This window comes from Lathyrus oleraceus, chromosome 1 (genome assembly GCF_024323335.1).
Source record: "Lathyrus oleraceus cultivar Zhongwan6 chromosome 1, CAAS_Psat_ZW6_1.0, whole genome shotgun sequence".
Classification (NCBI taxonomy): Eukaryota; Viridiplantae; Streptophyta; class Magnoliopsida; order Fabales; family Fabaceae; genus Lathyrus; species Lathyrus oleraceus.
The window spans coordinates 208,259,653-208,403,831 of NC_066579.1; the positions used below are offsets into that span (position 1 = coordinate 208,259,653).

The following is a 144,179-nucleotide window of genomic DNA, read 5'->3' on the forward strand; positions in this document are numbered from 1 at the left end:
AAGCAATCTCAACCTCTGATCAAATTTAATCAAGGGAAGTTCTTTAATTTATCATTTTAAGCATATATGATCCTATTTGAGGCCCCTCAATCATTTATTCATCAAGATTGGAAGTTTGACCTTGAAAAGTTGACTAATTAAGTCATCTGACTAAGCTGAGGTTCAATGAGCTATAACTTTTGATGTGTTTGTCAAATGAAGATGACCCCAAAATAAAATATTTTCCTAAGAACCATATGAACAACTTTAATGTTCATCAAAAATCCATTTGAATCTTGGAAGGTCATCATTCATTTCCAAACATTATAGGTCGTTTTGACTGAAACCCTAATTTTAGGTCAACTTTCTAAGGGCATTCTCAATTTTTATAATTTTGAGGTGGGATAAAAGGAATTGGAAAGATTGATATGTCTAATTCAAATTTTATGTTGGAAAAAATTTCATAATCCTAAAGGAAATACATGTTCCATTGCAAAACATTATAGGTCACCTTTGGCCTAATTCATTTAATTTGAAAAAGTACCCAACTTCAAATGCCCATAAAGCTGTTATAGAAAATCCAAATGATGCAAACTTTGAGTCTAAATTGATTGTCTTGAAAATATCTACAACTTTGGTGTTGGATATGTTTTAATTTGAAGCTTGTGTCATGAAGACAGAGGGGTGTAACCAAGCTTACTTTTGGTTGATTTTTTTTCAAAGTGATTTGAACATGTTTTACACTTGAACTTTCCAAGCCAGTTTTGATCAATTTTCACATGTCAAATGGTTTTTTTCCCAACATGACTTTTATTCCTTATTTCAAGAACTTTCTAACCATTACTCACAATAGTCATTTGGATCTACCATTTGGGAGATTCAAATTTTTCTTCATTTATGTGCATTTTTTCTATTTTATGATAAAACTTGAGATGCAAACTTTTTCCATTCCATGTCCATGACCACATGCTCTCCATATGATCTCAGCAAGTCCCTTCAGCCATTCATGGGTCTCTCACACGTCCACCAAGGCCCATGCATTCAAAATTGCAATTCCCATGCACATGAGAAAAGTGTGAATTCAGATGCATTTACCTATAAATAAGGGTTTCCTCTCCTTCATTTCATAACCTTTTGGAGATCCCACATGCTGCTGAACTGAAACAATAACCCTCACCAAAGGAATCACTCACCATTTTCAATATTTTCGAGCTTGAAATTCAGCAACATTACTTGAATTTCAAATCTAGATTCCTTAGCCAATCATCTTCCCTATATTCAGAGATAAAAAAGGAGCAAAAAGCTTGAACAATTCGTGGTCAGAAACTCACCATTTTGAAGGTATAAACTCAAACAGTTTGGATCTAAAACTCACAATTCAATGTAGTATTCTTGTGTTTTTGCGGTTCTCTGAAGTCCTCATAATTGAGGCAAGCTTTTGGTGCGTTTAATTTACCATTTCAAGATCAATCTGTGTGGACACCATGATTTTCTCTTTCATCTTTCTCTCAATATAGGAAGAATGAGAGGAATCTAATGGTACAATGATGATCTACATCACATGAGCTTTATTTCCATGCCCTTGTTTTTCATTTTTGATGAAATTTATTTTTGTGCAATTCTGGCCGGATTCTGTTTGGCTGACCGGAGAAGATGGTGGTTTCCACCGCCACCACCACGTGTTCTGATCCCAACCATTGGATCCCTCCCTCACGATCTAATCTCGTGCATCCATTCTAATTACTTCATTTAATGCATTGTGTTGCACTGTTGACTTGAGTGTATCATGCATCCTCAGATCCAGACCGTGTATCATTGCCACGTCAATTAATGAAATGGATCCGTTGGCTCAGCTTTTTTCGTTTTATTTCATTTTCTCTTTATTTTCTTTTAATTCATTCTATTTTCAACAATTCATAAAAAATTCATATGAGGTCAGAAAAATATGAGACCAACTCTAAATTTTTTTTTGAAAAATCTAGTTTCATCTTATGATTTTTAATTATTTTTGTGACCTCATTTGATATTTTTCATGGATTATTTGGTTTTTAATTATTTTAATTCATTTTAAAATACTTTCTGATTTTAGAAAAATACAAAAATATTTTCATAGCATCTATGGATCATGATAAGTCAATGAAAAATAGTCTCAACAATTTCTTGTTTGTTTTGAGATTATTTGAGATTTTAATTCATATTATGCTATTTTTGGTTGTTTTTAATTGATTTTAATTACTTCCTGGCTTTTAAAATTTGTGAGAAAATTAGTCAAAGTTTGTTTGACTATGTTGAACCTATGAAAATTTAATTGGACTTATTAAAGTTGTTTTGAATTGAATTTGAGGTTCAATTTTGTTTATTTATTTTGTATTTGTATTTTATTTTAATTCAAAAATTACCAAAAATATATTATTGACTTCTTGACTTGTTGTATTCATTCCTCTTCTGTTTGGTGTTGATCAAGGTTGAATTGATTCAACTTTGATCAAATTCATTGGATCTTGTGGTTCGAGAATCCTTAAGGATCATCACCTAGAGAGATGAATGAATTTGATCAAGGATGAGTTATCCCTTGACCAATTGGGATTGGTTGTTGTCTTCTTACCCCCCTCCCTTTCATCTCCATCCCTTTCTTTCCCTTAAATGGCCAATGAGTTAAAGTCTTGAGGTTGGTCTTGACAAATAGAAGTTTAATATTCTTTGATCCAAACCAAACTCAACTTGATCCATGATCAAGTGATTTGTTTTGTGTTAAAGATAGGTTACTTCTTGGTCAAGCAAATAACCAAAAGTCAATACAAGTTGTTTGGCATGGCAAGTTTATGGAGCTTGGCTTACTAGTCATGACCTCTAAGTTGTGTTCTTTTCCTATATTCTTATTGACCGGCCTCAGATAGGTGTGGCTACTACATTAGTTCACTTACGATTGCTTAACATAGCGCTACGTTGTCTTATGACAAGCTAACGTAACTCTACTAACTACTAAGTTTAATATGAGCTTTTAAATTCTTGTCACTTACTTTTAATGTCATTTATTTCTTGCTCATTATTCATCTTGATTTTTATTTTGCTCACTTGAGCACATATTTTATGTTTATGTCATTTTTTTCTTTTGCTCATTTGAGCCCATTATTATATATAAATATATTGTTATTTTGTGTTATTTTGTGTTTGTGTTGATATGAACAAAAATGCAAAAGGAGAAAGGACTTAGAATTAGGATTCACCCATGCTTAAAGGAGTTCAAGTGCAACTAGGCCTCATGCCTTTAGAATACAAAATGTGTTGAAGAGCAACTAGGCCTCATGCCTTTAGAATGCTAAAATTCGAAGTTGACCTCAAAGTACTTTTCCTCAAACTTATTCTTTGTCCATTCCTTTTATTCTGTTGTGAGCCTTTTAATGTGTGCTTTTAGTGTGATAGGAGTTTCATCTTAAGATTTGGAAAAGAGGACTATTGCCATGAGTAGCCAAGTTAAAAGCCAAGCCAAATGGATATCCTATGAGCTTGAATTCAAATTATTGATTGCTTACTTTGTATGCTAAATCCAAAGGAAATGAGCATCTTGAGTCATCTTTATGACTCCAAGAAGAGGAACTCCAAGGGTTGTCTGTCCCCTCTTATCTTTGTATGCTTTAGGAAAAGCCCTTCTCTCCTTTCTCCCCTCTAACCAAGCCAAAAATCATTTTTCAAAACTTTGACTTTATTTCAAATTAGAAACCTAGGTCTTAGGCCTTTGACTTTTCAAAACCATTTTCGTAAATACTCATTGTAAATAAACTTTAACCCCACTTTGAACTCATTTTGTAAATAAATTCAATTTGTAAATAAATTCAATTTGTAAATATAACTCATTTCAAGTTATTTTGTGGTTCCAATGGCCACTTGTTAAACTCTTTTCAAAAACATTAGTCATAGGTTTGAGTTATCATAGTGGTTGATGTAAATCTCACTTCATCCTTAGTGTTGGATTATAAGCCTTCCATGCTTATTATAGGATTAGCCCCTCACTAGCATGTTGAAGCCTTCCTCTCATGGTGGATTGTTGGTTTATGTTGAGTTTTCTCCCTTTGATAACAAAAGACCTTAAGGCTTTTGATTAAAATCAATTCACCAATCTTTGAGATTTTTACCACGAATTACGAGGTTTTGATCCTCCTTTGTGATGGTACGTAGGCAATGGGTTCATCCATTCAAACAATAAAATTTGTAAATATAATCTATTATCTTCTCATCCCTCCCATATTTTGCACAAATCTTTTCACAAATACCAACCTACAACACATATTTGCAAAAAGGGTTTCCTTAGAGTACTAAGGATGTTTTGGGTGCGTAAAATCTTCCCATTTTATAACCAACCCCCTTACCTAGATCTCTGACATTTTTATTAGTTTTTTATTTGAAAAACTTCTTACTTGACTTTTTTTCACTTTTTAGCCTTTCCTTTGGATAAATAAAAGTGCGGTGGCGACTCGAATTGTATGTTGACTTTTGGTTTAGTCAATAAACATAAAGGTAAAAAAACCCCGCTACAGTATCATATGCATCATGAGGTATCTTAGGGACCAAAATTTGTTTCTCTATGGTGTTATTTAAGCCCATTCTACTGAGTCGAGCCGAAGATTTTAACCTTCACCTCCTCAGTTAGAATGTCCTTAAATAGGGGAAGCTGTAAGACCCCAATTTCGATCCTAAGATCCCTCATGCATTCTATCATAAGCATTAGCATTGGGATCATACCTTGGCATCCTCCTTACCCCTTTTCATTTGGTTTATTTTGGGAGAGATCACCAAGCAATTTGTGATTATATCATACTTGTATTTTATCATTTCACTAACCAAAATACCAAAAATATGTCTTTGCATCTATCTAACTCTTTTTGTAGGTAGGGCATGATCTCATTGATTCATTGATCACATCTAGGGTTTGAAACCCTCATGAACAAAGAGCAAAACCAAGAATTGATTCAATAATGGTTATGAACATCATATATGAGTCCCAATAATTTCTACGTGTCATATTGATCAAGTTTGCTTCAAGAGTTTGAGGGTGATTTGCATTGGAAACCCTAGTTTGGCTGGGTATCTTGAGTAACTTCTCCAACAAGCTATCTCACCAATTGATCAAATTTCTCAAGGGGCACTTTAAATTTCATAATCTTATGCATATATGATCTACCATGAACCTAGAAAGTCAATAGAATTAGCAAGTTGGTTGATGGTGGTTGGCCAGATGAATTCATCTAATCAAAACTGGGTCTCCCTAGACCCTATGTCCTACAATTTTCACCATATGAAGATGATTCCAAGAGCAAAATTACTCTAAATGAAATTCCAAACAACTTTCATGTTGATACCTAGAGCTAGTTTTTCTTGGAAAATCATTTTCTATGTTGAAACATTATAGGTCATTTTGTCTAAACCCTAATTTGAAAGTCAACTTCCCAAGGCCATAACTTGCTCAATTTTTATGAGATGAAAGATTTAAAAGTTAAACAATCAAATTCAATATGTCTACTTTAATTTTTATGTTTGGAGTGGGAGCTAATTCAACTTCTTTGAACATGTGATATGAGGCTACATTATAGGTCACTTTTGACCTATACCATTGATCAAGTGATTTTGCCAAACTTCAAAAATGCATAACTCTATCATTTCAAATCCAAATGACATGAAATTAGTGACAATTTTGAATGTCTTTGAGAGAGGTACAACTTTTATGAATACACTTTTCTCATTTGAAGCTCCTATAAAAAGTTAAGCAAGGTGGAATATTGAGACATATGGCTTGACACTTAGAAAAATTTTGATACGTCAAATTTTTCCAAACTTCCACCTCAAATATCTTCAAGTTCCAAGCCCCAAATGAAAAAGTGTTCAACATCAAACTTGTTCCACTTGATCTCACCTTTCCAAAGAGCTAAAATTCATGCATTTTGGATAAGAAATACATAGATTGTGCATGGCTTAAACAGGCTGGTATCGAGTGGCATGGATCAAACTTCAAATGACAATGCTCAATTGCCTTGCAATCCATTCCATCTCCAATGCATCTGAACTTCATTTTGGACTTTCAAACAATCATTTCATGGGCCTATGCGCGCCCATGAACCATGCTTTCATCATTTGCCAATTTTGGAAAGTGAAAGTGAGTGTGCAAATATCATCCAATTTCTCTATAAATTGAAGCTCAATTGCTCAGAATTAACACACACACTGCGCCAGCTTTGAATCCCCATAAAAAACCCTTCATATTAAGAGGATAAACCTGAAAATTTCAGTTGAATTTGAGCTTGAATCTCCACTGTTTTGGAATTCAATTCTCCAGGAGTCCATTGATTCTAAGCCATTCCATTCCTCTTCTGCAAGCCATTGAAGTGAAGCAAAGCACGATTCAGATCAAGATCTAGCAGACTCAGACCTCCATTGAAGGTAATTTGCAGAATTTTTCAACTCTTCGATTCTCCTTTTTTCTTGCTTAACTCTATTGATTATTGTGTTGGCTGAAGTCCTACCAATGTAGGCAAGGTGTTTGAGTTGCTTTGAGGCCAAATCGAAGCAACTCGGATCATGAACCTCATTTTTCAATTCCACATATCTCTCAATATAGTTGGAATTGGAAGAAATTGAGGTGATATTCGTGCTCAGTGATGTTTTCTCTTTAAAATCATGTCCCTGTTTGAAATTTTGGTGATGGTTCATGTTGACCAGTCCGGCGAAGCTCGTCGGAGAAGACAACCGAAGCTCTGGCTCTGGTGATGAGGTGTCTTTGGTCTAAACCGTGTGATCCTTGCTTCACGTTATAATCATAGTCGTTCCTTGTGAATACCATGTTTGCCACGCAATTGACTAGGACATTGGTGGAATGCGCGTTGTGGATCATCAGATCTGCCACCTCAATTAATGAGGGAGATCTGATGGTCCACGTATTTTAGCATTTTCTGAATTTCCATTTAATTCCATTTTCTTCAATAATTCATAATAAATTTAATATTGATCCAAAAAATATGGGACTTTCACCAAAAAATTTCAAATATTTTTATCTTTCATATTCTGAATTAAAAAAAAATTGGATCATTATTAATATTTTTCATGAATTAATTTATTTTTCATTTGTTTTTAATTGTTTAAAAATATTTTCAAGTGTCCAAAAATTATGAAATTTTTTATCCAAGGTCCTTTGACCTTGTTTGACCTATGATAAATTACATGGCCATTTATGTGGTGTTTTGATGTGATTTTAGGATTTGGACAAAACATATTTGAATTTAATGCATTATTTTAATATTTTTAATTGAATAAATGCCATTTTAATTATGTTGACCATTTGGATTGACTTATTTGAGTTTCTCATTTGTTGTTGGGCCTTGGTCAAGGTTGATTTGACTTTGTCAAGTTAATATTATTGGATTTAGGGGATTGATGGAATGTACATTCCATCTCCCAAAATGAATGAATAATATTTATTTTGTAAAAGTCTTCCTTTGACCAATTTGTGATCTCATTCATCCCTTTCCCTCTTCATCTAATTCCCCTTCTTCATCCATTCATCTCCATTTGGTCAATGACATCTCAAAGTCCTAATACTAGTTGATTGAAAGATTAACATGAGTATGGATGAGATTAGGTCACACCTTTGCATATTTTTTGTGTGTGGTATGTTTAATGAGCATAGTTCTTAATACTATGTCTCCAACATGCATTAACACCAAAAGTTTATTGCTCGACCTCAAATAGTTGTGACTTCTACATAAGTCCATTTACGATTGCAGCGCTAAATTTGTGACACAAAAGGCATAAGCATTCTAGTTAGTGAGATTGTAAGTATCCCCTCTTCCATGGTATTGTGTGGAAACTTGGCCTTCTTTCCTTCCTTGGGAAGATGTTTTGGTTCAAGGATCCATGCTTGTGGCAAGTGGGTTGAGTGTTCTCCAAAGAATTTCTTGAATCAAAAAAACAAAATAAAACTAACTATTAACTTACTAACCATTAACTTTTACTTTCAAGCTTTTACTTTTAATGCAATTTACTTTTATTGTTCTATTATCATTTGCCATTATACATACCATTCTAATTATTTATGTTTATGTAATTTTTCATTTGTCCACTTGGACCATATTGTGTGATATTATTTTGCTTTGTGTATATCTTGTTTGCTTGTTTGGTCTTTGACCATTAATGCACATAATAATAACAAAAACCCTAAAAGACTTTGTGTGGGCTGTTGGTTTGATCTTCCCCAATTGGACTTAGAACTTAGGCAACATTCCTTTGCTAATGGACTTGGCCAATGCCAATTTATTGAAGAATCAAGAACTTGCAAGTTTGAATCCATCTAATACATCATTCAAGATCTCTCCAAATTCATCTGCAACATTGATCATTATTAAGCTGTTATGTTGAACCTGTGACTTGTGGAATTCATCTGCTACATAGGCTCTTTTAAAGAAGATCATTGAAATGGATAAGCTTGGATGAGGCCATCTTTATTTGATGCCTTTTCTCTTCAAGATTGATATAATTGTGCATTCTAAAAAAGTCCAAGGGAATTCTGGGTTTCTATTGACATACTTGTCTATTGGATTGCTCCCATTTGGTCAGATCTTTTCAACTTTAAAATTTTAAATTTATGTACATAGGATAGTCTCTTCATCTTCTCCCCATTTCTTTAATTTTAAAATCTCTCCCTCCATTTTCAAAACCTTCTTTGTGTGAACTACTTTTGTTCTAAACTTTGACCACTTTCAGAAAAAGTTAGAAACTTTGGCCTTATGCCATTGCATTTTCAAACTTCTTTTCTTAAATCAAACTTTGTAAATGAATTTAACTATAATTAACTTAAACTTTCAAAAAGCCAAAAAGAACTAACTCATTCAAACCATTTTAGGCCTTTAGGCCTTTCAAGCTTAATTTTTGTTAAAAACAACATACTCACTTTGAAATTTCTAGCACGAACTACGAGGTTTTGATCCCTCATTTTTATGTTGGTACGTAGGCACAAGACCGAAGGTTTTGTCAAACACAAAATATGTAATTAATCAATTCTTTTCTCATCCCCCCATTTTATTTGTTTGTAAACATCACTTTGTACAAGATACATATGCACACAAAAAGGGCTCCCTAGGAGTACCTAGGACACTTTGGATGCTAACACCTTCCCTCTGTGTTACCAACCCCCTTACTTGTGATCTCTGACTTTTATTAGTTTTTATTTGAAAACTTCTTACTTATTGGGTTTTGTTCGTACTTCTTCCCTTTTCCCTTGGAAACAATAAAAGCGCGGTGGCGACTCTTGTTATTTGATCTCTAACTTGTCAATAGCTTGATGATCATGAGTTTCCCGCTACAGCTGAGTATAAAGCTTGCATTATGGGGCTTGAAGAGGCCATTGATCTCAGAATAAAATATTTTGACGTCTATGGAGATTCAACTTTGGTTGTGATCAGATCAAAGGTGAATGGGAGACAAATCAACCCGGTTTGATACCATACAGAGATTATGCGAGGGGGATATCAACTTTCTTTACAAAGGTTGAGTTTCATCATATCCCTCGAGACAAAAATCGGATGGTAGATGCTCTTGCAACATTGGATTCGATGGTTATGGTGAATTTTTGGAATAAAGTTCCTAATTTGACTGTGATGCGTCTCGATAGGCCAGCTCATGTGTTTGCTGTTGAAGAAGTCAAAGATGAAAAGCCTTGGTATTATGATATCAAATGTTTCCTCCAAAGTCAGATTTACCTGTCAGGGGCATCTTTGAAAGATAAGAAGACTTTGAGAAGATCAGCTGGCAACTTCTACCTGAATGGTGATGTATTTTATAAGAGAAACTTCTATATGGTTTTGCTCAGATGTGTGGATAGACACTAAGCAGACATGTTGATGACTGAAGTCCATGAAGGTTCCTTTGGTACTCATTCTAATGGACATGTAATGGAAAAGAAGATATTGAGAGCAGGTTACTATTGGCTAACAATGGAATCTGAATGTTGCAAGTTTGTGAAAAAGTGTCATAAATGTCAAATTTATGCATATAAGATTCATGTTCCTCCGACACTTTTGAATGTCATTTCCTCTCCATGGCCCTTCTCCATCTGGGGAATTGATATGATTGTTATGATTGAGCACAAAGCTTCAAACGGACATCGTTTCATTTTGGTGGCTATTGATTACTTCACAAAATGGGTTGAAGCGGCATCGTATACAAATGTGACCAAGAAAGTTATTGTAAGGTTTATCAAGAATCATATCATATACCGTTATGGTGTGCCAAGTAAGATCATTACTGATAATGGATCGAACTTGAATAATAATATGGTGGAAGCTCTTTGCAAAGACTTCAAGATTGCACATCATAATTCTTCTCCCCACATACCCAAGATGAATGGGGTTGTTGAAGCTATGAATAAGAACATCAAGAAAACTATCTAGAAGATGGTTGTAACATACAAAGGTTGGCATGAGATGCTCCCATTTGCTTTGCATGGGTACCGTACCTCCATCTGCACTTCAACAGGGGCAACCCCTTTCTCTCTTGTCCATGACATGGAAGTTATGCTCCCCGTGGAGGTTGAGATCCTATCATTGTGTATCTTGATAGAAGCCAAGTTGACTGAAGCTAAATGGTGTCAAACCATATATGACCAACTAAATTTAATTGAAGAGAAGAGATTGACTGCCATGTGTAATGGCCAGTTATATCAACAGAGAATGAAGAAAGCATTTGATAATAAGGTCAAGCCTCGTGTATTCATAAAAGGTGACCCCGTGCTCAAGAAGATTCTATCTTTCAAATCTGATGTTAGGGACAAAAGGACTCCTAACTATGAAGGCTCATATGTTGTTAAGAGAGCTTTTTCAGGCGGTGCTTTGATTCTTACAATTATGGATGGTGAAGAGTTCACTCGTCCTTTGAACATCGATGGAGACAAGAAATACTTCGCCTAAAAAGAAAAGAGCAACTCGCTAAGTTGAAAACCCGAAAGGGCGGCTTAGGCAAAAAAATGAGTGTCTCGGTGGATTGAAAACCCGAAAGGGCGGTCCAGGAAAACATTAGAGACATAAAACAGAAAAATTCATCTCGGTAGTTTGTGAAATTCTAGTTATCAGACTTTCGATGTCACACGGGTTGTTATGACATTCAATTCTGCGCAGACAAAAGTTATGCAAAACTTAAAAAGTAAGTGTAGTAAATAACACAAGTAATTGTTTACCCAGTTCAGTCCAACATGACCTACGTCTGGGGGCTACCAAGCCAGGGAGGAAATCCACTATTAGTAGTATTAATTCAGACCTTAAACCAACTGTTTAACCCTATCACTTAATACCTACCCAATGCAATTTCAATCTTACACTAAGATCAGAGTTCCTACTCACTCCCCCTCAATCACCTCAGTGATTACAACCTTTAATTAAGATTAAAGACAATTGTGAAGTCACACTTCAAACAACTCTTGATTGTGCTTAACAGCTTTAATCAAGATACACAGCACTCACGCTTAAAAGCTTAGAGTGACACAACACTTACAACTCAATGAACATCCTATACCAATGCAATCATCTCAGTGATAATAGCTTGGCTTACAAGTTACGTCTAATACAAGACACACAAAAATACAGCAGTGAAGTATATTGGACAAATAAAATCTTCACGCCAAAAACCCTTAGTTCTGAATGAAGGATTGCCATCCTTTTATATTACATCACTTGGGCCTTGAACTTGTATTTTCCTGATTTTAAGGTCACGCGAGTTCCCTTAAATTCCACATCTAGGTTACTAACAAATAGGCTATTTGTTAGGTTCATTAATTGTAGCTTGGTTGTTGGTTTCCTGGATTTTAGCTCAGCTGTTGAATTCCTGAAGAATAGCCTGAGAAAAATGTTGAAACAGAAAAACTAAACAACCTACAATTTAGCATATGCTGTCAGGAATGAATGTCACAACATTCAGTTTGACGTCCAAGACATAAACCATATGCTAAGTCTGTTTTTCCTGAAAACAGACTGTACAAATTTGTTGTACTGTACAGAATCAATTTGTCCATACTTCAGTATCAGAGTACGTTAATAAATGTCAAAACATCCAATTTGACATTTGTCATACCCCGAAATTCACCCTACTCCGATACAACTTTCATCTGATCCATGGCCCTACTGCACATGCATGCTTTCATTATCTCCTCATCATAATTATATTAACTTTCATAACCAAATACATATTGCATGGGATCAAGGCATGATTTAAAAAAAATTAAAAAAAAAAAAAAGAGGAAAAGGGGGGAAACCGGATTTTGCCTCCCACACTCCAAAAAAAAAGAGCTTTTTTTTGCACAAAGGGTATTTGGTTCCCCCCATTTTCCCACTAACTTTCCCTATAAATAGATGCACCATTTCCCTTCATTTTTCATGCTTTCTAGCCCCCAAAATTGATGAAAAAATATCATTCAACCTCTCTTCTCCAAACCTAAATCAAAACCCAAAAAACTTTTCCCTCCCAAAAGTCACCACTACCAACTTTTTTCCATTTCACATTTTTTTCCTCAAAGTTTCTCACTCTCTAACACTCATAACCCAACCATTTTACTAAGCTTTCACCACAAATATTTTCATCCCAAACCCCTTACTTCACATTCAAGTTCAACACCATTTCTACCTAGCTTTTTTCATATTTTGTGGGTAATGATTTTAACTTAAACTTTTTAACTTTTTGTTCCTTTTTTTTTATTAAAAATGATTGTTTGTTCTTGGTTGGTCTTTTGAGATGGTTTAGATTCAAGCTTGCAAAAAAAGATTGACTTTGGTTTACTCACCCTTTTTTAAAGATTTTTTACTCTTACTATCCTTTTTCACCTTTTTGTGGTTGCTTTGTGTATGTTATCATTTTCTTTTATTATGGACTTGTTATTGTGTTTGTTTGGTTGATGAGGTCTATTAGATCTTGACCATGGTTGTTTAGAGTTGATTAAATCTTCAATGTTTCAAACCTATCTATGGTTGATCAATAGATCATTCATGATACTTTGAGGCATTGATAGATTGCCTCTATTTTAACCATATTTGGGTCATTTGATGCATAGATGAAACCATGTCTTTACATTAACTTCCTAATCCATTTGCTTATTGTTACTAACTACTAATTACTAACTCCTAACATTTATATTATTGCACTTTATTTTATTTTTTTTATTTTTTTCTTTTGATCACTTTACTTCAAGTATTTTATGTTTATGTTTATTGTTATCTAACTATATCATCTACATTATGCTAATTTATTTACTACCTTATTATCTTGTTAAATAAAAGAGGAATAAAAATAAAAGAAAGAGAACAAATCACTTTTTATTTATTTTTTTAATACTAATAGATGAACTTAAGGTTGCATAACTTTCTTTGTTACAAATCTATTGTTAGTTGATTTTTTAATCATCTTCAATACTTTGCATCAATGATAAGCTATCCCTTAATGTGTCATATTTTAAGTCTTTTTGGCATAAGAAAATAGTCTTAAAAAATATTCATTTTTGTACATATTACTAACCACTAATTTTACTTCATTAATTTTGTTTGCCGTTAACCTTTGTTATTGTGATTTTGGTATTATTGACTTATATTTGTTTTATATCATTTATATTCACTAACCATTATTATTGTGATATTGTTTCTTTTTCTTGTAATTTACTTTTATGTCATTACCTTGTAATTTATATTAAAGTAATCATCATCATCATCATTGTACAAATTCATCATGCATGTTTATTTACTTGTTATTTATTTTATTATCATCAAACATTAAAAACAACAAAAACATGATAAAATGATAAGACAAAAATATTCGTTCCACTCTTAATCAACTTGGACCTAGAGAATTTCATTTTAGGACCCTTGCTTGGAGGTCTTTCCCTTATCTTTGTGATACTTTGTAAATGTTGGATTTTATTTGTAACTTACATTCATGTTGTAAGAATGGCATCATGGCACTACCTTAGGGGGACATGTTTGTAAGACCATTATCCTTTGTTTAGCTTAGGTCACTTTTGCACACAAAAGGCTTTCTCTTGGGCTACCTTACAATGAGACTTTTTAATTTCTTGTTGGTTACTTTGCATTCATGTTGCATAAGCCAAATTTCATAATCAAAAATAAAATAAACCCTTGATTCAACGTCAAGTGGCATTTTCTTAGCCAAATTCAAAAAATACTTAATAATTACGATTATTATTGTGCGCCATGAGCCTTAAGTGGTGGAGAATGAGTGAGAATGGAGCATTCCTACCCTTACTCTGATTATTTTGGACGCAAGACACTTGACTTGTTGTCTAGAATAATCACCTCCGCCCATAGACTTTAGTACAATATAATCACAAACATTCTTTCATAAAACCCTTATTCAAGGTAAAAACAATACAACTCATCAAACTTTTTTTTTGTGCCTTAGGGCATCATCCCGAAAACCCTTTTTTCAAAGGTAAAATCAACCAACACACAAATATTTTCTACTCCGAACTACGGAGCTCTGATTCCTCATCCCCGAATGAGTGATACGTAGGCACAAGGGCCACAATCCTTGGCGAGCACTATAATAACAAAAACACCCCCCTTTTTTTCACACATTCTTTTAAAAATAAAACAATAATAGATAAATCTCATGTATGTAAAACAACCCAAATGGTTCCCATGGAGTACCATGGGCGTAAGGGGTGCTAACACCTTCCCCTTACGCAACCGACTTCCGAACCCAAATCTCGGTTGCGAGACCGATTCCTTATTCTCTTTTAAGCGCTTCCCGTGCGCGTCTATTTTCCGAGGGTTTTATCGACTATTTCCCCTCTCCTCTCCGATAGAGGTGAACTAAATAAAATTCAGTGGCGACTCTTCTGACTTTGCCTCTCTTTGGCATTCTCTTTAGTCCCGGTTTCGTTATCGTGAAATCCCGGTAGCGACAGCTGGCGACTCTGCCGGGGACCAAAAAATCCCTAAGCAAGTCTAGCCTAGTTTGGGTTGTTTCCTCTTTTACGTACGTGGAGATTTATCTGTTATCTATTTTTCTGTATATATTGCTTTCTTTGCTAACTCGTGCATATTTTGTTTGTTTACCTGTTGGTCCGAAACTCTGACTCTGTGACGAAGAATTTTTGGAAGTAATAATGATTGTAAAGAAAAAACCTTGTGTGAAGGACTTCCCACCTGAGTCTGAGAGTTTGCTTGAGATAGGAGAGGTTGAGTAGTATCGATCCGCGAGGTTCCTTCCTCGTTAGGGTCGTATGAGAACCTCACTTAGTGGTAGATTCTCTTAAGGGGATTGATGACCGTCATGCTTTCGACGTAAGCATCTTTTCTTTTACTAGAGTCAATGACCCTAAGACCCCTTTTAGAACCTTTAAAACTATGGCTAGCCTAGACCGATGGTCGCGTAGTATAGGCCACCGGGGTGCCTTCCTCGTAAGGGTCGATACGAAGATCTCACTTAGAGTAGATGACTTTGATGGAGCAGTCGCCTGGCAAGTAAATTGACATAAGCGGCTGACAGTCAAGGAAGTCCATGACTCTAGGGGCAGTGTCTTACACCCAATTTTCCAAAAGCCTTAGATCACACAAAGCGAGAACCTTGGTTTACTAAGCAGTCATTATTAACTCCATGCTTCGTCACGATGGTCCAAAACCACGAACCCATGCCTAAAAAACCTGTGGAAATAATAAACCAATCATTCATTCATACATTCATTCATCATCAAAATAATAAGCAAAGCTCTTAAAATCTTTCGTTTGTTCAAACGCAGAATTACAAGACTATTTTCCGACACAATCATGGATACTTCAACAAAGAAAAGCACTTCTTCTTTCCGCTTCAAAAGTCCCGACATCAGGTCATTAAAGGTCCTTTGTTCAAAGGTCATAGCTCTCAAAGACAACAAGTTTAGAGTCAATTTTGGGAACATCGTAGATCTTCTAACCGAGAAGGTTGACTATTGTGCTATCACTACAATGTCCCAATACTATGACGTTCCTTTAAGATGCTTCACTTTCCCCGACTTCCAAATCTCTCCAACCTTGGAAGACCTCGAGAGACTCCTTAATCGACCAATCAAGAAATACAACCCCTTCCCGAAATTGGAAAAAGGATTCTGTTTGACCGAGCTCTCACTCATCTTGGGTATCGACACCAACAAGTTAGTGGACAATTGGGGCGTTAAACGATCCCTCAAAGGTTTAACTCAAAAGTTCCTAGAAGCCCATGCTTGGGAAATGATTAAAGAAGGAAGACCCGACTTTTGCAGTGCAACTTTGGCACTTTTGATTCATGGAATCGTTCTCTTCCCAAATCTGGACAAGTTCGTGGATCAATTAGCAGTTGAAGTTTTTTTAACAAAAATCCGGTGCCTTTTTTACTTGCCGATTTCTACCATGCCTTACATACAAGACATGAGAAGAAAAGAGGTACCTTCCTTTGTTGCGCTCCTATGCTACATCTTTGGATGAGGGCACGCATGCCTCAAAATGGACCCTTCGCCGAAAACAAACTGACATGGCCGCAAAGGTTCGCATCTCTCTCTGCCAACTCAATCCTATGGTACAAGAGGGAATGGGATATGAAGGATGTCATCGCAAGATGTGGAGAGTTCTCTAACGTACCCTTGATAGGAACACAAGGTTGCATCAACTACAACCCGACTATACTCAAGAGACAACTAGGGTACGCCATGACTAGTCCCCCCGAGGAAAGAGATTTCATTCCATTTGTCATCAATACCGTGGATCCGCTTGATTCGAACGTGAAAAGAGTGAGAAAAGCTTGGACAAGCATAGTCCGTATTAGCCATGAATGGGGTAAGAAAAATATCCTAGCCAAGGAACCCTACTATGTGTGGGTAAAAGAGAGGGCTAGGGTGGTTAAAATGCCGTTTCTGTTTGATCCTTCTTCATTCCCTTTTATGCCTGAGCCCGAGCCTATCCTACAAGAGGACATGGACAAACTTACCAGCCAAATCAAAGAGCTCGAGTTGGAAAACACTCAACTACGAGTCGAACTCAATCGCGCCAAGGAACGTAACCACGTCTTGGAGGATAAGGGTAAGCAAGTCTGCGAAAAATTTGAGGATAGCAAGAAAAGGCTCCGATTAGCCGAGGGACAAAGAGTTTGGGCTGGTGGAGCTTTACAAGGAGCTAATTCTGAGCTAGATTTCCGCAACGAGGAGTTGGATCGAGCATCCCGAATCATCAAGGACCTTGAAAATACTGTCGAGAGGTCTAATGCCATGAAGAAAGAAGCGAGGGAAGATTACGAGGCCCAGATTCTCGAACTAAGGACCACTCTAAAAGAGCACAAGGATTTGCTAGCCAAGGAGCAACTAGAGAAAGAAAAGATTCATCGAAGCTTCATGCGTGAGCAGTTCAACCTTGGACGAGCTTGCGAGCAAATCAAGAACTTGAAGAGGGGAATCTATGACCAAGCCTATGTAGAATTGCAAAACAACTGCAGACATTGGGAAGAGCGTTGCTATGAATTCGAAGTTGTCATTGTTCAAAGGGACGAAATCATCCATAATCTCCAAGTCCTTTACGAAGAATGGAGGGACAAGTACACCAACATGACCGTGTTAACCAACTATGCCCTTCAAGACTTTCCTGACAAGTTGAAGGAGGCAGATCTGATCATGTGCCCAGATAATACCCCTAAAGAGGTCTACCACTTCGTCAAGTTCTGCAAAAGAACAATGGCCAAACTCATCACCGACATTGAGGCTCTCCGCAAGTCTCAAGGGGTCACTTTTAGGGTGGATATCTAGTTGGTTTATTTACTTCCATTACTTGTATTTTGCAACTTCTATGTATTGTTGTCTATTTTCCCTTCAAAGGATGAATGAAAGTTGCGATTTTTCTCTATTGTGTTTTCCTATTTCATGATTGTGAACGAGAATCGTCAAGTAGTTGTTGCAATGAATAAACATGAATAACTAAAAAGAGCTTTGCTTTAACAAGAAAAATTCGTGCATCATATGCGTCTTTCGAAACACAAAAACATAAAAAACTCATCCATCCACCCTTTTTTTCCTTCCAGAACCACTCTCCAAAGCTGACTTTTCGGTACGATACACGAGGACGTCGACAAGCTGTCATGGAGCAACTTCAAGAGAACCAAGTTGTCCTTCAGGAAGAAGTATCCCAAATGCGGTCCCAAATGCAGCAATTGATGGAGACTATTCAAGCAGTCGCAAGAGGTCAGGAGATTATGGCAAAAATGCAAGAAGAAATGAACCAACGTGCCAGTACTACCAATCCTCCTACTCCTCGAACGGTCGAGAATCCGACTCCAGTTCCTCAAGTTGATCCTCCAATCAACATTAATGCACCCGGCGGTGTTCCAAACGACAATCCTCGTCCTCATGCTCTTGAGACAGACGACCAACTTGATGCATTCTTCATCCCAAGGGACGCTTCTCAAGATGACGCCTTCGGTTCCGCAACCAACAAGGTGGAAAGGAAGGTAAAGGCTATCGAGGAAAAGCTCAAGGCAATGGGGAGCACTGACATTTTGGGCCTCGATGCGGCAGAAATGTGCTTAGTACCTGGGGTCATCATTCCGGCCAAGTTCAAAGTTCCGGACTTTGAAAAATATAAGGGAAATAGCGACCCTAGGACACACATTAGGGCATACTGCCGAAAGATGGCTGCCTATTCCAGCGATGATCAACTTCTAATGCATTTTTTCCAGGATTCCCTCAGTGGGGCATCTTTGGATTGGTACATGCAACTCGAGGGCAACCATATTCACACCTGGAGGGAAATGGCTGAGGCATTCCTCAAGCACTATCAGTACAACACTGATATGGCACCTAATCGGACGCAGTTGCAAAATTTGACTCAGAGGTCTGAGGAGTCCTTCAAAGAGTATGCCCAGTGGTGGAGGGAATTAGCTGCTAGGGTACAACCCCCATTGCTAGAAAGAGAACTGGTAGACATGTTTATGGGAAACTTGCAAGGTCCATACCTTGATAGAATGGTAGGGAGCACCTCTTCAGGCTTTTCTGACCTGGTCTTAGCCGGTGAAAGGATAGAAAATATGATTAAAATGGGAAAGATCCAGAACTCTGCCAGTACTTCTAGTGCATCAAAGAAACCTTTTGTTCCCTATGGTAAAAAACGAGAAGGCGAGACCAATGCTGCCTCCATCATTCGAACAAGAAATCCCACTTATCCACAAGTGGCTGCCATAGCTCCCGTCCAACCAAGTCAACAACAACCATTGGCAATTCCTGTTCAAACTCAACAACAACAACGGTATCAACAACAACCGCAACATCAGCAACCACAATATCAACAACAACAAAGGATGCGAAGGCCCGAGAGAAGATTTGACCCAGTTCCCATGCCTTATAGCCACATGCTACCATATTTATTGAGGGGATCACTTGTGCAACTAAGGGAGTTAGGACCCCCACCAGCGGTTCTTCCTCCCGGTTATGATGCAAATGCCCATTGTGAATTTCATTCTGGCGCTCCCGGGCATTCGATCGAGAATTGTAAAGCATTAAAGTACAAGGTTCAAGATCTTATTGACTCTAAGGCAATCACGTTTGCCCCCAAGAGGCCGAATGTGAATAATAACCCGATGCCCCCTCACAACAATGCATCAGTGAATATGATGGAAGCTGACAATGGGAGGAGATTGATGTCCTGTGTGGACGAGTTAAAAACACCACTCATCGAGATCAAGAATGCTTTGATGAAGAATAATACATTTCCCATCTGTGGTAATGACTGTGAACATTGTCTGATTAACCCGCAACAATGTAGAACATTGAAGTTTGTCATACAACAATTAATGAACCAAGGGATCTTGGTGGTAGACTGCCCATCCACAAACGAAGATGTGTCTACCCTCGAGATACCATACGACGAAGTCCCTCCTCTGCAAATTCCATATGAGTTCTCTCAGTTAACTCTGTCGACAAATCCTATTACTCCAATCATAATAACAGTTCCCACACCATTCCCATATGTTGACACCAAGGCAGTCCCTTGGATGTATGACACCTCAGTCTACATTCATGGTCAGAAGATTCAAGAAGAACCATTGAAGTCTAGCGACCCAATGATCAATATCACAGGCACTAGTGGAGTCACAAGAAGTGGAAGGATATTTGCACCGACACGCACTCCAATTGGAACTATCAATCCTTCAACTTCAGACAAAGGCAAACAAATTGATGGCGCTCAGCAAAGACAAGACCCCGTACCTTCAAGTGAAGTAGACGAGTTCTTACGCATCATCAAGAAGAGCGATTATCGAGTAGTTGATCAGCTTAACCAGACACCCTCTAAGATCTCAATGTTGTCTCTATTGATGTGCTCAGAGGCCCATAGGGAGGCTTTGGTAAAGTTTCTAAGGACAGCTCATGTACCGCAAGAGATATCTGTTTGTCAGTTTGAAGGAGTAGTTAACAATATCGCTACTAGCTTAAGCTTAGGTTTCAGTGATGAAGAGCTTCCCGCCGAGGGGAGGAATCATAACAAGGCTCTCCATATTTCCATTGAGTGTGTGGACACAGTCCTATCAAGAGTTTTGGTAGACACTGGGTCTTCCCTCAATGTGATGCCTAAGAGTTCCTTTGCTAAACTAACTATTGAAGGACTCGTAATGAAGTCGAGTGAGCTTATAGTAAGAGCATTTGATGGGACTAGAAGGACTGTAATCGGTGAGGTGAATTTGCCTATGAAGATTGGTCCCCATATTTTCCTTATCACTTTCTTCGTAATGGATATCTATCCAGCCTACAGCTGTCTGCTTGGGAGGCCTTGGATCCATTCAGCTGGTGCAGTCACTTCAACACTCCACCAAAAATTGAAATTCTTAGCTGATGATAAGCTAGTTGTTGTCGAGGGTGAGGAGGACATTATGGTAAGTCACCTCGCATCTTTCCGATACGTTGAAGGAGAAGGGGAGATAAGAGAAGTCCCATTCCAATCATTCGAAGTTATCAATGTTGAAATGGTTTGCCCAGCAAGGGATGAATCAAAAGATGCCGAATCTCCCATGGCATCTCTTAAAGACGCCCTGACAATTATAAAGGATGGACACCCCCAAGGATGGGGAAGATTGCTTGAACTCCCTGCCAACAAGGACCGCACCGGTTTGGGATACAACTCCCAGAATTTGAAGAAGCCCGCGCCGATCGCTACAAGGGGATCAGTGCTCCCGCTGTCCGACAACTTCTCAAGTGCTGGTTACCTGGATGACAACCGTATTTGTGCCGTGGAAGAAGAAGAAAAAGAAGAAGAAGATGATGATGGCTTGATCTTCACAAAGACTGATGGAAATGGTGCCACCAAATGGACCGAGTTTGAAATACCTAAAGTGACCTTGATCGAAATGTAATTCCCAATGTTGTTTTCCTTCCTTTTTATCAAAAGAACCCATGTCAAGCCCAAGGCATGGGGGAATCATTTGTAGGGCCTCATCAAATTTCCTTATTAATCATTAATGAAAAAGGGTTCATGTTCGCAATCAATTTTGAGATCCTTGTCTTTCATCTTTTCATTTCACTTTTTTAAAATGACATTTTTCTTTTAAAAAAAAATAATAAAAAAATTCTTTTCAAATCATCCTTTCTTTCATACTAATAAAAGCGTGAACCTTAAATCATGCAGATCATCCTCGACAACCATCAATGACAATTCTGCTACAGTCTCATACGACTTTGACAACCCGATTAATCAAGCTGATGAACAGTGTGAGGAAGAGGCCGAACTCCCAGAAGAATTGGCAAGGCTGCTCAAGCAAGAGGAAAAAGTCATCCAGCCGCACGAAGAATCAGTGGAAGTGATTAACCTTGGGACAGATGAGGAAGCGAAAGAAGTCCGAGTCGGCTCCGCTCTACAAGACGAGGTGAAGACAAAATTGATTGAGCTCTTGAAGGAATACAAAGATGTGTTTGCATGGTCATACCAAGATATGCCCGGCCTCGATACTGACATTGTGGTCCATCATCTACCCCTTAAAGAAGAATGTTCTCCAGTAAAGCAAAAACTACGAAGAACCCGTCCCGACATGGCTATGAAAATCAAGGAGGAGGTACAAAAGCAGCTCAACGCCGGCTTCCTAGCGGTCTCCAATTATCCTCAATGGATAGCTAACGTTGTGCCTGTACCTAAGAAGGATGGCAAAGTAAGGATGTGCATAGATTACAGAAATCTAAATAGAGCAAGTCCCAAAGATGACTTTCCACTTCCACACATTGACGTGCTAGTAGATAATACCGCCCAGTTCTCTGTTTTCTCTTTTATGGATGGTTTCTCCTGTTATAACCAGATCCGCATGGCTCAAGAAGATATGGAGAAAACCACTTTCATAACACCATGGGGCACCTTCTGCTACAAGGTGATGCCTTTTGGATTGAAGAACGCCGGCGCCACATACCAACGAGCCATGGTCACTCTCTTTCACGATATGATTCATAAAGAGATTGAGGTCTACGTCGACGACATGATAGCCAAGTCTCAAACCGAAGAAGAACACCTTATCAATCTAGAAAAGCTGTTTGAGAGGCTGAGGAAGTTCAAATTGAGGCTTAATCCCAACAAATGCACATTTGGGGTAAGATCCGGAAAATTGTTAGGTTTTATCGTCAGTCAACGTGGCATAGAAGTAGATCCCGAGAAAGTAAAAGCCATACAAGCTATGCCTGCACCCAAAACCGAGAAGGAAGTCCGAGGATTCCTAGGTAGATTGAACTACATTGCTAGGTTCATATCTCACCTCACTGCCACTTGTGATCCAATCTTCAAACTTCTTCGAAAGGATCAAGCCATCATTTGGAACGATGACTGCCAAGACGCATTTGAGAAAATAAAGGAATATTTGCAAGAGCCTCCCGTGTTGATGCCTCCTGTACCTGGTAGACCATTAATCATGTATCTCACCGTTCTTGAAGGATCAATGGGTTGTGTCCTCGGCCAACATGACGAGACTGGTAGAAAAGAGCATGCAATATACTATTTGAGCAAGAAGTTCACTGATTGGGAGAGTAGGTATTCGATGCTTGAAAAGACTTGTTGCGCACTAGCATGGGCTGCCAAACGTTTAAGACAATACATGCTCACTCATACGACATTGTTGATCTCTAAGATGGATCCTGTCAAATACATCTTCGAGAAGCCGGCTCTAACTGGTAGAGTAGCCCGATGGCAAATGGCTCTGACCGAGTACGATATCCAACATGTCACTCAAAAGGCCATCAAAGGGAGTGTATTGTCTGATTATCTTGCACAACAACCCTTGGAGGACTATCAGTCTATGCGTTTCGAATTCCCCGACGAGGATATCATGTTGATTAGGGATTGCAACATCCCCGGTCCCGAGGAAGGACCCGAGCCTGGATCCCGATGGACCATGGTTTTTGATGGAGCTTCTAACGCTCATGGTAATGGCATTGGGGAAGTAATCACTTCTCCAACTAATTTCCACCTCCCCTTCACTGCCCGATTATGTTTTGAATGTACAAACAATATGGCCGAATACGAGGCTTGTATCTTTGGTATTGAAGCTGCTATCGATCTTAGAATCAAAATCCTGGAAGTTTATGGGGACTCAGCCTTGGTAATCAGCCAAGTCAAAGGAGATTGGGATACTAGAGACCATAAGCTCATTCCTTACAAAGAGCATGTCTTGAAACTAGTCCCCTATTTCGATGAAATTACATTCCACCACATCCCCCGAGAAGAGAATCAGCTAGCTGACGCTTTGGCGACTTTGGCATCCATGTTTAAAGTTAAGTGGAAGAACGAAGCGCCATCCTTTCACCTGAACTACTTGGACGAACCTGCTTACTGTCTGGCAGCGGAAGACGAAGCTGACGGTCATCCTTGGTCCATGACATCATGAAATTCTTAGAGAACCAAGAGTATCCTGCGGACGCGTCTATCACCGACAAGAAGTATCTTCGAAAACTGTCATCCAAATTTTTCTTAAGTGGAGGGGTATTATACAAGAGAAATTATGATTTTGTTTTGCTTAGATGTGTGAACAAGCAAGAAGCAAACCAGATTATAATGGAAATTCATGAAGGATCCTTTGGGACGCATGCCAGTGGGAGTACTATGGTGAAGAAAATCTTAAGGGCCGGATATTACTGGATGACTATGGAGATTGACTGTCATCGCCACGTCCAAACCTGCCACAATGCCAGATCTATGCTGATAAGATCCATGTGTCGCCAACGCCTCTCAACGTCCTAACATCACCTTGGCCTTTCGCCATGTGGGGCATTGACGTGATCGGACGCATAGAGCCAACTACCTCAAACGGACACCGTTTCATCCTTGTAGCCATTGACTATTTCACAAAGTGGGTAGAAGCAGCCTCGTACGCCAACGTTACCAGACAAGTGGTGGCCCGATTCCTCAGGAAAGAAATCATCTGCTGTTATGGGGTCCCCAACAAGATCATTACTGATAATGGATCTAACCTCAATAATAAAATGATGAAAGAGCTATGCCAAAATTTCAGGATCGACCACCACAACTCGTCGCCTTATAGGCCTAAGATGAATGGCGCTGTTGAGGCAGCTAACAAAAATATCAAGAAGATCGTGCAAAAGATGGTGGAAACCTACAAAGATTGGCACGAAATGCTCCCATTCGCATTACACGGCTATCGTACTTCCGTACGCACTTCCACTGGGGCAACACCCTTCTCCCTTGTGTACGGCATGGATGCGGTCTTACCAGTCGAAGTAGAGATTCCTTCCTTAAGGATTTTGACAGATGTTAAGCTTGATGAGTCTGAGTGGGTACAAGCTCGATTTGACCAACTAAATCTCATTGATGAGAAGCGCTTAGCAGCCATCTGCCATGGCCAACTTTATCAAAAGCGCATCAAGAGGGCACATGACAAAAAGGTTTTCCCCCGCAGCCTAAAAGCTGGAGACCTCGTATTGAAGAAGATTATTCCAATCCATACTGACCCAAGGGGAAAATGGACGCCAAACTATGAAGGTCCGTATGTTGTAAGAAAGGTCTTCTCTGGAGGAGCCTTGATCCTTGCAACTATGGATGGTGAAGATCTTCCATCCCCGATGAATGCGGATGCAGTCAAAAAATACTATGCTTAAAAAAAATATATATAGCCCGATATGTTGAAAACCCGAAAGGGCAACTTATGCAAAAATGGGTATCCCGGTAGACTGAAAACCCGAAAGGGCGGTCTAGGCAAAAATTAGGGATTTAATAGGAGCAAGAGGCTGCATCCCGTAAGGAATCCTTCTTCATTCCTTGGCAGGTCAATTATGTGGGTCCCAAGCAAGCCAATCCTATCACCCTCCTTCAAAAAAGCAAGATCAAAGGACGACCAAAGGCATGAAGACTATAACAGAGTTAGAATCTGGTGGAAACTCGAGATGTTTCATTGCCATTACAATTATCATTTTCTTTTCGCAATCACCTCTTTTAGGAATTGCTTTCCTTTGTACAAAAATTCCCTACTTATGGAATCACTTGTCAATAAAAATCAAGTTCCCTCACATATGTTCCATATTTTTACTTTTCCTACTTTGTCTGCGAAATATGACCTTTCTCTAAATAAAATTACATGGGAAATTTTCGATTAAAAGACCTTTTTTCAAAAAAAAACTATAAGGAAGACAATATCGAATTGTATTCTTTCTAGAATTTTGCTAAAGGTAGTCAAAACACATTTCCAACTCAAGGGTGCCACATAGTTCTTTGGACTAAGCCGATCATTTCTCCCCCCAATGGGAATTCTCAAACATTACATTCAGCGTCTGCTTAGACGTCGAACTTCAATTTCTCGAGTATCGGAAAGTTAGTACGATTCACCCAATCACCCTTTTTAAGCCCAATCACCATTGGCATTCCCTAAACACACTCCTCCGCAAAGCCCAAACATGCTTAGCATAACTTTCAGACCATGCATTTCATATATTCCCCATGAAAGCCCAAACATGCATTGGCATACATAACATCACATCATGAGTATCTCCTTAACTTACTCAAATTAACTCGTCAAAGTTCGGAATTTCTCAACCGTTGTTAGGAATTTTCCCCAATAAACTCTTTTCCGTCAATCCTTTGACGAAGACAAATTACCCTTCCGTCAACCCTTGGACGATGACAAACTCTTTTCCGTCAATCCTTTGACGAAGACAAATTACCCTTCCGTCAACCCTTGGACGATGACAAACTCTTTTCCGTCAACCCTTTGACGAAGACAAATTACTCTTTTCCGTCAACCCTTTGACGAAGACAAATTACCTTTCCGTCAACCCTTTGACGAAGACAAATTACTCTTTTCCGTCAACCCTTTGACGAAGACAAATTACCTTTCTGTCAACCCTTTGACGAAGACAAATTACTCTTCTCCGTCAACCCTTTGACGAAAACAAATTACCTTTCCGTCAACCCTTTGACGAAGACAAATTACCTTTCCGTCAACCCTTTGACGATGACAAAAAGTTTCCATCAGCCCTCTGATGACGACATTTTACAACAATTTCTTTCCGTCAACCCTTTGACGAAGACAAATTACCTTCCTGTCAACCCTTTGACAATGACAAACTCTTTTCCGTCAACCTTTTGACGAAGACAAATTACCTTTCCATCAACCCTTTAATGATGACACCCTATTCCATCAACCATTTGATGATGATCCCTCATTGGAAACAAAAATCCCTATAAAAATCCAAATACCCAGTTGCAGTCCCACATGCATTGCATGCATCACTTCATGCATGATTTTTCCCTCCGAAACGAAAAGTTCCACTAAAGCCCCATCATATTTGGCACAATCTATAGACCGTGCATTTGCATACCCCAGCAGCCCGAGCATACTTCGGTATTCTGCGTACACCATAACATACATTGCATATCATACACATCATGACATAACCATCATACATTTGACCCATGTCCTCCCCACATGATACCATAAACTATCCTCAACAGATGATTTCATATCAAATTTATTTTCCACCACATGAATAATCTTCACAAATACCCATCACTTCATATCACATTCATTTCATTGCCAGCAGGTTGAATTTCTAGATATTTTTATTTATTTAATCCTCTCTTAACTTGGATGTGTGGAAGCCGTTGCTATCTAAACATTCAGGTTCGAGAAGATTAAATAGGGGCAGCTGTCATACCCCGAAATTCACCCTACTCCGATACAACTTTCATCTAATCCATGGCCCTACTGCACATGCATGCTTTCATTATCTCCTCATCATAATTATATTAACTTTCATAACCAAATACATATTGCATGGGATCAAGGCATGATTTAAAAAAAAAATTAAAAAAAAAAAATTTAAAAAAAAAAAAAAAAAAAAAAAGAGGAAAAGGGGGGAAACCGGATTTTGCCTCCCACACTCCAAAAAAAAGAGCTTTTTTTTGCACAAAGGGTATTTGGTTTCCCCCATTTTCCCACTAACTTTCCCTATAAATAGATGCACCATTTCCCTTCATTTTTCATGCTTTCTAGCCCCCAAAATTGATGAAAAAATATCATTCAACCTCTCTTCTCCAAACCTAAATCAAAACCCAAAAAACTTTTCCCTCCCAAAAGTCACCACTACCAACTTTTTTCCATTTCACATTTTTTTCCTCAAAGTTTCTCACTCTCTAACACTCATAACCCAACCCTTTTACTAAGCTTTCACCACAAATATTTTCATCCCAAACCCCTTACTTCACATTCAAGTTCAACACCATTTCTACCTAGCTTTTTTCATATTTTGTGGGTAATGATTTTAACTTAAACTTTTTAACTTTTTGTTCCTTTTTTTTTATTAAAAATGATTGCTTGTTCTTGGTTGGTCTTTTGAGATGGTTTAGATTCAAGCTTGCAAAAAAAGATTGACTTTGATTTACTCACCTTTTTTTAAAGATTTTTTACTCTTACTATCCTTTTTCACCTTTTTGTGGTTGCTTTGTGTATGTTATCATTTTCTTTTATTATGGACTTGTTGTTGTGTTTGTTTGGTTGATGAGGTCTATTAGATCTTGACCATGGTTGTTTAGAGTTGATTAAATCTTCAATGTTTCAAACCTATCTATGGTTGATCAATAGATCATTCATGATACTTTGAGGCATTGATAGATTGCCTCTATTTTAACCATATTTGGGTCATTTGATGCATAGATGAAACCATGTCTTTACATTAACTTCCTAATCCATTTGCTTATTGTTACTAACTACTAATTACTAACTCCTAACATTTATATTATTGCACTTTATTTTATTTTTTTTATTTTTTTCTTTTGATCACTTTACTTCAAGTATTTTATGTTTATGTTTATTGTTATCTAACTATATCATCTACATTATGCTAATTTATTTACTACCTTATTATCTTGTTAAATAAAAGAGGAATAAAAATAAAAGAAAGAGAACAAATCACTTTTTATTTTATTTTTTAATACTAATAGATGAACTTAAGGTTGCATAACTTTCTTTGTTACAAATCTATTGTTAGTTGATTTTTTAATCATCTTCAATACTTTGCATCAATGATAAGCTATCCCTTAATGTGTCATATTTTAAGTCTTTTTGGCATAAGAAAATAGTCTTAAAAAATATTCATTTTTGTACATATTACTAACCACTAATTTTACTTCATTAATTTTGTTTGCCGTTAACCTTTGTTATTGTGATTTTGGTATTATTGACTTATATTTGTTTTATATCATTTATATTCACTAACCATTATTATTGTGATATTGTTTCTTTTTCTTGTAATTTACTTTTATGTCATTACCTTGTAATTTATATTAAAGTACTCATCATCATCATCATTGTACAAATTCATCATGCATGTTTATTTACTTGTTATTTATTTTATTATCATCAAACATTAAAAACAACAAAAACATGATAAGACAAAAATATTCGTTCCACTCTTAATCAACTTGGACCTAGAGAATTTCATTTTAGGACCCTTGCTTGGAGGTCTTTCCCTTATCTTTGTGATACTTTGTAAATGTTGGATTTTATTTGTAACTTACATTCATGTTGTAAGAATGGCATCATGGCACTACCTTAGGGGGACATGTTTGTAAGACCATTATCCTTTGTTTAGCTTAGGTCACTTTTTCACACAAAAGGCTTTCTCTTGGGCTACCTTACAATGAGACTTTTTAATTTCTTGTTTGTTACTTTGCATTCATGTTGCATAAGCCAAATTTCATAATCAAAAATAAAATAAACCCTTGATTCAACGTCAAGTGGCATTTTCTTAGCCAAATTCAAAAAATACTTAATAATTACGATTATTATTGTGCGCCATGAGCCTTAAGTGGTGGAGAATGAGTGAGAATGGAGCATTCCTACCCTTACTCTGATTATTTTAGACGCAAGACGCTTGACTTGTTGTCTAGAATAATCACCTCCGCCCATAGACTTTAGTACAATATAATCACAAACATTCTTTCATAAAACCCTTATTCAAGGTAAAAACAATACAACTCATCAAACTTTTTTTTGTGCCTTAGGGCATCATCCCGAAAACCCTTTTTTCAAAGGTAAAATCAACCAACACACAAATATTTTCTACTCCGAACTACAGAGCTCTGATTCCTCATCCCCGAATGAGTGATACGTAGGCATAAGGGCCACAATCCTTGGCGAGCACTATAATAACAAAAACACCCCCCTTTTTTTCACACACTCTTTTGAAAATAAAACAATAATAGATAAATCTCATGTATGTAAAACAACCCAAATGGTTCCCATGGAGTACCATGGGCGTAAGGGGTGCTAACACCTTCCCCTTACGCAACCGACTTCCGAACCCAAATCTCGGTTGCGAGACCGATTCCTTATTCTCTTTTAAGCGCTTCTCGTGCGCGTCTATTTTCCGAGGGTTTTATCGACAATTTCCCCTCTCCTCTCCGATAGAGGTGAACTAAATAAAATTCGGTGGCGACTCTTCTGACTTTGCCTCTCTTTGGCATTCTCTTTAGTCCCGGTTTCGTTATCGTGAAATCCCGGTAGCGACAACATTCACACATAGAGCCTTACATCAGGTCTGTTATCCTCTTGATAAGCAGACTGAGCTGCATACTGAAATGTAGCAGAAAACCAATCTGCCTAAAGTTCAGTATATGCTGTCAATGATGAATGTCATAACATCCAGTTTGACATTCAGACAGTAGGCCTTATGCCAGGTCTGTTATTTCCTTGATAAACAGACTGAAAATAAATACTGAGTTATAGCAGAACACCAACTGTTCTATTCCTCAGTATCTGCTGACAGGGATGAATGTCATAACATCCAGTTTGACATTCAATAAATCCTGTATTAGCTAAACCTGCAGTATACTTCTCAGAATGTCATGACATCAGTCAAGACATCAGAGTACAGCTAGATATTCTAACATACAATGCAATCAAACAACCATCTCCACAGCATGTCATGACATCAGTCAAGACATTAGAATCCAGCTATAGTTTTACCATACAATGCAGCCAATTAAACATCTACAAACTCCCCCTTTGGCAAATTTTTGGTTAAAACACTTTGGTCTCACAACAGAGTCCATAGCAGCGGAAATCTCACATCTAGCAGGAAATTAACCTAGCTAATACACTCAGAGTAGCAGCACACTCACACACATGGAAGTTAAATAAAAACTTCACATAACAGCACACATACAGAAGTTAAATAAAAACTTCTAATTGCAACACACGTACACACACTCACACTCATGGAAGTGGAACATCAGCTGCAGCACAACCTCTGGATTAGAGGATCTTGAATATCTGTCCTGAATATCTGTTTGGCAAAACAATCTGTTGTCCTGGGGCATCACAGGTGTTACTCCCCCTTTTTGTCAAAAATGTTGCCAAAGCAACACTTTAAATTACAGACCAACATAACATAAACAGAGTTACACACAAATGACAGAATTACAGACTTGATTTTACTTCACAGTTTCAACCAAGTCAACACCCACTTGATCTTGCTTCACAGCTTTGATCAAGTAGTCACACACTCTTGCTTCACAGTAGGTACAACCATATCAGATGCCATGACTTTGTGTCTGACATCTAGAACCACTCCTGCATGAACATTGTTCTTGAACTCCTGCAGGTACATAGGCTGTCTCATGTTAGGATATCTCCTTAACATCTTGTTAACACACTTGTTACAAGTGAAATAGCTATGATCTGTTGACCAATCAAAGCACACTTCCAATTGTTTAATAAGTTGAGATATTAAACAATACATCCCAAACATCATTGGTTGCTATAAGTCCTCGGAGAGGCATATTCCCAGTTTGCCCCTTAAGTTTTCAAACTGAGTAGCATCCAGAGCCTTTGTAAATATGTCAGCCAGTTGAAGTTCACTGGCTACATGTTCCAAGGTAATCACTTTGTCTTCCACCAGATCTCTGATGAAGTGATGTCTAATGTCAATATGTTTGGTCCTGCTGTGTTGGATGGGATTCTTGGAAATATTGATGGCACTGAGATTATCACAGAACAATGTCATGACATTTTGACAGACATTGTACTCAGTAAGCATCTGTTTCATCCATACCAGTTTGGTATAACTGCTTCCAGCTACTATGTATTTAGCCTCTGCAGTGGACAGAGATACACAGTTCTGCTTCTTGCTGAACCATGATATGAGATTGTTTCCCAAGAAGAAACATCCCCCTGATGTGCTTTTTCTGTCATCAGCACTCCCAGCCCAATCAGCATCACAATACCCAGATAGGACTGGTTCAGAGCCATGAGAGTATAGCATACCATAGTCACAAGTCCCATTGATATACTTGAGAATCCTCTTGACTTGATTCAAGTGGCTCACCTTGGGCTCTGCTTGGTATCTAGCACACACTTCAACTACATAGGAAATGTCAGGTCTACTTGCAGTTAGGTATAGTAGGCTACCTATCATGCTTCTATACAAGAATTGATCAACACTGGGCCCTCCATCATCTTTGGTTAACTTTAGATGAGTAGGTGCAGAAGTTCTCTTGTGCCTAGCATTATCCATACCAAACTTCTTAACTATGTTTTTGACATACTTGCTTTGGGAGAGAAACATAGAATCCTCCATTTGGTTGACTTGCATTCCAAGAAAATAAGTCAGTTCCCCAACCAGACTCATTTCAAACTCAGATTGCATCTGGTGAACAAAATGTTTCACCATTTTCTCTAACATTCCACCAAAAACAATATCATCCACATAGATTTGGGCAATCATAATTTTGCCATCTTCATCCTTCACAAACAAGGTCTTATCTATCCCACCTTTTCTGTAACCATTAGAGGTCAGAAATTCAGTCAACCTTTCATACCAAGCTCAAGGTGCTTGCTTCAACCCATACAAGGCTTTCCTCAACTTGTACACATATTTAGGTTGGTTAGGATTACAGAACCCTTTCGGTTGTTCCACATAGACTTCTTCATTTAAGTAGCCGTTTAAGAATGCACTCTTCACATCCATTTGGAACAATTTGAATTTCAGAATGCAGGCTACACCTAACAATAATCTAATTGACTCAAGCCTAGCTACGGGTGCAAACGTCTCATCAAAATCAACCCCTTCAACTTGAGTATATCCTTGAGCTACTAGTCTTGCTTTATTCCTAGTGATTACTCCTTTCTCATCAGACTTGTTTTTGTAGATCCACTTGGTACCAATGATGTTAGTCCCTTCAGGTCGTGGAACTAGCTCCCATACTTCATTCCTTGTAAACTGCTCCAGTTCATCTTGCATGGCATTGATCCAATATTCATCAGTCAGGGCTTCTTTCACATTTTTTGGTTCAACCTTGGATACAAAACAGGAATTTGAGCTAATTTCCCTTGATCGGGTAGTCACACCACTATTGGGATCTCCTATGATAAGATCCTTAGGGTGGTCTTTCTGAATTCTGATAGATGGCATTTTGGTGGGTGCATCTACCTCACATTCAGTAGGAGTCTCCTGTACTTCTTCAGACTTGACTGGTATGTCTGTTGTAGTATCAAGGAATGTTCCAACATCCTCTATGACATTGATTCCTTCCTCTTTATCATCCACAATAACATTTATGGATTCCATCAGGACATTGGTCCTGTAGTTGAACACTCTGCAAGCTTTGTTGTTAGTTGAGTATCCTAGGAATATACCCTCATCACTTTTGGGATCCATTTTCCTTCTCTGTTCACGATCTGTGAGAATGTAGCATTTACTTCCAAAGATATGAAAGTACTTCACAGTGGGCTTTCTGCCTTTCCATATTTCATACAGAGTGGAGGAGGTTCCTTTTCTCAAGGTAACTCTATTGTGAACATAGCAAGCTGTATTCATAGCTTCAGCCCAAAAGTGCATAGGGAGCTTCTTTGCATGAATCATAGCTCTGGCAGATTCTTGAATAGTTCTATTTTTCCTTTCAACTATCCCATTCTGCTGAGGAGTTATAGGAGAGGAGAACTCATGACTTATTCCTTCAGACGAGCAAAACTCATCAAACTTGGAATTTTTGAACTCCGTACCATGATCATTCCTAATTCGGATAACACAACTGTCCTTTTCCCTTTGAAGTCTGATGCACAGTTCTTTGAAGACATCAAATGCATCTGACTTTTATCTGATGAAGCTTATCCAAGTGTATCTGGAATGGTCATCAACCACCACATATGCATATCTCTTTCCACCCAGACTTTCAACCTGCATAGGTCCCATTAAGTCCATGTGCAATAGTTCCAGAATTCTAGAAGTTGTAGGATGTCCCAGCTTCGGGTGTGACATCTTGGTTTACTTGCCAACCTGGCATTCTCCACAGACTCTTCCTTCATCAATAAGCAGCTTTGGGATTCCTCTAACTGCTTCCTTGGATATGATCTTTTTCATTCCCCTTAAGTGGAGATGACCAAGACGTCTATGCCACAGCTTCACCTCTTGTTCTTCCTTGGCTGAGGAGCACATTGTGGAAAAGTTTGAGAGCTTAGGTTCCCACAGATAACAGTTATCTTTGGATTTGGATCCTCTCATAACTTCTTGATTATCTCCATTTGTCACAACACATAGCTCCTTAGTAAACTGAACATAGAACCCTTGATCACACAGCTGTCTTATGCTGATGAGGTTGGCAGTCAGTCCTTTTACTAACAGCACATTATTCAGTTCTGGGACTCCAGAGCAGTCCAGCTTACCCACACCTTTTATTTTTCCTTTAGCACCATCACCAAAGGTCACATAACTGGCAGTGTGAGGTTGTATATCCACCAATATATTCTCCATACCAGTCATATGTCTTGAGCAGCCACTGTCAAAGTACCAGTCTTCTCTGGTGGATGCCCTTAGAGTTGTGTGAGCTAACCAAGCATACCATTGTTGTTTCTTGATGGGGGCATTATGCCTATATGCCTTATGCTTAGGTATGACATGGGGGGCTTGGTTAGGATAACCATGCAGCCTGTAGCAGAAGACTTTTATATGGCCAAACCTACCACAGTGATGACATCTCCATCGCTGAAATTTCTTCTTCTGATGGTTACTCATCCTAGTTCCCTGATGTTGAGACATCGGGTGTGACCTCCGCTTGAATTTCTGAACTTTAGCCTTTGAGCGTTTGGGTTCAGCTGAGGATTTTTTCACAAAGCCTAAACCAGACATGGTTCCAGACTTCTGTCCCACTTTTAGGATCTCTTCCAAGGAGTTTGTTCCTTTATTTAGCATTCTGATGGATTTCGTCATTTGATCCAGCTTGGAGGTCAGCAAGATTATCTCACCATTTAGACCATCTATGACTGTCAGATGCTTCTGTTTCTCATCCTCCAGCTTCTTGATGAGCTTCTTCTGCTTTTCTCCTTGTACACGCACTTCTGCACTGGTGACACATAGCTCCTTATATGATGCAGCAAGTTCATCAAAGGTCAGTTCATCTGCACTTGAGTCATCATCAGTGGCACAAACACTAGTTAGTGCAGTGACATGTTTAGCAGATTCTCCTTCAGATTCACTCTCCGAATCTCCCTCAGACCATGTTACAGATAGCCCCTTCTTTTGCATCTTGAGGTAAGTAGGACATTCAGCTCTAATGTGTCCATAACCTTCACAACCATGACACTGGATTCCCTTGCCTTGGTTGAACTTTTCTTCAGAAGTTGATCTTTTCCTGATGTCAGACGAGATGTTCTTGACATTTGGTCTACCTCTTTGATCAATCTTCTTCACGAACTTGTTGAACTGTCTCCCAAGCATGGCTATGGCTTCTGATATGCTTTCATCACCTCCAATATATCCTGCTTCTGACTCCTCTTCAATATTTGATACAAAAGCTACGCTTTTGTTCTTCTTTTCAACATTCTCACACAAGCCCATTTCAAAGGTTTGGAGAGACCCAATGAGCTCATCCACCTTCATATTGCAGATATCTTGAGCCTCTTCTATGGTTGTGACCTTCATAGCAAATCTCTTAGGCAAAGACCTGAGAATCTTTCTTACAAGTTTCTCTTCAGCCATTTTCTCACCTAGGCCACCAGAGGTGTTTGCAATTTCAAGAATATTCATGTGAAAGTCATGAATAGTCTCATCCTCTTTCATCCTCAGATTTTCAAACTTGGTGGTCAGCATCTGAAGTTTGGACATCTTCACCTTGGAGGTACCTTCATGAGTTATCTTGAGGGTATCCCAAACTTCCTTAGCCAGCTCACAGTGGTGCACCAGCCTGAAGATGTTCTTACTGATTCCATTGAACAATGCATTCAAGGCCTTAGAATTTCCAAGGGCTAATGCCTCTCGCTCCTTGTCCCACTCTTCTTCAGGAATTTGCACACTGACTCCATCTTCACCTGTCTTCGTTAGATGTTCCCATCCTTTGTTGACAGCTCTCCAGACTTTGATATCTAGAGACCTTAAGAAGGCTATCATACGAGGCTTCCAGTCATCATAGTTAGAACCATCCAGCATGGGTGGTCTATTTCAGTGTCCTATATCCTTGTCCATGGTACTAGAACGTAACTTCCCTAGATCTCACCCAGAAATTAACAGGCAGGGTGCCTGCTCTGATGCCAATTGAAATTCTAGTTATCAGACTTTCGATGTCACACGGGTTGTTATGACATCCAATTCTGCGCAGACAAGAGTTATGCAAAACTTAAAAAGTAAGTTCAGTAAATAACACAAGTAATTGTTTACCCAGTTCAGTCCAACATGACCTACGCCTGGGGGCTACCAAGCCAGAGAGGAAATCCACTATTAGTAGTATTAATTCAGACCTTAAACCAACTGTTTAACCCTATCACTTAATACCTACCCAATGCAATTTCAATCTTACACTAAGATCAGAGTTCCTACTCACTCCCCCTCAATCACATCAATGATTACAACCTTTAATTAAGATTAAAGATAATTATGAAGTCACACTTTAAACAACTCTTGATTGTGCTTAACAACTTTAATCAAGATACACAGCACTCACGCTTAAAAGCTTAGAGTGACACAACACTTACAACTCAATGTACATCCTATACCAATGCAATCATCTCAGTGATAATAGCTTGGCTTACAAGTTACGTCTAATACAAGACACACAAAAATACAGCATTGAAGTATATTGGACAAATAAAATCTTCACGCCAAAAACCCTTAGTTCTGAATGAAGGATTGCCATCCTTTTATATTGCAGCACTTGGGCCTTGAACTTGTATTTTCCTGATTTTAAGGTCACGCGAGTTCCCTTAAGTTCCACATCTAGGTTACTAACAAATAGGTTATTTGTTAGGTTCATTAATTGTAGCTTGGTTGTTGGTTTCCTGGATTTTAGCTCAGCTGTTGAATTCCTGAAGAATAGCCTGAGAAAAATGTTGAAACAGAAAAACTAAACAACCTACAATTTAGCATATGCTGTCAGGAATGAATGTCACAACATTCAGTTTGACGTCCAAGACATAGACCATATGCTAAGTCTGTTTTTCCTGAAAACAGACTGTACAAATTTGTTGTACTGTACATAATCAATCTGTCCATACTTCAGTATCAGCGTACGTTAATAAATGTCAAAACATCCAATTTGACATTCACACATAGAGCCTTACATCAGGTCTGTTATCCTCTTGATAAGCAGACTGAGCTGCATACTGAAATGTAGCAGAAAACTAATCTGCCTAAAGTTCAGTATATGCTATCAATGATGAATGTCATAACATCCAGTTTGACATTCAGACAGTAGGCCTTATGCCAGGTCTGTTATTTCTTTGATAAACAGACTGAAAATAAATACTGAGTTATAGCAGAACACCAACTGTTTTATTCCTCAGTATCTGCTGACAGGGATGAATGTCATAACATCCAGTTTGACATTCAATAAATCCTGTATTAGCTAAACCTGCAGTATACTTCTCAGAATGTCATGACATCAGTCAAGACATCAGAGTACAGCTAGATATTCTAACATACAATGCAGTCAAACAACCATCTCCACAGCATGTCATGACATCAGTCAAGACATTAGAATCCAGCTAGTGTTTTACCATACAATGCAGCCAATTAAACATCTACAGTTTGAGTACCCCACCTTGAGGCAATCTAGGCAAAAATAAGGGATCATGGCAAGTAACTTCATTCGGCTGGTCCTGACCTTTGAAGCAGTTTTGAGCAGTCATTTGGTTTCGATTTGTCATTCTCAATTGAAGACAAGTACAATGGATTTTAAAGTTGATAGGGAGAGTAGTGATCATTGTATTCAATATAGCTATTTTCCATGTAAATTACCATTTTCGAACTTTGTAAAGATCCATGGAGTCCCGCCATTACGGGCTACCATTCTATTAAATAAAGTTGAGCTTTTATCCAATTACTTCTATTCTTATTTGCTTTTGTTTTTTAAAATTTAATTTTTATGATGATAATTTTGAAATAAATAAATCAATGAATAATCATTTTTCTTAAAATAATGAAGCATTTACTTTAAGAATAATCAATTTCAGCAAGGAACATCAACAACAATATCAAGGGCAATAAGTCTTGATGTGTGAGACATTGTTGGTCTTCCCCGAGAAGTTGGATTGATGACTTTGTCCTCCCCAAGATTTCATCGTTCACCCCCCAGCATGGTTGATAAGTTTCTCCCTAGGCAACCTATCATCCTCAGTTAAGCCAATGATTTGTCACATTTGCAATTCATCTTTCCCCAGCTGAGGCATTCATATTTTTGCATTCCCCAGTTTATGACTTGATGAACGAACCCTGGATATCTTAGAACCTTTATTTGATCTCCAAATTCCCAACACATTTATTAGTGTGTTGCGTAGCCACGACAGTTTCTCCCCTGCGTGAGTTGGTAGGATCGATTATCTTTGCCTTGGAATTAGTTTATTTCGCAATCTCCAAGAAAAATATGATAATTATTGTAGGATTTGGTGGTCTTTGATTTATTCCGGCATGTCACGGCATCCCCAGCAGTTTGCTTATTTCCTCCCTCAGAGTTTTACCTCTTGAATCCCCAACGGAGTTTCGTCTTCTAACGGGAGTTCCCTCATTCCCGACAGTGCTTGGGTATGAGTAGTATTGGTAATGTCCCCTGCAAGGTTGTCTCCCATTTATGGTATTGACTTAAGATTCCCCGCAACTTTGACTTATCAGCATCCTCAGCAGATCCATGGCATGTTTGGTGAAATGCATGTTCTTCGTGTCTTTCCCCAACCAGAGTTGAATTTCTTCTGAGCTAGATGATTTATTTTCATCCCTAGCAAATTTTCCAGTGCTTGTTTCTGTCTTGTTGAGATTAGCCGAGTGTTTGATAGTGATAATTCAAATATTCAGTATTTGTATCCTTGGTGTTGGTTTGTCAGTATAATCATAATCATATACATGCATATTCATGCATAAACACAGTATCAGATATTTCATTGTGCATTTTATTACATTTATTTTTCTTCTGATCCCCTGCTTTGGTGATATTATTTCCCCGTGCAGATTTGGTGTGTATGTCGTCCTTCAATTATAGAGTGTCATCCCCTTAAGCAAAATGACTTTATCCTTTCTCACTCCCCACTGAGTTATTTACTCGTGGATGATTATTATTTCAGTTTCCTCCACAGTTTATCATCTGGATGGAATCATTCCCCTTGGGTTATATCCTCATTGGTTGAGTCTTGGTTTGGTTGTTTCTTTCTAGTTCTTACCTAGATAGATCTTTTGGTCCCGAGAGTCTATTACCTAGTAACTGGTAATATTCTTCTTGATGCTGAGTACTTTACCTTTACTCAGTAACCAATAAGAGGTAATTTACTTCTTTGTTTTCCCCAGCGGATTCATTTTCACGTTTCCCCGACAAGTCTATCCTTGATATGTTCATCCTAACCGGTGACGGATATTCTTCCTGTTTGGTTTTCTGCCAAGTAAAAAGGTGGTCGTAATCCCTATTTTCCCTAGAGGTTATATCCTTGATATGTTCACTCTAACCAGTGATGGATTTTCTCTTCCTTTTGGTACTCAACCCAGTGATCGGTAGTTGTAATTCCTATTTTGCGGTCTTCTACCCAGTAAATGGTAGATATAAATCCTATTTTTCCCCTCTGAGTCTATCCTTGATATTTTCACTCTAACTGGTGACAGATTTTCTCTTCCTTTTGGTATTCTACCCAGTAACCGGTATTTATAATTCCTATTTTTCCCCGACAGTCTATCCTTTTGATATGTTTACCCTAATCGATAACGGATATTCTTCCTTTTTCCCCAGGTGGTCTATCCTTGATATGTTCATCCTAACCGATGACAGATATTCTTCCTTTGAGTTTATCATTGATATGTTCACTTTAATCAGTGACTGATACTCTCTCTTTGGTCTTCTTCCCAGTAGAAGGGAGTTGTAAATCCTATTTGGTTTCTTTCCTCGGCAGGTCATCCTTACCCAGTAGCTGGTAATGATATGTCTTTTTTTCCTCAGCGAGTCATCCTTGATATGTTTACCCTAACCGGTAACGGATGCCCCCTGCCGGGGTCTATTATCTTCTTACCCAGTAACCTGTAATAGATAATATATCTCCTTTTACTCCTATGTTGAAGCTTTTCTTCCCCAGTTGAGTTTGGTTTCGTATTTCTTCGTGAAATCGAATCCCCTTTTGCGTGAGTATTTCATCTTTGTTTTGATTGGTGCATTTTCTCTTCAGGTGTTACTTGTTGTGTTGGTGTTATCCCAATATATGCAGTTTCCCTTTTCCTCGACCGAGTATTTCCATTGATTTATTTTCGTGGAAAAATCCCCTCGTGTCTCCCAATAATTTTTAAAGTCGTAGCTTGGCCTACGCATAGCTTTTATCCCCCAGAGTCTTTGTTTCCCTAATGAGTCTTCCTTATGGAATGCACTGTACTCCTGTGGACTTTTAGTCTCTCCGGATTCTTTTGCTTTGTGGAAATATATTCCCCACAAACGATTATTTTATCATTCATATCATACGCATCATGAGGTCTCTTAGGGACCAAAATTTGTCTCTTGATGTTGTTATTTAAGTCCATTCTACTGAGTTAATACAAAGATTTTAACCTTCACATCCTCAGCTAGAATGTCCTTAAATAGGGGCAGTTGTAAGACCCCAATTTTGATCATAAGATCCCTCATGTTATCTCATCATTTGTATTGGCTTTGGGATCACACCTTCGCATCCTCCTTACCTCCTCATTCATTGGGTTTGCATTGGGAGAGATTACCAAGCACTTTTTATTGTATAATACTTTATTTTTCTTTGCTTACTAACCAAAATGCCAAAAATATGTGCATGTATAGCTTTGTTTCTTTTGTAGGTAGTGTGTACATCCACTTGTGCCTCATCAAGCTCATATCTAGGGTTTGAGACCCTCAATGCAGGAGATCAGTCAAGGAAAGGTTCACATTAGTTATAAGCATAACATATGGATCCCCATGTTATTTAATTGTCATTTTGATCAAGAATTCATCAAGAGTTTGAAGCTTGTTTTCCTTAGAAGCCCTAATTCATCTGGGTATCTTGTGTGATTTCCTCAGCAAGTTTATTCAACAATTGGTCAAATAATTCAAGGTATACTTAATTATACAACACCTTATGCCTATATGATCCTCCATGAGTCCCAAAGATCAAGGGAACTTCAAGTTTTCAAGTTGGTTCAAAGAGGCTGACAAGAGAAAGTCAATTGGTCAATAATGGGGTTCCCTAGACCCTATCTCCTATAATTTTTGTCATATGAAAATTATTCCAAGAGAAAAGTTACTCTTTATGACATTCCAAACAACTTTCATGTTAGCATAAAGAGCTAGTTTTTCTTGGAAAGTCATTTTTTATGGTGAAACATTATAGGTCATTTTGTTTGTGCCCTAGTTAGGAGGTCAACTTCCAAGGACCATAACTTTCTCAATTTTTGTGATATGAATTCGATACAAGTTTTATAATTAAATTCAATATGTATTATCTAACTTTTCTTCTTTGAGAAATGTCAAATTCAACTTGCAAGGGCATGTGCGAAAAGGAAACATTATAGGTCATTTTGGGCAATCATCATTGAACAAGCAATTTTCCTCAACTTCTAAAATGCATAACTCCCTCATGCCAAATCCAAATGATGTCAAATTTGTGACCAAATTAAAGAGGAATGAAAGAAACCATTTTCATTTGGAGCTCATAGCAAAAGTTATTCAAGGTGGAAGAAGTTGTCATTTGACTTTGTACTTAGAAAATTTCCAACAATGTTTGACTTCTTCAACTTCCACCTCTAAATTCATCATGATCCAAGCTCCAAATGGAAAAGTGTTCAACATTAAAGTTGTTCCTCTTGATGTCACCTTTCCAAAAAAGTCCAAGATCACTTCATTTGGAGCATTTTACAAGGACTTGCGCATGGTTACTTTTCATGGTCCCATTTGGATGAATCACATAACCATTTCTCAAGAACAATTGCATGGCCTCATGTTAAGCTTTCAGCATGATTCATACACAACGTTGGACCTTTTGGCATCACTCAATGGGCCTTGTGCACGCCTATGAAACCATGCAACCAAAGGTTTATATTTTGTACAAAATTTTGAAAGTGTGTGGAAAGCAATGCAAGACCCTATATGTACATGTCTTCCTGCTCAGAATCAAACACACACATTGATCAAGCCTTGCCAAGCAATCCCAGAACCCTACTCCATAGAATACCTTGAGGATTTCTTTGAAATCGAGTTTGAATTTCACCTTCTATTTTGAGATTTAAACTCCAAGGATTCATTGCCATTTTTATCTCATTTGATCACTACAAGCAAGAGGAGGAAGAACCAAGTGGATTCACATTGAGATCAAGCCAAATCACTGCTACCCGAAGGTGAATTTTTCTAAACTTCAAGTCTTTGATTCTCTTTCATTTCTCCATCATTCTCTTTGTTTATTAGTTGTCTACAGTCCTACCAATGCATACAACAAGATTGAGTTGCTTTGAGGTCAAGTCGAAGCAAATCAAATCGTGTTCCTCAAAATTCAATTCCTCATATCTCTCAATACATTTGGAATTGAACAAAATTGAGGCAAAATTCAAGCTCCTGAGCTTTTTCTCTTTATAATAGTGTCCTTGCTTTTCATTTTTTTGATTGGTTGAGGGTGGACCAGTCCGGTGAGGTCCACCAGAGAAGACAACCGGAGCTAGGGCTCCGGTGGTGTGCTGGCATGTCTTAAACCACTTAATCATGAAGCCACGTTATAATCTCAACCCTTCCATTTGATTACTATCCCTATGACGCGTTGACTGAGGTGTATGGTGGGAAGCTCACGATTGCCCATCAGATATGCCACCTCAATTAATTAGGGAGATCTAATGACCCCTGTTTTTTCTAATTTCTATTTTATTTCTGATTTTCCATTTAATTCCTTTACTTTGTTTAATTCATATTAATTTCATTTTTAATCCAAAAAATATGGGACTTTCACCAAAAATCTTTAAATATTTTCCTCTTTCGTATTTTGAATTAAAATTATTTTTTTGGATTAATTTTGACATTTTTCATGAATTAAATGTTTTTTAGATTATTTTTAATTATTTTAAAATACTTATGACTTTCCAAAAATCATGAATTTTTTTGTGTAAGGTCCTTTGACCTTGTTTGGCCTAGGATAAATCCCTTTGCCATTTATTTGGTGCTTTGAAGGGATTTGAGGTTTTGTCCATTTTTAAATGCATTTTAGTTCATTTTTAATTTGATTTTTAATTGATTAAATGTTTAAAAATTATGTTGAGCCATTTTTTTGGTCTTGTGATGTTTGAATTTCCGTTTGGGTCTTGGTCATGGTTGAATTGACTTTTGTTTGATCAATACCATTGGATTTAGGGGATTGATGAAATGTACATTTCATCTCCTAAAATGAATGGATGGTATTGATCAGATGAAATTCCTCTCATGATCGATTTGTGTCTCTACTTCCTCTTCCCTCTTCATCTTCATCCCTATTATTCCTCAATCCTTCATTTGACCAATGATTTCTCTAATGTCTAAATGCTAGTTGATTCATCAATGACCTTGTGTCAGATGAATCAACATAAGTCTGACTGAGATAGGTCTTCCCCTTTTTAGTGTGTGGTATGTTTTAGGAGTTTGGTTCTTTGTACCAAATCTCTAACATGCATTAACACCTATATTTTTATTTCCCGGCCTCAGATAGTTGTGACTTCTACATAAGTCCAATTACGATTGCTTAACATAGAGCTAAATTTGTCCCTCAAGGCATAGCATTCTAGTAAGTGAAATTGTAAATCTCCCATTCTTCATGGCATCGTATGAAAGCTTGAACTTTTTTCCCATTCATGAGAACTAGTGGCATACTTGTTGATTTATCCAAGTTGGAGCCCTTCTCTTGGATGATGTCTTGGTTCAAGGATTCATACTTGTGAATGATGGTTGAGTGTTCTTCAAAGAATGACTTAATCAATTAAAACTCATCACTAACATTTGACTAACCATTGACTAACTTCTTAATTAATGTTGTTTTGTTTTCAAGTCATTTACTTTATGCAATTTAAATTTCAGTACCTTTATCATTTATTACCAATTACATTTCATGCAACTTGTTTATGTTTCAAGTCATTTTCACTTTGCTCATTTGAGTCATATCTTGTGATTGTATATATTGTTTGCTTGCTTTTATTTTTGGTTGTGGCCTTAGGACCTTAAAACATCTAATAACAATAAAAACCCTAAAAAACATCTTGATGGACTGTTGGATTTGATCTGAACTTTTGGACTTAGAATTAGGCAACATTCCATGTGCTAAAGGACTTGGCCAATGCCAACATCTAAGACTGAGCTATAAACAATACCTTTTATCTGATGCAAACCTTGACTGCTCCTGGTTCATCTATCATTTGGTCTTTGTGTTTGATTGTCATACTGTTATTATTGTTTTTGTCTAATGATTGTTCTTAGTTGATCAAGGAATATTTCATCTGTTACATTGGAAGATACTGAAGACTGCTAGTTATTGGAAGGCTTGCTTGGATACTATGGCTATCTTTATTTGATGCCTTGGTCTTCATATGATGCTTGGATATTTCTCATTTTTATTGCTTGTTGATTGACAAAGTCCAAAGGAAAATGGGTTTTTATATGACATTCTTGTCTGTTGGATTGCATCCCATTGGTCAGATCTTTTCAACCCTTAACTTTTAATTTTTGTCCAGGGTAGTCTCTTCATCTCCTCCCACTTCTTAAATTTAAAAGTCTCTCCCTCTTTTCAAAAAAAATCTTTGTTTGTGATTTTAAGCTTAGACATGTTTTAATGATTAGAAACTTTGGCCTTATGCCATTGAATTTTTAAACTTTTTCTTAAATCAAACTTGTGAATAAACTTAACCATATTGACTTTAATTTCAAAAAGACAAAAAGAACTAACAACCCCATTCAAATCTTTGGCTTTTTGTGCCTTTTCTTGTTAAACTTTTGTTAAAATCAATTCACTAACTCCTTTGAAATTTTTACCTCGAACTACGGGGTTTTTATCCCTCATTTTTATGTTGGTACGTAGGCATAAGACCGAAGGTATTGTCAAACACAAAAATATAATTAATGAATTCTTTTCTCATCCCATCACTCTATATTTTACCAAACATCATTTACACCAAAAACATATGCACACAAAAAGGGCTCCCCAGGAGTACTTATGACACTTTGGATGCTAATACCTTCCCTCTGTGTAACCAACCCACTTACCTATAATCTCTGGAATTTTATTAGTTTTGATTTGAAAACTTCTTATCTTTGGGTTTTATTCGTACTTTTCCCTTTTTCCTTTGGAAACAATGAAAGTGCGGTGGCGACTCTGGTTTTACTGACGTCAAGTTTATCCATGGCTTGATGGTCACGAATTTACCGCTACACATTTATGCTAACTCCATAGATCAAGGAAGCCATTTTTCTTCTATCTATACTTTTAGCCAGAAATTACTAGAATTCTCTATCATATATGATGACGTAATCCGTACCCGAAACTTTAGAAGTAATTTCCTCCTTTATTTTTGAAATCTTGCTTTTCAAAGTAGAGTTATTACTTTCTAAAGAAAATACTTTTTCGTTTAGAGAGGAAGTATCATTCTCAAGTTCTCTTTAAGTTTCAGAAGCAGTTACTTGGACTTGTTTAAGATCCTTATATTTGCTTTAAAGACTCTGGTATTTTTCCAGCATTTTAGAAAGACAAATTTCAATATTAGAATGAGATAGATTAGAGAATACCTCTTCAGAATCAGAGCCGGATTCTGGTTCTGACAAAATCTTCTCTTTTGGTTCCTCAGAGCTTATGGGATCATCAGTAGTTGCCAGTAGTGAAACATTAGCCTTTTCTTCGTCAGAATCTTCTTCTTCAGATTCTAAGTCATCTCAGTTAGCCATCATCCCCTTCTTGACTTTGAAGAAGTTCTTCTTGGGCCTTATGTCCTTCTTCAGCTTGGGACAATCATTCTTGTAATGGCCTGGCTCCTTGCATTCAAAACAGATAACTTCTTTTTCCGAAGTTTGCTTCTTTTGACCAGATGAGGATTCGAGGCGACCAACAGTCCTTTTGAATCCTTTGAGTTTCCCTTGACCACTTTTCTTGTGTTTCCAAAGTCTTTTGACTCTTCTTGAGATTAGAGACAGTTCATCATTATCTTCTGAGTCTTCATCAGATCCTTCTGATTCTCCCCCAACTTGATATGATATAGTCTTCTTAGGCTTAGATTTTACAACAACAGATTTACCTCTCCTTTGAGGTTCATCTTCTTCTAGATCAATTTCATGACTTCTTAAAGAACTAATAAGTTCTTCAAGACTGGTGTTATTAAGATCCTTAGCCGGATTTAGAGTAGTTACCATAGGTCTCCATTTGTTTTGGAAGACTTCTGATAATTTCCTTGACATGATCAGCTGTTGAATACCCTTTATCCAGAACCTTAGGTCTTGAAAAAGAATCTGAAACCTTGAGAACATGGTTTCAACATTTTCATCATCTTCCATTTTGAAAGCGTCATATTTCTAGATTAAGGTCAAGGCCTTTGCTTCCTTTACTTGAGTGTTTCCCTCATGAGTCATTCTCAGAGAGTCAAAAATGGATTTGGCAGAATCTCTGTTTGTTATCTTCTCATACTCCATATAAGAGATATCATTGAGAAAAATGGTTTTGGCCTTATTATGATTTTTGAAGTCTTTCTTTTGTTGATCAGACATAGCACTTCTTGCTAACATATTTCCTTCAACATTTACTAGGTGAACATAGTCATCAACTACGAGATCCCAAAGATCAACATCGTAACCATGAAAGAAACTTTTTATTCTATCTTTCCAGTAGTCAAATTTTTCACCATCAAAAATAGGTGGCTTAACACTGTAATGATCTTTATCATTATTGTTAACAACGTTAGCAGCGTTAGCATCAACCATTGTTTCTCACACAACTGGATCGGTACTGAACACTGTGAGGTGTTGATAAAAACTTTTTATGAAAATCAGAATCAGAGTTATGATGTCAATTAAAGGTGTGAAAAACACAAGAATGGGTGGATTTGAATTGGGTTTTAAAAGTAAAATCTTTTTCCAAAACAAAAACTCTACTAACAAGTTAAATAATGAAGAGATAAAAACACAATGATTTTTATCCTGGTTCCCTTGAAACTCAAAGCTAATCCAGTCCACCCGTCAAGGTGATTTGCCTTATACACAAGGACTTAATCCACTATAATCAACAGATTACAATAAACATAAAAAAGACCATTCTTTGACTTCTCAAGGATCAAACTAAACCTTAGTCTCCTCAAGGATTCACAAAGAACAACTTTCTTTGTCTTCTCAAGGATAACCTCCTTAAGGAATCAAAAAAATAGTTTGAATAAAAATTTATGTGTTACAAGATGCTTCTTCAAAAGAATATATACACAAATGAATAATAAATACATAAAGAACATTGTATACAAAAGATGATAGTTTTTCACAGAAAATTAGCTTGTCAAAAACTTGTGTAGATCAACAGCGAGAGTTCTCCAAGTCTCCAATACCTGCTTATATAGTGTAAGCATGTGAACGTTGAAGGGAAAAATAGGAAAGGCTCCTTGAGCGGATGTCCATTGTTGGATGAGAAAGGAATAATACCACATACATCCTTTTGCCCACATATTCAATGAAAGGTGTGATGAATAGTACAGTTCTTGCCCATGAAATCAGGTAGTGGAAAATTTGTTCGATTTGTACTATGTACTATTTGATCACGTTCCAATTTGATCTTATCTTTAGATTCATTGGCTTATGATAAAAGATGATTGAAGCATGAAGTGAAGAAATAGAAAGCTGGATTCAGAAGCTTCAGAACCTTGGGTCAAAACCTTGATAGCATCAGTAGTCTAGCTTGAGTTCTTCAGTGTCTTTAGAATCTTCAGAGTCTTCAAAAACCTTAGTCAGAACCTTGATAATTCCAATCTTTTGTCTTGAGATCTTCAGAATCTTTAGCTACATAACACAACTTTAGAAGCTTTCCATTCTTCATAAACTTGTTGATCAAAGTCACATCCAAAAGTAAAACAACTAAGAGAACATTGCAACAATAACATAGTGTCTCCTCAGAAGTTTCTGATGGGTGAGATAACACAGAAGCAGAAAGAACATTGCATCAACAATATTGACGTCTTTCAGAACTTCTAATTGCAACGCAGAAGCGGATTTGGAATGCAAAGTTCGGAAACTAATGATGTTACACATCATATGATCAGAATCAAAATTGTTTGTTAAAGCTACACAATAACAAACCATTAGGGTACCAAAATTGTTCTCACACAAATACAACATTGTTATCATCAAAACTCAAGGTATAGATGCAGAACCAAATCTTATTCTAACAAACGGCTGCGTTAGTTATTTTTAATGAAAAGTATTAACATTTGCGTTCTACTGTCAACTTGCTTGTATGCTCGAGATGGGAGACTTAAGCGTCTATTTATTTGCAGTAGAATGGATGAACTCGGATCACACTCTAGCATTTAAACATTTCTTATTCACACATGGAGGCTTAAGCTTCGTTCACGGTAGAACAGAAGTAACATGTCCTTTCTGAAAAGGTTTTAAACTGAAAATGAAGCCCAAAGGCAAAACTGGGTTTGATGAGGTGAGTTTTCTTTTATTATGAAAAGAGAGTTATGATTGAAATCATACTAAAGTATATGAATGAAGGTGAACACGATAAGCAATTGGGTCATTCGTCCCGTGCCGAAAGATATTCAGAATAAGAATAGGAATTCTCCACTCCCATCCTTTCTCTATTACTTGAGACTCATGACGCACAATTTTCATCATAATTAATGAGTGTTGAAGTTGAATTTCCTTGCAACTTCCTGTGATGGAGGTTGTCTTTGAAGAAAGAAGAGACTTGACAATCACTTGAATCAAATTGCGATGAAGTCTATGAATAGAGGTGAATACGATGAGCAACTGGGTCATTCGTCTCATACCCAAAGATATTCAGAATGAGGATAGAATTTCTCCACTCTCACTCCTTCTCTATTACTTAAGGCTCATGACACATAACTTGGCTCATGATTGACAAGTGTTGAATCCACCTTTGCAGTGCTTGAATAGTGGTCCAATCTGTCTTGTACTGATTTGAAATGCATGAAGTCTTGAATCTTGATCTTGAAATCTTGAAGTCTTGTAGAGCTCATAAGATCCAGTATCCATTACAGCATGAACAAGTTATTTTCCCTATCAAGTGATCAAAGGTCTTTTTATCACTTGAAGAGGCTTGGGGAGTTGAGCACCGTCAAAGGATATGATTGATCAAAACGAACTTTGATCAACTGAGTCTATTAGGAAAAATCAGTTGGAAATTTATACACATAACAACCTAAAGGGTTAATCAAATCAATCAGAAGATTTCACAAGTCCTAAACTAGGAGAACATGCAAATCAGAATATTCTGAACTCTATGGATAAAATGGTCATTTTACACAAAATATACATTTAAAGGAATTAATTCTAAAAAGTCAAAATCTAGCCAAAACTAAACAAAACCTAATTATTTTCTATTTTAATTGCCATCATTTCTAATCATCTAATTATATCCTAATTAAACATAATTACTTCGCATGATAAAAAAATCAAGCTAAGCCTAATACTAACAAATGATCTCAATTTTACAAAAAAAAACATAAAAATCAGAAAATGAAATTATGCAAAAATCAATTAAGATTAATTAACACCAAAATGAAATTAATGTGGAAATAAATTAAGCTAGGGTATGTATGAACATGGAGAGGTGTGAATGAAAAATGCTCGGGCTTGAGCCTAAGCTACAAACAACCAGATCCGAGTCCAAGTCTTAATACACAAATCAGCTCCAAACCAAAGTTTCCAAGCCAAACAAAACAAAGCCTCGTGAAGCAGAAGAATGCTAACATCCACCATCGTTTTCACACTTCTCAGATGCTCACACTCTCATCTCCAAAATTCAAAACGCGAGCCAAAACACGCATATCCTTCTCCTTCACTTTCAATTCTAAGAAATCAGCGTAACATTGAATCCAGATTTACAATGTAACTTCTCCAAATCGAATCGAAACTGAAATCGAAAACTCCAAATCAATTTGTATCTTGCACGCGAAATCGAGGAGGATCGGAATCGAGGAGTAACGCGAGCAGATAGTGGATGAAATTGATAATTGGAGCAAGAAGACTTACCGAATCGGATTTCGGCACAGAGGCTATAGGTATTGAGTTCTCCTTCCCTTTCCTTTCGATTTCATTTTAGTTTCCTCTTTCTTCTTCTTGCAACTTTCTTCTATTATGTGAGTCGAAGAGAGAACTGGTGCTGTGAATTGTTGGAAAGCTTCTGGTCAGGTTCAGATAGATTTTGAAGATGATGAATGATGAGTGAATTGGTGAGAATCGAGAGTGATGAGCGAAAGTGTTCTGCGATTTTTTATGAGTCTGAGAAAAAATTGAGAGAGAGACTCGATGTGAGATGAAGAGTGGGATTTATAGGATTCTCAATCTGTTTCTAAATTCATTTGAAATTCAATTGTAATTCACATGAAACCCAATTATTAGTTACAAATTCATAAGTTTGTTAGAGTGAATATATGTTAGTTGGAATTCTAAATTGAAATGAAATGTACAAAATAAAATTTAACGAAAATGAACTTCGGTTAGTTATGCAGTGAATTGTATGTTGAAATTCTAAATTGAAATGAAATGTACAAAATGAAATTTAACGAAAATGAACTTCTGTTAGTTATGCAATGAATTGTATGTTGAAATTGGTTCTATAAAAAAATATGCAGGTGGACCCCATTTTTACTTTGTTATGCATTTGGCCGATCTGATCATATTTTGATTTGTTAAAATACTATGCAAGTGGGTCTGAGTTTGTTGGTGTGAGGTTTTAATATCAGTTGAGGAAGAAATGCCTACTGTGTTCTGCAAATTATGCAGGTTATTGTTTGGCTGAGCTTGATCGAGTTTAGACATGGTTTGGCTGAGCTTGATGGAATGCAATGGAGTGCCTTTGCTTGCTTGGAATCGATTTTTGGACAATTTCATTTGGGATTGAATGTTTTAATTTTGGAATTGGTTGAATGTTGTAATGACATTTGGATGTTAATTGTGAATGGAATTTGGTTTGAAATTGTAAATTGGTGGTTGAATTGTAATTGAAATTTGAAGGTTAGTTTGAAATGAAAGTAATTTGATTTTGGTTTAAAATGGAATTAATTTGGTGTTGGTTTGAAATGGAATTAATTTGGTTGTGTATATGAATGTTTAATTTAGAAATTGGATGGATGGTAATGAAGAATGTTCATGTAATATAAATGCTTATGGAAGAACCCATTCATGATTTTAATTCAAAGTGATTCAACCTTCCAAAATTGTGATTTAAATTCAATCAAATTTCACTTGTTTTATATAAAATGTTTCTATGGAATACTATATGAATGCTTACAATGTATGGAAATGGCTTAAAAAATGTTTTACATAGCTAATGGTTGATTAAAAAATGAAAAGAAGAAAAAAAGAAAAAAAAACGGTCCTTTTGGTGGTTTGACCAGGTTTTGGACCTGGTCACAGATCTGGTTCCTTGGTCCAAAAGAAGGTCCAACCTGAAAATGGACCAAGCATCGACGTTATGCAAAAACTAAATAGAACCCTAATTTTGATAATGAATATTATAAAATCCATAAAAACAAGCCTCGACGTTATGCAAAAACCAAATAGAACCATAATTTTGATCATGAATATTATAAAATGCATAAATACAAACCTCAGATGGTCAAGGATGATGAGTTGACTTTGGTCAACTGGTTGACCAAAAAGTCACCAGTTGACCAAAAGTCAACTTATGCCAAAATGATCAAGTTTACAACCCCTTTTCAATGCCATATGAAAAATGAACCAAATAAATGGAATATGGATAAGAATCATGAATGCAAGCTCATCTGTGACCAAATACATGGCACCAAGAATTAGGATTTATTAGGTCAAAGTTCAAAGTGTCAAGCCATAATTAAGAGCCTCAAACCAAATGAGTAATCATCACAAGTTATCCACCATTGCCATGAACCAAACTAGGGTTTCCACTCCCTCAAAGTAAGCCCCCAAGGTTCACAAACCTCGAGATCAAGAATTAGGGTTCATCATGGACTAAACTCCATAATCCAAACTCCAAGGCCTCAAGCATCTAGCATCTAGGATTTTGATGAATCCCAAATCCAAAAGTCTACCAAACAAGGAACTTGAACACCAACTATCCCTTATTAGAGTTTCAAACCAGACACAAAGCTCCTCAAATACGTCTCAAGCCAATGGGATTTACCATTAGGGTTTGGTGTGAAATGGACACCAAGATGCAACCTTCAAGGCCTTAAGCATCAACCATCCCTGATTAGGGTTTTGAAATCAAGTCAAAATATCGACAAGGTCAACAACAAGGTCCCATAAGAGCAAAATCAAGAATTAGGGTTGATATTCCCCTATGAATACCATGGTATAAACACTCAAGAATCAAGGCCCCAAAGGATCAAGAAATTAGGGTTTCACTCCACATGAGCAATACCACAATCTTCAAGCAAAATCCTTATTTTTACCAACCATAAACCTTGAATCTGTCCTGCTTGTTAGGTGTTAATCATGAGAGAATGATGCACATGAATGAAACATGAGTGGGTATAAATGAACCTCAAGTTGTGAGTTAGATGAAAATAAAAAGGTGGAGGGAAAATTTTGGGGTATGACAGTGGGCTACACTGACTCTAGTTGGTATGGTGATGCTGAAGATAGAAAATTGACAGTAGGATATGTGTTTATGTTATGTGGTGCGTCAGTCGTATGGAGTTCGAGAAAGGAACCCGTGGTAGCTTTATCATCATGTGAAGAATAATACATACCAGCTTCGCTATGTGCATGCCAAGCAATGTGGATTATGAATCTAGTCGAAGAAATTACATGGAAGAATCATGGAGCAATGACCATGAAGATCGACGACATGTCGACTATCAACCTGACGAAGAATCCGATAGCACGCGGAAGAAGCAAACACATCGAAATGAGGTTTCATTACTTAAGAGAGTATGTAGAGAATGGAAAGTTGAGCATGGAGCATTGTAGATCAAAGAATTAGATTGCAGATATAATGACAAAGGTTCTGCAGGTCGAATTGTTCATGAGATTAAGAACAATGATGAATATACATAACTTAGACACAATGATTTAGGTGGTGTGTTAAATATGTAATTCTTTGTGTCAAAGTCAAAGTAATATGTTTGTATTCGACTAGTATCGAAATTAGTTTGTGTCAAACAATCTGTATTTGCTATATTTTACAGAAAGTCAAATATAGCCTGTCGAAGGATGCAGTCGAAGCATATAGTCATCGAAGGAATCGACAAATTCAAAATAATTAACTTAGCTTAGTTTTAGTTGAGTTAGTTATTTTTGTGATTACTAGGAGTGCAAGTAATCTCATTTATAAATAGAGATGAGCTATATTTCATTTTAAACAAGTTTTATATTAGTTTTGCATTGTGTAGATTCTAAAATCACAATTGTGATTAACACAAATTATAACAAACACTTTGAGTGCAGTTTGCACAATAATATACATTCATCTTCTTCCTCCATAAATTTCTATTTTCTCTCACATTCAATTGTATTGTTATCTTCTTTCAATTCTTTGTATAGTGTAGAATCATCTTGCAACAAAGGAGTTGTCATTTGACCTGAGTAAAGGGTGAAGAACAAGAGGCGTGATCAATAAAAAAATATTGTTTCTTATTCATAAAGATCAATTCAGATAATTTCAAGATTTGAGTTTTCCCAACATATTCCTCTTTATAACAATCTTGTTATTTAATCAGGACTTCAGTTAAAATGAATTTCGCTATCTCGTTATCAAATGGCCATCTTAACTTCATTTACTTATGAAATTTGAATATCATAGCCAAGTTATGTTGGTTAGGGAGACTAATCTATGAAATTCAATGCAATGCTCTATTTTATCTTTGAATTTCCAAAATAACGAAAAATTGAAGAAGTAAACCAGGGTGATTATGATTATGCGGTATGAGCTTAGGATGGTACTTACATTATGAGGATTTATTGCTTCATTTCCATGTAGTTTAAGATTTTCTAAATTTCCCCTATTTCCTCCATATTTTCTCTTTTTCTTGGTTGCAAAGATTTTGGAATATCTGGTTGCTAAAATAATTGTTTTGGTTGGATCTTATCACCCCCTCTCCTACTTTAAGCAAAATCTCAATCTTAACAACTTTGTTAAATAAAAATAAGTCTTTATTTCTATAAATATGTAGAACTCTTATTTAAAGATCTTACACATGTTGGAACAAGATTTGTTCATGCCCTTAAAAGATTTTGATGATAAAAAATTATTTAAAGAACAATTATTAATGGTTATTCTAGTGTGTAGGATCAAAAGACGTTAATCTTGATACAAATCAAGTTAATCACTTATAAGAACCATTAAAGAGAAGCAATGTTGTTCTGAATCTTCTGAAGAATCAGAGCCAAAGCCTTCAGACTCTAAAAAGTCAACTTAAGTCTTTCGAATGACCAACCTTATTCAAATATCAACAAGATTCTAAAGACCGGAGCAATTTGAAGCATGCAGAATCTGTCATAAGGAATGACTCTGAAACTTTTGAAGAAGCGTCATCAACAGTTTTGAAGATTCTACTTCAAAGGATTATTGTCTATATCAAGTCAACAACTCTGAAAGTGTTCATCCATATTAGTTTTGATCAAGACTCTGATATAAGACAAATTCAGAACCTGTGAACCCAAGACTCTGATATAAGGCAAGTTCAGAACCTGTGAACTCAAGATTCTACTTCTTATGTATATTTTTCTCACTTTCAACACATAATAATACACACCTCAATCACACAATTACATATATATATATATATATATATATATATATATATATATATAGGATACAACCATTCAAACATCTAAACCTAAATCCTATTGGAAAGATTCTAAAAGATAAAAATGAAACTATTTCCTCATTAAATGTTGAAAGTAGAAAACCAAAAAGAAAAAAAAAATTATATTTAGTGGTTGGCAATCTGTGTTAGAAGTTGCAGCAGCTATGACTGATGCTCCTTGAAATTGAAATTCTGGAAATAATCAATGTCCTTTACAATCCCTGCATAATAAGCACTTTTTTTATAAGTGATTACTTAACCAAGTCATGATTGTAGGGATCAATATGTTGAAGAGAAAAATATGGCAACTTGAATGCAGAAATACACGCAAGACATGCTAGTGTTATATGATGATATATCGAATAACAATAACTCACCTGTTCAAATTAAGCAGCTATTTCCAACTAACTAAATGTTTAATGGCTTCTTCATTTTCAATCTCTGCGTTCGTGAATGTTAAGGCTCGCTGTAGCTTCCTAGGTGAGAACAACTCAACTTCAACGATATATGTAGCAGTCACGGGTCTGTGATCTGATAATTTAAGCTCAGTCCTTCTGTAACTCTGTAATTTCAATCCTTTTCCGTATGAGAGAACACGATCACACCTGAAACGAAAAATTTATCAACACCTCAAACACTTACATCTAGTAGTTAGATTTAAGAACAGCCATAAACTCTTTCAAACTCCAAAGAATCTAGTGGTACTTAATTAAATAGATAAAACCGTAAAAATAAAAGCATAGGATTAGAAACATGCAAGAGTTTTCTGCTAAATGAAAGCATACCATGCTGGTGTACGCTTTGGAGCCTTTGGGTCATTTCCGTAGTACTTGTCTGAATTAACCTCGTATTTATAAGTCGGTGGAAAATTTAACACCCCTTCTGACCATCCAACAAATGCACCGTTCTCGATTTCTCGCATGAGCTGTCACAGTAAGATTTCAATTTACTAATCCGCTTGATGAACTAGCAACTTGAGTTCATTTATTGAAGTTTAACCTTTTCACATTTCATACAGCATGAAACAAATTTTTTTTTTACAGAATACTATCATTTCACAAAAGTTTAAGCCTAAATGGTATGATTTCAATCAGCTCGAAAACACCGGAGTTATAAGTTGTGTTCTAGATGAATGTTATTGAGCAGTACATACAATAATTCCTGTAGTACCTGATCTTTTTCAGCCAATTTCGACCACTGTTTTTTCGAGATAAGAGCTTTTGTTTCCACATCTGATAAGTTGAGACGGTAATTCAAATCACCCAACCAAATTATTCTTCTGCATATAAATTATAATTGGTTAAAAAATTGTATAACAAAACATTAGAAGACGCAAATACAATAACAATACAAACACGAAAAAAGTTCAAACCAAGTGAATGAAACACAAGTAAGCAAACTACCCATTTCACTGAATAATGGTCTGCATTTCTTTCCAACAACTTTAAGCCGATAAAATGTTGCAATAATAACATTGTAAACCTTTCGATATATGATAAAAAAATAGTTAAGCTATAAGATGAAGAAACAAAGAACTAGAACGCCAGCACATGAGGCAACATATAATGTGTAAAAACGTACAACAGTTCTAAAGAAGTAAAATAACAAGTCAATTTGTTATGGTTATTGAATTTTGCACTCACTCGTGGTCGAGGATTCCTTTTGGAAGCCCAACATAAGAAGGTGAATGAAAATGTGTTCTGCGCAGTATTTCATGAACATCATAATTTCGTTTAAGCTCGTCTCCTTCCTTTTCCCCGGATGTAAGGTGTGTGCATATAAAACAAAAAAGTGTCTGATATATGGACATGCTGACAGATACTGATCCCTGGAAAGTCGGAAAAATTGTTATAAGCTCGTGCAATAATGATATAGAACACTAAGCGAAACAGATAGGGAAAAGGGAATATAGTTTGAAGAAAGGGAAAATACTTTGTTACCAATATATCCCATAATGCCAACACCTACGGTTGAGACCTTTAAATTGTGAACGTGTTTCCGTAAACTCCGGCGAACCCATACGGTGATGAAAACTCCGACCATTTGCTTGCTAACAATCCTTACATATGGAGATCTTCTTTTCCGCTTTATTAAAGCTTCAAGGTCAATTTCAGGAAGCAAACCCATTCCCGGCATTTCATCCATAATTGACTTGAAAGCATTATATGTTTTGAATGATTTTAATGACTTAAAGGATTTGAATGATTTAAAAGAAGTCGGTCTCTCCAAAACTCTCTGAGATACTAGATGTAATGGAGGCTCCGGCCAACTCAAGCCAATCCTTTCAGATCCACTTAGCATTCTGGTTAGTTTTTTGGTCTTTTGGGAAATTGAAGCATCCCAGTTTTCTGACGGACTTTGCGGCCAATCGAACTTCTTTGGAAAAGTATATTGTCTTCTATAATCGGTGACAATTGGGACACTAGAATTGGCACTATCAGTAATGTCAGAATCCAGTAAACTGGTATTCATGATTTTGCTTGTAGTACTACCATCAGGAATATTCTGTGATTCATCCAAAGGATGGACTTCCTCGCCGATGTCACTATCACTTTCGAATAATATTTCTTCTTCTATATCAGGGCCATCATCTGATGGCTTAAATTTTGATGGAGATGGAGGGTCACTGAAACATTTGGTCTTCGTTACTGAAGGTTGGACTCTATTAAGTGCTTCCCGAATAATATTCTCCCATTTTGAAACAGGACGAGTATCTTCAGCACCAAAAATATTGCCGGGATTTAAGGGTACAAGCTCTTGAAGACTGCAAGTGTAAGGCATTCATTCAATCAAACAAATCGAAAAAGTCTAGATATGCATGAAATAGAAGTTATTAGAGAATGGCATCATATCAATCAGTTTCTGTGCAATCTTGAAAGTGGAGTAAAATATAATTTTATGATTCGGTTCATCAACACATATGTAGCCCCGACCCTTCACATTGAAGGTATGTCTGGTGTCCTACGCCGACACATGTGTTACGTGTCAGTGTCGTTTCAGCCGCCTATGTATGTGTCAGTACTTCAAAACACATCATCTTATCATTATGCACATTGATAACTATGCTCGGCAACAACCGGTAGAGAATTTACCCGAGGACATAGATGTCAGCTGGTTCATCGACACCGAGCCACTCGTCAATATCTAGGTCATCAGGTGGAAGCCTTCCTCCAACATTCCATGTCGCAGCACATACCCTACGAGTCACATAAACACCATAATCAAGATATGGGAGGCTTTGACTATACAACCATATAAACTGTGCTCTTCAAACTTTCAAAAAATTGCAATAATTTCCATCTCGCGATTGTTAAATAAACATGGTAGTAGTGTCTCACCTCAGTTCCTTTGTGTTAATATACTGAGATCTATAAGTCGATGACTTCTGTTTCCTTAACCTTGGAACAAAGTCTGCAATTCAATAGAAATTTAGGATACTATAATGCAAGTCAATCAAAAATTGCTTGTAAGCAAGTCCAACATGCTAAGGCCATATTTTGCTTATATTTGAGTCGATACTTATTTACAATTCAGTACACCTATGATATAATTTAATGCAGAGACCGAATTTTACATCTTGAGTTAAATGTATAAAATCACGTGCATCAGACAATAAATTAGAGCTTAATTAATGTATGGAAAAAGTCACCATTTGATTCAGGTGGAGCATCAACACCTGTGCCATCCATAAACGGTGATTGTCTTCCCCATACTGCATAACACACCAAACTCAAAATGAGACTACAACAACCGATTCCAAATGACAAAAGAGCTATAAACAATCTCAGTTCTCAAATCATTTGACAAATGCATTCTAAACTTTCGAAACTATCACTCAAGTTCGACCCTATTGATAGAATGATTTTTTACGGGGAAATGGTCTCTTTCCTCGGAGATACTTTTAGTGGAAAAAAGAGTAAAAAGCCAAATTAGTCCTTGAAATTGTATCAAATATATACTCCCTCACATTATCGATATTCAAAAAATGATCCCATAAATGGCCAAAAGCTTATCAAATTCGTCTCTCCGTTGATATTTGTAGTGATAAGAATGACATTAAATTCATAATATCAGCAGGGTAATCTTTGAGGGCGTGCAAGGCGGACTACCACATAGGGTCCAAAATTTGTCAGGGTTAATCCATGGCTAAATAGGCCTCATAAAATATGCCAAAGTTAAACCCTGGTTAATAGAGCCCCTGAACTGTGGATAACTTACACATGACCACCAAAAACTTAAGATGACCCTGAATATCAGAATGAATTTGAAACTAAGTGAATAATGTCATGATGTGTTTGATAACAGATCCGAGCAAAGGTACGAACACAGTTAAAATTTCACAACTCCATAGATAATTTTGAGGTATTGATAAAGGTTGATACAATACAAGACTACAATTTCAAGAACCAACTTGAAAATTTTACTAAAAATAAAACTTTCCAAATTAACAATTTAAGTGAGTAGTAACCTTCATTTTGTAAATAATTTTGAGGATCATCTTGATCATAATCCGCATCATCATCTTCATCTTCAGGATCAGCACTATAATCAGATTGACTGCTACCAATATTAAGCCATTTACGCATAACCACTCTTGCCCAAAAAAGCTGTATGGAGGAGCAACCCAAACAACACAATTCAGCCCATGTTCTCTGCAATTTTCTTCACTTTCCCAAAATCAACAAACCCCAAAAACCACAACAACAATGCACAAAAAAAAAAGAATAAAAGTAAAAAAACTAAAATCCTGTACCTGTTGATGATGATGTGAGTGTGACCTTTTCTTCATAACTGTTGAAAATTGGCATGAAAATTGAACAAAATGTATTGATTGAGAATTTGGGAGATAACAACAACAAGAAAAACGAGAAGAATGGGGGGTAGTTGAAGATTGAGGTTTTGACTGGGAAATTTAATTCAGTTTTTATAGAGATTCTGGAAGAAAAATAAAAATAAAATGAGTTTATACAACTTTTTTTTTATGATAATGGATTCAAAATATTTAATTAATTAAAGAAATTCGGTAGTGGTCGGTCCCAAACATTCTATTTATTTGAAAATGAATATTTATTTATCTCAAAATAATCAAATTTTTTTAGTTTTTTAAATAAATACGACAATGGGTGTGAGGTCTGAGTTTCAAATAATATTTATATGTTAAATCATTGTTAGTCAAATTTTATGAGTAAATACTACTAACTCCTTTTTTTTTATTATATATCATTTTAAAGAAATATTTTGTACCATAATATAAGTCGTTTTATAATACCACTAAATTATTAGTCTTATTTTTTTATTATATTCTTTAATATTTATTATTCTCTCTTCAATTATGTTAATTTGTAATTGTGGAGAAATCATTATCGTAATATAAGTCATTTTATTATTCTTTAATATCAATAATGAAGGATGATTTTGTAAAATTCTTCATAATTTATCTTTTTCATACCATAATTATTACATTTCTTAAACGTACGAAAAGTCGCATTTAAATGTTGATAATCATTCGATAAAGATTAGAAGAATTTGATATAAAAATCATTATCGTAAAACTATAAATAAAAATAAGTTTGTTTTTACGGAACTCGGGACTCAATTATTAATAATGTTGTGACGGTATAAATGTGATTTTTTTGTCGATCGAAGAGAATTCAACTGAATATTTGTCGAGTGAGTAGTCTTAATTAAATTAAATTTTATATTTATGATGCATTAATATAAAATAATAATAATAATTTAATAAAAGTAAATTTTTAATCTATATAAAATGATAAAATAGTTAAATTATTTATGGTCGGAGAGTTTTTTTATTTTTTAAGAAAAAAAATTGTTAGTTATGTTAGCTTAGTTAGAAATAAAGGTGTGGTCCAACTTTACCTTTTTGAAGTGCTTCATACACGGTTGTATATATTCAACTTTTACTCTTAGTTTCTTTGGACTTTTTTGTGTGTGGGGAATATTTTAGGAAAAATTTAATTGAATTTATTTTCTAGATTTGACCCATGAAGTGGAGTTTAAAGTAGGTTTAAACATGCAAGTGATTAAATTGTTTGGAGTTTATTTTAGTACATTTATGAAATTAAACACTTAACATAGAGTTTAGCATCATAATTCATAAATGTTCTTAAGAATAAATTAAAACTTTATACATTTATTTGTTTGAAATTTGATGTATCAATTAGGTTATCTTGTACTTTATTTAATAAATTTGTTTTCTTATTAAAAAATATTTATAATAAATATAATTGCAAACTATTTTTTTTAAAATATTTAATTTGTCACACTTAAATATTTAATTTGTCATGCTTAAATAGATATGAATTTAACTTTTTTATAAAAGAAATAGTAGAGTTATTGTATTTAATAAAAAAATTAGTTTAAAAGTTAATTATTAATAAAAAATTAGTAATATATTATTAAACAAAATTAATGAATAAAAATTTACTTTTGTATTAAGTTGATGATTCTTCTTGTTTGTATAAATTGTACTTAAAAAAAGTGGCTGAAGGATAAGCAAGTACACATCAAACTTGACCTGTTTGTCTTCAACATTCTACACATCAATCTAACCTTTTTGATATTGAAGAAAGTTTGAACCTCCTAAATGACCTAAGCTATTTGTCTAAGACCCTAGTTGTTGACAATAATTCATTCTAGGCCCACTTCAATCTTACTTTTCTACATTTATTACCAACAAAACATTCTAACTTTTTACGATAAGAAAAACCAAGCATATGTTGGAAATGCGTGAGAACTTATTCCATTTATTCTCTCTCACTTTATATATATATATATATATATATATATATATATATATATATATATATATATATATATATATATATATATATATATATAATAATAAAATAAAAATTCCAAAACAATAAAAATAAAATCTTTACACAAAAAATTTTGTTGGGAGCGGATCTCATAATACCTGTTAAATAAAAAATTTAAACCAAAATAAAATGGAGAAAACATGGATATATTTTAGTTTGATTCAAAATTAAATCGAACTAATGAAAATCGAACGAGTTTGATTTGATTCTCAATTTTAATTTTTAAAAAACGCAAAATACATGTGTATAATTATCTCATGTTTGTTGGTCTATGAATTGTTGGTCAACACAAACACAACACTTGTGTTACCTCAATTTACTTATTCTTTTTACAAATCATAACAAACCATAAAATAAGATTTGTCGGTCACGACAAATATTAAATTCTGATATTCACCATACACCCTAAATCATGTAGCTCAACGCCTCCATTTCGGTCGTCACCACTAGATCCACTCACCAAAAAATTTTACACTAACATTTGTTTTGGTCGTCGATTTTATGTTTAACATTTAAGTAGTTAGTTTTTATTTTTATCTATTTTAATATCGTGCTCTTCTAGTATTGTTTGAAAATATATAGGTTAAAGAAGTTTCACATTACTTAGTCTTGTAAAGGAAGAGTATTCAATACTATAGAAAGGTTTTAAGTTTTTCATTACAAAATGCACCAAATAAAAGTACTATAAACTTGTATTTTTTTGTTCTCTTATACTCTTGTGTTAGAATATTGTAAGTTGTAGTTAAATATTTGTTTTGGGAGGATATGAGTGCAGTAGAGGTCTCTAGTGGTTGATGATAAATTATGTGTTCTTACAGTATTATTCTCTGGTTCTCATTTGACAACGAACGTGCTTTTTTTTCTTCCGGTTTTTTAGTTTTCACGTTATGTAATTGTGTTGTGATGTGTTTTTTATTTTTGCTTTGATTGGTGGAGGAGCGAGAGTTTGAGAGAATGTAAGGGACTGACACTTATGAGAGAGAATGTTAGATGCAAGTGTGAGTGATTAAGTCTCACATCTCATATGAATGAGTGGAACATTAAATTTATATGAGACTTATCTTCAAGAGTGGTTTGGATGTTTTCTCCACCATCAAGGCCTTCAAGGTCCCTATCCTCCCCTCAAGTGCGTTTATCATCAAAGAGGTTTTGTGAACTCCTCCAAATGGGATTTGGATCAAGTGCAATGTGGATGAGGCTTACACTGAGAATCCTTCTTCTGCATGTAATGGACGAATCTTTAGAGATAGCATATGCCTTTTTCTTTTAGCCTTCACATAGCCTTTAGATTTGAAGAGTGCTCTATTATGTGAATTTTGTGTTGCTCTTAGGTGTATCGAGATTGCTAAGGAGTGTGGGTGGTCTCAGCTTTGACTCGAGTCAGACTCCCTCATTAATGTAAATATATATATATACTACTCCGTATCAATTTATAAGTAAAAATCCAATATTTTACACTTATTAAGAAAATTTAAAATTTGATGTCTTTTTTGAAATATGTTTTTTGGAAAGATGTAAAAACAATTTTAATTGGTTGTTGTTTATGGAGAAAAGAGAGAAATCAAATTAAAAGCATTTTATATTTATTTTACCTTGGAGAAGATGAATTAGAATAAAATAATTAGATGAAATAAACTTGATGTTTTTTTTCTTATAATTTGTAGCAAGAAAAATGAATGTTTTTTTCTTATAAATTAGTATGGAGTATATATATATATATATATATATATATATATATATATATATATATATATATATATATATATATATATATATAATATATATATATTAATAATATATATAATATATATATATATATATATATATATATATATATATATATATATATATATATATATATATATATATATATATTATATATATATATATATATATATATATATATATATATAATATATATATATATATATATATATAATATATATATATATATATATATATATATATATATATATATATATATATATATATATATATACTCTTATTCTAACCTATTTCCACACCTATTGAAGATTGAGACAAAATGTTTGAAACCAACTCATCAATTAAGATAATCGATCCTAACTGAAAAACAAAGCATATATATAACCACATGTTTCACACTTTACCACACCAAGATGATATAATAAAGAATAAAATGCAAAAGCGTAATTATGTCACTTAAGAAGCAACTAATCGCACTATCATTTCTTTATATTAACTTTCACAATAACAATCAATCCACCAATAAGATGAGTTAAATCAAAAGAAGCAAAAACACAATTAATAATATTATTAAGTCTTTTGGTGTAAAGAACAAAAAATACAATATTAAATTCTTCTAAAGTCTTTTGTTTTCTATAATTAAACATATAGTCTAGAACCTCACTAGTTAAAAATATATGTATACAAAGGCCAAGTGGAAACACAGCCAAGTGGAAAAATATGAAAGATGAGAAAGTTAGTTGAAAGCCTAATATTTATTTATTTTTGTGTAAAAAAATAGTTGCATATAATAAATCGGACAATATTCATAAATTAAATTACATTAAATTAAAAAATTAAACTATTTTAACGTTAATGAGTTGAATAAAATATTAAAAATAATTATGTTAATCAAATTTAAATTTAAGAATTAGATTAAATTGTTAAATAATATTTTTAAAGTTATTTGATTTTTTTAATAAGTATTAAAAAATATTGAAATTTAAAGTTTACAAAAATATAATTTTCTAAAAATCAATAAAAAAACGTAATTATTTTTGTGAAAATATAAGACAAATATTTATTCAGAAAATAAAAAATGAAAAAAAAAGGTTTTTGAAAAAAAAACGGAAAAAAAAAATATTCTGCCAATGGATTAAGTCAAATCTGGAATCTACCCATCTTTCAATCATTATTAATGACATATCTCAAAGGCATTTTAAGTGTGGAAGATGGGTCAGACAAGGAGATCATTTATCTCTTCTTCTCTTTTGCTTAGCAGAGGGGGTCATGAGTAAAAACATTACTAATTTGGTGAATCAAGCCCACTTGGATCCTATTAAGGGTTCAAGACAGGTTACATTTCCCTCTCATATTTATTATACATATGAGATATTGGTATTTTGCAAAGGTACTAATTCAAACATTCAAGCTATAATCATACTATTATCTAATTATGCTTCCATCTATGGGCAAAATTGTAATTCCTTTAAGTCTGTCATTTTTGTTGGCGGAATGAGTCCTTCTAGAACATATCACTTAGAAAATAACACATGTTTCAATAGGGGTAGTCTTCCTTTCACCTACTTGGGCATTCCCATTTTTAAAGGATGGGCCAAGGTCTTCCACCTGTACTTTGTTGTGACAAGTTAGTTAGTAAGCTCGTGGTATAGAAAGTCTTTCTTCTCTCCATTGCATGTAGAACTATGTTGGTGTAATATGTGGTTCATGTCATGCTTACTCACACCATGTTCGTATACTGTTGTTCTATTTTCCTTTTGAGGCGGATTGAAAAGGAAATGAACTTCATTTGGGGAGGAGATATCAATAAGAAAAATCTTGTGAGTGTTGCTTGGAAAATATTATAGGCCTAAAGATATTGTAGGGCTTGTGATCATGTCTCTTTTGTACCTTAGTGAGGCTTCGAGCCTTAAGCTAGCTTGGGAGATGGTGAACTCTCATGAAGACTAGGCATGTATTATGAGAGCTAAGGTGCTGGGAGACATGTTACTATTAACTATAATATCCCTTATACTATTTGGGAAGGATTTAAAGTTGAACTGCAAATCATCAAGAATCACTCATGTTAGTTGATAAGGGATGGCAAAAGCATATTTGTCTTGAGAGACAATTGGTGAGTGATCATCTTGTTAATTTGTTGGAAGCTAACCTGCAACACTTAATCAACCTTAATGCTAAAGTGTCAGACTATTTGCAAAATCAAGTCTGGATTTTTCCTACATCCTGGAAGGATCTTTTCCCCTTTTTGGAATTCAAAATGGAAGTTACTCTCTTATTTCCTTCTGAGTGTAAAGATGAAATCATTTAGTCTCCCTCGGGTCATGGCTCATTGTCCCTCAAATAGGTCTATTATTTCAAGCAATAAAATGCCATTGCAGTGTCTTGGGCTCAAATCATTTGGAGTTCAGACATTCCTCCCTCTAAATCCCTCCTTGTGTGGAGGCTCATGCACAAGAAGTTACCTAAAAATGACCAACTTCATCTAAGAGGCATGTCATTTCCCTCAGTTTGTTCTATTTGCAAATGCTCTCCTGAATCAACATTCCACTTATATTTTAGTTGTGAATTTGTTGTAAAGCTCTGGATTTGGCTTGGTTTTGTTATTAGACAAATTATTCCTTATAAGTCCATGGAGGATCTTTGGAAATTTTGTAGTAGGCCTAAAACCCAAAGCCCCATTATTATTAAATCTTCCATCATCCATTTGATTAATGCTATCTGGCAGACAAGGAACACCATCTAATTTCAAGATAAGTCTTGCCATTTTAGTTCTGTTTGCAACCTTATTTTGGCATGTACAAGAGCTAATATGAGGCTTAACTTCAAGGGTGGTTTGGATGTTTTCTCCACCATCAAGGCCTTCAAGGTCCCTATATGTCCCCCAAGGGCGCCTATCATCAAAGAGGTTTTGTGGACTCCTCCGAATGGAAATTGGACCAAGTGCAACATGGATGAGGCTTATACTGAAACTCCTTCTTTTGTAGTTAATGGGGGGATCTTTAGAGATATCACATGCCTTTTTCTTTTAGCCTCTGAAGAGCCTTTAGATCCGAAGTGCTATATTTTGTGAATTGTGTGCTTTTCTCGAGTGTATCGAGATTGCTAAGAAGCGTGGGTGGTATCGGCTTTGGTTCAAGTCAGACTCCCTCGTTAATGTAAATGTGTTTGTGTCTGTTAACTCTGAATAAGTCCTCTGACAACTTAAAAAATAAGTTAGGTGTGCCTTTTATTTTTTAGATTTATCTCTTATTGAAAGGGTTTTCACCTATTCCCTCTCCTTTTTGTGTAGGCTTTTAGGATATATTTGATTTTAATAAGAAAAAATTTGTTTGAGAAAATGATAATTTAAAAATATGTTAGCATAAAATAAAATTATTATTACAAAATAAATGAATTATTCGAAAAGAAAAAAAATTCAAACAAATCAAATCAATTAATTTAATATTTTATCCATTCAAATATTTTTTAAACTAAAAATCAACCCAAATTAAACTATTATACTCTTATTCTAGTCTATTTTCACTCCTATTAAAGATTGAGACAAATTGTTGAAAAACAAAGCATATACATAACCACATGTTCCACACTTTACCACACACCACGATGATATAATAAAGAATAAAATGCAAAAGGCGTAATTATGTACGTAAGAAGCAACTAATCGCACTATCAATTTTTTTATATTAACTTTCAAAGTAACAATCATAGTATAATCCACCAATAAGATGAGTTAAATCAAAAGAAGCAAAAGCACAATTAATAATATTATTAAGTCTTTTGGTGTAAAGAACAAAAAATGCAATATTAAAATCTCCTAAAGTCTTTTGTTTTCTATAATTAAACATATAGTCTAGAACCTCACTAGTTAAAATTAAATGTATACAAAGGCCAAGTGGAAACACAGCCACAAGCAAAACTTAAATTAACGAGATAATATTTTAAAGGAAAAATATGAAAGATGAGAAAGTTAGTTAGTTGCAAGCCTTATATTTCTTTATTTTTGTCTAAAGAAAATAGTTTCATATAATAAATAGGACAATATTCATAAATTAAATTACATTGAATTAAAAAATTAAACTTTTTAATCGTTAATGAACTGAATAACATATTATAAATAATTTCTTTAATCAAATTTAAATTTAAAATCAGATTAAATTGTTAAATAAATTATTTTTAAATTCTATTTGATTTTTTTAATAAAAATTAAAAAAATATTGAAAGTTAAATATAAAACAAAGATTTATTCAGAAAATAAAAAATGTAAATTTTTGTATATATAAATAAAACAGGAAAAAAGATTTCTTTAAAAAAAATTCAGAAAAATAAAAGTTAATTTTTATTTGAAAAAAATTAATTAAAAAATGTTAGAAAGTAAAAAACAAACGAAATTCTTTAATTTTTTATTTTCAAAAATGAAAAATAATACTTTAAAGAATTATTTCTTTTAAAAAAAATAAAATATTGTTTTTCATTAAAAAAAATTCAAAATTGGATTTAAACAATTTAAAATATAAAATTGATCTATAAAAACAAATTAATCCTACATCAATTTATGAATACAAATTAATTATAAACTGAATTGAAGCTACTTTAAAATAAATAAATGTTTTTTATTAAAGTAATTATTAAAAATTCAATCTCGATGTTAAAAATTTCATAAATTTAGAATGTATATATTTTTAGTTTAAAAATTATATATTAATTTGATTAGAATCTATAATTTTTTTATTTACTTTTTCAACACAAACTTTTCAACTTATGATTTCACTTTAGATGAAATATTTCAAGACAAAAATCAACAAGAAAGCAAATTTGAGAATATATACGGAAATAAAAGGTTTAAAGTAGATAGATTAACTTTTTAGCTTTTTTGAATTTATATTTCACTTTAGGTGAGAGAATTTAAAATATAGTTAACAGTTTTTTTCAATTTTTATTTTGTTGTAGATTTATTTTATATATGTCTTCTTTATATTTGATACGTCACTTTATATTTTTAAATTTATCACATTAAATGTAAGACTTTTACTATATTTTTCACATTCATATAAAAAAGTATACAGCCATAAGCCATTATGAGCAGGGACCTAGTTGGAAGACTTGGTTGGAAGGGAAGACAAAAATATTGAGGGAAAAGGCTGGTTGGAGGTAGATGACTTCTTTGGCCTTTAGCATAGAATCATCTAATTTGTTGACAAAAACGAAAATGAAACAAAAATTGTTTGGAATTTTGTTTTTTATAATAACTAAATTAAATATACATTACAACCATACCTTTTATTTTAGAAAGAAAATTTGGATTTTATTTATCTAACTAAAAAAGATATCGGCTGATTATAACATTTAATATCTAGATGGTGCATATTAGCAATATATAATACCAAAAATAAAATTGGTGATAATTATTCTAGTATACCAAAAAATATCTTGATAATAAAGTGATTTATATATAAAATCCATTCTCTTCAATTTGAGATATTGTTTTTTTAAAGACAAAACTATAAAAGAAGAATTTTCACACACACACATATATATATATATATATATATATATATATATATATATATATATATATATATATATATATATATATAATATATATATATATATATATATATATATATATATATATATATATATATATATATATATATATATATATATATATATATATGGTGATGCTTCATGTCTAAGGAATGTGACCTATAATTAATTTCCAACAAAGCACAAGTTTTTTTTTTTAAATACAGAGCACAGGGATTTGAATTCAAATCATACATCATAATATTAATAACAACCTCTTAAGGTGGCAAATAATGCATGCATGTGATGTTATATGTTACACTAATATTTGTCACGAATGCTGATTTTATATCTATACTAGATCTAGTGGCCTTTATTTTAAAATTTTACCTTAGATTCTTAGATTCTATATGTTGATTATTTGTGGGAATTAAAATGTATACCACATGATAGGGGCCCAATTGTGTGGCTAACAAACAAACAAACAACTCATAACCACGGTCATACCAAATGTTAAGCTTTGGCATTTACATACATCTTTGTCACTTTCATATTTATCCAATTATATTGAAGGCATGTATTTCATTTTTACTTTTATTTTTATTGATATATGTAAACTATTGTTATATACATATTCATTACTAATATATAAAATTTAAATATGATATTTTTAGGCCATTTGGTTTGTTAAAAAATACATATTGAAAATAAATATGTTTTAGAATATCCATAAAAAGAATAATTTTTGAAATATATTAAATAATAAATATATCTAATCCATATATTATTTAATATATTTTTAAAATGAACTTTTTCTTAGATAAGCACGTTTTATACTCTCTTTTTTTTCCTTTTTGTAAAAGGATATTTTGGAAAATAATCTATTGATATTATTCTTCCAAAATCTTAATTAAAAAGTGCATAAAAAGTTTGGTTATCATTAAATTAATTTCTTAAATTCTTACTGTTTAAATATGATATTTAATGTGAGAGTGTGTGAGTGTAATCAATTTGGTAGGTCATACATACTGTATAGAAGACATCATTGTGAAGGACCACAAATTGATAACGATTTAACTTGTTTGAGGTGCAATTAATTCAAATTTTATAGTCTTTGTTTGGTACGATGGATTAATCCCAATTAATTATGGCGGTGCCTTATTATTTTCTTCTCTCTTGCCGTGGCTTAATTATAGTGACGGTGGTTTTAATGTTATTTATTCTAAAAAAATTATATATTTTTTATACAAAAACACTGAATGTGCTAGTATTACTCATAACCCATTATAATAGGGTTTCAACAATTAATATTTTTTTAATTTAAACTATTTAAGTTAGACTCTACTCAAATCATAGAGTTAAAAAAGAATCTCTAAATATAATATTACACACAACATAAGACATTGAGACATTGGGAAGAAATTATTTAGTGAAAAATGCAAAGCACTTATTTGCTTTCAATAATGAGAAAATATTCTAAAACATGTAAATTAAATAAATAGAGATTGATTATATATACTATTAGCAATGATGATGAAGAAATAAAAGAGAAATAAAATGATACCTTTGTTGAGATTATCCTTTTGTTGATGTGTTTCCTCCAAATTACTACAATTTTCTTCTTCCATGGAGAGGCTCTTAATTTTTGGAGTCCATGTTTTTGCTTAGCCTCTTGTTATGTTAGGACAATTGAATTGTGAAAGTGTAATTAAAAGTTTCTTGACTGTTATATAAGATAGTGGAGGAGGTGCAATATTTCTCTACCAATGATGATACATGTAGTGGATTTGAGGCATGTCGGTATATACATACGTGTAAAGGGATACAACTAGCTAGTGGCATAACCGCTGCCCATCATATATTTGTATTTGGATTCCCATCCTATTTTTGGATTTCAATTCTTTACTTTTGGTTGACTTTAAGCCAGAAAAATGACAGACCACTGTGAAAAAAAATGAAGTGAAAAGATGGGGAGAAATGAAGGATGAAAAGTATTCGCATATTTAAATTTTAAATTTGATTTATTTTTTTATTTTTTTAAATCAAAAATTATATAATATGATAACTTAAATTGTTTTTTATTGATCTTATGACCACGATTGTCTTTGAGTTACAAATATTCTCAAGAGGAAAATTTATGTAGAGGTTAAGATAAGATAAAGTCTTTGAGTTCACCAGTATGTCATGCATGCCACTATTTTTCCATAACTGAATTTGTTGAATTATGCTTTGAATCATATCATTATGATTGTATGGTACGGCACGATTTTGCTCATATTTATAATTTTTCTTTCTTCTTGCATTTTTTGTGTGCAAACCCTTTCATTACTTCTTTATCATAACTTCCATAACAAAATACCACATAATTATTCTAGTAGGTTGGTTTTGATTTGATCGGTATTTTCAAAAATTCATTAGAAACTTCATTAATTTCTAAGAAAAACATAACCAAATTAACAGTAAAAACATTTGAAAACTAAAAAAAAAATATTATTAAAAAATATGATGGGGTGAACTTTCATCACAACTCCTAACTTGAACATTTCCTTATCCTTAATGAATAAAAAAAACATAAATTTTTGTGCTTTTATGATAATGTTTAAGTTTAACTCTATTTATTAGAATCCATTTCTAACTTCATAATTTCAAAGTCTTCGATCTTGCTCAATCTTATTTAATCATTTCTCTTTTTTTTTTCACCTATCACTCAAATGATAAGGGTATCATTCAATCAATATGAAAAAAAAAAACAATTTTAACATATATGTGAAAATTTTCTAAACACTCTATCAAATCAATATAATTACACAAACTTTTGAGATCTTAAAGGTTGTAATGAGCCTTGCGTTAATGTGTGATAAATTTGAGAAAGTAGGTTAAGTTTTTGAACTTCGACACTAAATTCTTTCACTCATCTAATTTTTAGATTTCTTTTTACCATAATCGCCATTTTTAAAGGATGATCCTAAGTTATTTGTAAAGATACCCATTCATTTTTCTTCTCTTTTTTTTCTCGACTTGTACCACTTTTCATAATATTTCTTTCTCTCAATCTCTTTATTTTAGAGTTATTTGATATTAAGACCATCACCCTAAATTTAGAATATTTTTATTTTCTGAGCAACCACAAACTTAAAATTTTGTTATTGTCCAATTCAGAACTAGAAATGAACGGTGAAATAATGCGGTAATGTCTTGATGCAATGAGTTTGTACTTTGGGTGCAACGAAAAGAGGGCCGACCTATAAGATTAGCACTCCAACACCATTGTGAATGAAAAAAATAAGAAATAATTTATGAGTGAGAATGAAGTTTAATCATACATTTTATCTCTGTGATGCACCTTATATATGAAAATTGGTTAGAGTGCTCACGCTTCACGACTTGAAATGTGGGAGGCTATTGGATCATATCCAACGGTGGTCAGGATCCATGGTCTGGATCATGTGTGGGACCTTGCACCATAGTTGATTTATACGTTCATTTTTTAGAGGAATGATCTTAGAATAATGATTAAGTCTTTTTCCTATTAGATCTTTGCCCGACCCAAAACACTTATGGTTATGATTTTTTTTATGACTACCTAACTTCATGGAGATATAAGTAATTACAATAATTTGTAATCCAACCACATGTAATTTATTTTTTTGAGGAATGTGTCTCAAAAAGCTAGTAAGGACTATATAATTAAAATATAATGATGTAGTCTTAAGAGACCCCAGTAACCAATAATTTGTTTCCTGAACGTGTGAATAACAAGATAACTAACCATAAAGAAAAAGTGCAAGTTCTAGAAATTTTCACATTTAAATGGATCCTCTTATATTAAGAAAAAGTAGTAAACAAATTTTTTGGGTCAAACCTCACTTATTTAGGTTTCTTAAAGTTCAACAAAATTTTGAGCTAGATATTAATCTTTAATTATTATCTTTCTCTCGGTGTTTTTAATTTTACATTGATCTTAGGCAATTACATCTAACATTTGCTCTATTTCATAATCAACCTCTTATTTATTATTAGTAAGGTATAACAATGAAAAACTTGTAAAATATTGAATATAAAAACTCAAACAATTTTATTAATTTTACAAATATTAGTGTTGTTAGAAAGATAAAAAACTGAAGAAAAAAAAGCGATACATAACAATAATTTTTAAAGAAACATATAATTGAGACAAACATAAAAAATTTAATGAGATTTTTTTATGGATGCTATTAAACATCTCGTGTCATTTTTTAAATTGCTTCTCTTTCATATTATTATTATTTTTTGTTTGGGGATAAGACAAGTTTGTAGGTAGTGTGGCCTCTTTCTCATTATTTTCTTCTTCTTCACTCACATTTTTCTCTCCAACCTCTTTCTTTATTTTCTCTCACTCTTTTCAATTCTACTTACTATTTTTTATTTGTCTCCAACTCTACACTCACTTATAACCTCAATCTTCTCTAATAACTTGTTACGATAAAGTTTCACACTTGCCACTTTAGCAAACTTACTTTTTCTCAAACTGATAGCATAGCATATTTGACTCTTTTTGAGATTATTAATTATATGCCTTCATTGTTGTTTGTAGATTGAGCAACCACTTGCTTGAATAATTGGTCAATTTGTGATTCTAAATTCCTTGTTAGCGCTTCATTATTATTGTTAGTAGTTTTTGATCAAGCTTCATGTGTTTGAGAAGGCTTCCTTGATTGTTGATGTTGTTGAGGCCCATCTTGGTGTTGTTTTTGTCGAGGCTCATGATGATATCTTAATTGACTTTTTTTTAGATTAACTATTATATTATTGAGATTATTTATGCTTATTTATACGTGATTGTTTTGGTTATCTCTGATGTTGATTTTAATATCGTGGTTGATATTGCATGATTTGATTTGATCTACTCCCAAGATTGTCGCTCACCTAATATTCTAATATTCTGGTAGTTTCTCTATTATGGTGTGTATGTTCTCGAGAAAGTATTATCCCTTTGATAATTGTCCATGTAGTTAGCTTCTTCGTCGAGGAAACCATATGAGTTGCATTGGTCATTTTCATGACATCGGCCATAATAATCACACATTACAATTTGTTGCACCTGTTATACTTGTGTTTACCCGATGTTTTCCCTTTTGGAAGTTTGATAATTGTTTGGTCAGAGCATCCAGTTGAACTTATATTTGATTCTGGTTTGTTAAAAGATAATTTTGAGTGCCAGGTGTTCCGCCTCTTCTTATTCTAATGCATTTATCCGTTATTGCATTGTAATCATTTTGGGTCATATTCTAAATCAATTATTTTATCTATGTATAAGACTTTTTTCTCGTAGTGCCTATAACTGAGGCATCTACTAAGAGTGTTGAGTTTTCTCTAAATCCTTGTGCGAAATACTGTAAATGTGCAAAATCATCAAGTCTATATGATGTACATCTTTTAATCATAAGTTTATACCTTTCTAATGCATCATGGAGAGATTCAGTCTCTCCTTACTCAAGATCAATGGTGTCTGCCATATTGTCCATATATTTTCTTATTGGATAAAAACTCTAAAAAAAACCTTTCTAAATACACCCCAAGTAATTATCACACCACTTGGTAACTTCTTTATCCAGTCCTTTGATCTACCAATAAGAGGAAAGAAAACAATCTGAGCCTCTTTTGAATTTTCTATTATACATATTGGAGTGCAAAACGAAGATGTCTCTTTGAACCTTGCCAAATGTTTGTAAGGATCTATTAGAGCACTTGCGATAAATTGCGTATCTCTCAAACTTTTATGAATATAATTTTTAATGTCAAACAAATATGGATTCGCTAGTTGAAATTTGTTCGATACCTCTTCTTTAGATAGTCATTGCCCAAAATATCCTAGAGTACATCTAGGTGGGCTAGCTTTAGGTTATCCAAGTGTAAACCTTTGAGGTGGTCCACCAGTACTATAATTATGTAGTGACATCTTTTCATCTTCCTCGTCTTTCTTAGCTAGACGAGTAACTTTTCATATTTCTTTAGCGGTCCTTTCTATTTCAGGGTTAAATAACAAATCCTTCAAGCTTGTAATGCGCGTAACTAATCAAGCAAATACCTTCAACAATAATAAATAAATGAAAAAAATTATAACAATAACTAAATAATAATAATTAAATATAACTAATAGCAACTATAATCACATAATATCACCTTGTTAATGTGATCAACAGCCCCCGACAACAACACCATTTTTTGGTATAAAATTGCATTAGTAGTAAAATTGTGCCAACAAAAACTCACAAGTGGTGAATGAAAATTGTTGATCCACAAATATTTTTTAATTTCCACAAAGTTAAGGTGATCATACTTGCCATTTGGTAAATGTAATACATAAAGTAAATTTGGGGGTGCACGTAGCATGGTTAATTTGGTTGAGGAAACAATTGTAAAACTACTAGAAAGTAAACTACAGTTGGAAATTTCTAATAAAAGACACGATTAAGTCGCCCTTAGAATTATTTTCCTTTTTCATGTGGTTAATCCTTGTCGAAACCTATAATGAATCATTATTATTATACGACTATTTTACAAAATAGTTACGTGCTATGTGTAACACCCCGATTTAATTAGTCGTTTATTTAATTATTTATTTATTTAGATATCTATTTATTTAAATGATTATTTTATGTGAATTATGACGTGTTTGGCAGATGTCAACATTTATGTTGAATTGTGCTTAATTAATTAGTTTTTTGTGGGATTTAATTAATTCATTAATTAATAGAAATTGAGAGAATAGTAAAGATTGGGGTAGAAAATGCAAATAATGGAAAATAGATGGTTAGTAATAAAGGGATTATGTTTAGTTGGACCAATAGTGTAATTAAAAGAAAGTTAATTAGGTTATATATATATATATATATATTATATATATATATATATATATTATATAATATATATATATATATATATATAATATATATATATATATAGATAGAGAGAGAGAGAGAGAGAAGAGAGAGAGAGAGAGAGGAAGAGAGAGAAGAGAGAAGAGAGAGAGAGAGAGAGAAGAGAGAGAGAGAAGAGCGAGAGAGAGAGAACGAGAGAGAGAGAGAGAAGAGAGAGAGAGAGAGAGGCGAGAGAGAGAGAGAGAGAGAGAAGAGAGAGAGAGAGAGAGAGGAGAGAGAGAGGAGAGAAGAAAACAAGAATTTTATAGCATTTTGTCAGTAACGTGAAAAAGAGAAGAGTTAGAGAGCATTGAAAGAGAGCCAGTGCTTGGGGAAGGAGAACCACAAAAGAGTTTGCTTGCTTGCTTTTGCTGAATTTTAAAGGTAAGAGGATTATTCATCTAAGAGTGTCTTAATCATAAAGGGTAGATATGTTTCCCTTAACCTCCAATAGGATTTTTTTCTTTCTCTTTTGATTGATTGTTGATGAGTTCAATGAATATGATTCTTTTTTATGCAATAAATTGATTGAAAACCGTGATTGATGTTATATGGTTGTTGTTCATGTCAAATTACTCATGGATGGTTGTTGTTTATGACGTTTATTTCAAAATATGAATGATAATGATGCAGACCGACTTATGAATAGAGAATTAATTATCAATAATCACCTCCTAGATTGTTCACCTGTCTGTACCTTTGAGTGATGTAATCAAATGAATGATATATGCAGATGAATCTCAAGCACAAGGTTAAGTGAAAGGATGAAAATGAGAGGGCAAATTTTAGGGTATGACAGGTGTGAGTGTAGCTACCTGATCGGAACCGGTTTTAGAAGTGAACTCCAATGGGTTGGTGCAACTCAGGTGAGGTGTTGGAAATGTGAGTTAAGGTTTGGAATAACTTTAGTGATGCTTATGGAAGTATTCTAGGTGGTTGGTTTGAGTTGAAAAGCTTTGAAAATCAGAAAAGGAATCTCTCTTTTCAATGGTGAAATTCGATTTTGCAGCAAGGTGATTCTGGATTTTCAAGCCTTTTTTTAGAGTGGAATATATTCCCCTATTTATAGGAAAGGTGAGGGAAGTGTTTGGAGGGAGAATGGAGAGGTTTGCTTCAGAAACTGGTTGAGCTCGAAAGTGACAAAGTGGGAGGCTTGTGGGGGAAACTTTGTTGAAGTTCTGACCTGGTTTGCCTTCCAAACATTTTGTCTGTGCTCTAGCATAAAAATGGAGACACAAGGGTGCTTGAAACATGGCTGGAGTGGCTATTATTTTTATCCATTTTTGGGAAAACCAAAATTTTGCACATGGCTCGGGTTTCTTGGTTTGTGACCTTTCTACACCAAAGTTGACTTCAAATTGGGCCTTAATATGTTGTATAACATGTTACAAGTCAAAAGGGATCAGATTGGTATGGATTGGGAACTTGGTGAATCAATTTGCAAATTCTGACTGGTTGTGGTCTGACCTATGCATCATGACTATTTCCAATTTTTGAACTAAGGCCAAATGAAATTGTCTCGTGTATTTTGCATGAAATTTGTGTCAAATAATCCTTGCAATGTCCTTGATCAAATGAAAAAGGAACCGGATCAAAAGGAGTTGTTGTTTGGAAATGACAATGTGGTAAAGTGGTGGTCTTGGTCATGTTTCTAGGGCATGTTAGGCACATTGGACCGGCTTGGCCAATGCAAATGTTGAGGTCCTTGCTCAATGAATTAGGTATTGGACCTTGAAACAAAGTTAAAGAGGGACTCAATTAGGACATTTTTATCTAAGAAGATCTTGAAAAGCTTGCAAGATGAAAAAGGTATGGACTTTGGGCCAAATCATATGCCATTATTTCCAAAATGTGACCAACCAACTTGACCTAGAAATGCCATTTTGTGATTTCTTGATTTTTAAGACACGATGGTGGATGTTTGAAGCTCATATGATCATATCATGATGTAAAATGAAGCTTGGAGATTTGTGAAGTGATTTTAGGCCATGCTCATAGGTGGATCCAATGCCTTGAAAGTTCAAAAACCACGACCAAACCAATGACTTGTAACATGAATCGAATGAGTGTTTGGATGGTGAATTATGGTTGAATTTTACTTAAATTGATGGTAAATGAATGATGATATGATAGGCTGATCAAATGAATCAAGGCTAGGGATCAAAGGATGCCCAAACTAGGGTTTCTTGAATTACAAGTTTCATCAAGAACCATGGTCATACAAATTAGGGTTTGGTGATGTAAGAGATGTATTAAGATGATTCAAAGGATTGGGGTATGAACAAGGCTCAAGGTGATCCATGATTTGTACAAGCCAATGGGGGTCAAGCATTAGGGCTAAGGTCCTTGGGTGACCAGATGAATCTTCATGTGTCTTTAATAGGGACTCACCATATAATTATGGCTTAGAGAGAGAGTGAGATGTCTTAAATTATTCTACGAGCTTGTGGGATGCTTGAGGATTGAGATTAAGGTTTAGGTGGCTTGGGCACACCTCAACATGATCAGTGGGTCTTGAGGCTTCATAGATGAGCCTCATGCCTTTAGTTTGTGGAACATTGTGGATCATTAGGTACCAATGATTATGAGATGATTTGTATGAGATGTATGCTCATGAATTAGGGTTATGGAGGGTGATATGGAGGTAGGGTAAATTTGAGGGTGTGGCAATTGCCTCTATTCAATCTTCTTGGACCTGAATGTATGGATAACAACGTCTTCTAATGCGTTCAAGGTAGGAGAAGATTAAATACCAAAAAGAGTAACCAGAAATTTGCCTTGTTGGGGATGAGAGTGATATGAATTTGATTTGTTGGGGATTACATGTGAGAAAGTGTTTATTGGATGGCAAATCATCTTTATATGAAATCAATTGCTCGGGAAATGAATATGGTATATGATAATTATGCATGATACGTGATGCGATGTATGAAACATAAGTATGTTTTCAAAGAGGGAAGTTTGGTGACTAAACTTCAAGAAGAAGGGTGTGGAAGAAACTCCGTTGGGGAATACAAGTTTTTGGTAAAAGGGGTGACTGCCTTTAGCGATAGCTGGGGAGAAAGATAATGGTGATTCCTAGCAAGGACTTGAACACCTGACTCTGATGGGGAATTCTAGATTCAACGATGATTCCTAGCAGCGACTGGAATACCTGACTATGGGGAAAAAAAGACATTCAGCGAAGATTCCTAGCACGACTGGAATACCTGACTTGACTGGGGATAAAAATAAAATGGCTCAGTGATGATTCTTAGTAGTGGCTAGAAATACCTAACTCTGTTTGGAGATAATTTAAAAGGGTACAGTGATGATTCTTAGCAACGGCTAGAATACATGACTCTGATGAGGAAACTAGAAGTCCAACAACGATTCTTAGCAAAGACTAGAATACCTGACATCTGGTGGGGAGATCAACAATTTAGTGACGATTCCTTACAAAGGTCGGAATACTTGACTCTGTCTGAGGATGATTGAAAGTTCAGTGAAGATTCTTAGCAACGGCTAGAATACCTGACTTGGTTGGAAAAAGAGAGCAGATTAGCGACGATTCTTAGCAACGGCTAGAATACCTGACTTGTTCTGAGGAATGAAATTCAATGATGATTCTTAGCAACGGCTAGGAATACCTGACTCGACTGGGTAACAAGTTCAATGATGACTCTTTCCCGGGGAAAAAGAAATTCAAAGACGATTCCTAGCGAAGGCTAAGAATACCTGACTCTGGTTGGGGACGAATGGAAATTCAGTGATGATTCTTAACAACGACTGTAATACCTGACTCTTCTGGGGAGAACTTGAGAGGATACAAAGTAGTTCAGTGACGATTCCAAACAACGGTTGTAATACATGACTTTACATGCAGAGAAATATTGGGACTGAATGTCGACTTTACTGGGAGAGAATCCCTAACAACGGCTGGGAAGTTTTGAAATATGACGGGGACAAACTCCTAGCAATTGCTGGGAAATTAGGAATTTTGATGAATCATTCTTGAGTATAACAGGGGTGTGAATTTCAGAAGATACCTATGATGCAATATTATGTATGCAATACGCCGATGTATGTTCGAGCTTTTGAGGAATATGTGAATTCCAAGTTTGTGAGTTATGCCAAATATGATTGGGCTTTGTGGGGGATAATTTGTTAGGAGTGTCAATGATGATTGTGCTTAGAATTTGCTTGGGGAGAGTGGACTGACTGAAGGAGAATGGACGATCCAAAACGCATCGGAATTAAAATTTCTCCTTTAATGATCCTTACGAATGGGCATGATCAGTGATAGAATCATTACCTCTTGTGGCGATCACGAACGTTGAACAATGACAACGCCTCTACTCAGTCCACACGAACGAATTCCTTCAATCTCAGTGCTAGCTGCTACGAATGAAGGCTTTGAGTGAGAGAGAGAGAGAGAGAAACGAAATTGCAAGTGTGACAATGCTTCTACACAAGGGTTCTATTTATAGAACCACTTGTGTGGGCTGCAAGCTAAAAAGCCCACTCAAATGTATATGGCCTATATCTTATAATATGCCAAAATCACTTAAGTGTGTGGTACCTTACCATATTTCGTATTCTACTTAAGTACACCGTACCTTACGATGTTCTATAATTCACTTAAGGGAACCGTACATTACAATATTCCTTAATTACTCTATCTCTCATCAATCCGTCCTTTGTGTGCGACCCTATAGGTTTTCGCGACATTGGCAATTATATTAAATCACGTATTTAACATAATAAACAGTGAGCGGTATCTAGCAACACATCACTGCTACCCAAGACACGAAAATGTCATGTGATCTGACAAATCCTTTTGTGATAATAATTATGTGTATAATTACCCTTTTGCCCTTATGTCTATATTGAACACAAGGCATAGACCGTGTCATCCTTGTCCAGTTCAATATTGGGCCCATAGACATTTATCCTGTTACGCATGATGGGCAAATTCCATCTAGGTCACTCATGTCCCTTAGCATGCTTCGTGGAGTACCCATCAACTGTCTTTATGGTCATCCAATTACGGACAATATTTGATCAGCAATAAGGCACTCGACTCTACATCTAGTGTCCATAGTGGTTTCAGGTCGAAGGGTGGTATACACCATTATCACCATGAGAATAACTTATGACACTTTTCATAACATTCTATATAGTATTCTCATAGCGGGTCAATCCAGTATAAATATTACTCTTAATATTCATACCTATGTTTAAGACTTGATAACTCTTTATCCATGATCCATGAGATGTGATCATCAGTCTATAAACATAATAGTCTTCATGCTTTAATGTTGTCCCATTTCACAATAAAGCTTGACTACGGATACTTTAAGAATAGTGTCCTTATGTTTAATATGATCTCATGATTAAGTCATACTTGATACATTAAACGGACTAGCTATTCTAGGGACTTTATTAAACAAACATAATAAAGAAAAATCCTTTTATTATTAATAAATAATTCGATACAAGTACCAAAAGTATTGGCCTCTAGGGCTTACACCAACAATCTCCCACTAGCACTAGAGCCAATCAGGCATACCCCTAATGCCCATAGATCTTGTATGGCCATCATGCTTCTGCTGCGCAAGAGGCTTTGTCAGTGGGTCAACAATATTGTCAAGTGTAGGTACTCTGCATATTTTCACATCTCCTCTATCTATTATCTCTCGAGTGAGGTGATAACGCCTAAGTATGTGTTTGGATCGTTGGTGAGATCTAGGCTCCTTATCTTGTGCGATAGCACCATTGTTATCACAATAGAGACCAATGGGATCCACAATGCTAGGAACTATGTCAAGTTCGTTAATGAACTTTTTGATACAAACAACTTCCTTTGCTGCACTTGAGACAACAATATACTCGGTCTCGGTTGTAGAATCAGCAACTGTATCTTGCTTTGAACTTTTCCAGCTCACAGCGCCACCGTTTAAGCAAAACACATAACCAGATTGCGATCTAAAGTCATCCTTATCTGTCTGGAAGCTAGCATCGGTGTATCCAATTACAGCCAACTCTTCCTGACCTCCATATATCAAGAATGAGTCCTTAGTCCTTCTCAAATACTTAAGGATATTCTTGACAGCTACCCAATGGGCATCACCAGGATCAGATTGGTACCTACTCGTTGCACTTAAAGCATACGAGACATCTGGTCGAGTACATAACATGGCATACATGATAGATCCTATTGCAGATGCATATGGAATCTTATTCATGCGATCCCTTTCTTCCTTAGTTGAAGGGGATTGTGTTTTTGATAGACACAGACCATGTTGCATAGGTATGAATCTTTTCTTGGAATCATGCATATTAAAGCGTCTCAGCACTTTGTCTATATACGTACTCTGACTTAGGCCAAGCAGTTTTTGTGATCTATCTCTATAGATTCTGATTCCTAATATATAGGCTGCTTCACCTAGGTCCTTCATAGAAAAGCATTTCCCCAACCAAGACTTTACTTGTTGCAGGGTAGGGACATCGTTTCCAATGAGTAATATGTCATCTACATATAATACCAGGAAAACGATCATGCTCCCACTAACCTTCTTGTAGACACAAGGCTCATCTTCGTTCTTGATGAATCCATATTGTTTTACCGTTTCATCAAAACGAAGATTCCAGCTTCTGGAAGCTTGCTTCAATCCATAGATTGATCTTTGTAATTTACATATCTTTTGGGCTTCTTCTGGTATGTCAAATACTTCAGGCTGTGTCATGTATACATCCTCAAGAAGATTCCCATTAAGGAAAGCAGTTTTGACATCCATCTACCATATTTCATAATCATGATATGCAGCGATAGCAAGTAAAATCCGAACAGATTTAAGCATTGCAACTGGTGAAAAGGTTTCATCATAGTCAACCCCATGAATTTGTTTATATCCTTTTGCAACCAGTCTTGCCTTATAGGTATGTACCTTACCATCCATGTCAGTCTTCTTTTTGAAGACGCACTTGCATCCTATAGGGTTAACTCCTACAGGAGGCTCTACCAAGGTCCAAACTTGGTTTGTGTACATGGAATCCATTTCAGATTTCATGGCTTCTAGCCACTTCTCAGACTCGGGACCAGTTATGGCCTCTTGGTAGGTCACAGGCTCATCTTGATCCATGAGTAATACATCACCTTTATTAGTTATGAGATATCTATATCTCTCAGGTATGTGACGTATCCTGCTTGACCTACGCTGGTCTTGTTCTACTTGAGCAGGTTGTTCTTCCACAACTACTTGTGTTTCCTGCTCTAATTCCTCCATAGGTGTATCGATGCTTTGTGATTCTTGAATTTCTTCAAGCTCTACTTTCCTCCCACTGATTCCTTTGGAAATAAAATCCTTTTCTAGGAAAATTCCAGTTCGAGCGACAAACACTTTGCCCTCAGAAGGATTGTAGAAGTAATACCCTCTTGTTTCTTTAGGATACCCCACAAATAAGCATTTGTCATATTTGGGCTCAAGCTTAGTTGAAATTTGTCGTTTCACATAAACTTCGCAACCCCAAATCTTCATGTAAGACATATGTGGTTTCTTACCACTCCATATCTCATATGGTGTCTTCTCAACCTTTTTGGATGGATGGAACACGGTTAAGTGTGTAAGCTGTTGTCAATAGTGCATGTCCCCAAAAGGAGTTTGGAAGATCGGTGTGACTCATCATGGATCGGACCATGTCTAACAGGGTTCAATTTCTTCTCTCAGATACACCATTCCATTGGGGTGTTCCAGGAGGAGTAAGTTGGGATAGGATCCCACACTCTTTCAGATGGTCATCAAACTCTAGGCTTAAATACTCACCACCTCGATCTGATCGAAGAGTTTTAATATTCTTACCTAGTTGGTTTTGTACTTCATTCTTGAATTCCTTGAACTTTTCAAAGGACTCTGATTTGTGTTTCATTAAATACACATAACCATATCTACTGAAATCATCAGTAAATGTGACAAAGTACTGAAAGCCTCCTCTGGCTGGTATGTTCAGTGGTCCACATACATCAGTATGTATGAGGGCCAAAAGATCATTAGCTCTTTCACCTTTTCCTGTGAATGGAGACTTTGTCATCTTTCCAATTAAACAATATCTGCATGTCTCATATGATTCATAATCAAAAGAGTCCAACAGTCCATCTTTATGGAGTTTGGAAATGCGTTTCTCATTTATGTGGCCTAATCGGCAATGCCAAAGGTAAGTTGGATTTAACTCATTAGGTTTCATCCTTTTAGTATTAATGTTATAAATAGGCATTTCAAGATCAAGGACATATAGTCCATTGTTCATTTGTGCAGTAGCATAGAATATATCATTCAAATAAGTTGAGCAACAATTGTTCTTTATTATAAATGAAAAACCAAACTTGTCCAAACAAGAAACGGAAATAATATTCCTGCTAATTGCAGGTACATAATAACAGTTCTCTAACTGAATTATTAAACCACTAGGTAAAGTCAATACATAAGTTCCTACGGCTAAAGCAGCAACCTTTGCTCCATTGCCAACTCATAGGTCGACTTCACCTTTTGCCAAATCTCTACTCCTTTTTAGTCCCTGCACATTGGTACAAATGTGAGAACCGCATCAAGTATCTAATACCCATGATGCAGAAGTAGATAAATTAATTTCAATAACAAAAATACCTGAAGTTGAAGTCTCTACTCCATTCTTCTTATCTTCTAGGTACTTTGGGCAGTTTCTCTTCCAGTGTCCGGTCTTACCGCAATGGAAGCAGGTGCCTTCTTTTGCTATGCCTCCACTAGGCTTCAAAGCAGCAACAATGGGTTTGGGTTTGGCAACTTCCTTGCCTTTCCCTTTATCACCCTGCTTGGTGGGCCTTTTGTTCTGTCTCTTTCCATTTTCGATCATCAGAATGGACTTCCCTTTTGACTTCAGATTCTGCTCAGCGGTTCTTAACATGGCTAGCAGTTCAGGAAGAGCTTTTTCCATATCATTCATATTGAAATTTAGGATAAATTGACTAAATCTATCTGGCAACGATTGCAAGATCAAATCAGTCACAAGTTCTTTTCCGAGGGGAAAACCCAATCTCTCAAGGTTTTCCACATACCCAATCATCTTGAGCACATGGGGACCTACAGGGGCTCCCTCAGCTAACTTGCCTTGAAAAAAGGCTTTTGAAACTTCAAACCTTTCATGCCTTGCTTGCTCTTGATAGAGCATCTTCAGGTGTTCGATCATATCGGACGCTGCCATGTTCTCATGTTGCTTTTGCAATTCTGAGTTCATGGTAGCTAGCATGAGACAAGCAGTTTCATTGGCATCATCGACATGCTTCTTATAAGCATCTCTTTTTGCCTTAGGTGCAGAGCTAGGAGGTTCCTCTTCAGGATCAGGTTTCTCCAAGACATACAACTTTTTTATCATGTTTGAGGATAATCGTTAGGTTTCGGTGCCAATCCAGAAAATTTGTCCCAGACAATTTATCCTTGTCAAGGATTGATCGCAAGATGTTGTTAGAGGTGTTTGTTGTCATGGTAATCTACATAAGAATTAATGAAAATATAAGTATCAATAACATATTTAATTAGGCCTTTAATTAAATATGCTCCCACTATTTTACTCAAAACAAATGACCCTCACCATTTGATTCGGAAAATCCCGTTGGAAGATTTTCTAGTTGGTCGAGATCCATATTTCACTTCATTTTAAGTCCGCGTAGGCGGATTACACAAAACTAGGTTATTTAGTTATGAACTCCTTCCAATTGTATCTAATACAACTCTCGAATATTTTAGTTGGGTGAATAACTCCTTATTCCAATCCATCACATGGATCATTTCCAACTCTTGCTTCTAAACATATATAATCTTATTATAATTTGTTTAGTTAAGTTTGACCCATTGTTTTAACAATTGGATATTACAATTATCCCATCGCACCTTACTAATATAGAACATGCACCTCGCGTAGGCGAAACCTACATTATCCGATACTAGTCTTGATGAGTGTTAAAACTTGGAAAGCATAAACTTAATATTTAATTTGAGGGAATTTGCAATTATTCTGATCTCACCGACTTATTTATCATATAAATCGTCTCTCACATGCATCAACATACATTCACATGCATCAACATACATACATAATGAAACAGTTATGGCCCCTAGCGCAATTGTTCTCCCAAGCCAATGAGAGAACCTAAGCTAACCTAATAACGATCTAAGCTTCTCCAAGCAAGATCTTCAAGGTTGTCCTCCTTTGATATTGACTTCTTCTCTTTCTTCATAACATTACATTACATAAAAGAAACTCGTTTTATATACGAGGGAGTGAGATGAGAAAAGGAGTTACATTGAGAGATTAAAAGAGAGGCACGACACGCAGGTCGTATTTTAAAACCCAAAACAAAATAAAGGAAAACTAAGGCCATAACCGATCACCACAAGACAATAATAATAAACACATTATTATTATTATTATTAATTTTAATTCTTTTAATTAATTAAAACCAAATTAAATTTCGACGACCGATCACACTACGCAGAGTTAGCCGGGGTCCGCTGCCCGGTCAGCGGGAACGGGTGTTCCGCTGCCCGGTCAGCGCCCCTGCTTGAAAATTTTAATAAACAATTCATTTAAAATCGACGTTGTTTTTCGCATCAACACTTGATACTTTAAAGCACAACTCTTGTGCCATCATTAACCCTAATCGCATAACTTTTTGACAACACAACCCTTGTGCCGTCATTAACCCTAATGCATAACTCTTTGACAACACAACCCTTGTGCCGTCATTAACCCTAATGCATCAATTTCAGACCATCAAACACATCTCGATTGTTGATTCAGTATGATTGATCAACACGTCATTGCTTCACCATACTAATGTCGGATCAAGAAGCAAACGACCATTGATCGCTCAAAGGAAAACAACCATTAAGTGTTTGAATGAATGAAACAGAAACAGTATATCATATATACCGTATTTTGCATCAGGATTACTTATATCATGTATATAACTTGATCGATCTCGAGTTAATTACTCATTTATTCTTTGATTCATTCTGTCTTTTAATTGTATCAATATAGAAAATACAGAAAATAAACAGCTATCAGATTCATGGTTTCGTAAGTGGCTCTGATACCACTGAAGGAGAATGGACGATCCAAAATGCAGCGGAATTTAAAATTTCTCCTTTAATGATCCATACGAATGGGCATGATCAGTGATAGAATCATTACCTCTTGTGGCGATCACGAATGTTGAACGATGACAACGCCTCTATTCAGTCCACACGAACAAATTCCTTCAATCTCAGTGCTAGCTGCTACAAATGAAGGCTTTGAGTGAGAGAGAGAGAGAGAGAGAAACAAAATTGCAAGTGTGACAATGCTTCTACACAAGGGTTATATTTATAGAACCACTTATGTGGGCTGCAAGCTAAAAAGCCCACTCAAGTGTATATGGCCCATATCTTATAATATGCCAAAATCACTTAAGTGTGTGGTACCTTACCATATTTCGTATTCTACTTAAGTACACCGTACCTTACGATGTTCTATAATTCACTTAAGGGAACCGTACATTACAGTATTCCTTAATTACTCTATCTCTCATCAATCCGTCCTTTGTGTGTAACCCTATAGGTTTTCGATAGGTTTTCGCGGCATTGGCAATTATATTAAATCACGTATTTAACATAATAAACAGTGAACGGTATCTAGCAACACATCACTGCTACCCAAGACACGAAAATGTCATGTGATCTGACAAATCCTTCTGTGATAATAATTATGTGTATAATTACCCTTTTTCCCTTATGTCTATATTGAACACAAGGCATAGACTGTGTCATCCTTGTCCAGTTCAATATTGGGCCCATAGACATTTATCCTGTTATGCAGGATGGGCAAATTCAATCTAGGTCACTCATGTCCCTTAGCATGCTTCGTGGAGTACCCATCAACTGTCTTTATGGTCATCCAATTACGGACAATGTTTGATCAGCAATAAGGCACTCGACTCTACATCTAGGGTCCATTGTGGTTTCAGGTCGAAGGGTGGTATACACCATTATCACCATGAGAATAACTTATGACACTTTGCATAACATTCTATATAGTATTCTCATAGCGGGTCAATCCAGTATAAATATTACTCTTAATATTCATACCTATGTTTAAGACTTGATAACTCTTTATCCATGATCCATGAGATGTGATCATCAGTCTATAAACATAATAGTCTTCATGCTTTAATGTTATCCCATTTCATATTAAAGCTTGACTACAGATACTTTAAGAATAGTGTCCTTATGTTTAATGTGATCTCATGATTAAGTCATACTTGATACATTAAACAGACTAGCTATTCTAGGGACTTTATTAAATAAACATAATAAAGAAAAGCCTTTTATTATTAATAAATAATTCGATACAAGTACCAAAAGTATTGGCCTCTAGGGCTTACACCAACACTGACTTCCCGACATCAGAATCTGGATCTTTTGATGTTCAAGTTGTGATCGACGTAATAGCTAGGGATTTCTATTGAGGAGAAATTTTGATTGGGCTAAATCAAAAGGACTTTGTGGCATTGCGGTGTCGAGGTATACCAAGCATGTTGGACTTTTGTTACCTTTAAATACTTTTGAAAGAGAAGTAATTTTGACATTTTCCTTTAAAAGCACTTTTTTCTTTTTAATAAAAGTTTGTATTACTCAAAAAATTCCAATGCAATGTCAATTAAAGAAAAGTCACACTTTACAAACAAAGCAGAAAAAGTAAAAGTATTGAGCATGTATGATGAAATTGATTTTATTTGATAAAAATGATCCCAAGAATGGGTGATATGTACAAGGAAGCAAATCCTAAAAGAGGTGATTGCAATAAGAAATTGAAAAAACTATAATGGCAATAGAAATAGCTCGGATTTCCACCAAGTTTCAACTATGATATAGTCCTTATGCCTCTGAAGGTCCTTAGATCTTACTTTAGAAGGAAAGTGATTGGATTGACTCTCCAGGAGTGTGGAAGATTCTTTGCGGAATGCATCCTCTCGCTTTTATGAATCCCTAATTTTTTCCTAGACCGCCCTTTCAGGTTCTCAGTCTACCGAGATACCCATTTTTGCATAAGCCGTCCTTTCGGGTTTTCAACTTATCAAACTCTTTTTTTGTTAAGCATAGTATTTTTTGACTGCATCCGTATTCACAGGGGATGGAAGATATTTACCATCCATAGTTGAAAGTATTAAGGCTCCTCTAGAGAAAAAATTTCTTACAACGTATGGGCCTTCGTAGTTCGGCGTCCACTTGCCGCTTGGGTCACTATGAATCGGTAGAATCTTCTTAAAGACTAGGTCTACGACCTTAAGGTAGCGAGGAAAGACCTTCTTATCATATGCCATCTTGATGCGCTTTTGGTATAATTGACCGTGGTAGATGGCTGCCAAGCGCTTCTCATCAATGAGGTTCAATTGGTCAAATCAGGCTTGCACCCACTCGGCTTCATCAAGCCTGACATTGATCAAAATCCTTAAGGAAGGAATCTCTACTTCAACAGGCAAGACTGCGTCCATGCCATACACGAGGTAGCCATGAAACGCGAACAAGAGCATCTTGTGCCAATCTTTATAGGTTTCCACCATTTTCTGCATGATTTTCTTAATATTTTTGTTGGCTACCTCAACAACACCATTCATCTGGGCCGATATGGTGACGAGTTGTGATGCTCAATCTTGAAGCTTTGGCATAACTCTTTCACCATCTTGTTATTGGGGTTAGATCCATTATCAGTAATGATCTTGTTGGGGACCCCATAATGGCATATGATTTCTTTCCTTATAAATCAAGCCAACACTTGTCTTATGATGTTAGGGTGGGAGATTACTTCCATCCATTTAGTGAAATAGTCTATGGCTACCAAGATGAAGCGATGTCCGTTCGATGTAGTTGGCTCAATGCGCCCGATTACGTCAATGCCCCGCATGGCAAAAGGCCAAGGTGATGTAAGGACATTGAGTGGTACTGGTGGTACATGGATCTTGTCAGCATAAATTTGGCATTTGTGGCACGTTTGGACGTGGCAGTAGCAGTCAACCTCCATGGTCATCCAATAATAGCCGACCCTCAATATTTTCTTCACCATGGTGTGTCCACTGGCATGTGTCCCAAAGGAACCTTCATGGATTTCCATTATAATTCGGCTTGCTTCACTTTTGTCTACGCATCTAAGCAAAACCGAATCATAATTACTCTTGTACAATACCCTTCACTTAAGAAGAACTTGGATGATAGTTTCCGATGATACTTCTTATCGGCGATATATGCGCTCTCAGGATACTCTTGGCTTTCTAGGAATTTCAGGATGTCGTAGAACCAAGGGTGGCCATCAACTTTGTCTTCGGTCGCCAAACAGTAAGCAAGCTTGTCCAAGTAGTCAAGATGAAAAGATGGTGCTTCATTCTTCCATTTGACCTTAAACATGGATGATAGAGTTGCCAAGGGATTGGCTAATTGATTTTCCTCTCTAGGGATGTGATGGAATGTAATCTCGTCAAAGTACGAGAACAATTTTAAGACATGCTCCTTGTAAGGGATTAACTTGTGACCTCGAGCCTCCCAATCTCCTCTGACTTGGCTAATAGCCAAGACTAAGTCTCCATAAACCTCAAGAATTTTGATCCTAAGATCAATCGCAACTTCAATATCAAAGATACAAGCCTCGTATTCCGCCATATTGTTGGTACATTCAAATCACAACCTTGTAGTGAAAGGTAAGTGAAAACCAATTGGGGAGGTGATTACTGCCCCAATACCATTTCAATGAGAGTTAGAAGCTCCATCAAACACAAGCGTCCACCATGATCCAGGTTATGGTCCTTCCTCAGGGCCATGGATGTTGGAATCCCTTATCAGCATAATGTACTCATTAGGGAACTCAAAGCGCATAGACTGGTAGTCCTCCAAAGGTTGATGTGCAAGATATCAGACAATACACTCCCTTTGATATATTTTTGAGTGACATGTTGGATGTCGTGCTCGGTTAAAGCCATTTTCCAACGAGCTGCTCTACCGGTCAGAGCAGGCTTCTCAAAGATGTACTTGACTGGATCCATCTTGGATATTAATAGCGTAGTGTATGTGAGCATGATTTCCTTGGGCGTTTGGCAGTCCAAGCAAGTGAATAAGATGTCTTCTTAAGCATCGAGTGTCTACTCTCACAACCGGTAAACTTCTTGCTCAAGTAGTATATAGTGTGATCTTTTCTTCCAGTCTCGTCATGTTGACCGATGACACATACCATAAATCCCTCGAGGACGGTTAATTACATGATCAAAGGTCTGTCGGGCACTGGAGGCATTAGGATCAGAGGTTCTTATAGGTACTCCTTGATCTTTTCGAAGGCATTTTGATAGTTGTCGTTCCAAATGATGGCCTAATCCTTGCGAAGTAGTTTGAAGATTGGCTCACAGGTGGCTGAAATGTGAGATATGAACCTAGCTATATAGTTCAATCTACCTAGAAATCCTCAAACTTCCTTCTCAGTCTTGAGCGCATGCATAGCTTATATGGAATTTACCTTCTCAGGATCCACTTTAATGCCACGTTGGCTGACGATAAAACCTAGCAGTTTGCCAGATCTTACCCCAAACTTGAATTTAATAGGATTGAGCCTCAACTTGAATTTCCTTAACCTTGGAAAAATCTTCTCAAGGCTGACAAGATGCTCCACTTCAGTCTGTGATTTGGCAATCATGTCATCAACGTAGACCTCAATCTCTTTATGAATCATATCATGAAAGAGTGTGGCCATGGCACGTTGGTAGGTTGCATCGACATTATTTAGTCAAAAGGAAATAACCTTGTAGAAGAAAGTACCCCATGGGGTAATGAAGTTATTTTTCTCCCTATCCTTCAGAGCCATTCTGATTTGGTTGTAGCCGGATAAGCCATCCATGAACGAGAAGATAGAGAACTGAGTTGTACTATCCACTATCACATCAATGTGAGGTAGCGAGAAGTTGTCTTTAGGACTTTCTCTATTCAAATATATGTAGTCCACACACATCCTTACCTTCCCATCCTTTTTGGGTATAGGTACATTGTTGGCTATCCACTGAGGGTAAATTGTTACAGCCAGAAATCCCGCTTCAAGCTGCTTTTGTACTTCCTCCTTAATATTCATTACCATATCAGGACAAGTCCTTCTTAGAATTTGATTTACATGAGGGTAATCTTCTTTGGGAGGTAGTCCGTTGACCACAATGTTGGTATCGAGGCCTGGCATGTCTTGGTAGGACCATGCAAACACATCTATGTATTCTTGCAGGAGTTTGACCAACTTTGCCTTCACGTCTTCTTATAGAGCTGAGCCTACTCTAACTTCCTTGACTTCTTCCTCAGTTCCGAGATTGACCACTTCTATGGACTCTTCATGTCGTTGAATAACCTTTGACTCTTGCTTTAGCAATCGTGCTAACTCCTCGGGGAGTTCACAATCTTCCTCACCATCTTCGTTGGAGTGATTGATTGGATTATCAAAGTCATATGGGACCATAGCAGAGTCATTATCGGTGGTAATCAAGGGTAATCTGTATAATTTAGGGTTCATGCTTTTATTTTTATGAAAATAAAAAAATGATTGAAAATTTAAAAGAAAATAAGAAAAAAAACATTGCCATTTTTTTGATTAAGTGAAAAGATAAAAATGAAAGACAAGGATCACAAATTTGGATGCAAAGCGTGATGATTTTCATTAATTAATATTTGATTGAAAAATTAGGTGGCCCTACAAATGATTCCCCCATGACTTGGGCATAGCATGGATTCTTAAAAGGGGAAAATAGATAGAGAATTACTCTTCCAACAGGTAACTTCAGGGATCTCAATGGATGTCCACTTGCTTAGCTCTTGTCCTTCCTTTTTCTTGTATACCAATCCTTCTTCAATGGAAAATCCATCTTCCTCCAAAGCACAAATATGGCCATCCACGAGGTGTCCAGAACTTGAGAAGAAATCTGACAAGGGGGGCATTTTCCCCTCTACAACAATTGACACTTGCTTCTTCAAGTTTAGGGAGTTGCATCCCAATTCGACACGATTCTTGTTGACCGACAATTCTAGTATCCTCCCCAACCTTTGGGGTGCCCATTCTTCATAACAATCTGAGCGTCTTTTAGAGTGTCCATCGAAAATTCAACAGTTTTAACTTCCCCTATAGGGCCAACCATCTCAACATTGACAATTTCAAATGATTGAAATGAGATTTCTTGTACCTCTCCTCCTCCTTCAACATAGTGGAATGATGCCAAGTGACTAACCATGATATCTTCCTCTCCTTTAATTACCACGAGCTTATTGCTAACCAAAAACTTCAACCTTTGGTGGAGTTTCGAAGTGACAGCTCCGACTGAGTGTATCCACGACCGTCCGAGAAAACAACTGTAAGCGGGATATATATATATATATATATATATATATATATATATATATATATATATATATATATATATATATATATATATATATATATATATATATATATATATATATATATATATATATATATATATCCATTACAAAGAAAGTGATAAAGAAAGTGTGGGGTCCGATCGTGATGGGAAAGTCCACCTCACCGATCACAGTTCATCTTAAACCATCAAACACTCTCACAACTAGCCCACTTCGTTTCATTAAGAGCCCTTCAATAGTCAGTTTTGAAAGATAACTCTTCGGCATCACATTAAGAGCGAGTCGGTATCCACCAAGACCCTAGACAAAATAGTGTCCACACATTCAATGGAAATGTGTAGGGATTTATTGTGGTTTCTTTCTTTGATAAGAAGCTCTTCATCATTGAAACCCAGGCTCATGTTGGCAGCTATATTATTGACAACTCCCTCAAATTGACAGAGAAAAATCTCTTGCGGTACCTAGGTGGCCCTCAAGAATTTGACTAAGGCGTCTCTATGTGCCTCAGAGCACATGAGCAAAGACAACATTGAGATTTTTGATGGGGTTTGGTTGAGTTGGTCAACCACCCTATAGTCACTCCTCTTAATGATGTGCAAGAATTCATCCACCTCATTGGTAGGTAGAGAATCTTACCTTTTTTTGGTCAGCTTCGATTTGCTTGCTGTTTTCTTGGTTGGAAGTGCCATCATTGTCAATTGGGGAGGTACGGATGCAAAAATTCTTCCACTTCGAGTGACCCCATCAGTTCCGGATATACTTACCATTGGCTCAACAGACGTTGTTGGTTTTTCTTAGACTCTTTGTCCATGGATGTAGATAGTTCATTCAAACATCCATGGAACTGCTTTTGTATCACTGAATGGGAACAACGTTGGTACCGTTATAACAATCAAAGTAACTGGATTGTTAGAGATAATCATTTGAGAGAGATCATATGGTATTTGAAGAGGTAAGAATTCATCATATGGGATCTCTAGGGTGGACACTTTTTCCTTGATGGTTGAACGATCTACCACCAAGATTCCTTGGTCCATTAATCTTTGTATGACAGGCTTCAAAGCTTTCCATTATTGTGGATTAATCAGACGGTGTTCACAATCAGCACTATAGAAGGGAAATGCATTTTTCTTCATCAAAATGTTCTTGATCTCAATGAGGGGTGTTTTTAACTCGTCCACACGGGACATTAATCTTCTTTCATTGTAGAATTCTATCATATTCACAGTTGACTTGTTATGGGGTGGCATTAGATTGTTGTTTACATTTAGGTTATTAAGCGCAAACGTAATTTCTTTAGAATCTATCAGATCTTTCACTTTATACTTTAAGGCTTTACAATTTTTGATGGAATGGTCGGGAGCGCCTAAATGGACTCGTATCGAGCGTTAACATCATAACCAGGAGGAAGGACCAATGGGGTGGTCCTAACTCCTTAACTGTAACAATGATCCTCGTAACAAGTAAGGTAAAATATGACTGTACGACATGGGGACTGGGTCAAATCTTCTCTCAGGGCGTCATTAACATTGTTGTTGTTGTTGTTGTTGTTGTTTATAATGTGGTTTTTGTTGTTGAGGTTGTTGATGATAGTGTTGTTGATGTTATTGTGTTTGTTGAATTGGAATTATAAAAGGTTGTTGTTTTTATTGAACTAGTGCTACGGAGACCACTTGCTGGTAAGATGCACGGTATGTCGGTTCCCTTCCCCTAACAATGACGATTGTATTTGTTTCTCCTTCCCTTTTCTTTCCATAAGCTACAAAGGGTTTTTTCATAACACCGGAGGTGATTGCAGAGCTTTGGATCTTACCCATCTTTATCACATTCTCTATTCTTTCACCGACCAAGATCAAGTCAAAGAAACCAAAGGATGTACTCCCTACAATCCTATACAAGTATGGGCCTTGCAGATTACCCATAAGCATATCCACCAATTAACGTTCTAGCAAATAAGGTTGTACCCTCGTCGCAAGCTCTCTCCACTGTTGAGCATATTCTTTAAAAGTCTCTTAGGACTTTTGTGTCAAGTTTTACAACTGCGTGCGATTGGGCCCATATATGTATTATATTGGTAATGCTTAAGGAATGCTTTAGCTATCTCCCTCCACATCCAAATGTGGGTGCCTTCTAGTTGCATGTACCAGTCTAAGGATTCCCCACTGAATGAATCTTGGAAGAAATGCTTGAGGAGTCTTTCATCGTCAGAATAAAAGTGACCATTTTATAACATCATGCTCGAATGTGGGTCCTTGGATCACTCCTTTATACTTTTCAAAGTCAGGGACTTTGAACTTAGCGGGGATAACCACTCCGGGGACTAAGCACATCTCTGCAGCGTCGAGACCTAAAGCGTCAATACTTTCCATTGCCTTCAACTTATCTTCAATGACTTTAACCTTATTATCCACCTCGTTGGACGGGGGACCAATGGCGTCATACATGGAAGCCGCTTTTGGATTGAAGAAGGCGTCTTGTTGATCGTCTATTTCAATAACTAGAGGATTGAGAACAACTGGAGGGACACCTCCAGGTGCACCCATAGGAATATGGACTGGTACATTTCCATAAGGAGGCACTGAATTTTCCACAACGGGAGGATGGGCATTAGGAATGGGATTGGAAGCTTGAGCTCGTTGATTCATCTCTTCTTGCATTTTGGCCATTATCTCTTGGCCATGAGCGACGACTTGGATCGTTTCCATCAGTTGTCCCATTTGTGTTCTTACTTGGGATACTTCCTCGCGGGGGGCGGCTTGATTATGTTCCAGTTGGTCCATTACTTCTTGCTGGTTATGGCGCGTGTTTGTGATGGTGTCGAGAAGTCAGTTTGTTGCGTCGGTTTCTGATCAAGAAAGGGTGAATGATGCGTTTTTTTAAATGCAAATGATGCATGAATGTTTTTTTATTAATGCAAAGATCTTTAGTTATTCGTGTTATTTTATTGCAAGAAATACTTAACAATTTACGATTGCAATCAAGAACAAAGGAAAACACACAGAATGAATCACAACAAAGCTTCATTCGTCCTTTGAAGGGAAACATACAAATACAAGTGCAATGGAAATTACAAAATACAAGTTGTTGAAACAAACAAAGCAAATTAAACGTCAACCCTAAAGGTGACCCCTTTATACTTGTGGAGAGCCTCAATGTTGGTAATGAGTTCCTCCATTGTCTTCTTGTAGAACTTGATGAAATGGTAGACCTCCTCAGGGGTGTTTTCAGGATACATGTCAAATCAGCCTCTTTCAACTTATGAGAAAGTATTTGAGGGCATAATTAGTCAGGACTGCCATGTTTTCATATTTGTCTCTCCAAATTCCTCAAGTGGTGGAGGTTCAAGCTGATCAGAGCATGGCAAAGTCATCTAGGGCCCATAACAGTCAACAGAAAGTCAACTGAGAACTAGGAGGTGGAGAGATGGTTTGATACACTTCATTCATGTTCCAAAGAGGTTCATTTGTCATCGCAAACACATATCTTGAAGAATTTGAGGCCAGATCAAAAGTTTCCAAAAATGGAAAGTGACCTGTAATAGAAAGTTTCCAAAAATGGAAAGTTTTTGGTTCAAATTCAACTTGATTTTACATCATCAAAGAAGCTTCAAATGAATTTTTGTTGAACATGAAAGTTTAAGATCTTTCTCTCCCATTTCCAAAAAGTCAAAGATCATGAGCATCTGATGAATGGTTGAAGACTTATGATCAAATCATTGCCAAGTGTGCATGGAACTTCAACAAGCCATAACTTTTGACTCAAAACTCCAAATGAAGCCACTCTTTTTGCAAAATTCTTGTCTTGACCTATATTTCCCAAATCAAGCATTGCATTGCATGAAAAAAGTTCAAATTATCAAATGTCCATTCAAGTGTATTTTGGAGGGAAAATTGAAAATTCAAATTTGGTGCATCACATGAGTAAAATTCCACTTGCATTGTGTTTATGAGATGTTTTTAAGTGAATGTGAGCATTTGCATGCTACTATTCATGTGGTGCATGGCCATGATACATCATTTTCCATTTTTTGCATTCCATTCCAATTATCACTAATTCTAATTAACCATTACAAATTAGGATTAGCATGGTAATTAACATGGCCTATAAATAGTAAATCATAACAGAATTTTCAGTTTACACATTTTCTAGATCTAGAATTATCTCTTCCCTCCAAATTTTTCTCTCATTGGAATTCAAATTTTCTCCACACAACCACACATTTTCTTGATAGATCCATCATCTGCATGGAATTTGGAGCATGAATCAGTCATTTTTTGTGGAAATTGGTGAAGAATTGTGCATACTCCATACATGAACATGAAGATGGAAATGGCAAATTAATCAAGATCTAGTTCGTTTCAAGCTTCAATTTCAACTTCAGACTTCATAACATCAATATAAGAGTGATTCTGGAGCTTGCAAGGCCTTGAACACGCTGCTGCCATTGATGGATCTTCAAGAGGTTGGAAATTCGAATCTCATAAATCTTGATTTTATGTACATAGACTTGTAGATCCTTGCATGCTGGTTATTCTGATATAAATTTCATGAAATTTGGATGAAAAACGAAGAAGTTATGTTGATTTAAAGTTTGTAGATCCATTCTTATTTCCTTCGATTCGTGAAATATAGTGAGAATTAGGCTTAGGTTTTGTGATATTTGTGATCTACTCGTCGAGACGATTCCAATGATGTATGCCATTTAAAATTCTGGAAAAAAAATGCATGAACAGTAGCAACCACCGTCTTCATGAAGAAGACGGTGGAAACCACCACATTGGCACTGTGGCGCAGCCGGCTAGGGCTTTTGCAACTGAGTGCATGAACGTAGCAGGACCAAGGCTCGATTCTTCCTGAGCGCATTCTTTCATTTTTTTGTTTTAATTCTTCACAGCCAAAACGACGTCGTTTTGGACACGCCTTGGCCTCTCTTCGATCCTTGCCGAAGGCGTTTTGGTGATTTTCTATGTTTCAACTTCATTTTCCATTATTCTTCAACATTATTCCATGTTAATTCATGCAACTTGCAAAATTCATAAAAAATTGAAAAAGGATCCAATTAATTCCAGGGTTTTTGCTACATGATCCTTGGAATGTCTAGAATTTTATGGTTTTGATTTTATGATTTTTCCATTTCTAGATTTTGAATTGTGGCAGATTATGTGGACATGTATGCTTTTGTGACCTTGCCTCTTTCTTTCTATCATGAAATGCTCAATAATGCTCCAATTGCCATGAAATTTTGCATGATACTTCTTAACATGTTGATGGATTTGTGTGATTTTATTTGACATTTTTTGATATTGTCTTCACTGTTTGGGACACATGTACTTTAGGTGTGACAATTTGTGTCACACAATTGGTTGGTTTGCTTATGCATTTTCATTTCCATATCAATTGATCTCTTCTGTTTACAATTTTTGGTATGCTGATTGTGTTTGATGTGTTGAATGCTCATGAAAATTTCCAGAATTGTTTGAGCCATTTCTGATTTAATGTGCATTTTCTCATCTTGTATGTCCAATTGATGATCATGTTGTGTGCATTGCCTTCTCTTGGTTGAATGATGACCTTGCTTGATGATTTTGATTTGGTCCTTTTTAGGACATATTTATGATTGCTTAAATGAGCTTTATGTTGAGTTTTATTTGCTGTTTTGACTTTTTTCTCCATCTTTGACCCTAGGCTTTGCCTTAGGGGTTTGGACTCACATTTTGAGTTGTGCATTTCAGGTTTCAAGCAATTAGCCACATTGGTTGGTTTGATCTCATCACTTGAGATACAAGTTATTTTGGTTGGCTAACCTTGCTGTTTTATAGGTCTTGTGGATGATGAATCACTTTAGTTTGCCTGCATCTTATGCCTTGCATTGATGTTGTCTGATGATTGGTTGTCTCACTGTTGGATTTTCTGATTGTTTTGTCTGAACACTATACTGATTGTTTGGTTGTTTACACAGGTACTTTAGCCGCTTTAACTCATTGTTTGAGTTGCTTTGCTTGTGGTTGGAATACCACCTAGGTAACTTGCTATTCTCCATGTAGTCTGGAAGACCTGTCATGTTATTTTGGCAGGCACCTGTCTGAAGCCCTCCTTAAGAGGCAATGTTTGTGCTTGTTTATCTTTGTGCCTTGTACATGTAAAGACCTCCTAAGTGAAGAGGCATTGGCAGATAAAAGGGATGTGCAATCCATCCCCTGCTATTCAGTTGAGTCATTCATCTTGCTCACACTATGTGTTGACGCAGTTTGAATCAAAACCCAAAATCTTGTTGTGTCAGTCATGTGGAATAGAGTCCCACATTCTGGACTCCCACACATTCTTTGAATCAAGCTCACCCAGGCCCGGGTTAAGAGCTATGAGGCATAACCCTCATCCCCATTTCATCTTCTCACCCTAACTCTCAATGTTAGAGGTTAAGAGCTTGGCCACCCATTCCAGTATTTGGCTTGTTTGTCAAGGTCGATATGACCCCTTGACTAAAGCCCAACCTTGCTTGAGCCCCTTGGTTGTATATAATGTCTGCCGATTGCTTTTGATGTTTATCTGTTTTGCTTCTCATCTCCTTTCTGTATGAGTCGTATGATTAACTTTCGAGGAAGTTGAACGTACGTAGAGATAGACTTGAGTTGACTCACTGCCTGTGTGAGTCAAACTCTTGTTAGAGACTTCAATATAGGGATCATTTGCATGACAACTTCTAGGCTCGAGTCATAGTCTCCCTAGTAGTCTGTTATCTCCCTAGTCTCTGGTTAGGATAGAAATTTCTCCCCTGTTCAGGGGAACTACGTCGCCCTGATCCTCATACCAGATGAGGTACGTAGGCAGGAGATCGTGCGAGATCTCTCCGGGAGCCCTTTTTCTTTTTTGTGTGTGTTTTGCTTGACAGCTTTTAGGTCCGAGTACCAGACTCCCTGTTAGCTTGTCAGTTTGATAAACTTCTTCCTTGTTGTGTGTGTTTGGAGTCTGATGTAAGCCCAGCGATTGGCATTCAGTTTCCCGGTGTTGTGTTTGTTGTTTGGAGTCTGATGTAAGTCCAGCTATTGGCATTCGGTTTCCTGTTTGTGTTTGTGTGTTCGGAGTCGGACGTAAGACCAGCCATTGGCAGTCTGTTTCCATTTGCGAGTTTCTTTTGACGTCTCAGCGTCTTTGTGTTGTGTTTTGTTTCGGCGTGCGTTAGCCGAACTACGGTAGCTCTGATTCTCATTCCAGATGAGATACGTAGGCATATGATGCGATATCCTAGCGAGCCCGTTCCCCTTTTCTTCCATCTGTGTTTTATTCCAGTGTGTGTGCATTCTTTGAGCATTTATTTAGCAACCTTATTCTTTTCTTCTGAGTGTGGATCCCGTCGAGTACGACGGACGTGAGGGGGTGCTAATACCTTCCCCTTGCGTAACCGACTCCCGATCCTATCAATCTCTGGTCGTGAGACCATTCCCTTTCCAGGTTTACTTCGAGCGTTTCCTTTCCCTCCTTTGGGATAAATAACGCACGGTGGCGGCTCCGTTTGTTTGTTTTTCCCGCCGGTTGTTTTTCGCGTTGCGACACCAAGTTGGACTCATAGTTGAGAGTTCTCCAACTCAAGCTCTCGTATCTTGTCAGTAATCTTGTCCGTGTCTTCTTACAATATGGGCTTGGGTTCAGGCACCAATGTAAATGATGAAGAGTCATAAAGGAAAGGCATCTTCACAACCCTAACCCTCTCTTTTACCAACACAAAGTAGGGTTCCTTGGCTAGGATGTTATTTTTGCCTCACTCTTGGTCAATATGCATTATGCTTGTCCAATCTCTTCTTACTATCTTCACGGTTGAATTGAGTGGATCCATGATATTGACGATGAAAGGTACGAGGTCTCGATCCTCAGGAGGACTCAACATGGTGTATCCCAACTATCTCTTGAGTAGAACAGGTTTGTGGTTGATACAATCATGTGTTCCTATTAAGGGGATATTTAGGAACCTTTCACATATTGCAATGACGTCCTTGGTTTCCCATTCTCTCTTGTACCAAAGGATTGAACTGGTGGAGAGAGATACAGACTTTTGGGGCTACGCCAAATTGCTATAAGCAAAAGGTCCATGTTGAGGCATACAGGTCATTATCTATAGGTGCAAAAGGGGATCACAATCAAGAAAGGTACCTCCTTTTTTCTCATGCCTTGTATGAAAGGTATGATAGAAGTCTGCGAGCAAGAATGGCACCGAGTTATTGGTTAGGAAGACTTCCACTGCCAAATGATCCACGTATTTTCTACGTTAGGGAATAAAACAATTCCATGAATCAAAAGTGCTAATGTCTCCCTACATAAATTTGGAATTTCATCCTTAATCATCTTCTAAGCATAGTTTTCAAGGAATTTCTACGTTAGACCTTTAACGGTACCTTTCGGTCCCCAATTGGCTACTAGTTCGTTAGCGTTGATACCCAAGACGAAAGAGAGTTTGGTCAGGCAAAATCCTACTTCCAACTTGGGGAAGGGATTATATTCCTTTATTGATCGGTTGAAAATTCTCTCAATATCTTCTAGATTTTGGGAAATTTGAAAGTCATGGAATGTGAAGCATCTCAAAGGGACGTCATAATATTGAGCTAAAGTGGTAATTGCACCATAGTCAACCTTTTATGTCAGGAGGTCTATGATGTTGCCAAAGGATTTGGATGAATTAGGATGCTTCTCAACCAAGTCTTCAACATATGAACCCACAACTAGGGCTTAGAGGCCAAGATAAGACCGACAGAACAATCATGAAGCCTTACAACCCAATCACCAGCAAATTAGGGTTTTAACCCCTCTGAAGAGTACCATGATGGAAATTTATTAAATTCAAGCTTCAAAGATCAAACCATTAGGGTTTTGCATCCCCTACAACCAGATGAATATCCAAGCCACACCTCTAGGGTTTCATCCCATCTAAAGCCCTAGCTTTACAACCCAATAACTTTGAATCCACAATGATCAACCATTAGATATGAATGAATGATTGTTGCACATGCATGAAACATGAGGGTATGTAAATGATTCTTAAGTTAGAGGTTGAATGAGAAGATGCAAAAGAGAGGGAAAATTTTGGGTTACAACAACAACCAGTAGTTTCGTGTATTTCAATTTCATCCTTCTCCTCTTGATTTTTGCTTAAATAAGAGTTTGATAGTGATAAATAAAATATGAGTGAACACGGATGATTAATTCCAAATATGCATATACATTTCATTATTGTTATTATTCGAAAGCAATTGAGTTTTACAAGTGAATAACACTTAACAAACAAAAAACATTACAAATGAAAATGATGGAATGACATAACAATCGCTAGTATTGAGGAGGCACTCTCAGGCTCGATTGACCGTTTCAAGGGACGCTTTTATAGTATTAAAACTTACTCGGGAAAGGGATTTTTGTTTGTCAACATGTTTCCTCCTTGAAGAATTAAGTACTTCTTGTCAATCATTTGTTGTACTTTAGCTTTGAAAGAATTGCAGTCCTTGGTCGAGTGTCCTGTCGACCCAACATGATATTCACATTGCTCATTGGAATTGTACTGAGGTGGGAATGGTTGCGGTGGAGGCTTTAGAGATTTAGGAACCACTAGTGAGTTCTGAATTAGATTGGCAGAAGTTGATTGTATGTCACATTAATTGAGTCAAAAGGAGCATCCCTTCGTTCCAAATTATTCTGGGGTCTGTGTTGATTCTGACATTCTCGGCCTTGGCCTTGCTGATTTTGCGAAATCTGAGCCGGATGAGGATGTGGATATCCAGTTAGTACTTGGTGTGGAGGTTCCTGATATTGACCAAGATTAGCAAATTGCATCCCCAGATAGGCAACTCGAACATATTGGACCCCTGGATGAAAATACGAAGCATAGAGTACCCTAGGATAAACGTGATGAGGTTTATCCTTATTAGAAGGTGCCTTAGGGTATGTAGGAGGCATTCTAGAGTTTGCAGACTAAAGACCTTGAAAGGGGTATTGTGAAGGTAGAGAAAAACAAGAAAGTGGGGGTTGAATTGTTTTCACAGGAATTAAAAGATTTTCGCAACAACACACACACACAGAAGAAATAATAACAACACAAACGATTTATCCTGGTTCGCTTGAAAATTAAAGTTACTCCAGTCCACCTGGCCAAGGTGATTTTGCCTTCAACAAGGACTTAATCCACTAATATCAACATATTAGAAAGTTCGTCTAAGGGTACAACAACCTCTTAGCCCTCTCAAGTCTACAAACCTAAACAAGTCACTTGAGGAATAAAAAACAATTAAAAGAATTATAAAGTGTTTCGCTAGATGCTTCTAGGTAAGCAGTATAGACACAACTTAAGAACACTGAAAGATAACCACACAATATTGATCAACAACTCTTGTATGGAAACTTTTTCTTACAACAACAGTGGTGAAGAAATAATCAGAGTATGCAACATGAGTTGTTCTTCGTAAGACTGGTGAGAAAGTTGTACGATAAAGTTGTTGTATCAAAGTTGTTTTTTTGGCAAGTTATGAAGAGGCTCTTATATAGCACTTGAGATAATACCGTTGGGGGAAATCAATAAAGATTTTGTGCCACTTGTGGGAGACAAATGTAGTCAATTCCTTGTCCCTTCCATAGCAGACTAGGAGCATAATCAAATGTTTCCTTAAAAGGATTGTACTATAATTTGAATGCTTCCAGCTTAAGTTTCTGACCATGTGTTATCTGATGGTGTGTTTTTGAGCATGTCTCAGAGTGAGGTGAGCATGAATAGAGTCTTCAGAGTTAAAGTCTTCAGATAGCTCTTTGCAGAGTCTTCAGATAGAGTTCTCAAAATCAAATCATCAGAGCTTGAACTTTAGAGTCAGATTCTTTAGGTGATTGCTCCTTAGATGCATTCTGTTCAGAGTCAAATGTGATTTCTCTTTATGTTGGGTCAGCGCTTCTGGACTACTTTAGATGCCAAATATTAGTTTCTTAAGAATCAGAAGGCGACTTATCAAATTCATTTCAACTTAGAATCCTGCGCACTTAAGAAAACTGTTAAGGCACCAAATTGTTCCATTATTTTTCATCATCAAAACTTAGAGATACTTTGCAGAATCAAAATCTTGTTCTAACAATCTCCCCCTTTTTGATGATGACAAAACTTAGGATTTTGATAAAACAGTAAGTACTTTAAGAGATACTAAACTGAAAAATGATCAGAGTCAGATAGAAAAGTGACTCCCCCTGAGATTAGCAATCTCCCCCTAAGTATGATACTTAAAAATGTTTTTCAAAGATATTTAGTATCAGATATGGGTTTCTGGGGTAGATAATTTCTTACCAGATCTTCTTAGGTTGCTTGACTTGATTTAGTAGTTTATGAGATGAGAATTCAAATTTCCATTGGTTCAGATAGGTCCTGAGAAATGACTTAGCACTATGCAATAATTTTATGTCAGAATGTAGGCAGTGCATTTCTGAGATTTAGATAAAATAATTCATCAAAAGACTTCTATCTAATTCTCCCCCTTTTTGTCATAATCAAAAAGTAAATAAACCATAATTTCATTGATTAGAAAACTTCAGAAAGTACAGTGAGAAAAAAATCAGAAAATAAGCCTTAGAACTAAAAACACTTAGAAACATTTTAAAGAAAAATCCTAAAGTGTCTAAGGTTTAGGTGTATGAGGCATCCTCTAAAGTAGCTCGTCTAGCAGGTTATGAATGTTGTTGTTGACCTGATCTTGTTTGTCGAGTATGGTTCTTACCAGTTGTTGTTCCTTCTGCAACTCTTCTGGAGTTCTGATGACCAGAGGGGCAAGATCGACTGTTGATAACTCTCCCTAAGTCAGAGCAACCTCAACAGCTTTCTCAAATTCAACCTTCTGAGCAGCTTCTGCGACCCTTGCAGCTTCTGTTTCTTTCTTAGCTTTCTATTTTGCAGCAGCTTCTGCAACTGCTTTCTCAGTAGCCTCCTTGGTAGCTTTTTCAGCTGCTTCCCGTTCAGCCTTTTCTGCCGCTTCCTTCTCCAAGTTAGCTTCTAACATATTCTTAGCACTTTTGATGGAGTCATTTCTGAGTTGTTCAGAAAGGCTCTTCATCTTTAAAATATCTGATGTCATCCATCTGATGAGTTTGTTCCAGTTAGTCCTTACTTAAGAAGATTTATCACTAGTTTTGGATTCGTCAGAGAGCTTCTTGAACATAGAAGCTAAACATCCTGAGAACTTGGCTAATGCCTCATCAAAGGTTGGTAGGGTGAGTTCAAGAATTGGTTGGTCTGCTGGTACATAAAGAGTTCTTTCCAAGTCAGTTATGGCTTGAATATATTCAAGGTTTCAGGAGGTTGGGTCGGGATAATCTGAACCAGAATGTTCAGAGGCTGTGGTGAGGTCATAGTAAGGAGGGGTGTTATGGGTGGTGAAGAAGGCTGGTGAGAAGGGTTCGTTGAACAACATTGCTTCAGAACATGGGATAATGGTTGTTTAGAGGTTGGAGAGAGGTAATGGAGGAGAAGGTGTAGGTTCTGAGTGGGTTTGGTTGGATAGGTTTGGTTCAGAATGAATTGGTATGGATGGTGTTGGTCCAGATGAGGTAGGTTATAAAGAAGTTTGATGAGAGGGGAATGAGGTTGTTGGTTATTGAGATTTATATTTTTCAATGGGAATGTTTATATTTATGGTAGGTGAAGTGGAGGAAGTTGTAATTGTGGTTGAGATTGAGGTATATGGTAGAGGAATTGATGAGACAAGTTGCCTAGAAACAAATACGAAGGAGTTCAGAACTTCTGAGATGGAGATATTACCAGAAGGTGCTACAGAAGAGGTCAGAGGTACTAGCTTCTTCTTGGTTGCTGAAGACTCTCCTAAATTAAGAATCTTCTTTTCTTGAACAGTTGTCTTCTAAGATGGTTCCATCTTTCTTTTCATGATGTTTGGAGGATGATTTGGAAGCCAATCCATGCTGAAGCTGGACATGTCATAGCCTTGAGCTTCCAGATCTTTCAGATAAAATTCTATGACTTATGGAGGATCAATCTTGGTGAAGAGGTACATCTCATCCACTTTCTCTCTTTTATCCTCCAGTTCCTCCAATGAGGTGTTTTTGGTAGGTTTGATAAGGACCTTGTCAATCAGTACCATACTCTTCAGATTCCTCCCATTGAGGGGATTCCCGATGTCCACTATGACGTCTTCCATCAGATTCAGATGAACGAGATGATCTACCAGATCATTCTCAATCAAAACATCTAAAATCAACCTACCCAAAGAGATGTAGTTCCTTGCCTTCATGTTATTTCTTGTATCTCTAATAGAATCTCTTAAGTATTTGAAGAGAAGAGATGGTAGATTAAGCTTCAGACCCTTGTGCAAGTAGTGGAGGATGCACTTCTGATTTGTGTTGACATAGTCAAAAGAGCTGGATGATGGACGATGGTGTATGCATCCCAAAATTATCTTGAGCCACACCCTCAGATTCGTATGGAGCACTTGATTTTTAGATGATTTTCGTCCTTCAGGGTTCTGGGAAAATATGGTGGGGATGATTTCTTGGGTCATGTACTTAGCCTTAACATCGATGTTGTAAGTCCTTCTGCCCTCAGCCTCCTCCATGTTCAGAAGCGTAGCAATAGACTTTTCAGTTATCACTACCTTGACACCCAGAACATGAGAAACCATGTAACGATCATCGTAGTTAGCAAATCTCCAGAATTCTCTTACCAAATTTGTGTAGATGGGACCATAGAGACGATTGAAGTAGATGAGCCAACCCTGATGTGTCAATTCTGGTGTAAGATCCATGCCATTGTCTTTGAGGTTTTCAAAATCCACCAGTAATTCACAAAGAACTTCCAGTTGTTTAAATGGTGTTGACAAGTTGATGTGGGCTGGACGATCAAGAACATGAGGTTCTTGATAAGAAGTTGTAGTTTTAAGAGTAGTAGTAGAGGCGACTTATTATGAGGATTCACCTTGTTGTTTTTGGGCGTTCATCTCTTGAGAGAACTCAAAAACTTGTTGTTCTTGAGCATTGATGATGAAGTTTTAGAGAAAAAGATGAAGAGAGGTTGCAGAGAAAAGTTAGAGGTTAGGGTTTGTGTAAGTAGTGAATAGTGAAAGTGTGAATAATGGGAGTCGTGGGAGTATATAAATAAATCAACCGTAACTTGAGAAAGAAAACAAAAGTAATTTTTGCTAAAAACGAGTTTAGGAAATCATGGGGAAAATGAAATGCAGCTAATGATGAGATTCTAATCTCAAAATTTGCATACTGCTCGAGGGGATCTCAACAGTTTGGTCATTGAGTTTTGAGTTAGATAGGTGTCTAGAAGAACCATTGCCACACGTTTGAGAGGCCATGTGTTGATGTACTCGGAGTCAAGAATACCAAAAGGTTTCTGACTTGAGATGTTTTTGATAAAGATATCTTCTAACATGTAGAAGTATCAGAATAAAAATTAGACAAACATCATATGCTTGAATCAGAGTCTAATTTTACATTAGAGATGATAAACACAGGTTCAGAGTCATTATGGGAAATCTGCCATATTTAAATTTTTAGAATGAAGAGAAATCTATCTTCTGCTAAGGGTTTTGTAAAGATATCAACCAATTGATGGTCTGTATCTATAAATTTTAAAACAATTGTCCCTTTCTGAACATAATCTCTAATAAAGTTGTGTTGAATTTCTATGCGATTCTCTATAGAATGTAAAATTGGATTCTTACTTAAGCAAATATCATCAGTATTATCATAAAAGATAAGAATGTTACTCTCATAGATCTGAAAGTCCTCAAAGCTGATTCTTCATCCAGAGCATCTGAGTGCTGCAAAGTGAAGCTGAGATATATTCTGCTTTTGCAGTTAACAGTGCAATGGTTGATTGTCTTTTGCTTGCCCATGAGATGAGGTTTCCTCCCATAAACTGACAGTTCCTAGATGTGCTTTTGCGTTTTAACATATCTCCAACATAATTTGCATCACAATACCCATAAAGCTTGTACTATGATGTTTTCTTATACATCAATCTAAGATTAGGTGTTCCTTTCAAATACCTAAGGATTCTCTTAACAACAGTTACGTGAGATTCCCTTGGATATGACTAAGATCTAGCATACAGACATACGTTGAATAATATATCAGGACGAGAAGTAGTCAAATAAAGGAGAGAGCCTATCATACCACAATAGAGATTTTGACAAACCTTTTGACTTACCTCTTTCTTCTCCAGAATGCAAGTAGGATGCATGAGAGTCTTGACTGGCTTTCTTTCTGACATGTCAAATTTGTTCAGAAGATCTTTTATGTATTTGCTTTGATAGACATATGTGGCTTCTGATGTGTGATTGATTTGAATACCCAAAAAGAAATTTAGTTCTTACATTAAGCTCATTTCAAATTCTGCTTGCATTAACTCAGAAAATTCTTGGCAAACAATGGGGTTAGCAAAACCAAATATTATATCATCAACATAAATCCGACAAATCATAAGATCATTTCTGATGTTTTTTCAAAAGAGAGTGGAGTCCACTTTGCCTTTGATAAAATCATTTTCCAGAAGAAATGAACTAAGTCTTTCATACCAAGCTCTGGGAGCTTGTTTCAGATAGTAAAAAGATTTCTTAAGTTTGAAAATGTGTTCTGGAAGTTTTGAATTTTCAAAGCCAGGAGGTTGATGGACATACACTTCTTCAGAAATGTAACCATTCAGAAATTCACTTTTGACGTCCATTCGGTATAATTTAATAGAATAGTTAACAACAAAAGATACAAGGAGACAGATAGATTCTAACCTTGCGACTGGAGCAAAGGTTTCATTGTAGTCAATTCCTTCTTGTTAACTATAACGTTGTGCCACCAGCCGTGCTTTGTTCCTGACAACTTCACCTTTTTAATTTAGCTTGTTTATGTAAACCCATTTAGTTCAAATCACATGGGTTCCCTTGGGTCTTGGTACAAGATCCCAAACGTCATTTCTGGAAAACTAGTCAAGTTCTTCTTTCATTTCCAGAATCCATTCTTTATCTTGAAGAGCTTATTCACATGATGTTGGCTCTATCAGAGATACTAGTCCCATAAGTGTTTCTTCAGAATCTTTGAATGTTGATCTTGTTCTAACAGGTTCATCCTTGTTTCCCAGAATCAGTTCTTCAGAAATGTTCTACCTATTTCTTTGTCTTTTCTGATTGACTGTGTGTTCAGGTGCTTCTGAAGTTCCTCTTTCTGCTTCTTCAGAACCTTTGGTCTTTTCGCCAGAGCCTGCGAGTGTGATATCCAGATCTACAAGTTTCTCAACTAGCTTTGACTTTCGAGAGTCAAGCTTGTCATCAAATTTGACATGAATTGATTCCTCCACAATTTGTGTTTCTGTATTGTATACTCGATATCCTTTAGAACATTCTGAGTATCCCAACATAATACACTTTTGTGTCTTAGAGTCAAACTTGTTCATATTGTCTTTAGTGTTCAAAATAAAACAAGAGCATTCAAAAGGATAAAAATAACCAATGTTGGGCTTTCTTCCCTTGCACAGTTCATAAGGAGTCTTCTCTAGAATAGGTCTGATAGAGATTCTATTCTGAATGTAACATGTTGTATTTACAGTTTCTTCCCAGAAGTGCTTAACCATATTAGTCTCATTGGTCATGGTTATGACCATTTCTTGGAGAGTCCTATTCTTCCTCTCTACAAATCCATTTTATTGTGGAGTTCTAGGACATGATAAATAATGGGATATTCCATTAGAGTAAAACAGTTCTTCAAAAAGTTTGTTTTCAAATTCTCCACCATGATCACTTTTGACTTTGATAATCTTAGAGTCATATTCATTTTGTACTTTTGAACAGAACTTTGTGAACATAGAATGTGACTCATTCTTGTGCCTTAAGAATTTCATCCATGTCCAACGGCTGTAGTCATCAACAATGACAAGTCCATACTTCTTACCATTGGCTGACGCTGTCTTAACAGGTCCAAAGAGATCAATGTGTAGAAGTTCCAGAGGTCTGGAGGTGGAAATAACATTCTTGGTTTTGAAAGTAGTTTTAGAAAATTTCCATTTATGAAAATTTTCACAAAGAGAATCTGAAGAAAACTTCAACTTAGGCAGGCCTCTGACTAACTCAAGTTTATTTAGCTGAGAAATCCTCCTCAAGATAATGTGACCCAAGCGTCTATGACACACCCATTGCTCTTCATTAACAGACATCAAGCATTTTACCTTTTGGTTTTTCAAATATAAAAGTTTTATTTTATAAATGTTATTCTTCCTCTTTCCAGTGAAAAGGACTGTGCCATTTTTCTGATTGACAGCCTTGCACGTTTTTTGATTAAAGATAATATCATAATCGTTATCACTTAATTGACTTATGGATAACAAATTATGCATTAATCCCTCAACATAAAGAAAACCAGATCCTCTGATTTTTCCTTTCTGATTTCCTTCAAAGCCTATGAAACCAACATCTTTAAGTCTCAGGTCTTAGAACATATGCTTTCTTCCCGTCATGTGTCACGAGCATCCAGAGTCCAGGTACCATGACTGGTGTTTTAACTCTGCTGCATATGATATATGCAACATACACTATTTTACCTTTTGGTACCCATAATCATTTGGGTCCTTTAGGATTAGTTTTTCCAGAGTTGCTAAAAACTTTGGCTTTTCTATCGTTACTGAACTTCTGTGTATATGCTGGTGTATAATGGTAAGAAGAAGGATATTTTGGTTTGTTTTCTATAGAAGGTTTATGATCATTGTCATAACCAATTCCTCTTTTTCTATTATGACTTACACCATAGATTATAGAAGCCATTCTGCTTCTAACTAGGCTGTTATTCAGAAATTTCTGAAAGACTTTATCATATTTGTATATGATAGTGTCAGAAGTAGGTGGAGCTTTAGAAGGAGTTTCCTCAAGTTTTAAACATTTATTACTTAAAAAATATTTTTCTCTTTCAAGAATAAAATTATTTTCTTTGAGTTCAGAAACTTCTTTCTCAAGCTTGTCACACACTTCAACAGTCTCTTTATGAACCTTTTTAAGGTTATTGAATTTCTGTCGAAGCTTCTGATACAAGCTCAGAGAATACCTCTTCAGAGTTAGACTCTGTTTTAGATGAACTTCTAGAGGTAGTGGCCATGAATGCTACGTTTGCTTGCTCCTCTTCAGAATCAGATTATGGAGCTTCAGATTCAGAGTCGTCCAATGTTTCCATGAGTCCTTTCTTCTTTGCTTGGAATGATTTCTTCTTAAAGCTTTCTTTTCTGGAGCTATCCTTCTTTAGCTTTGGACATTCATTTCTTTAGTGTCTAGGCTCTTTGCATTCATAACACGTTACTTCCTTATTGGGTATGCCTCTGGAGGTTGAATTTGAATGATCTCCCTTTTGTCTAGGCCTTCTGAAGTTGTTCTGTCTCTTTCTCCAAAGTTGTTTGATTGTACTGGAAAGAAGAGATAATTCTTCTTAATCATAAGAATCTGCATTTTCAGAGTCATCAGCTTCTTCCTCTTCAGCTTGAAAGGCTTTATTCCTTTCTGCCTTTCTTCTTTCTGGTCTTGACTTTATAGCAACAATTTTTCTCTTCTTCTGAGGTTCATCTTATTCTATCTCTATTTCATGACTTCTGAGAGAGATGATAAGTTCTTCAAGACTTATGTTGTTCAGATCCTTGGACAACATCAGAGAAGTAACCATATGTCTCCACTTCTTGGGAAGACTTCTTATTATCTTCTTAACATGATCTGATGTAGTATATCCTTTATCCAGAACCTTGAGTCCTGCAACCAATGTTTGGAACCTTGAGAATATCACTTCAACAACTTCATCATCTTCCATTCTGAAGGTTTCATACTTCGGGGTTAAGGATAGAGCCTTAGTCTCTTTAACTTGGTTGTAGCCTTCGTGCGTCATTTTCAAGGAGTCAAAAATATCTTTGGTTGTTTCCCTGTTGGTTATCTTCAAGTACTCGTTGTAGGAAATAACATTTAACAAAATGGTTCTAGCTTTATGGTGATTCTTGAAATCACGCTTCTGATCGTTGCTCATTCTGCTTCTTGGAATACAAATACCAATGGCATAGATGGGTAGCTCATAACCATTTGTGACCATATCCTAGATATCAGCATCGTATCTTAGGAAGAAACTCTCAATTTTTTCCTTCCAGTAGTCAAATTTTTATCCATAAAAAACTGGAGGTTTTGCGTTATAGCTATCTCTTTCATTTGTGTTAGCCATGATGTTTTTCTCACCATAGGTCTCTCTACATGGTTAAGTGTTTGATTCAAAAATAAATAACATAGTCGGAGCTCTGATACCAATTGAAGGTAGAGAAAAACAAGAAAGGGCGGTTTGAATTGTTTTCACAGGAATTAAAATATTTTTGCAACAACACACGCACAAAAGAAATAATAACAACACAAATGATTTATTATGGTTCGCTTGAAAATCAAAGCTACTCCAGTCCACCCGGCCAAGGTGATTTCGCCTTCAACAAGGACTTAATCCACTAATCTCAACAGATTACAAAGTTTGTCTAAGGGTTCAACAACCTCTTATCCCTCTCAAGTCTACAGACCTAAACAAGTCACTCGAGGAATAAAAAACAATTACAAGAATTATAAAGTGTTTCACTAGATGCTTCTAGATGAGCAGTATAGACACAATATAAGAACAGTGAAAGATAACCACACAATATTGAGCAACAACTCTTTAATGGAAAGTTTTTCTTAGAAAAAAAATGGTGAATAAATAATCATAGTATGCAGCGTGAGTTGTTCTTCGTAAGAGTGGTGAAAATGTTGTATGATAAAGTTGTTATATCAAAGTTGTTGTTTTGGAAAATTGTGAAGAGGCCCTTATATAGCACTTGAGATAATATCGTTGGGGAAATCAATAAAGATTTTGTGCCAGCTGTGGGAGACAAATATAGTAAATTCCTTGTCCTTTCCATAGCAGACTATGAGCATAATCAAATGTTTCCTTAAAAGGGTTGTACTACAATTTGAATGCTTCCAGCTTAAGTTTCTGACTAGGTGACATCTGATGGCATGTTTTTGAGTATGTGTCAGAGTGAGGTGAGCATGATCAGAGTCTTCAGAGTTAGAGTCTTCAGATATCTCTTTGCAGAGTCTTCAGATAGAGTTCTCATAATCAAATCATTAGAGCTTGAACTTCAGAGTCAGATTCTTCAGGTGATTGCTCCTCAGATGCATTTTGTTTAGAGTCAGATGTGATTTCTCTTTGTGATGGGTCGGCGCTTCTGGACTACTTCAGATGCCAAATTTTAGTTTCTTAAGAATCTGAAGGTGACTTATCAGAGTCATTTCAACTTAGAATCCTGCACACTTAAGAAAACTTTTAGGGTACCAAATTGTTTTATTCTTTGTTATCATCAAAACCTAGAGATACTTTGCAGAATCAAAATCTTGTTCTAACATATTGCACCACAAGTTGATTAACTAGAATAATCTTCTTATGAATGGGAGATCCCTACACTCATTTTCAGCCTTGGCAGGCGCTTCAAAAGTTACCGACACAGAGTTCTGACGAGGCTTCTTTGTAAAGCATAACAACTTCTGATCAAGGAGCTCTTGAACTTTGGTCTTGAACGAGATGCGGACTTCTGTAGAGTGCCCCACGTATCCAGCATGGTACCCGTATATGGAATCAGGATTATGCTTAAGATGGTGGAGAAACCTAGCAGGCTTGATCTCTTTAGGCATAATTTTCCCATCATGAATTAGGATAAGAAGTAGATGCATTTAAGACATTGAAATTGGATCAAAGTGACGAGGTCTCCTTTCTTGATTGTTGTTCACTTTGCTAATTTGCTTCTGTTTATGATCGCCTTTAGTGGGCATTTGATTTGGTAGGAGATATTGCTCTTGGGGATAAACTGGAAGACTGCTTGCAGTTGCATTTAGGGTTTTACCCGCTTTTAGTTTGTTCTCACTTTGTATACCAATCACAAATTGATATGAGAAGTTTGTTGTCATACTGTCCAAGAATAGTTCTAAGGTCATGTCGACCTTGCCTTGGGCGTGACCCAAGCTTTCCTTGCACGTGGAGTTCTCATGCTCACCCTCTTCCATTATTCTTTGGTGACTGGCTTTTAGTCAAATATCATCGTCGGGGAATCTTTGTCTTTTAGATGAGGAAGGGAAAAAGGTGAGCTTTTTATGGTTTGTATGCATGAAATGTAAATGTATGTATGTGTATGTTATTTATATGGATGAAATGCAAATAGATATGCAACATCCATTGATTCAAAGGTTTGATGGTGTTACAATTCAGGTTCAAAAGTTTGGTATATACACAATGATGCAACAATGGTATGCAAGCAATATAGGTTAAAGTCTCAACATGCTCTGGATAGTCTGGATGTGATTCTTAATGCAGGTTCAAAAGTTATACGCAATCATAATTTTCGAGATATGTAGATTCTATGGTTTCCTGCGAAAAATCCCATATCCCCTCACATGTAGGTTATAATATTCAAAGGTGATCCCTTAAAGGCCTCTCAGAGTCATTCATCCAAATGAAAATACCTTGCAGTAGAAAATGGTTGTAGGACAATGGTACTTCCAATTGAATCTAGTATGGGTGTGGGTCTCGTGTCAACCCAGTGTGTGAAACATAGGTCAACACGACTACCCACGATTCTATCCTGTGTGTATACTAAAGCTCGAATATGGAGCTTCTCTCTCATGTAACATGATCTCAACCCAACAATAGAGAATATAGCAGACATCCAGAGTATGAAGAATATATAAAGCAATAAAGAATGAAATAAACTGGAATAAGTATAAAGCAAGTAAACAGTAAAGATAAACACCCAAACAAACAAGAAAACAAACAAAACAAGGCTTGGCTTGCTTATGGACTCCCCAGCAGAGTCACCAGCTGTCGCGCCGCGAAAAATACCTGAGCGCATCACCCTCTCAAAGATACAACATAGTCACCACTAAACTTTATTTATTCCCGAAGGAAAGGAAAAATACCGGTAAAACCCATGAGGAAGAGAAACAGGGTAAGGAAGTCGTTTATGCAAGGGGAAGATATTAGCATCCCCCACATCCATTATACTCAACGAGAAGTATTTTGATAGTTCTTTGCACGAATGGGTGTTATTATCTATAGGTTATTGTCGCATTACGCGAAAAACCGGCGGGAAAACAGGAACAACAGAGCCGCCACCGTGCGTTATTTATCCCAAAAGAGGGAAAGGAAACGCTCGAAGTAAACCTAGGAAAGAACATGGTCTCGCGACCAAAGAGAATGGATTCGGGAGTCGGTTATGCGAAGGGAAGGTATTAGCACCCCTACGCATCCGTAGTACTCTACGGGATCCACGCACAATAGGAAGGGAAAATGGTTGCTAAACGCTGCTCACACTCACACACACTGGCTGAAAGAGACAAAAGAAACTGACTGAAGCTGACTCGGCAGGATATCGCATCCTGGGCCTACTTAGTCTATCAGGCATAGACATCAGAGTCGAAGTAGTTCGGACTGGGGAACGACACATGCTCGCTAGGATGTCGCATCCTATGCATACGTATCTCCTTGGACGAAGGAGAATCAGAGCATTCGTAGCTCGGCTGACACGCACACAAACAAACACAGGCAAAGGCAAACATGGAGCCTGAATGCCAATTGCTGGACTTACATCAGCATCCGAACCAAAACACACCCACACTGGAACCCAAATGCCACTCGATGGACTTACATCGGCTTCCAAACACACAACAACATAACAAGTTAATAGGGAGTCGGGGACTCGAGCCTATAACTGTCAAGCACACACAAAAAAAGAAAAAAAAGGGCGCCCGGAGAGATCAGCTCATCTCCTGCCTACGTACCTCATCTGGTATGAGGATCAGGGCGACGTAGTTCCCCTACGCAGGGAAAAAGGATCTAGCCTAACCAGATAACAGAGGGAGACACAACACTAGGGAGACTACGACTCGAGCCTAGATGTTGTCATGCAAGATCGTCCCTAAGTTAAGGTTTCTAGCTAACTGGCACAAGGGCCAACCTATCCTAGACATGACTTGCACAGGAAGCAAGCCACACCAAACCTAACTAGCACAGGAAGCAAGGGTCTCGATTGCAACTAGGGCAAGAGAAAGGGGAGGTCTCAATCGCAACGAGGGCGAGAGAAAAGAATTAGTGTTAGTGGTTAGTCAAACTCGACAAGACATCGCATCTCGTGCCTACGTATCTCATCTGAACATGAGAATCAGAGTTGCCGTAGTTCGGCTACGGAGGGACAAAGGTCTCGATTGCAACTAGGGCAAGAGAAAGGGAAAGTCTCGATCGCAACGAGGGCGAGAGAAAGGAAAAGGCTCGATCGCAACGAGGGCGAGAGAAAGGAAAAGGCTCGATCGCAACGAGGGCAAGAGAAAGGAAAAGGCTCGATCGCAACGAGGGCGAGAGAAAGGATCGCAACGAGGGCGAAAGCAAACAAGGATTAGTCTAAACTAAACCTAACTTGCACAGGAAGCAAGTCAAACAAACATACAAGCACAGGTAGCACACACTATATACACACAAGGGGCTCACACAAGGGTTAGGTTTTAGTCGAGGGGTCATATCAACCTCAACAAACAAACCTCTGGAAATGGGGTGAGTATTGCTCTTAACCTTGCCATTTAGGGGCTAAGGTGAAGCAGATGAAAGGAGATGAGGGGTGTGCCTCATTGCTTCTATCCCTGGCCAGGGAGAGCATTTGACAAGAATGTGTGGGTTCAGAAAGTGGGAACCCTTCTACACATTTGATACTGACTCAACTGTACAATTGCACAAGATCTTGGGTTTTTATCTGTAATGCATCAACACAGCGGTGTGAGCAAAACAGAAGACACACTGAATAGCAGGGGATAGGTTGCTTATCCCTTGGTTCTGCCAATTGCCTCTTCACTTAGGAGGTCTTTGACTATGTACAAGGACAAGATTTAAACATACACAAACATTGCCTCTTAAGGAGGACTTCAGACAGTTGCCTGGCCAAGTAACAGGCCAGGTCTTCCAGACTACATGAAGAAAAAGGAATTATACCTCAAGCAAGTTGCTAAATAGCAAAGCAAAGCAAGTTCAAAGAACTTAAACAACTAATGGTACCTGAAATGGTCAAACAGATCAGTACACAGTTCAACAGTCAAAGCAAAAGGAATTGGGAAACAACAGTCAACACAGAGGGACAAATGTGCAAAGCACAAGACTCAAGTCATATGAGTCATATCACCTACAAAACAAAGAGGTTAACACATGATATATAATCAAGCTCAATCAAATTTGTATGATCTCTTTGAGGCATTTGGTGTTCAACCTGAAAACATAAGCTCAACAGTAAGTAACTGGACCACTAGGACAAGCCTAGGGTCAAAAAGGAATGAGAAAGTCAAAACAGCAAATGAAAGTCAACCAAAATCAAGTTCAAACATTTAAGAAGAAGCTCAATTGGTCTCAAGTTTATATCATGCATCATCATCAATTCACAAGCAAAAGAAGTCAAAGCATGGCAAGGGAGGGCTCAAAGAAGTCAACAGAATAACTTGCATCAAAAGTCAACTCAAACATTTTCAAAAATCACCAGATAAATCATGATCAATCCTAACACCTAGCATGGTAAGCATGTAAAATTTCATCACATTTGGACAAGTGGAAGGCAGTCAATGAAAATCATAAAGTCAAAGCAAATTTGAACATGCTCAATGAAGTCAACAGCAAGACTTAGCTCAAAACCAAACATAATCAATTCCAAAAATCATCAAATAATTCATGCTCAAACAAAATCCATAACATGACATGCATATGAAATTTCAGCTCAATTGGATCATGGGAAGATGGTCAATTAAAATCAGAAAGTCAAAACAATTTCAATCATGCTCAAAGAAGTCAAACAAACATGTATCAACTTCAAAAAATCATAACTCAATGACAACAGATGAGAAATGAATGGGATCAACACCATGGCAAAGCTTAAGATGTCTAGTATGCACATGTAAAAATTCATGATCATCCAATAAAGTATGAGAATTTCCCAAATGGAATGGCAAGATGTATCACACAAAGTCAACAATTGACTAGGCAGGAGAGTAAAATCTCAAACAATTAGGAAATGGCATAATTAATTCCAAGAAAATTCACACATAAACTAGACATATGAGAGAAGGTTCATGCAAAATCTCACATTAATTGGAGGTCAGGAAGCATGTCATTAAAAATCATGAAATTGCATATCATTGGTGTGACACACATTGTCACACCCTACTTCAAAAATTCATATCTCAACAACCAAATATAATAAATTCAAGAACTCTACATCAAAACAAACATGAATGAGTGTAGATTAAGCACAAAAAATTTCAGGGTCATTGGATACATCCTCATCATTTCACAATGGTTTTGGCAAAAGGTATAAAATATGCATACATGTCAAGAAACCTAATGCCATTAAAAATCCAGCCATCCAAAAAATCAATAAAAATCATGATAAAAAAGTAGACATTCATGTGAACATGATGCAAAAATTTTCATGAATTTTGGATTTGAAATGCACGAGTTATGATTTTCGTAAGATGAGGTATCAATTGAAATAAACATTGAACAATTAAACATGAAATAATCAATTAATTGAGCACAATGGCATTTCAGTAATTCTGGGCACAAATAAATGAAACGGTGCGTAGCACCCGATGATGTGTCAAGCAACAATAGGAACATGGCAATAGCACAGTGAAATTCCTCATGCAGAACACGGGACAGCAACCAAACGCATTTCAATTGTTCTGGGAAATTTTTATGGTTTTGAACAGTGTTAGGGTTTGTGCAACAGTGAAGCTTCATCAACCACAATCAATCGTGAAAAACAAACATGCCCAGAAACAGCAATTAACTACACCAATCGAATCAGCAAAGTATGCATAACACAAATCCAGCAACCATTATCATTAATCCGAGCTCACAAAAGAGTAATCAACAAAAACAAATTTGAACATAGAACTTTAAAGTCAAATTTCTCTTAACACAAGCAACCATTTCAAGTGCTACAAAGTTCAATGGAATCAGCATCAAAAGACCTATCCTAATCACCTCATGATTTTGGAAATAAAGGAGATCGAACACTTACTTGTATTTGAAGAAAAGAGTGAAACAGCTGGAGTTTGGTGATGCAAGCCTGAAACAGATGCCTTATGGACCTCCAAATGATGGATGATGAAGAAAGCTTGGCTTGAAACAACTGGAAATGACTTCAACCACACTTTGCCATTGATGATACCTTGACAAAACAGTCGCGAAAATAATGGTTACAGATGGTGTTTGAAGGTTGAAACCAGCTCACAATGGTGTTTGGATGGTGAAGCAACGATGGCAAGGTCCAAATCTCTCGAGGTTTTTGCCAGATTTCGAAAATGACCAAAGATGAAGTTTTGAGAGAGTGAGAGAAAACCCTTCTTTCTGTGGCTGCTAGGGTTCAATTTTTGCAGAAAAAGTGTTTATATATCTCTGTTTTAACTTGGCTGGACCAATGCTAATCATGTTTATCTTAAATGAAGTGAATTTGCTCTTTTGCTAATTTTCCAACATATGCACATGGGGTGTGTATTCTGGCCGAGTTTGGGCCTTGAACATGTCTCAAACATCATTTCCAACAAGTTCCAATTGGCCAAAGTGAGTAAAAATACTTAATTCACAAAGTCACTTTTGCACCACACTTGAATTTAATTAATGCAAGTCCAAAAAGGCCATTTTGCATGGTAAGGTTTTGGTACATGAGGATGACATTTTTGGAAAGAGGGGATCAAATATGACTTGTAGGAAAAAACCTCACCAATTTTGGCCAAATGGTTTGAGAGATATGGCCTTTTGAAGTTCAAGATTTTGTGAAAATGAATTGATCATATCTTGACAACCATACATGGGAATTGAGAGTTCTTGGACTTTTTGGAAATGGGAGAACAAGATCTTAAACTTTCATGTTGGGCAAAAATTCATTTGAAGCTTGCATCATGATGTAAGTTTGGGATCAAGAAGTTTCCATTTTTGGCAGTTAAAATTACAGGTCCAGTTTCTATTTTTGGAAATTTTCTGATTGGCTTCAAATTCTTCAGTGATATTGTTTTCCATGATACATGAGGCCTATTGGGACATGAATAAACTCTCTCAAACCAAATCCATCCATCAAAACCATAAAATCAACCACAGTTGACCAAGTTTGACCTTCTAGGGTTTCTGACTGATTGTGCCTTGACTGATGACCTCTGAGCCTCCAATCTTTGACCTAAACACTTCAAATGGACCCCCAAGTCATGTGAACATGTTGGACCAACCCTAGGGCCTTGGCTCCTTGAGAAACACACTTGCTTGCTTGATTGACTGATCTCCTGATCAGTTTGACCTAATTCTCTTGATTGGCTTGCACTTGAGGCAAATGGGACAATGCAATGCTATGCAGTGGACCATGATATGCTATGACCTAATATGAGAATGTATGTACAATGATAGGTGCAAATTTGAGGTGCTACAGTTATATGCAAAAAGGAAAAATAAGTTTATTAATTAGTGTGCTCGCTAAGGATTCGAACCCTCGTGCCTACGTATTCTCATAGTGCAATGAAAAAATAAAGCTTTATAGTTCATGGTAGAAAATACATATTTAGTTGACTTTAGGGAACATTTATAATCATATCCTAGAAGTATGTAGACGTTAGCTGACTTGATCCTTGTTCGGATGCTCCGAGCTTTTAATATGACTGCTAAGGAATGGATTATAACAGTTCTTTTATGAAAATAAAGAAAATTGTTTTGAAAAAAGGTTTGTGTGATAAAATAAAAGGATATAGTTAATTGAATTGAACTAGGAAAAGAGAGAAAGTTGCTTGAATTGCAAAAGTGTCTGAAGGTAAGAAGAAGAGTGGGAAAATGAGGAAAGTATTGTTAAGGTGTGGTGAAAGTATTGCTTATACCAAGTGTTGTGTTTTAGGGTAGGTGTGTCTGAACCAATGAGTGTGTGGCGTCGACCAATTAATGGTGTGGCCAATGCAAGGTTGTAGAATTTTGCCTAGATCCAAGGATCAAGACCTATAAAAAAGGGGTCGCCAGAGCATGCAGCTCTATAGGGCAAGATATGAAGGTTTCCAAAGCATGAGGCTCTACAAGGAAATGCATGAATGTCGCCAGAGCATGAGGCTCCATAGGGCAATGCATAAGGTTGCCCGAGCTTGAGGCTCCACAAGGCAATGCATGATATTTTCCAAAGCATGAAGGTCCATAGGGCAATGCATGAGGTTGCTAGAGCATAAGGATCCACAAGGCAAAAATAATAGAAAAGGGGTTGCTAGAGCATGAGGCTCCACAAGCCAATGCATGAGAGTTACTAGAGTATGAAGCTCCATAAGGCAATGCATGAAAGTTGCCTGAGCATGAGGCTCCACATGGTAATGCATGAGGTTTTCCAGAGAATGAGGCTCCACAGGACAATCCATGATGGTTTTCCAGAGCATGAGGCTCCACAGAGCAAAATAAAAGAAAAGGGCTTACCAGAGCATGAGGCTCCACAAGGCAATGCATGAGGTTGCCAGAGCATGAGGCTCCACAAATAAATGCATGATGTTTGCAAGAGCATGAGGCTCCACAGGAAAATGCATGAGATTTCCAGAGCATGAAGCTCTATAGGGCAAAAATAAAAGAAAAAAGGGTTGCCAGAGCATGAGGCTCCACAGGGTAATGCATGAGGTTTCCAGAGCACAAGGCTCCATAAGGCAATGTATGATATTTTCCAGAGCATGAGGCTCCACAGGGAAATGCATGAGGTTTCAAGAGGATGAGGCTCCACAAGGAAAAAAATAAAATAAACGGGGTTGCAAGAGCATGAGGTTCCACATGGAATTGCATGAGAGTTTTTAGAGCATGAGGCTCCACAGGGAAATGCATGAAAGTTTCCAGAGCATGAGGCTCCATAGGGAAATGCATGAGGTTTTCTAGAGCATGAGGCTTCACATGACAATGCATGAGAGCATTGGTTCAAAAATAGGTATTTAACCATGAGGTGATTTACCCAAAGAATGTATGGATGTCAAAGAGAATGTATGTTTTATCAAAAGAAGGAGTGTATTGTTGATGAAGATTGTTGCAATATTGAGATGTTGTCTGTGGAGAAGAAGACTTGACAATTATTCGATTTGAATTACACTAAAGTCTACGAATGGAGGCAGATACTTTGAACAACTGGGTTAGGCGTCCCGTATCCAAAGATATTCAGAATGAGGATATGAATACTCTCTTTCATCTCTTCTCTACTACTTAAGGCTCGTGGCACACAATTCGCCTCATAACTGACAAGTGTTGAGAGAAGAGTCTGTTTATTTTGAAAAAGGATGAAGCCAAGTGTGCTGGAAGCTCAGCATGACTAAGGTCTTGATGTCCTTCTGTCTTTAGAGTCTTGAATATGCAATATTGAACTTGAGTTTGTCTTGAAGGCAGATGCAAGTGTAAAGGTCTAATTCAATTAAGTGATTAAGGGACTTGTGATCACTTAATTGAATGTGAATCCCAAGGAAACATGCAAGTATGTCAGTGAAAAGTCCAATCAAGAGGTCCTAAAGTCATTAACTAGAAGATTTATCAATTAATAAAAAAACAATTAACTAATATATTAATTCTACTTCTAGCATTTTAAATAATCACTAAAACTAATTAAAAAAAATTAATTCTAACATTTTGAATAATCATTAAAATTAATTTAAAAAAATTAATTCTAACATTTTCACTAAAACTAATGGTAATGTGTATATTTCAAACTAAGCTAATGTATTAATTGTTCTAACTAAGGCTAAGGTTTTAAATTTCTAATTAACTAAACTAAACTAATGTATTGTATTATAGTAACTAAGGAACGGAGGGAGTACTTTCTAAGCGAATATTAATATGTACTACTTTCTAAGCTAAATGCGTATATTTTAAACTAACTACAAGTACCGCTTTGCATATATTTCAAACTAACTATTTTATCGCTTTGCATATATATTTTCTAAACTAACTATTGTAATATATATATATATATATATATATATATATATATATATATATATATATATATATATATATATATATATATATATATATATATTCTTACTAACTACATGTACTATATATATTATCTAACTAATGTATTCTAAACTAAATAAACTATGCATATTTTCTAAACTAATGTATATTTATAAACTAAACAAACTAATGTAAATTAAACCAATTACAGTATTTTATACGATGTAATTTTAATTTATATGTCAGTATTATCAATATTAGCACAAGTATTAGTAGTTTTGTATTAGCAATATTACCACATGCATTAGTAGTATTAGTACATATATGTATGTGTAGGATAATAGTGGGGGTATAGTAGGCCTACAGGATCATGTTGAGTACATCCATCCCTGAGTGGAACAAACCCTCTAGATGCCAATAGACTGCAAAGACGATAATAGAAACATTTCTGACAATGACAAGATCGTTCTAATAAATTGAATTCTTATGTTTCAAATCGTAACTCGCACACCAAAATGTTTCATCGAGTTTTGCTTTATTTTTGACTTGTTTCGGTTCCGTTACAGGTTCTTGTTCTCACTGTTTTGGATTATGAATCGATTGTATAATGGTTATAACTTTTCAATCGGATTTGGATTTGGTATTGGCAAGGGTTGCAGTAATGATTCTTGGTGACGTTTCTCGCGGTTTATGGTGAATTTAATGAAGGTTGAAATTGGTGATGAAGGAGGTCAAATTTTGGTATTGCTAAGATGCTGAATTTTCTATGGTTTATGTTCATGGCAAGGATTGGATCCTCATAGTAATCGTCCACTCAAGATGAAAAGTAAGGCAAATACATAAAAAAAACATACAAAGATAACTCAAACAAGCAAGCATATAAGGCACAAGCAAGAAAGCATTCATGAAATGATAAATAAAGTTTGAGACTTACCGATCGGAGACCCTCCGATGGTTCTTCAATGGCGGCACAAATTCAATGCGGTAAGCAAAATTCACTGCGTTCACTTGTTAATTCCTCTGATTCAACTCCTCTTCATTTCTTCTTCATCCTTTTTCTTTTCTTCCATTTGTTTTTTCTTGTTGTTGTTGTTGATTTTTGGGGTGCTTGAATCATGAAAAACTATGATGTGAAGTGTGGTGAAGGTTTATGCTCAAGTTGATTGAAGCTTTAATGAGAAGCTTCAACAACCATGGGTTTGACCTCTAGTGAGAGAAGATTGGAGAATGGAGAGTAAAAACTTGAGAGAAAGTGAAGAATGAGTGGAATCAAAAAATGAAGAAGCATCCTCATAATGGGTGAATGATGAATGATTATATAGAACTAAGTGAGAGTTGATTATAGGTTGAGAATTGGTTAGAAGTTAGTTGTGGTTGTTTTGGGCAATTCCCCAAAGTGGTTAGAAGTTAGTTTGTGAAAGTTTAAGGTAGTTATGGTGGTTAAAGCTTGGATATATGTGACTTTACATGTATGTGCATATGCTGAATTTTTAATGAATGTGAGAGAAATTGAATGAATCTATATGGCATCACTTGAATACATGTTTGGGTACTTACATGGTATGAATATTGGCTTATGGATGCATTTAAATTGTTGTTCATGGTTGGAATGATGTATTATATAAATGCTGTATTTTTTTAATGCACATGATTTATGGGGTTTTACTTGGAATGAGAATGATGCATAATATGGAATTTGTATTTATGGTATATGCATAACATGCTGGATATTTATAACTTAGTACTGAATTTGACTTGCTTTTGAATGATTTTGCATATGATGTAAGTGTATGTGCATGTCTTGAATTTTAGATGTGAATGATATAAATTTAAGATGACTTTTCATGTGTATTTGTAAATGCCCATGATGCTGAATTTTGTTCATTAATATGAATGTATAATGTTATGTAAGTGCTGAATTTTATAAGTGAATGTAATTTCTAACTTATTTTTTTATTGTTTTCTTTGCAACATGGTACATGGTAATGGAGCATGAACAAGAGTGGTCAAGAATGGAGTATGAATGGAGACTACTGAAGAGCTTGAAATTATTTTTTGTTCTTTTGTCTATGGAAGCTATGTAGTATGCTTGTAATAACATAAAGTGATGCAAAGTGAAGTCATATAAATATAAAGACAATTTTTAGTGACTTTTGAACCTTATGTATATGGATTGGAAGACCATGAATAAAAAGGGAACTATGACTCAAAGTGTATGTATGGAAATGAATTCCAAGGAATGTTTAGGGAATTTACCCATGAAGAGAAAAGTGACTTAGCGAATCAATTAGAAATTGAAAATATATTGAAAAATAGAAAATGCAAGTTAGGTTGAATAACTTACAATAGAGGTTATGTAAAAAATGTGAAATGCATGCTTGATGGTTTAATTTAAACATTCTGATTCAAATACATGAAGCAAATCAAAACTATGTTTTGGATGCAAGTAGGAATTCTATCTTTTGGTAAATCATGATATGCCACGGACATGGTACATTCTTTTTGTACACGATGTAATGATTTAAAGAGGGAGGATGGATCCGTTTAGAAATGTCTAGGATATCTGTCAAACGTCTAGTCAACAATGTCGGTCCTGTTGACCAAAAGTCAACAAATTCTTTACTTTCTATTTTCCAAATTCAAAGTATTTCGCGATTTAAGCAAAACATCATCATTAAAAAGTCTTTGACCTAATTTTTGCAAATGAAGATGGAATGATGAAATATACAATGTATGTAGACGAAATGAATGAAACCTACATATGCACGATGAATGATATGAATGCTTTTTAAATACATGCAGATGAATAAAGCCGTAAGCCAGGGAAAAAATGAAAAAAAAAGTAAGACAAAATTTGGGGTATGACAGATGCCCCTACCTGAATGTACGAATGGCGATAGCTTTTCGGGAATTAAACGTAAAAGAGGAATAAATATAAGAATATCCAAAAATTTGTCTGTTGAGAATGAAGTAGATGTAATGTGAGAAAGGTAAGTGTATTATTGGGAATTTGTTATGGATATGGAATGGAAGACAATATTTTTGTGGGTGTTTTTGTTAGGGATTAACTGGAATGCACTTTCGGAGAAATAGATCAGTCACAATAGAGATGTTTGTTATGCATGATGTATCCAACATGATATGCATGCATTGTATATGATTGATTCATGTGAAGATTATGCATGCTATGCAACAATGTGGCTTATTAGGTGGAAGGAGTGACTGGTATTGACAAAGGTGGTCTATGGTTCTAGTCTTTTGTATGGTGGTGATCTTTGATTCTCCGATATTCGATAACTGAATCAAGGAATTGCCTAGTTGATTAAGGGAGTTTTTGGATGCCCATATTGCTGGAGGTTTCAATTTGATCCTTTCTGAGAGGGATGCCAAATAAAAAGAAGATCATCATTAACTCAGTGATTGGAAACGACATGGTTGTTGGAAATAAATCATCAACACAGAGGGTGGAAAAAGATTAACACAGTTTGGAAAAAGATCAACAACCCAAAGATGGTAAAAATACCAACAACCCGAAGGTGGTAAAAATATCAACAACCCGAAGATTTGAGTAAAGGTCAACAACCCAAAGGTTGGAAAAATATCAACAACCGTGACGGTTGGAAAAATATTGACAACCCGAAGATTGGAAAAATATCAACAACACGGATGTTAGAAACATATCATCAACCATGAAGGTTGGAAACAGATCATCAACCATGAAGGTTGTCTTGTATGAAGAAGGCTTGGTAGTTTAATCGATTCGAATTGCACTAAAGTCTATGAATAAGGGCGAACACTTTGAATATGTGGGGCCTACGCCCCATACGCAAAGTCGCTCTAGACAAGGATATGAGAAATTCTGTCTCATCATTCCCTATTACTTAAGGCTCATTTTGTACAATTTGAGTCGTATTTACCAAGTGTTGACCTTTGATTTATCTTGTATAATCCGTTGCTTGGTGTGACTAAGGATGCCTTGATTGAAGATCTTAACATGAGGCTTCGAGCTCCACCACTTAGAATAAAATTCTTATTAAGTGACCTAGGGTCTTTTGGTCACTCAAATTAGACTGTGGGATTATACGAGTTCAAAGGCTTTAATTGATCAAAATTGCTTTTGATCAATTTAAATCGAGGGGTTTGTAATGATTTAAGAAATTAGGTTAGTCATAATCTAATGGTGTTATGGTTGATTGAAGATTCTATGTAAAATACCCTAGGGGGGCATATTAATGTTGGTCAAAATCTTGATTAAAAAATCTATGTTAATTCTATTCCTAAGGGAGCATGTGATTACATGGATAAGATACCCAAAATCAACTCTAAAGGGTAAAATGGTCTTTTTACAAAATGATCAATTATGAACACAAATTTATTTCTAATTAAAGTCTAATTAGAAAATTACAAATGGAGTAATTCCTAAAATTCTAAGATTAACCTATGTTTAGAAATTACAATATGCTTTAAATCTAATCAAAATCCAATTATTTCCTAATTGCTAATTAAAACTACATTAATCTTCTAAATTCTAATTAAATTCCAAAATCTAATAAAACCTAATCTAAATAATCCTAATTAATCCCTAATTAGAAAAAAAAATAACAAGATAAAATGAACATTAAAATGCAATTAAAAAATGCAATTAAAAGATGGAATGGGCCAAGGGGTGCAGAGCACATGTTTGGTGGTGTGGATTTGAATTTTGGCGCATGGGCCTTGGCTGAAAAGCCCATGAGAATTGGTTTCAGAATGGGGGTGCAATAAGGAAAAGCAGAGTGTGAGAAAGGAGTTTGCACACGGGCCTAAGTGGAAAGGCCCATATCAACGCTTATTCTAGCCATGAAGTATGACGGAAATCAAGGGGTGAGTCCAAGAATTCCATTGGGCTTGATGGCAATAGAGCCGAGCCAAAAAACAACATAGAGTCAACACATTTGAAAAGCTCAATGTGTGCTCCCTACTTTGGCCAGTCTCATCCATCTGAAACAGAATTTCGCTGCGGGCCACCTCGCCGGCCGTCGCTCTCGGCCACCAAAATCAACGATGAAGATGACACCATAACCGTCTATCCATATTATACCCAAATCTCTCGTCAATTTTAATCAAAGGTTGTCCTACGACCCTAACCTGAGCCAAACACGTCAGGAACCCTAGTCACCCTAACCTAAATTTCAACCTGGAAACGCTGATTCAAAGCCCCTGGGGTTGGGGCTTTAGTTTCTCTCCTAAAGCTCTACCATCTAAGAATAAGAATTGGAAGAAATCAAGGGAACATAGAACTCACTTTGGCCGGAGATTTCGCTGGAGTCAATTAATGGCTTTTATATCCTTGCTTCTGGTTCGTTTGTTACTTCTTCTTCTTCTTTCGATCCTTCTTCTTCTTCTTATTCCGGATTGAGAGTGAGGGATCTTGAGGAGGTTTTAGAACAAACAAGTTTGAAGCTCTAATGGTGAGCTTCAACTGCTTCTAGAGAGTGCATGTGGTGAGGGTGAGAGAAGGATTTGAGTTGCTTTCAGTAGTTCTCAGAATGATAATTGCCAAGGTCTTGAAATGATGGAGGTGATGGTGATTTATAGAAGTTAGCTTTGGATTAGTGTAGGTTTGGAGTTACTTATTAGGAGGTTAGGAACTAGCTTAGGAAACAGTTAGAATGAACTCAGTGAGTTTGTAGTTAACTCACTGAGGTTGGAAGTTAGTTAATGAGCTAGGGCCTGTTAATTGGTTGGTTGAGTAATTAGTTGACTGGCTGTAGCAGGTTGTTCCTTAAGTGGGATTGGCCTTGCAAATTGATTCCCGACCTGTTGAACATGTTTCTTTCTACTGCCAATTGTTAGTGACTTGTGAGTAATGCTATGTTATGTTTTGCCAATGCCTCACAAGCTCAAGTTCAAGCATGTGTATTTTGATTTCCCTTTTCCCTTCATATAACCCCACTTGTTTTGCTGCAGAGTTTTCTCATGTTGTCCATTGCAGGTTTTGGGAATGAGTGGAGAAAAGCATAACAGGAATTTCATTGAGTCAAAGCAATCAACCTTCCAATGGTGCAATCTGGTCATGGTTTGGCTTGTGAGGTACAAGGATCTTGAAAGTTTGGCCTGAACTTATAGTAGGTTTGAATTTGCTTTGAATTGGTGCTTGCTTGCTCTCATCATCTTGTGGCAATTCCTGCTCAAATTTGGTTTGGTTATAGATGACAGTTGAATTACTTTATGCAGGCTTGGAACAGGGGACATGAACTGAGGAGGGTTATTTTCTTTTAGCCATTGATGGTGAGTTGTTCTACTGGTTTGTGAGCAGTCATAAATATAGATGAATTCTTGGAATATTTGTACAGTCTGCTTGTTTTGATGTACTCCCATTGAGATGCTCGTTGAAGGTGAAACATCATGGTGTGATGGGGCTTTTTGTTAGGTTGGTGATGTTGTTGTCATGTATTTCTAGGAATGTTGGCATTGTGTTAGTTAGTATGTGAATATTTTCCATTAGACTGTGTTGAAACATGTCATAATGTTACAAGGTTGTTATTGTTTGCTTGACATTTATGTTTTCCATTGTATGAACCCCACTTGATTGTTGTGGATTACTGAACATGGTGTTGGTATTGACATGGTTTTGACATTGCTTGGCACACTGTAGGGATAGGCTTATGGATTGATGTTGTGAAAGGTAGGTACAACTTTGGTTTAATTTTGTTTAGTCATAATGCTTTGGCAGGTTAAGTTAAATTAATGGTGTGTGCTTTAACTCCAATGTCATTGACTTAGCAGATGATTTTATATTGATTATGCTGTAGGCTTTTATTTGGATAGTGCAATGATGATGATTTTTCCTTTCCCTTGTAGGATGCTTGGCCAATGCTTATGCTTGGTTGATGTTGGATGAACAAGGATGCTGGTTTGTGTTTGCAGGTATTGGTTGTGGTCGAGTTGCAATTAACAAGTGAACTCAAGCATGCCCTGTAAGTGCAGGTAATAGTTCAAATGCAAGCACATTTGATTAGTTTTAGGTTTTGTCCTGATAGGATTTATCAATTGCAGGGTTAGTGAAAATCAGTGTAGTGCTTCTGAACTTAGCCCTATGGTGTTTTGAGCTGCAGGATTGATTTGGCCTTTGATGCAGCAGGGCAATGGATTGACATGGATTTCTCTGCAGGCCATTTGCTTGCATATGTTGCATCCAACTTGGTTTAGTTGCACTGCAGATTAGGCTCTACTTTATTGAATGAAATGCCGCTGGATCGATGGTTGTATGCAGGGTCTACTCAAGGCTTACCATCTTACTGCAAAAGAGAATGTTCATTGCTCTTGCTGGCTTTATTTTAAAACCTTGGTAATGGCAGGTCAGGCGTGCTGCAATTGCATTCTGATACATTACAGGTTTTGCCATACTGTTGCATTTTGATGCATTTCCTGATAGTTGTAATTTTGTTGGTGTTAGTGAGATGACATGCTTGACTGTTTGTTATTCTATTTCATGGAAGGTTCGTGGTTGGACTAGTGTGATGGAGCATTGTGGTGCGCCATTGTCCTGTTTCTGTTTGAGATCCATGATAGAGTACCAACTGGTTTTGCAGGCTTGGTTATGGTTGCTGCAGCCTTCATCTGGCTTGTGCGTTGATTGTCATGGTGAGTTTAAATCCCAAATCCATATGCACAGTCTTGTCCAATTGGTTAATGTATATGCAGTTTTTTAATTGTGTGATCATGGCACTTAGTTGTGGTGGATGCAGGACCATGTTTAACAAGGTAGAGATTGGTTGTCAAGGCAAGAGATCCAAGTCATGGTATGGTGGTCATGATTTTGAAAATAAGCTAAGTTACCTAGAAATGAAGAAACAAGGGAAAACACATCAAACATAACTCTTGGATGATGAATCAAGGCAAAATGGGCTAGAGTAGGTCTTAGGTGATTAAAAAAGGATGAGTTGACTTTGTTCAAAGTTGACCAAAGTCAACACTTGGTCAAAGTTAAAATTGGCATTTTTGTCATGTAATGATCAATGTAGTGGATTATTATGATGGGTTGAATTTGGTTTGAAATTAGTTTGAAATGGATTGAAATTGGTTTTGTTTTTGTATATGTATGCTTGGTTTTGAAATGTAATGAATATGACTTGACTTGTGAATGGAATGAATATATTAACATGATTGATGAACAAAGCTATGACTTGATCAAATAAGGCTAAGGCTTGAATGACACACCATCCATGAATCAGTAGACATAACCTCCAATTGAATTGGTGATAATAGGTTTTAGTTGTTTGGGCAGACAAAGCCATGAATGCACCAACAATCCATGTATAAAACAACATGTCATTGATACTAAGGTGGATCAGATTTAAGACCAATGATCAGGTGAAATGACATGGATGGGGCCAAGCATGGAAGCTATGGAACCATAGGCTTTAGCCAAGATAGAAGGTTATGAGGGACAAGGGTCAAGGTGGTACCAATCAATCAATGAGTGACAAATGGATGAAATTAGGGTTTTAGATGCCACCAAATGGAAAGTCAAGCCACAAAGTCCATCAAGACCATTCCTTCCTTGGTTAGGTTTTCCATGAGGCCTACCCCTCAAGCAAGTCCTTTTAACCAAACCATATGCTTCACCCATAAGTCTTCCAATGTATGAGCCTTCATTAGGGTTTTGATGGCCAAGACAAGGCCTATTGAAACTCCAAAGGATCTCATTATCATACCATCAAGAGCTAGGGTTTTGAAGACCCCTGAGGATTGCTTAGGTACCCCCTTATTGAATTCATACCTCCATCATCAAGAAATTAGGGTTTTGAAGTCCCCTGAGCTTTATTGAAAGTCCAAGTCACACCTTTCAAGTAAATACACAAGCAAACCCTAGCTCCACAAGCCAAGAATTTTAAATCTATGGTGATCCTATAATGTAATGAATGATGCTTATGCATGAGTTATTAATGTATGCAACTGGTCCCCAAGTCAAGTGGTTGGATGGAGATATGAAAAAATGGAGGGCAAATTTTAGGGTACAATAACTGCCCCTATTTAATCTTCTTGGACCTGAATACAGGAATTGCGGAAGCTTTTCAGGTATTTGAGGTGGAAGAGCATTAAATATCGGTGTATCCTTAAATTTGTTTGAACGGGTGGTCACACTGTTGATATAGGTTTTTGATGTTATGGGGAATCATGGCAGAGAGTATGATATGCGTGTTGCATGATGTATGCTTCATTTTCATGATGTATGCATGTTAGACAGATTTTCCTTATGGGGTATGGTTCTTTATTATGGTGGAAACTCTGACTCGTCATTGATTATCGAAAAGTTAGTATTGTGGGATCCAGGTGGTAACACTGCTATCACAGATTCACCTATCTAACGGAGAATACCGGGGCACTAAAAACCAATAGGGCCCGTCAGCTAAAGGTCATAGGCATTCAAGCAAGACATCTTTCAGGCTATCAGACATCTTTTAAGTTCATCGGGATTTTACAATAATGCATAATGTTTTCCTTTAGTGTAGCTTTTATTATTCTCTGAAATTTTAAGGCATTATGTGAATAACATAAATCAGTTATTTTGCATACAAAATACAGAAGAAGAAAAGTACTTGATGAAATGAACTGAATTTTATTGATATGAAACTGTACATATGGTGTGCACAAAGAGGCAAACACCCTTGATGAAAGTGTTGCCAAAATTAAAAAAGATAAATAGCAACGAGAAACATTTTTGTATCTTTCCATTAATTACAACATTGGTCGTCATCTACTGTGGAATATGAATCCTTAGGCCTCACTTCAACTGACGATGATTGGGTTGATCTTTGACCATCTGATATCTAGCTTGTAACATAATGGGCTCAAGGGTCATAGTCAATTCCTTTATCCCTAACTTTTGCCTGGACATTTTTTATTCTTTTCGTCCACCGAGATGCTCCTTTTTGCCTAAGCCGCCCTTTCGGGTTTTTGACTTAGCGAGCTTTATATTTGATCCCTAACTCTTGCATGGACAAATCATTTTTTGGTCCATCAGGATAGCCATTATTGCCTAGATCACATTTGTGAGGATTAATCTAGCGGGCTTTTATCATTTCTTTTTAGGCATAATATTTTTTGACTATGTCTGCATTCACTGGCGATGGCAAATCTTCCCCATCCATTATTGTGAGGATTAGAGCCCCACCTGAGAAGGCCTTCTTGATGGCGAAAGGTCCCTTATAGTTGGGAGTCCATTTGCCTCGAGGATCTGAGTGAATAGCATAATACCTCTTGAGCACGAGTTCTCCTGTGCGGTACTCACGAGGGAGAACTTTCTTATCAAAAGCTCGTTTGAGACGTCTTTGGTATAACTGACCATGACAAACGGCCGTTGAATGCTTTTCTTCAATCAAATTCAGCTGGTCATACCTTAATTGGACTCATTCAGCTTCATCGAGGTCAACCTCCATGATGACTCTGAGTGAAGGGATCTTGACTTTAATTGGTAGGAAAACTTCCATCCCATACACCAACGAGTATGTAGTTGCCCTAATGGATGTGCGGATTGAGGTCCTGTAATCATGCAAATAAAAGGGTAACATCTCATGCCAGTCCTTATATTTCTTGACCATTTTCTGGATGATTCTTTTGATGTTCTTATTAGCTACTTCTACGGTGTCGTTCATCTTGGACCGGTATGGTGAAGAGTTGTGTGCTCGATCTTAAATTCCTCGCATAACTCCTTCATTATTTTGTTCTTGAGATTGCTGGCATTGTCAGTGACGATCTTGCTAGGTATCCCATAGCGGCATATTATCTCTTTCTTGATAAACCAAGTAACCACTTATCAAGTGACATTGGCATATGAAGTAGCTTCAACCTATTTCATGAAGTAATCAATGGAGACCATGATGAATCGATGACCGTTGGAAGCTTTAGGCTCTATCATCCCATAACATGACATGCATATGAAATTTCAGCTCAATTGGATCATGGGAAGATGGTCAATTAAAATCAGAAAGTCAAAACAATTTCAATCATGCTCAAAGAAGTCAAACAAACATGTATCAACTTCAAAAAATCATAACTCAATGACAACAGATGAGAAATGAATGGGATCAACACCATGGAAAAGCTTAAGATGTCTAGTATGCACATGTAAAACTTCATGATCATCCAATAAAGTATGAGAATTTCCCAAATGGAATGGCAAGATGTATCACACAAAGTCAACAATTGACTAGGCAGGAGAGTAAAATCTCAAACAATTAGGAAATGGCATAATTAATTCCAAGAAAATTCACACATAAACTAGACATATGAGAGAAGGTTCATGCAAAATCTCACATTAATTGGAGGTCAGGAAGCATGTCATTAAAAATCATGAAATTGCATATCATTGGTGTGACACACATTGTCACACCCTACTTCAAAAGTTCATATCTCAACAACCAAATATAATAAATTCAAGAACTCTACATCAAAACAAACATGAATGAGTGTAGATTAAGCACAAAAAATTTCAGGGTCATTGGATACATCCTCATCATTTCACAATGGTTTTGGCAAAAGGTATAAAATATGCATACATGTCAAGAAACCTAATGCCATTAAAAATCCAGCCATCCAAAAAATCAATAAAAATCATGATAAAAAAGTAGACATTCATGTGAACATGATGCAAAAATTTTCATGAATTTTGGATTTGAAATGCACGAGTTATGATTTTCGTAAGATGAGGTATCAATTGAAATAAACATTGAACAATTAAACATGAAATAATCAATTAATTGAGCACAATGGCATTTCAGTAATTCTGGGCACAAATAAATGAAACGGTGCGTAGCACCCGATGATGTGTCAAGCAACAATAGGAACATGGCAATAGCACAGTGAAATTCCTCATGCAGAACACGGGACAGCAACCAAACGCATTTCAATTGTTCTGGGAAATTTTTATGGTTTTGAACAGTGTTAGGGTTTGTGCAACAGTGAAGCTTCATCAACCACAATCAATCGTGAAAAACAAACATGCCCAGAAACAGCAATTAACTACACCAATCGAATCAGCAAAGTATGCATAACACAAATCCAGCAACCATTATCATTAATCCGAGCTCACAAAAGAGTAATCAACAAAAACAAATTTGAACATAGAACTTTAAAGTCAAATTTCTCTTAACACAAGCAACCATTTCAAGTGCTACAAAGTTCAATGGAATCAGCATCAAAAGACCTATCCTAATCACCTCATGATTTTGGAAATAAAGGAGATCGAAAACTTACTTGTATTTGAAGAAAAGAGTGAAACACCTGGAGTTTGGTGATGCAAGCCTGAAACAGATGCCTTATGGACCTCCAAATGATGGATGATGAAGAAAGCTTGGCTTGAAACAACTGGGAATGACTTCAACCACACTTTGCCATTGATGATACCTTGACAAAACAGTCGCGAAAATAATGGTTACAGATGGTGTTTGAAGGTTGAAACCAGCTCACAATGGTGTTTGGATGGTGAAGCAACGATGGCAAGGTCCAAATCTCTCGAGGTTTTTGCCAGATTTCGAAAATGACCAAAGATGAAGTTTTGAGAGAGTGAGAGAAAACCCTTCTTTCTGTGGCTGCTAGGGTTCAATTTTTGCAGAAAAAGTGTTTATATATCTCTGTTTTAACTTGGCTGAACCAATGCTAATCATGTTTATCTTAAATGAAGTGAATTTGCTCTTTTGCTAATTTTCCAACATATGCACATGGGGTGTGTATTCTGGCCGAGTTTGGGCCTTGAACATGTCTCAAACATCATTTCCAACAAGTTCCAATTGGCCAAAGTGAGTAAAAATACTTAATTCACAAAGTCACTTTTGCACCACACTTGAATTTAATTAATGCAAGTCCAAAAAGGCCATTTTGCATGGTAAGGTTTTGGTACATGAGGATGACATTTTTGGAAAGAGGGGATCAAATATGACTTGTAGGAAAAAACCTCACCAATTTTGGCCAAATGGTTTGAGAGATATGGCCTTTTGAAGTTCAAGATTTTGTGAAAATGAATTGATCATATCTTGACAACCATACATGGGAATTGAGAGTTCTTGGACTTTTTGGAAATGGGAGAACAAGATCTTCAACTTTCATGTTGGGCAAAAATTCATTTGAAGCTTGCATCATGATGTAAGTTTGGGATCAAGAAGTTTCCATTTTTGGCAGTTAAAATTACAGGTCCAGTTTCTATTTTTGGAAATTTTCTGATTGGCTTCAAATTCTTCAGTGATATTGTTTGCCATGATACATGAGGCCTATTGGGACATGAATAAACTCTCTCAAACCAAATCCATCCATCAAAACCATAAAATCAACCACAGTTGACCAAGTTTGACCTTCTAGGGTTTCTGACTGATTGTGCCTTGACTGATGACCTCTGAGCCTCCAATCTTTGACCTAAACACTTCAAATGGACCCCCAAGTCATGTGAACATGTTGTACCAACCCTAGGGCCTTGGCTCCTTGAGAAACACACTTGCTTGCTTGATTGACTGATCTCCTGATCAGTTTGACCTAATTCTCTTGATTGGCTTGCACTTGAGGCAAATGGGACAATGCAATGCTATGCAGTGGACCATGATATGCTATGACCTAATATGAGAATGTATGTACAATGATAGGTGCAAATTTGAGGTGCTACAGCTGCCCCTATTCAATCAGCTGGGAACCCGAATGGATGATAGCAGCGGCTGTCAGACTTTCAGGGTAAACAGGGATTGAATACCAAGAACCGTAGAAATTTGCACAATGCAGGGATCCAATAACGGAAACGTCCACTAGGATCTGATACTTATTACTGGGTATTTTTTTGTTTTTTGCAAAGGGTACGGCCACATCCAGACATTGCAACGACGATGAATGGGAAAAGAAATCACAACTAGATGCCAACGGACAACTAGGAAAAACTCAACGTTTACCAAGACCAACGGAGAGGTAACCAGACATTGATGAATGACTGGAAAAGATGCAACCATACGTCAACGGACGAAATGGGAAAAACTCAACGTTTACCAAGACCAACGGAGAGGTAACCAGACATTAATGAATGACTGGAAGAGATACAACCATACGTCAGCGGACGTAATGGGAAAAACTCAACGTTTACCAAGACCAACGGAGAGGTAACCAATCATCATCGGATGAATGGAAAGGGATATACAACCATACGTCAGCGGACGTAATGGGAAAAACTCAACGTTTACCAAGACCAACGGAGAGGTAAATCCACATGGGGACAGGTACAACTAGACGCCATAGGACGAATAGGAAAAACTCGACGTTTATCGACACCAACGGAGAGGAGGAAACTCTACTGGGGAGAGTAAACACAACCAAATCATCAACGGATGACCGGGAAAAACTCGACGTTTATCGACACCAACGGAGAGGAGGAATACTCAACCAGACGTCATAGGACGGAAGGGAGACTCACGTTTATCGACACCAACGGAGAGGAGGAAAACTCAACCAGACGTCATAAGACGAAAGGGAGACTCACGTTTATCGACACCAACGGAGAGGAGGAAAACTCAACCAGACATCATAGGACGAAAGGGAGACTCACGTTTATCGACACCAACGGAGAGGAGGAAAACTCAACCAGACATCATAGGACGAAAGGGAGACTCACGTTTATCGACACCAACGGAGAGGAGGAAAACTCAACCAGACATCATAGGACGAAAGGGAGACTCACGTTTATCGACACCAACGGAGAGGAGGAAAACTCAACCAGACATCATAGGACGAAAGGGAGACTCACGTTTATCGACACCAACGGAGAGGAGGAAAACTCAACCAGACATCATAGGACGAAAGGGAGACTCACGTTTATCGACACCAACGGAGAGGAGGAAAACTCAACCAGACATCATAGGACGAAAGGGAGACTCACGTTTATCGACACCAACGGAGAGGAGGAAAACTCAACCAGACATCATAGGACGAAAGGGAGACTCACGTTTATCGACACCAACGGAGAGGAGGAAAACTCAACCAGACATCATAGGACGAAAGGGAGACTCACGTTTATCGACACCAACGGAGAGGAGGAAAACTCAACCAGACATCATAGGACGAAAGGGAGACTCACGTTTATCGACACCAACGGAGAAGAGGAAAACTTCACTAGGGAAGGGAGGGCGACGCTATGAACATCGAAAGAGGATGTTTACCGACATCAAAAGGAAACCAGACACTTACGCATGACTGGAAATCACCGAAGGATGGTGTTTACCGACACCAAAGAAGACCAGACACTTACGCATGACTGGAAATCACCGACGGATGGTGTTTACCGACACCAAAGAAGACCAGACACTTACGCATGACTGGAAATCACCGAAGGATGGTGTTTACCGACACCAAAGAAACAACACACGCGGGTGCTGACGGGATACTGACATCCACAAGATGACAGGGCAAGGCTGAACACTTGCAGGGGGTCTCACTGGGGATCAAGGTCACGACAGCGAGCAAACAGGAAGGAACACCAAGGATACCGGGTTGTAGGTATGAAACGGGTGACCGACCAAACGTGAATTGGTTTGTGTTCCAAAACACTCAACATCCTGAAGAGGGCTAGAAAAGCAGTCTTGTTAGAGGATGAACATTCGATTCCACAAGGAATACGAATCTTACTCTGCTGGAGATAACAATCGAAAGATTGACCAAAGAGTGCATGACATATATTATCTATAGCCGTCAAAACGTAGATAATACACTCGCATGGAAGATTATCCATAACCGGGTTGTAGGTTGTTAAATGAATAATCGACCGAAAACAAAGGCATCGGTACCAGGACTAGGTATGCAAAGATGACCAATCAAAAGAGGATAAAGTTGCTAACTCGGAGCAAATATCCAAAAGGAAAGGGCAGACCCAATGGGGACAATACTGCTTGATCAAGGCAAGTATCCAAAGGGGAAAGAATATCAATACCGCAAACCGGATACTGATAACTGCAAAGAGGGGATTACATCTACCGGTTTGTAGGCAGAAAACCACGGAAAAGTAACCAGTCATCATCGGGATGAGCACAAAGGGTTAATTCCAACAAGGGGATGAAAGTGGGATTTTACAACTACCAGCTTGTGGGTAGAAAACCACAAAGATAGGACTTACAACTACCGGTTTGTAGGCAGAGGCCAACAAACAGAATGAACCACAAAGGTTACCTCTGCTAGGGGGGGTGAAAGTGGGATTTTACAACTACCAGCTTGTGGGTAGAAAACCACGACGATAGGACTTACAACTACCGGTTTGTAGGTAGAGGCCCACAAATTCCGCTGAGGATAAGATGAATGAGTGCCGGTTAGTGAGCGACTATTCATTTATGCCCCAGGGAAGCACAAGAGACAGTCAACGGGTAGCCAATTTAGGATCGATCCAAAAAGGCAGACTGAAACAAGACTCATCCTAATGAGGAAAGAACTCAATAGGGAAAACCCATCCCGTGTAGGGAGGGAACGGAAATAACCGTCATCCACGAGGATGTATCTCAGTGGGGAAATGGCAGGAAAGGATAGAGACTTTCTGCTTAAGGGGTTGGCTCTACATGGAGAGATCAGACACACCCACATCTGCTAGGGGAAAATCTACTGGAGAGATCTGTATCAACAAATAGCAGGAGGTAACCATCAACAGATACCCGGCGACAGCTGCAACATGAGTATCCAAATGCTATGATTATGCATGTATGCATTATGCATGTATGCATTATGCATGATGAATGTATGATGAATGCTGACAAACAAACATGCTCAACACGCAGGTCCGGGAATCAACCGTCCGGAGAGAAAACCAAAGCCACCAGAGAGCAAAGAAAATCCACTGGGGACTGGGATATCAGGGAACATTTATCCTGCAGGGGAGGAAGGCCACCGGAGGCTTCCGGAGGGATCGTCAGTCACAACCGGAGAACAGAGTTCAACATACAGGCGTATGCGCCACAACAACTCGTGATGAAAATCTGAGATACCGAGAAGCAACCAGATCTCTGATGAGAAATACAAAAGCATTGATAAAGCTCCTTACGCGAACAACTCCACTGGGGGATCTATCTGAGGGAATGCCGGATTACGGGGATGTCGATCCTCCAAATACTGAATCTTCCAAGAAAAGCACCCATGCTGGGGGGAGATGAAGACTGCTCTGCTGGAGAGGCGAAAGTTGAAGTCTTCAGTAAACACTTTGCTAGGGGAGCTGCCCCACAATAATGTCCGAAATAGCAAACTTGCTGGGGATGCCCCACGATAGGGCTCAAACAACACTCTACTGGGGATGCCCCACAATAGGTGCTAACAGGGATTTGGAGGAAGAATCTGTACTGCCGGGAACATGAAGATGAATAACTTCAAACGACACTGCATTGGGCAACTTCACTGAGGAGAGACCATACGAGGTTCTGCAGGACAAAGATACAGTCATGCTCGAGATACGAACAATTGTCTTACCTGTTGGTAATCATACCACCCCCGGGAGAGCACTGTGGGTCTCCTAAGTATTCTTCCATCATTGTGAATGTTCACTTTGTTTAAGAACAATTTTGTGAAAAATTTGTTTATTTTGAAAACAATGATACTTTATCAATTAAAAACATGCAAAACATTTGTTGAGTTGAAAACAAATAAGAGTGCAAATAATGGGATAAAAGCTCAAATAGATGTAATGGAATGGTAGTCTGCAAAGGGCGAGACTCCATAGATCTGTACAAGTTTGAAATCGGTGATATATATTGGAGAGGGCTACATTGAACATAATGACCTTTCCTCTACCATTCTGAATTTTCGATGTATTCAAAGCTTCAGTCGACGATGAATCGAGAATCCCTGACGGATGACAGATATAGAGCACAGTCTTGTCAAGATGCAGTTACTTGCCAAATCCCTAATTTTTGCCTAGATTGCCCCAGTGTGAGGTGATCAATCCAGCGGGATGCAAATTCTTTTTTTCAATGTCTCTAACTTTTGCCTGGATTGCCCTTTCGGGTTTTCAATCCACCGAGACGCTCCTTTTTGCCTAAGTCGCCCTTTGGGGTGTTCGACTTAGCGAGCTATTCTTTATTTTTGTTTAGGCGAAGTATTTCTTGACTGCATCAGAATCCACAGGACGAGTGAACTTCCTCATCCATTGTAGTAAGTGTTAGAACACCGCCTGAAGAGGCTCTCTTGACAACACATGGACTTTCATAGCTTGGAGTCCACTTGCCCCTGGACTTGGGCACGAAAGGCAAGACTTTCTTGAGCACAAGGTCCCTCGGAACACACGAGGCTTGACCTTCTTGTTGAATGCTTTTCCACTCTCTGCTGATACAACTGACCATGACACATGGCAGTTGATCTCTTCCTTTCGATCGAATTCAGCATCAGTCAACGTAGGACTTTGAAGGTGCTATTTTCTTTTGTTGTTTTTTTTTCTTTTGATTTTTTTTTGATTTGATTCTTTTCTTGGATTTTTTTTTTTGATGCCCCAGTTGGCTGTTCTGCTGATTCTCGAGATGCAGCTGAGTGTGATCTTCTTTTCTCGCTCAAGAAGTCGGGAAATCTCGTCAGGAATCCCTTCAACATCATCTTCTTCCGCTTCGAATACAGGGAATTCAAAATTGGGAGATGACGTCCGATCATTATGTTCAATGGGTTTGAGAAACAACCTGCATAAAGATTTTGATATGAAAAACTTTTTGAAAATCAAACAAGACAATCGTTATGCAGATGAAAAGATTGCTTTTATTCTTGTTCTTGTTTTTTTTTTTTAGGTTTTTTGTGATCACCAATTTCATGCAAAAAGCGAAAAGGGAAAACAAATGGAAAAACAAATGTTTTAACATGAATTTATTTGAATGAAAATATCATTGCACAAGATGTTGCCAACAATGTCATCACTTCTCCTTTTGGCATGGGAGAAGGGTTTTTAAACAAAGTGATTATTACAAAGACTTATGAACAACTGTAGGAAAGCCCACAGTGACCCAATTGTGATAGATCCCTCCAGGGATGACAACTGTCAGTATCCTTTGCATCAGCAGCAAACAACCCTTTTTGTTGAAGATCTCAGAAGACAAGTCGACGCCAGCCCGAGACTTGTTATCTTCAAGCTTGATTAACATGGGGACCCAAGTCTTCAAAATTCAGAATACCTGACCTCACAAGGTCTTGAACCTTCATCTTCAGCTGGAAACAACTATCCACATCATGACCAGGAGCTCCTGAATGATACACACAATGCTGTTCAGGCCTATACCACCACCGAGGGTTGACGGGTATGGGCGGCGGGTCTCTGGGAGTAATCAAGTTCCGCTCTAACAGAGAGGGATACAGTTCGGCGTAGGACATGGGGATTGGATCAAAAGTGATCTTCTTCCTCTCATTACTTGTACTGGCTTGCTGGGAAGCCTGCTGCTGAGGACGATGTTGTTGATGCTGATATTGCCGAGTTGGTCTTCTCTGCTGTTGTTGAGTTTGAGTGGCTGGAACAGTCACAGCAGCAGCCTGACGATACTGTCCTCTGTTCACACTCCTCCGACGGTGCACAGCATTTGTTTCAATCTCTCCCCTTTTGGGTGCCCCAGAGGATGGCTTCTTAGAACCGGAAGAACTTGAAGAGCCAGGATGGCGAACCGGAGCGCAGGTTGCTCTGACATTAACAGTCTCTGCAGCAAGAGGCTGTTCACTGATTCTGATCCCCTTCAATTCGTCACTCACGGCACAATCATCAACGAGAATAGTGACCGCAGCATTCTCATGAACGGGTACACCCACTGGTGGAGCACGGTGGACGGGTGGAATCACGGCTTCCAGTCTCTGGGCTAAGGCACGCAGCTCCTCTTGCCCCTGAACAACTCCTTGCATCATTGTCATGAACTGGGCCATGTTTGCCCTCATCTCGGCCAATTCTGCTTGAACCTGATCCATAATCTTCTGATGATTGAGTCTGGTTGAGTAACGATGCGGTCGGCGGTCAGCAATCCTGTCTCAGTCAAGAACCGAAGTGAGAAGTCTCTCCAAACATGTCTGTAATGCAAGGATGCTATGTGCATGATATGCATGATATGGGTATTATTTTGTCATGAATGATCCTGATAAAGGATATGCGTATGCGAGTTAACTTTTTCTGTTTTTTCATGCATTATTTTTTTGGAAAATAAACATGCTATGATGCAAATGATGTAAACATGACTGGTCAGGCTGTGCGTCTCAAGGCACAGGGTCGGAGCTTCGGCTTGAACCCGGAGTCGCAATTCATCTGAAACCCAAGGTCAATCTGATCAACTGGCATCTGAACCCATCCTGAGGAGCCAAAACACTATCTGAGCGAGTACCCTCAAATTCAGCCCAGGGATCCGAAATAAACGGAACCCTCTGATCAATACCAGGGTCAAACCTCCGGCATCCAGAAATAAATGTCCAGAATTCACAGTCACCAACAGTGCCAGGAGTCACCAACTGTACCTGTTAAAATGATCAAACCCTTCCCCACTCACGGGTGTCGTCTAGGCCAGGGCAAGGTCGAGAGAAACGCAGCATAAATAACCTTTCGCAGAATATCATCCTGTGCACACCCGATGTATGCACCGATAATATCCCACCAGGGTATGAACTGCTCGTGATATCAATGTTCCGCTAAGTGGCGTACACCACCCGCTTCCCATGAATCACTCTATTCCTAGGTTTCCTAGATTTCACTCATAGCCTGGGTATTGGGCCTTTTACCTCAAGTAACTCCCACCCCAAACAGAGAAACACAGCACAACCAGCAAATGAATATGAATGAATGCAAACATTAATGCGAACAATAAATGCAAACAGTAAATGCAAATATATACAAATGAATGCAATAAAATACAACAGCAAACAGCAACCA

The 144,179-nt window shown here is 36.7% G+C and overlaps 3 protein-coding genes and 1 long non-coding RNA gene across 9 annotated transcripts; 2 read left to right on the forward strand and 2 right to left on the reverse strand.

The window, feature by feature from the left end:
• Positions 1–18,093: 18,093 nt before the first annotated feature.
• LOC127100195 (uncharacterized) lies at positions 18,094–45,571 on the forward strand. Its single transcript, XM_051037428.1, has 5 exons — positions 18,094–19,256; positions 19,401–20,446; positions 20,528–21,350; positions 21,627–22,267; positions 45,510–45,571. Exons 1-5 carry the CDS (start codon positions 18,094–18,096, stop codon positions 45,569–45,571), a joined length of 3,735 nt encoding a protein of 1,244 aa, XP_050893385.1.
• A 4,137-nt stretch (positions 45,572–49,708) lies between these two features.
• On the forward strand, positions 49,709–51,151 carry LOC127128037 (uncharacterized). The gene is made up of 2 exons (XR_007805631.1): positions 49,709–50,152; positions 50,877–51,151. It is a non-coding gene; the product is annotated as an uncharacterized LOC127128037 (long non-coding RNA).
• Positions 51,152–54,214: 3,063 nt separating this feature from the next.
• Positions 54,215–70,711, reverse strand: LOC127128044 (type IV inositol polyphosphate 5-phosphatase 3). Of its 6 annotated transcripts, none has more exons than XM_051057307.1 (12): positions 70,535–70,711; positions 59,637–59,674; positions 59,352–59,490; positions 58,533–58,595; positions 58,222–58,294; positions 57,976–58,080; positions 56,816–57,647; positions 56,527–56,711; positions 56,054–56,162; positions 55,669–55,808; positions 55,261–55,488; positions 54,215–55,104 (listed from the first exon to the last, which is right to left on the reverse strand). In XM_051057307.1, the coding sequence occupies exons 1-11, from the start codon at positions 70,596–70,598 to the stop codon at positions 55,278–55,280; spliced, it is 1,959 nt and encodes a 652-aa protein (XP_050913264.1). In that variant the 5' UTR covers positions 70,599–70,711; the 3' UTR covers positions 54,215–55,104; positions 55,261–55,277. The 6 variants fall into 6 exon arrangements, with proteins under 6 accessions (XP_050913264.1, XP_050913258.1, XP_050913273.1 ...); XM_051057301.1 differs by having other exon boundaries at positions 59,352–59,535; positions 70,535–70,689; XM_051057316.1 differs by having other exon boundaries at positions 59,352–59,535; positions 59,637–59,818; positions 70,535–70,660.
• Positions 70,712–90,055: 19,344 nt separating this feature from the next.
• LOC127100211 (uncharacterized) lies at positions 90,056–90,571 on the reverse strand. Its single transcript, XM_051037429.1, has one exon. It carries the CDS (start codon positions 90,569–90,571, stop codon positions 90,056–90,058), a length of 516 nt encoding a protein of 171 aa, XP_050893386.1.
• Positions 90,572–144,179: the final 53,608 nt, after the last annotated feature.

Coding starts and splice junctions, on each gene's coding strand:
- LOC127100195 (XM_051037428.1), top strand. CDS start 18,094: ATGGAGCAACTTCAAGAGAACCAAGTTGTCCTTCAGGAAGAAGTATCC. Junction 20,447..20,527: donor CGCTACTAGCTTAAGCTTAG/GTTTCAGTGATG, acceptor GTGTGGACACAG/TCCTATCAAGAGTTTTGGTA. Junction 22,268..45,509: donor TGTTTTCTCTTTTATGGATG/GTTTCTCCTGTT, acceptor TTTTTCGTTTAG/AGAGGAAGTATCATTCTCAA.
- LOC127100211 (XM_051037429.1), bottom strand. CDS start 90,571: ATGGCGGAATACGAGGCTTGTATCTTTGATATTGAAGTTGCGATTGAT.
- LOC127128044 (XM_051057301.1), bottom strand. CDS start 70,598: ATGGAAGAAGAAAATTGTAGTAATTTGGAGGAAACACATCAACAAAAG. Junction 59,536..59,636: donor ACTCACATCATCATCAACAG/GTACAGGATTTT, acceptor AGAAAATTGCAG/AGAACATGGGCTGAATTGTG. Junction 57,648..57,975: donor GCTGACATCTATGTCCTCGG/GTAAATTCTCTA, acceptor TTACACTTGCAG/TCTTCAAGAGCTTGTACCCT.